Consider the following 135735-nt stretch of genomic DNA (forward strand, 5'->3'; position numbering starts at 1 on the left):
AGGACTACTCTGAGTCATACACTATGCTATCTGCCGACAATGTGAAGCTGAATAAGACCCAATCACTGACATAAAAGCTCAAAGCCCAGGGGGAGACACAGGCCAGGAAACATAAAATTTCAATACAATATGATGATTTGCATTCACAGATACAGTGGGGAAGTCTCCCTTCTCTGGGAGGGAGACCAAAAAGGGAAAGCTTAAAAGGACCACACAAAGGAGCTACTGTGGTATTCTCCATTTTTCTTCTCTGTTAGAAACAATCTAAAGGTGGGCGCCTGGGTGGCTCAGTTGGTTAAGCGACTGCCTTCGGCTCAGGTCATGATCCTGGAGTCCCGGGATCGAGTCCCGCATCGGGCTCCCTGCTCGGCAGGGAGTCTGCTTCTCCCTCTCCCACTCCCCCCTCTTGTGCTCTCTCTCTCTCTCTCACTCTCTCTCTCAAATAAAAAAAAAAAAAAAAAAAAAGAAACAATCTAAAGGAAAACTGTATTTCTGGTCCAAACTTGGAGATCAATGCAACTACTGGACACTGTTGATTATGTTGATTAGACATCCCACAAGTCCTCCCGTTTATAAAACTGAACTTCTCATATTTACTTTCTTTTTATTCTTTAGATTGCTCCTACTTCACCTTTCTCATTTATGCCATCGCAGTACTTTCCTAACTGACTTCTGTGTCTCCAGTCTATCCTCTATTGCTGATGTCTTACGCATTAAAATCAAAATCTATTTCTGAAACACAAAGCTGAACACATCCCTTCCTCATATAAAACCTTCCGATAAGCTCTCATTGTTTACATGAAGAATGAAGAATCCTGCAATGTCTCTGTGCCAAAAGCATGCCAGACACACCTACTCTGTGGTCAATACATATTTGTTGCATAAATCAATACTCCCCCCCCATCTGAGAATTGTCTCATGTGCTAAATAGAGTAACGGCCTCCAAAGATGTCCATGTCCTGATTCCCAGAACCTGTGAATAGGTCATTGGATGACAAGGGAGAATCAAGACTGCAGATTGAATTAAGGTAGCTAGTGAGTGACCTTAAAATAGGGTCGGTTACCCTGGATCATCTGGGTGGGCCCACTGGGTCCTCATAAGTGAAAGAGAAAAGCAAGAGAGTCAGTGTGAGAGTGATGCAGCCTGAGAAACACTACTGGCCACTGCTGCTTTGAAGATGGAGAGAAGCCAGGAAACGTGGGCTGCGGACACTGGAAAAGAGAAGGAAACGCAGCCCCGCCAGCATCTTGATTTTAGCCCTGTGGGGCTATTTTGGACTTCTAACCTGTAAGATACTAAATTTGTGTTGTTTTAAGCTACTAAATGTGTGGCAATCTGTTACAGCTGCAATAGAAAACTATACACCCTGTTATAGAGCGTGAAACATACCGTCCTCAAGTGTTAGGCGTGTGCCTCTCATCTCGGACACGGAGGCAGACTCGTTCATTGTTGTACACTCAAAACCGAGCCAGCAATATAGAGTAGAACCTTAATAAAAGCTTATTGGATTACATGAATTTGTTCAGGAGGTTTTTTTCTTCCCCCCTAATATTTTCAGGATTTCTTAAGGGTTTGATGATGTCAACTAAACGTCCACAAATACTGAATATCAATTTCTTACAAACGTTCAAGTGGTCATTGTTCTCAACTCAGTTGATCATCGTATATTCTGTGTATCTTTTTTGAGCTGTGTGTTTTATTTTTCTTTATACATTTGCAAACTTTCATGTTTCCCTTCTTCCAGAAAGTTGTAATTCCCACGATGGGAATTACATTCTCATTGTCTTATTCTAAGGGCCATAAGGCTCTTCACTTAACTCTACCTGTTCTGTCTTTGTCCTACATAATCCTACTCAACTAATTCCTGTATTGTTTTGAATAATTCAGAGAGTCTCTGTTGTTGACTTTCCTCCCACCAGGGGCCTTCTCTTGCGAAAGACTGTCTCTCTCTCTCCTGCTCTAGATTTTGATCTTGACCTTGATTAAGAGCATGTAGGTAAGACCCAGTGTACGGCATACTCATTTCATCCTGGATCAGTTGCCTATAGCCCTTAATATTCCCATTGTCCACATCCTCTCTTTCCCTTGTGAATACCCCTCTATTTTTCCTATTATCGGCCCTCGGCCTAACCCCTCTACTCTGCCGTCTTCTCTGCATCCTCTTGTAAGTTTTCCTTTCTGGCTTTCAAAAATCTCTCCTCCTCTTTCCCAGAGTATTTCAATTGGAGCTGTCAGAATTTAAAGTTTACCCCCTGCCTGGTTTTTGTTTGGTTTTTATCTGCTGAATGTGTTAAAGGTTCAACACAAAGAACAGCTAAACAGAGAAGTAAACTCAGCTCCCTTCTTGGGACTGAAATGTGAGCTTCCTCCACATTTTCTCTGTTTTCCTATAGTGCCTTGAAAAGGGCCACCACCAATGAAATGGTGTATCTCTTGGTGGGAGCCATGTATCACTGTTATGCAGGTAAATTGACAAAAGAATCTGATTGATAAGCCTGTCTATTTGCCTATGATACATATACTCCTACACATACCCTCTTAATCTTGTCCCCCATTTCTCAATTGCTTTGCACCTTTTGAAATAAACACCAGTCACTCTTTCTGGATCATTCTCTACTTTTTATCTATAGTACCATTCATTTTTCCTTCTGTGTCTACTTTATATGACTTTGTACTTTGTTTCATTGTTTCCTGTTCCAAGAATAATTTTCATAAATTTCAAATGTTGGCACTTCTTTTGTTATTGCCAGAATGACATCATCTGGAAGTTATAACAGGACTCAGACTATCAACATTCATTTTGATCTTTATTCGTTGCATCTCTTCAGTTTAAAATTAATTTTTGTTTGAGAAAGAGATTCTCCAAGACCACACATTCATTGACTGACTGACTAATATTTTCTTACTCCCATTGTCTTATTTCTTTCTCTCAGTTCCACATAAAAATGTAATTTACCTTGGTTTATATGTCTTAACATACATTGGTGGGTTTTTTAGTACATACTAAATTTGCCTATTTGGCAGTATGATTTGATGAGATACCAATTTGGTTTCTGTTTTCACTATTGCAGCGCAAATTCTTTCCCCAATTAAAGATTGTAGCCAAGCTTTATGATGCGGAGTGTGAACGGCTTGCATCTTTTAGGAATGGTTGCAGAGACAGGTGAGGTAAGAGGATTGTAAATTTTATACTACAGAGTATGGTGGTTCAGATCCTCCAGAATGCAGACACCAGGATGGATTTACAAGTCCAAGTTGATCTTGTAAAGGGTAAAGGAGAGAGAGCTTAGAGGTAAATTGGAGAGCTTCAGAATGTGATGCAAGTTTGACATACATGAGGGGGAAAAAGGGATGATGGAGGATTGGATAAGAAGAGCCTCAGACTGGGGCTCCTAGGTGGCTCAGTCGTTAACACGTCTGCCTTCGGCTCAGGTCATGATCCCAGGGTCCTGGGATCGAGCCCCGCATTGGGCTCTCTGCTCAGCAGGAAGCCTGCTTCTTCCTCTCCCACTCCTCCTGCTTGTGTTCCCTCTCTCACTGTCTCTGTCTGTCAAATAAATAAATAAAATCTTTAAAAAAGAAGAAGAAGAAGAAGAAGAAGAGCCTCGGACCACACAGCAGCTCATAGAAAGTCCTGCCTAGGCCAGTGGGGCATCTCAGAACAAATACTGCCCTGTGGAGAAGTCCAGCCCAGGGCAGGAAGGGCCCAGCTCTAGTACCCCTGCCATGCTCAGTCATTGGCTAGGAGCAACCTGAGGAGCGTGGGGCCCTGGTGTGAACACGGGACTGGCTGAGTTCTGATGGCAGCTGAAGGCTATCCTCTAAGTTTGCATCACGTTCGTTCTGGAAGGGAGATCTGATGGCATACTCCCATGGCTGACCACAGAGTCCAAAGCAGAAGCTACTGACCATGGAATGGTTTGAAGGTGGAAAGAAGTCTAAGTTGAAATATGAGTTAACCTGAGAAGGTGCATGAAATTTACTGGGGTCTCTTCTCTTACTACCAGATTCCAGTAAATGGTGACACATAGAACCCAACTCGCACTTAGCGCCTACATCCTGAGTGAGGGGCAACTCTAAGACAGTGCGGAGGCTGGATCCCACGCCGACAGATGAGCACCAAGGGCACATAACCTAGAGGGGAGTCTGCAGCCATTTTCCTCAGACCAGGATAGCTGAGTATTCCCAGGGCAGGACCTTCCACCAGAGCTTAAGAACCAGGATCTGAGAGCAACATCAGGGAGCAGAAGGAGAAACCCAAAGATAGTTGACCTCAATGGACAGACACATTTTTGTGATGCAAGAGAAGCCTGAGTTTATTCTAAGACCTTGCAGAAAGAAACACCACGGAGGTCACTGGAATTGAATTTGCTGCCGCCCAGTATGAGCGGAGGGCTCAGAGCAGGTGAGACGGGACGCCCGGGAGGCAGCCGGCTGTGGGGCGAAGCGGCAGGTGTGGTGCGTGCGCGGCCCCGCGTGATGTGCGCCGGGAGTGCGGCTCCCAGCAGGCGGGAGCTGCTGCAGCTCGGCTGTGCCGCCGTCTCCCCGCCCCGGGCTGCCGCCTTCCGCTCCGCTGACGACGTCGTGCGGCCCCGCGGTGACCGTCCTCAAGCACGCACGGCCTCTGCCAGGCCGCTCCTTCTCCGCGCCACCGGGCCGTGCGCAGGGCCGCCCACCTCCTGCCACCGCTCCTGCCCATCATCTTCGGCAGGACGCGCTTTACTGTGCCACGTGACCACCTGTTCCAGATCTGCGTATTTCGGGAGAACCTTCAGATCTCTTGGGACCTCACTGTCCTTTTGTTTTCTTACGTAATAGCCTTCTCCTTTCCAGACTGCACAAACAGTCCAGGATGAGAGGCTGCAGAACAGAGTAGGTGGCTAGTCGGGCGCAGCTTCAAACTGCGTGGGAGCCTGTCGGGTACTAAGTTACTGCCTCTCAGCTCTAAAACGCACCCTTTCCTGTGATTCTGGAGCCCCGCCGGCCGGTTACATTTCCGCTGCCGGCCGGTCGATGCGGGGCTCTGCCACGAGGGGCCGCTAGAGAGGCCCGCGCAGGCGGAAGGGCTTTCCCTCCCGTTCTGTGCGCGCGCGTGCGCGGGGTCCTCGCGAGCTGGTTCCGGGAGCGGTCAAGAAAGCAGGGCGACTTTCACTCCTCCGCCCCGAAAGGGCCCCGGCAAGCTTCTCGTCCCTGCACTGGCAGCCAGGCCCTCTGCGGAGACGTCCCAGCCTCGCAGGGTCCTCCTCTCTCTGAGCCCGGACTTCATCCGCTCTTCTCGGTCCGAGGAGCAGCGGCTGCCCTCTGCACGTGCCGCCTTTATCATACCTGACAGTCCTTTTCCACCTTTTGAAGTTAACCTCGTTGGCAGAGTTAACAGTTCTGGATGGTAAGCTTTCCCCGTTCAAGTCACTGGCATAGTTTCCGAGAGCCGGCCGAACTGCTGTCCATCCCACTCTGAGCTCAGCCGCCTACCCAAACTCCGATGTCTGTCCTCTTCACTCCGTGGCCTCTTTCTCTCTCTCTTCAGTCCAGCTGCCTTTTAAGACCCACAAGTTAGCATGTCTCTGAATTCTAACTTTGGACAGAGTTCAGTTGCTTTGCACCAAGGCAGTAGGAATCATGCAAATTAGTACTTCTGTGCAAAATTTTATGTGTCATTAAACGATCTTTTTTTCTTTTAGATTATTTATTCTAGAGCGAGAGCTTGCACGAGTGGGAGGAGGGGCAGAAGGAGAGGGAGAGGGAGAATCCTCAAGCCGACTCCCCACTGAGCCCAGAGGCGGGGCTGGATCCCAGACCCTGAGAGCATGACCTCAGCCGAAATCAAGAGTAAGACACTTAACTGACTGAGCCACCCAGGCACCCCTAAACAATCTTTTATAGGTAAGTAACCTCCTAAATAAATCATATAAAAATAACCAGCTCGACCCCATGCAAAGGAGAACATTACATTAAGTTCTACAAACATTGAAAAGATAGAGGATATTACTGACAAATTTATACCAATAAATTTGAAAAGTTAGGTTAATAAACAAATTATCAGAAAAAATATATAACTCATGAAAACCAACTCAAGAAACAAAAGCACTTAAATTGTCTTCTAACTCTTAAGGAAATTGAGTCAGTAGAAGAATATCTTTGTATAAGAAAATTTCAAATTCAAGTGGCTTCACACTGAATACTTACACACACTCAAGAAGCAAATATTGTAATCTTACCAAAATAATTCCAGAGAACAGAAAAGCAGGATCTCTTCCAATTCATTTTTGAGGTCAGCATTTTGAGGCCAGTGGTTTGAGAAGATACCTGTGGGGCAATCAATAGAGAAGAATGATGGTACACATAATAGAGAGACTGAAGAATAGGAGTGTCATGTATGCACTTTGCAGAATCTGAGCTCCAGTATCTCAGGAGCAAAGAAGAGTGGGTTTCTAAAAGACAGAAATCTGACAAGGACAGTATATAGGCTTATACCACCTAAGACCAATGTTGCAAAAACCCTAAACGAAGTGTTAAATCAAAACCAATAATGTGTAAAATAGATAATACTTTATGATCACATAAGAATTATCCTAGAAATGCATGATTGTGATTTAATATAAAAAATAAATTGTTGAAATTCTTCATGTTAACAGATTAAAGAAAAAAAAGTATCATTTCAATAGATGCCCAAAAAGCATTTGATAAAAACCAAAATTAATAAATATATTTTTAAAAACTCTTAGCAAATGAAAAATGGAAGGAACTACCTTTAACTGATTAAGGGTATCTATCAAAATACCTGTAGGAAAACATAATTCACGGTGAAATATTGAGAATTTTCCCTTTTAGAACAGAAACAAGTCAAGAGGGCTTATCACTGCCTCTCCTAGTCAACACTGTGCTGGAGTGCCTGGCCCAGGAGTGCACCAGGGGTTGTTTTTCAAATTGTGTATAATTCTGTGCTGCAAGTGGCATGACCCACTTCCTACCATGGATACTCTCAATGCCATGCTGCCTCTAGAACCCAAAACATCCACCAGGCATTGTGCTTCCTGGAACCTGACTGAGATGGAGCATCTGACTATGGAAAACCAAGGGACCCCGTAGCTGGAATGGGCTATCATGAACTGGACCCCCATCAGACCAACAAGGTCAAAGAGTGGAGCAGACCCACCAAAAATCCATCGTACTTTGGAAGGGGTCTATCTCAGATCAAGCAGGAACAGCACCACTAGTCCACACCTCAGTGGCACCCATCTGTTTCTCCAGCTTATTCCTATGGCTATATGGGGCACCCCACACAAGTGGGTGAAGGAGGAATAAAAAAAATCTGAGATCAGTTTACAAGTGTGTAGGCTTGATAGGCAGATTCAGGAGTGGATTTGAAAGACAATGTTGAGAGAAAAAAAAACCCTCCTGCTGTGTAGAGCTTTCAGTGGTATAGCTAGTCATGGACTTTACGTAGAGAGAGAAAGGGCCCCGGGTTGGAGTACACTAACTCAGGGGCGGTGGCAAATAGCCTGGCCAGCTGGTCAGGGACCCGAAAGGAAAGAGACAAGACGAGGAGGGACAAGGAGGTCTGGGGGGTAGACGTGTGTGGATGGACAGAGAGGATTGAGCAGAAAGTGTGAAGGTTTCAGTATGACGTATGATGGCTGCCAGAGAGCGATGACCACGGAAAAGGCGCTAAACCACCAAGTCGACCGATGTTTCCGCCCGTTGATGTCATCAGCTTCTTTCATTGGCTACCCCAGCGACGGCACAGTGGGCCAGGAATGGTCACCACGGCAGCAGAGACGGACGTGGCGCGTGGACTCCTGCTTTGGCAGTCGTACTCTCCTGCTGCCTAAGTCCAGCCCGCGGACCACACTTACTAACCGGCTCCTCGGTGTGCCACCGTTCCTCACGGGGAACAATGAGCCCGCTTGTGGCCACCCCGTGGCCCGTTCCATGCTTGCAAAAGCCAGCACTGTGTTTCCAAAAGAGAAAACTGCATTTTCTTTCAGTTATAGGTTGGCCTTTCTCTGCCCTATGGGCCTCAGCCAGTACCACGGTCCTCAGGCTTCTGGACTGTTTACCCACTGACGCGGCACCCCAAATAACATCACGTCAGACCAGGACCCACTTCACGGCAACAGGAGGTGCGAGAGTGAGCCCATGACCCTAGGACCCCCTGCTTGGTCTGTAGGCGGTGCGACCCAGAGACTGTCAGCCGCCGTAGGACTGACATGGGCCACTTCGGGGCAGTACTCTGCGAGAATGAGAACCATCTCCACATGCACTCTAGGCATTGACTCACAGAGCTTTCTCTCACAGAAAGGATGCACGCGCTCCGGGATGAGGGGCTAGGAGAACAGCTGCCCCACATCTCATTGCTTCCATTAGCTCACTGGAGAATTTAAGTTTTTAGGACTGGCTATGTCTTAAAAAATAAATAAATAAAAGTCCAATTACAGTGGCAAAATTAAATTAGAATAACAAAAAGAGCCAAGAATTCATCTAATTTAATTTAATTTAAAATTACAAAGAAAATAACATTTTTGCCATTTTTTGCTGACTGTTGGGCCTCTCTGTTACACTCTATTAGGTAAACTTCCTTCAATACCAAGACAGAGCCAGCTAATTTATATTTGTCAGAGTCACTGGTGATTTTCCAAAGATAAAGACAGATAAATAAATTATTCCTCAGCTAAGGTTTTCTGAGACTCCCATTCGCAAGGAAGCACCCTATGAGGCCAATCCAACATACTGAGTTCATTCATCTTGGAGCCATGTTTATGAGTCGATGACATTTATTCTGGTCTTTCTCACATTTGTTCAAGAGTTGATAGGGACAATACCATGTTTTAGCTAGCCGAGGCTAAATTATAGAAACAGGAAGCTGATGATGCATGTTAAGTATACATACACGTGTATATGTTTAGGAGACGTATGCACATACACGTCTGTATTCCTAGCCCTCGTCCTCTGTCCAATCACCCCTCCAGCGACGCTCGCTGGCTCTCTCACTCGCAGCCTGTTACCTCTCTTGTGCAGCTAGATTCGTCTTTTCAGTTCCCTATCTTAACACACGCATTGAAATATCCTTATTCACTTACCATATTTTGGGGTAACCACTATTTCTTTTCTGATGGTTGAATGTGAAGCTATATAACAGAGAGGTAAACTTGGGTTCTCTGCCAATTCGCCTAGCCTAGATTGGATTTTGCTCCCCCCTAAATGGAGCTGATACCCCTTTCCTTTGGAGTTAGTAGGGGTTTGGGGTGATATATGTAAGGTCCTTGTGGAGATTAAATGAGATAGCTGTAGAAGACTCAGCACAGGATCAGTGGGATCTCCTATTAGAAAGCCAGAATTTCCAGAAACTTTATAATACTCAGTTCCAAGAAAATCATGTGCAATGTCCCACAACTTCTCTTACTTCAGTTAAATAGTTTTTAAAAGTCTTCAATGTAGTAATATTTTCAAATTTGAAAGACTACTACAATAAATGTACACATATCCTCTGCCTATATTTAAGAATTATCATTTGCCACATTCATGTAATCTTTTTAGCTCCTGCTATGTATTTTCCTTGTTGAAACATCTGAAAATCACTTGCGGACAGCATGACACCTCATGAATACTTCAGCCTGGACTTCCTCAGGACATCTTCATATATAACTACGATAACATCGCCACACGGAGGAAAATTAACCAAGGTTCCATACGATCTTTCTAATATCCATTCTGCCTTCAAAATAAACACACCTTTTTTAATAACATCAAAAAAAAAGGTCCAATTACAGTGGTAAAATTAAATTTGAGTAATAAAAATGGCCAAAAAATTAAGTTGGATTAAAATAATTTAAGTTAAAATGACACAGAAAAGAACAGTTTGGCATTTTTGCTATGGAGACTCTCCATTACACTGGATTAGGTAAACCGAGGAACATTTATTTTCTTCAGTACCCAAACAGATCTATGTAAGGTGCATAAAGTTCACTCATCCTGAAAAAACAAGTAAGAATAACCGACTTCATTGTGTGACTATAAATTATAAATGCTCCTTAAATTCTAGGCAACAACCCACATCAGGGCACAAAACCCAACACTCACAGCTTGCTTTATGCCAAAATTAAGCATTCTGCCTTCATAATAATAAACAACATTGTGACAAATCTCTCCGAGTGAAGATTGGAATGTAAGTCAAGTCGGCAGTGTGGGACAACACGGGGTCTTTCTTCCTGCGTCTCAGAAGCACGTTGTCTTCCTGGATCCCACGCACGCTGGGGTCGGCCTGGTAGGCTCAGAGCGAGCCAGGTCAAGTGTACCGGCTTTACCCTAAATCCTGCATTCACGCTCACCTCCGGATCAGTGTAATTGTGAAACGGGGTACGGCAGCAGATGCCTGTTGCGATCATCTTGTACAAACCCACAGGACAAAAACGATGGGCTGCTCATCAGAGTGGTTTGGGTTTTTTCCCTCAACCAAGCACTTTATTGATTTCATGCACTGAGCAGGATTCCGTGTCTGCGATTCCCAAGCAGCATTAAGACTTCTCTCCCTCCAGAACGCACCACCGCCCGAGGCCCCTCGACTTCCTTTTGCTAACTAGCCAGAGCACAGCACACATTTCCCCACTTCTCCCGAGCTATAAGTGAGCTAAAAACAGTGCTGCTCATAAAGCACTGAGTTTTGCCTCTGGTAGAGTAGATGGAAGTTTCTGTGGGATTTGTTTTTTGTCACACATGGAACATGAATAAATCTCAGGCCACAAACTCAGGTACAAGAAGTCTTCAGTTTTCCCATATAACCCAAGTTCAAGTCTGCCTTGACAGCCCATTCTCCGGAAATGGCAGAGATATCATCTTGGGCGGCTTGAAGGGTTTCTCGTATTTCCATCCTCTCCCTATCCTGCGGAAAGAGTTTTCCTGTCCGGGAGCCTGAAGGAGGAGAGAAACTCAACTCTCATTCTTGTGATATCTCTCAAATATTTTGTCTGCTGGAGCTTTGTTGTTGCCCTCCCCAAAGTCACCAGCCTTTGGAGGCCAGAAATTGTCATTTTTTCCCCCTGTGATTCAAGCCTATCAAACCCCTGCCCAGAAAAGTTAAGCGTACAATGACATGCATGCTTGGAAAGGGACACAGCAAATGAGGAAAAATGGTTAACATTTCCAAAATATGACACCACCACTCATCCACATCCTCCTGTCATCACTGTGTCCCTCGGGGTTTTAGATACAAGAACTCTGGCTAATTTAAACATAAAGGAACTGTGTCACAGGATATGAGAAGCTCACAGGATCTCCAGGAGGCTGGGAGAACCAGACCTGGAATGGGCAGATGTTAGGAACGGCATCCAAAACTCACAGTAAAATTGGTCTATCCCATGAAGATACCGCCCCCCCCCCCCCCGGGGCACAGGTGTCTCTGCTGTTGAACACCTGTCATCGGGGCTCCTGAAAGTTGACGTGGCATCTCAGGCTCCCTCTCCACACCAGAACGGCTCTGAGAAGCCCCTGACTCTTCAAACCATAGCCCCCGAGTCAGAATCCCGGGGGGGGGGGGCCTCTCCCAAGCATAGCCCAGAGTCCAGCCTGCCTGCACCCTGACAACAGGAACGGCCGGGAAGGATGCTGCTCTCCACCATGACCCCAAAGATAGCCAGTCCCCAGAACAGGGTCTCTGACCCAGCTTACACCACCCTGACGGGCTCCGCACCGCCTGTCCCCTGGATCCTGGTCCTGGGCCTCACTTCTGTGACAGAGCAGGGGGATAAGGGCTCACATTTGTCCTGCAAACACAAAGCCAACAGTGACACTGACCTCCGGCCACCATTGTCTCTGCACATCCCCCCTTCCGGGGTGGGAGTGGGGCTTTGGCATCGTCTCAAAAGGAGACCCCGCAGCTCTGATCCCCCGGATTCCATCCTGGCTTCTCCAGGGGCTGCCCAGAGGGACCTCATCACACAAACCAGGGGCACAGTTAGTGTCTCAGCGGCAGACTTGGATGGATAAGCAATAGGAGGTGGCAAGAATCCAGCTGGTAAACTGCTCGCTGTTCTCTTCCTGGAGAAATTGCTCTGAGGGTCAGTAACTCCGGAAGGTCTCTCTGGAAACGTCCTGCGGGGCTGAGCGCCGAGCAGCGTGCTTTTGAGAGGCTCTGGCCCCCTTGTACCACGTCCCCCGGCTGGCTGTCCCTCCTTCCCGCCGCACGTGCCGGTCACTGCCGCTCGGGAAAGTGCCAGCTGGGAAGCTGGGTCTCCGAGTCCGCTTTCTGCAGAATGGGCTAAGACGCATGGCGTGGGGTGGCAGGGGTCAAAATGTCCCATGGACCGTGTGCACCATAACTCTGAAAGCAGGGCGCATTTTCCAGATGACAGAACTGAGGCCCAGACGGGTTGAATCACCTCCCGAAGCCGACGCTGCCCATCAGTGATGAAGTCAAGGTTTGAAATCGAGTCAGAACGAGCGTGGCTCACGTTCTTGTCACGGCACAGCGTTCCCTGCCCGTGCTCAGCGCCGCACAGCCCTGTGCAGGAGGCGGGAAACACAGGAAGGAAGGTCTCTGACCCCGAGGTGGTCACTAGGGCCTCGGAGGAGTCTATGTGCTTCTCTGACCCACCGTCCCAAACCTCTTTGGCAGGGGGGGCAGGCTGCTGGTGGGCTTAGCTTGGAACGAATAGCACTAGTGGAGAGTTAATAGGACGGGACGCTTAGCAGCTCCTAGGGCAGGACTGAAGGAAAGGAAACAGGATTTCAGAACACAGAAGCACCTTCAGAGAGACAGCATCATATAGGGATCCCCATTCGGAGCTGGGAGTCGGACAGAGGTCCGGGTCCTGGCTCTGCCGCTAACCAACCAAGGGCAAACGAAGCTCTTCGTACCTCCATTTGCTCATCTGCAAAGTGGGGCTGTTTGTAGTCTCATTCGGCCCCTTGCTAAGTGCTCAGTAGATGCAGACAAAAGAAAAGAAGGTAATGCTGTTATTGGAGCTGAGCGCAGTAAGAAGGAATCCAGCTTCTTCTGACGACCCTTACCCTCTCTGAGAGCCCTATACCCCATTCTGCCCATAAGGTGGCATCCAGAATACCTTGCTCCTCGGCCCCCTTGCAGGATGAAGGCATGACACCTAGCTTTCACCTGTCATAAACGCCTATCCCCGACTGCAAGCTGTAAGCGAGTAGCCTAAAGATACGAGGCTTGGAGGGGGCATCATCTGTCTGACACCAGTGACAGGGAACAGTGAAGGTGATGTCCTCGTCTATGTCCCATTTGCGGAGTCAGGGCCCCGGCCCCCAGGGCACGGGGAGGAGCAGGATGGCAGGCCAGTTTGTTATCATGCCGGTTCTGCAGTGTGGTTCTGAGGCTTGATTTCCAAAGCTCAGCTTAGCTTCCAGCCTGTTTCTCTGACCCTTCAACATATTCCGTGACTGCCTAATATCTTTTTTAAAAATTTGCTTCTTCCTTCCTGAAAGAGCCAGAGTGTACCGTTTGTCTGCAACAAACAATCCTTGTGGAGACAGAGGACCTAACATCTATCACACCATTTTCAAGAGATTCTGACATCATTAGCATTTTAATTTTACAGATGAAGAAACCGGGGCTTGATAAGGTTAAGTGACAGGAGATTTAGCAAACCACCATTCATTCGGCATAATGAAATACGGTTATGTCACCGTAAAATGCCAAATGTCACACTTAACAATTTCACAGAGAAACCACCATTGCTGTGTGGACTCTTTATGAGCATCATTTATTAGCAAAGAATTGAGAAGAAGGAGGGGAAAATCTTGCAGCAGGTCTGAAGCCTATAGAAAATAGCCAAGTAAACTTTTCAAAGAAAATTCATGTCTTTATGAATTTGCCTCTAGGTGGTAAATGCACAAATCAACAGGCAGAACACATTGCCTCTCGCTGGAAAAACACTGAAATTCTAGTAATAAACAGCCTAGCTGCTCTGTTGTCTCTCCCTTCATTGTCCTTCACGTGCTATCGCAATGATCTGCATGCATGCATGCCCATCTTACTACATTTTGAGATCCTTCAGGGCAAGATGGGGGTTTTACGCATTTTCTAACTTTCTTTTAAGGTATTTGTTATGGGAACTTTCAAACATCTGCAAACAAGTAGAGAGAAGAATATTATGAACCCCTGCTCACCCATCACCCTCCTCAGACCATTATCAACTCAAGGCCAATTTTGCTTCGTCCATTTTCCCACATACTTTCCCCTCCTCCGGATTATTTTGAAACCATTCCTGGACATCAGTATCATTTCCATCCACAAATATGTCAACACATATCTTTAAAAGTTGGTTATCTTTGTAAAATATAATCACAATTCCATTATCCCTGCTAGTAATTAGGTAATTCATTAATTTCATGAAATGTCCGGTTGGTACTCACATTTCTCTGTTTCAGAAACATTTTGTACCGTGTGCTCATTAATGGGGATTGTCACAAAGCCCATAAACTGCAGTCAGTAGATATGTCTCTTTTTTAAACCATAGAGTTTCTTTTCCCTCCTATTCTTTTTTCTTCCCTGTAATTTATGTGTTGAAGAAACTGGCTTATCTGTCTTGAAGAGTTTCCCACAGCCAGGCTTCTGCTAACTCTATCACCATGTTGTCACATAAAACATTCCCTGACTCCTTGTATTTGCTATAAATTAGGTCTAGAAGCTTAACAGAAACAGGCTAGAATTTCTGGCAATATGACTTCAACATCTACCTCTATTATGAGACATTTATTTTCTGGTCCTCTTTCTGTGCTGTTAGTAGTCACGGATGATCACTGCTTAGAATCATTACCTCGCTAGGCAATTAGGTTTTTCTGCTAGGCCTGCCATCGCAAAATACCACAGACCCGCTGGCTTCACCCACAGAAATGTCTCTTCTCACAGTTCTGGAGGATAACCAGATATAGTCACACTAGGGGGTGGGGCTTCAACATAAGAATTTGGAGGAGACACAACTGAGTTCATAACAGCATTGTAAAATGTGACCTTCTGACCCAATTATCACTTATTCTGCATTTATTAGCCTAAATACCCCTGTAAAGAGAAACCCCTTCTCATCAACTATTTGGATACCCTGAGGAATACTTTAAAATAGGAAAGATGAGGATTCTTTCCTTCTCTTGCTGGTTTTCGAAAATGTGTTTGTATATTATCCATCTTTGTTTTCCAGTGCTTTTAGGATGTTTGACAGACAGCAGGGGCTCGGCAAATGCTGAGTTGAGTTGAGTTGCTTTCATATTGCCTTAATGGACAATACTAAACTCGTTTAAATCCCAATTTCCTTGAGAACATTTTCTGTCTAAAAATAAGATATGATTATGCTTACTCTCTGGATAAGATCTACTTTTATCCCCTTTAGAGCAAAGACGTCACTACATGAGGATACAAGATGAGGCACTCTGAGGTCTCAATCAGAATGTGGACAATAGATTTCAAGAAATCCCTCCAAAACACAGTCCTGTAACCCATCCACAGAAGTCGATCAGCACTTTGTCTGGTTTAGGATACAACCCAGCATTCAGATTTTCTTCTAGCGTGTAACATTCGCCAGCTGCACACCGCAGAGCCTGGAGCCAGCCCGTCTGTGTGTCACACTGGGACTAGGCAGAAAGGAGCCAGGGAGAACAAAAACAAAGCAAGGACCATGTTTACAAAGCCTCTAGTTTCAATTACAGAAAATTAACTCAGTCAAGAGGCTGTCATCAGTGAAGACAACCAGGAGGCTGGGAGTGATCCCACCGGATCTTAGCTCTGGGAGTCCCAGTCTTCCTTCTCTACTTTCAGCCTTTAAACCCAACCACAGACACACACACACACACACACACACACGTTCAAGCATATAAATCTTCCATGCGTAGTTTCACTGAGGCTGCAAAGAGATTTCCTAACTTTGTCAGAATCCGCGCAGCCAGAAATCAAAGGCGAGCTAACTCCAGAGACTGCTACATTGTATCAGTAATTCCACTCCTACCCAGGATGGCAAAACCCTTCACTTGTCCATCTCAGCTTCTGCAAGCTACCTCAAATCCCTCCTCCAAGTGGGTAGGACAATTGAAGTTAATATATATACATATAAAATTTACTTATTTACTTGCTTATTCAATCTATATTATGGATATATACTTGAATGTGTGTATGTGTGTTCCTACGTGTCTATATGTACATCTATGTATAATTTTCTATTCTTTGCCACTGGAGCCCATGATTACTGCATTGTAGGTATACATAAACATGTATTAAATTAATGAATCAGCTTTCTACAAACAGACCTGAATGAATGCAAGAGCAAATAAGTGTGGAGATAGAAGAAGAAAACCGTGTTAGTCAATCTGCTTTCAGAATTACTCACCTGAGGTCTATTTGTTTCAGCAATTCTATTTCTGCAATGAATATTTTGAACAATATGTGGTGAATGAGTGATTGCATCATATGGCTAAAATGACTCACTGTAGCTAATATATCCCCTGGATATAAAATTATGCAAATGACTTCTATAAAGCAAACAGAAGTAGGAACATACAAGCAGAGCATGCACTGCAGAAAGCAGGACATCCCACTGAAGAATAGTACCGAACAGTCCCAACACCTGATCAAATTACTGGTCCTTACTGCTTTTTTTTTTTTCCCTATTATGAAAGGAAATGCAACCTTGGTTTAAAATTTTTTCCTAAAAATCATAGAGAGGTGAATAGCAAGATCTGATTATCTATATGGGGTCATTTGGTTTGTTTAGTTTGGTTTCATTTTATTTTGTTTGAGGAATATGTGTTTGGGAGGGGGTTATTTTCCATTCAAAAGAAAGGAGAAGGGAATTTAGATACTATGCATCTGCCATGACTCAAACACAATACCAGCTGGTTCCTTCCAAAACAACTCTTTTGATATATATTATGATAATTATTTCTAAAATAAGGAAATAGAAACTCAGAGGTTTTCTCAAGGTCGAAAAGCAATGTAAGTGGAAAAGCCAACGTCTGAATCCAGGTCTGTGGGCTTCAGAGCCCGCGGTCTTTCTAGACATGGCTTGGTACCTCCTCTCAGGCACAACCAGACTTTACTTGCCACTGAGGGAGCACATCTATGTGCTCAGTGTTAGCAGTTAGTATCCCCTAAGTGCCCTCATAGAGTTCAGATGGTTTGCAGAGGCTGAATAAAATAGGTATGCAGCCTTGCTCTTCTTATGAGTGTCCCTTCTGATAACACATAGGGGAGAATATGAAAATAGGAACAGAAATAATATCATACAATGCAAAACTTAGAGATGAGAAAATACAGTAGAATGATAGGAGTTAAGAAGGAAAACATATGCGTTCAAACATCACTGTCTGTCCTTTAAAGGGCCACAGACTCATGGACACGTAGTCAGGGTTTTTCTGGTCACCTCACATAGGTAAGTGTCGTAGTTCTAAGCCAATCAACATGGGAACAGTAATGCGTTAGCAAAAATCCCCTCGCCCACCGGCGACTGACAGAGCAAACTGTTTCACTACCAATGAAATTCCTATAGAAAGAAAGTCATTTTAACTGGATGAGTTTTCTACCATTTCTCTTTCCAAAAATATCTCACCATCACGCAATTATCCTCAGAATTCTTCCCCAGTGATGGCACTGTTTAATCATAGGGCACCGCTACTCAAGCTGAAGTGGGCTTTGTTGGTGTTCACACAGCATTTGGCTAATAGTCAGGCTTTCCCCTACATTAACTTTCTGTCACTGAATATGGAAATGTAGGTGTCTCTATTTGCAAAACACTCAGCTCTACGAAGTCAAAGGAAATTTTTATCTTTCTTTTACCTCTAGAGAACCGAGAGAGTGTTCACTCATTCATGCAACAAATTGTCTTCAGGGGGTTTATTGATGTCATTTCTGGCCCTCACCGCAACCTGCCAAAGTAAGTAGGGCAAATTCCATTTGCCAAAGTCACCCAGGCATCACGTGGCAGGGTCGAGACTCCACTTACATCTGTCTGAATACCCAACTATCACACCACGTACCCTGCTCTACAACAAGCTACCTGTTATCCAAAGATTGTGTATGAAATTTTTTTCAACTAAAAACAAGAAACTGGGGCTCCTGGGTGGCTCAGTCGGTTAAGCGTCTGCCTTCTGCTCGGGTCATGATCTCAGGGTCTTGGGATCGAGCCCCGCATCGGGCTCCTTGCTTAGCAGGGAGTCTACTTCTCCCTCTACTTCTGCTGCCACTTCCCCTGCTTGTGCTCTCTCTCTGTGTCAAATAAATAAATAAATTCTCAAAAAAATAAAATAAAAATAAAAAACTAAAATCAATGCCATGTAAGTGAAAACACTAAAAAAGAAAAGATTATGGAAATGAGGACCCAAAATAAATTGTAAAAAATAACATTTTACACTTATGATCTCTGTTTTCTAGCAGCTACTGTTCTGTTTTTATGGAAATATCCGGATTATAAGTAGAGTGACTAGAGCCTTGGGCAGGTTTTGGGGTCCTTATAGGCTGATCACCTAGAGTATCAACATGGAATGCACTGGAGAAGACAGTATTATTCTTTCATCAAATTCAGGAAAGAAGCTTTCTAGCAACATGCAAAAAATATTTTTGTCCTCAGAGATGATTAAAATCTTCACATCATTTTTATCGCCTGCCAATATCCAAGAGAAACGAAGCACTTCGACCCCTTCTAAGTACAATACTAAAAGCCTGGTGGTGCTGCCAGTTTGCATAGAGCACCAGAAAAGCAATTATAAGGGTCGAGAGGGGACATTACACATCATCTTATGAATAACATGCTGATTTTACCTCCAAAGCAAGTGCCAGCCCATTGACAGTAGCTCTCTGTCCTCGGGAGAGGTACCAGCTTTATTGCAATTCAGGAATCGATTAGCAATTTTGCAAACGAGTGACTGCTGTCTTGCCATGTCTAGTGGGTTGAAGGGTGTCCCCCTCAAAGATCTGTCCACATCCTACTCTGAAGCACCTGCAGGATATTACCTTGCTATATGGTAAAAGAATGAAATCACCTTATGTGGTAAAAGATGTGATTAAACTAAGGATTTCGAGGAGTGTTCTCTATCCTGGATTATCAGAGTGGGACACCTGTCCTTCAAAAAGTGAGGTAGAAGGAACTTTGACAGAAGAGAAAGACACGACGTAACCACGGAGGCAGAGATTGGAGTCACAGGTCAAGGAATGCTGACGGCCCCTGGAAGCTGGGAGACGCCAAGAATGGATTCGCCCCTGGAGCCCCTGGAGGAGCACAGCTCTACGGACACTTTGATTTCAGACTTCTGGCCTTCCTCAGTGGGAGAAAAAGCATTTCCGGTGTTTTCACCCATGCACTTTGTGTTACAGCAGCGACAGATAAGTAACAGACCGTGCATTTACCATCTCCGTAACTCAAGCTCTGTCATGTTAAAGTCAGCCGAAGAGCCGGGACTGGGCCAAACACGGCATGCACAAGTGTGCTGATAGAAAGGACAGAGGTTGCAAAGGGAGAAACGGCAGGCTGCAGGCAGCAACAAAAACTGGTAACTGGCTCACCCGTAAGCACAGAAACTGAGAAATTAATGATGCCAACCCAACAGCCTAGAGTCACGCAGGGAGAAAGCAGGGCAAAGCGATGAAGCGCATGGGCTCTAGATGCCCACGACTTATGTCCTACTCACACTTACTAGAAGCTTGACCTTGTATAAATTGCTCAAACTCTCTGCCTTCCAGTTTCCCCATCTCTAAAATAAGCGAAATGTCTATTTCATGGGGCTATTGTGAGGATTAACTGAGATAATTTACGGAAAGGAAAGGCATACCTCAGAGGTATTTTTGGCTCAGTTCAACACCACTGCAATAAACTGACTATCACAATAAAGCAAGTCCAACAACATTCTTGGCTTCCCAGTTCATATAAAAGTTATGTTTACACTATACTGTAGTCTATGAAGGGTATAATAGTCTATTAAGTGTACTAAAAACAACGTACATATACCGTAATATAAAAATACTTTATTGCTAAAAGCTGTTAAGCATCATCTGAGCTTTCAGTAAGTCATGATTTTTTTGCTGGTGGAGGGTCTTGCCTCAGTGCTGAGGGCTGCCGACTCCTCGGGGTGGTGGCCGCTGAAGGCTGGGCAGCCGCGGCAAGTTCTTAAGATAAGACAACAATGAAATGTGTCGCATTGATTGGCTTTCACCAATGATTCTTCTGTAGCATGCAATGCTGTTTGATAGCATTTCATCTACAGCCAAGCTTCTTTCCAAATTGGAGTCCATTCTCTCAAACCTGCCGTTGCTTTATCAACTCTAAGTTTGTCATATTCTGAGTCCTTTGCTGTCACTTCAACAATCTTCACAGCACCTTCGCCAGTAGATTCCATCCCAAGAAACCACTGTCTTTGCTCATCCACAAAAAGCAACTCCTCATCCGTTCAGGTTTGATCACGAGATTGCAGCAGATCAGCCCCATCTTCAGGCTCCACTTCTGATCCAGGTTCTCTTGCTGTTTCCACCCCGTCGGCAGCGACTTCCTCCACTAAAGTTCTGGACCTTGCAAAACTTTGTCAAAAACACAGCATCTGTGAAGCACGATAAAGGGAAGTCAACACAATGGGATATGTCTGTATTCAGAAGAATGTCTGGCTCTTGGTTTGTATTCCATCCATTTGGTATTTATCATCACTGGTATCAGTGTCATTGGTATTAGAATTAGTATCAGGCTGACAGAAGCCTGGGCCAGGAAACCAGACAAAAGATCAAATAATAAATACACAAACCATAGATATAAATCTGCTGTATGTGCCTCCAGAGCTTCTTTTATTCCGATTTATTTTATTTCTGCCTACCAGGGCGTTAAAGGGGACAAACAGCTTCTGACCACTTCGGCAAGCCTTTGGAAGAGGATCTCGTGTGGACATTTTAAGAAACACCTTTGTATGTCTTCTATCAACCTGGAGACTGGTTCTGCGCTCAGCCCTGCATGCAGACGCCCCCGTGTGGATTCCCTGCCTCGCGTTCCCAGACGGCCTCTTTGTTGCCACCTCCTTTTGGAGGTCAGTTTGTCTGCTGCTTTGAGATTACAAAATGTTAAAGCTAAAAACCCACCACTCCTGTTCACTTGAAGGCAGAGATGAACACACCCAGGCCCAAGCAAGTATCCACACCTAGTCATAGGTACAATCAGAGTCTCTAAGGATCACAAAATAACAAGAATTCTTTAGGAGGGCATGGGATAATATTCCTCTCTGTAGGAGTCTATTAAATTCCCTCCTCACTTTTTAGTAAGGAGAAATGATAGTGGCCTCCCCTTTATGCTCTGGTGTCCAATCACATCTCAGCAAATTGACACAATGAATCAACCTCAGTGAAAGTTGTTTCTATGATGAACGCTCCAGCAAATTATTTTAACTTCTATCCCTTGGTGTAATATGCACAAAATATTTTTATGTAGGTACTAATTATGCTGGTTCTGGTACATTTTAGAATCAATGGATAGCCAGTACCATTCTGTTTCAAATACTATATCATTGAAATATATTTTGAAATCAAGAAATATGATGCCTCCAGCTTTGTTCTTTTTCCTCAAGATTTCTTTGGCCATTCTGGATCTTTCATGCTTCCACATGAATTTTAGGGTTGTTTATTTCTATTTCTGTAAAAGCTGCCATTAGGGTTTTGATGGGCACAGCACTGAATCTATAGATCACTTTGGGTAGAAAGAAACTTTTAACAATATTAAGTCTTCCAGACCATGAACACGAATGTCTTTCCATTTGCTTTTGTTTTACGTAATTTCCGTCATCAATGTATTGGCATAAAGACAAACATATAGACCAATGGAACAGAATGAAAAGCCCAGAAATAAACCCACACATATACAGTCATCTGATCCTCAATGAGAGTGCCGAGAACACACAATGGGGAAAGGACAATGGGGATTCCTTGTCTTCAACAAATGGAGTTGGGAAAACTACATATCCAGGTACTAGAGATTGAAATTGGATCTTATCATACACCAGACACAACAATCAACTCTTAATGGATTAAAGATGTAAACATAAAACTGTAAATCTCTAAGAAGAAAGCACAGGAGAAGAAAAACACTGGTCTTGGCAATGATTTCACAAATACGACTCCAAAAGCACAGGCAACAAATGAAAATAGACAAATGAGACTACATCAAGCTAAAAAGCTTCTGCACAGCAAAGATAATAATCAACAGAGGGAAAAGACAACCCACAGGATGGGAGAAAATATTAGCAAACCATATTTCTGATAAGGGGTTAATTTCAAAAATATATAAGGAACTCATACAACTGAATAGCAAAAATAAAATAAAATAAAGATAACCCAATTAAGCCATCCAGATAGGAAAGGAAGAAGTAAAACTCATTATCTGTAGATAATCTAGTATTACATATAGAAAACTATAAAGACTCCACCAAAAAAACTGTTAGGACTACTAAATAAATTCAATAAAGTTGCAGCATACAAAACCAATATGCAAATATCTGTTGTATTTTTATACACTAACAATGAACTATTGAGAAGAGAAATTAAGAAAAACAATCCCATTTAAATTGCATCAAAAATGGGTGCCTGGTGGCTCAGTTGGTTAAGCGTCTGCCTTCAGCTCAGGTCATGATCCCGGGTCCTGGGATCGAGCTCCATGTTGGGCTCCCTGCTCAGTGGGGAGTCTGCTTCTCCCTCTGCCTCTGTCTATGGCTCTGCCTATTTGTGCTCTCTCTCTGTCAAATAAATAAATAAAATCTTAAAAAATATATTAAAAATAAATAAATTGCATCAAAAAGAATAAAATGCCTAGAAATAAATTTAACCAAGGACGTGACAAACCTGTACACTGAAAATTAGAAGACACTGATGAAAGAAATTGAAGATGACACAAATAAATGGAAAGATATTCTGTACTCATGAATTAGAAGAATACTGTTAAAATGTCCATATTACCCAAAGCAATCTATAGATTTCAATGCAATCTCTATCAAAATACCAAATAATATTTTCATAGAAATAGAACAAATGATCCTAAAATTTGTATGGAATCACCAAGGATCCCAAATCACCAAAGCAATCTTGAGAAAAAAAGACAAAGCTGGAGGCATCACACTTCCTGACTTCAAACTACATTACAAACCTGTAGTAATCCAAACAGACACATAGATGAATGGAACAATAGAGAGCCCAGAAATAAACCCAGGCATATGTGGTCATTTAATTTACGACAACAGAGGTAAGACTATATAGTGAGGAAAGGACAGTCTCTTCAATAACTAGTGTTCAGAAAACTGAACAGTCATATGTGAAAGAATAAAATAGGATCACTGTCTTACACCATATACAAAAATTAACTTAAAACGGATTAAAGACTTGAATGTAAGACCAGAAACCATAAAACTCCTAGAAAAAAAAAACACAGGGGGTAAGCTCCATGACATCACTCTTGGCCATATATATATATATATATATATATATTTGGATCTGACTCTAAGGGCAATGGCAAAAAAAGTAAAAAATAAACAAATGGGAATATATCAAACTAAGGAGCTTCTGCACAGTAGGGAAAAAAATCAACAAAATGAAAAGGCAACCTACTGAATAGAAGATATTTGCAAGCGATACATCTGATAAGGGGTTAATACACAAAATATATAAAGAGCTCACACGGGGGAACCTGGGTGGCTCGGTCAGTTAAGCGTCTGCCTTCGGCTCAGGTCATGATCCCAGGGTCCTGGGATCGAGTCCAGCATCAGGCTCCCTGCTCAGCGGGGAGCCTGCTTCTCTCTCTGCTTCTGCCTGCCACTCCCCCTGCTTGTGCTCTTCCTCTCTGTCAAATAAAGAAATAAAATCTTAAAAAAAAAAAAAAAAAAAGAAGCAAGAGACAAAGACCCTACCAGTTACTGATGCTGCGTCTCTCAAACAGCACAAGGAATGCACCTTCTGCTCTCCATTTCTTCTCTAGACTGGGGTGCCGGGCCAATGCCTTCCTGAAAACCAAACTGAGCCCCTCATTTCCTGTCTCCTGGACACACACACACAAATAAACAAATTCTGCCAGAGGCGCCCAAGTCTCTGGATTTATGTGCAATTGTGCACTTGAAATGAGTTGATTTCAGTTAAACAAAGGGGACAAGAAGGGGTTTTCTTATATTCCCTTCTTACTCTTCTCTCATTCTACTTCTATGAGAGCAATTTTGGAAGAGGGAGAGAAGCAGTATGACAGCCAGGGAGATAGCCAGTCAGATGACTTTCCAAAGAGCAAGCGGAAAGGAGCATGGTGCACTGGCTGCCCAGAGCCGCTCCCGGTGGTGATCGCTTGGGCCATGCATCTGCCAGGCTTCTTGCAGCCAGAGACGGGGCATTGCAGGGAAACCAGTTCCGTCCCTTTCCTGCTCAGTGTAAGATCCTCTCAACAGCAAATGTGACTGGGGGACTCCCTACTGGTCTGACCAAAACTTCCTCAGAACAGCACCACAAACAGAGACTTTTCCTACCCACTCTTTTCTTTTCTCTTTCCTTTCATGGGTTTTAGATCTGGGTCATGGCCCGAAGCCCCTCTCTGCTCATTTTTCCTCCTTTATCCTTCACAGAACTTCCTTCAGTAAATCTCCTGCACACCTTAATCCCCTCCAGCCACCTGCATCTCTGAAGGATGTGAATACGGGACTTTGCGAGCATCATGGCTTATCAGTCTTGTGTTCTAACAAGGGGTCAGAGCCAGCATGAGAAAGATGTGCTTGTCTGAAAGAAGGACAGAGGACCGGAGCTGCACACAGTGATCACGGATGTGACAGAGCCTCTTCAAGGAACAAGAAAGCTGAAAGGAATTAGAGGGAAGGAGAAAGGGGAGCAGGGGTCTCTGAAAGAGGAGAAAGGGGGACCCAGGAAAGGGCGGTCCATGGAAAGGAGATGAGACAGGAGTTCACAAAGCCATGTTACTGTAAAAAAGGCAGGTCCCAAGTGTAGGACATGTAAGTAGGAACACAGTCTTAGGAAACAAGAAACAATGTTTCCATTGACATAAACAGGAATCAGGCCCTTATGAAGTGATGCTTTCTACCATAACCTTGTTCTAAAAGGGGGGAAAAGAACCCAATAAAACCACAAAGGAGCAAAGATGGTTTCATTTTTAAAAGAGAAATAATGGGTAATTTCTCAGTGATTCTCAAAGTAAGCAGCATAATGTAAAGATTTTTTTAAAATATTTATTTATTTTAGAGAGAGAGAGAGCAAGTGGGGGAGGAGCAGAGGGAGAAAGAGAGAATCTCAAGCAGACTTCCTGCTGGGCGCAGAGCCCGATGTGGGACTCGATCCCATGACCCTGAGATCATGACCTGAGCTGAAATCAAGAATCGGACGCTTAACCAACTGAACCACCCAGGCGCCCCAAATGACATAAAGATTTTTTTAAAAGAGAGAGTAAGAGCAGAGGGTGGGGGCAAGCAGAGGGGGTAAAACAGCTGGGTTTGCCACTCAGCTTGGGTGAGTAATTTAACTTCTCTGCTCCTCAGTGTCCTGGTCTGGTGATAGGGTTAATAGCAGACTACTGTAAGTACTCAGTGGATGACAAGCATAAAGAACATAGCATAGAAAGCTAACATCTACTGAACACAAACTATTGGCCAGGGCTCATGTGAAAGGCTTTCTAGAGAATATTTAAATTGATCAAAAGTGATTATTACCCTAAGGTATACAAGGTGTCAGAAAGGAGTGACTAAGTTACTGAACTAAATCTAGAGAATTTTCAAAACTAGTGAAAAATCAATGCATGAGATAGACTATGTCACTGTTTAGAGAAATTTAGAGCTTATTATTCAAAATGCTACCCTGTTCAAGAACCTTTCTCAGATCGGATTCCTCCAGAACGCAAATAAATACCTTGTTACTTGTATTACAACAGCCAGCCTTATAGAAAAAACCTGACATGTGGAAGACATTCATAAACAATAAAATGACTACAAATTTGAAAACAGCACAGGCCGGGTGAGCGCGGAGTGCGGCCGGAGACCGGGGACACGGGAGTGACTGACTGCTTTTCTCTGGGGGCTCGCTGAGGAGCGGGACCCCGAGTTCTCGGCTCCGCCGGGGCGGAGACTGGGAGGCCGCCATTTTCACTCTCGGCCTCCAAAGCTGTACGGAAAGCTTGCAGGGAACAAAAGCTCCCGAGAGCAAACCCGAGCAGATGACTTAGCCCGGACCGGCAAGGGCGGAGCAATTCCGCCTCCGGCAAAGACACTTGGGAACCACGGCAACAGGCCCCTCCCCCAGAAGATCAGCGAGAACAGCCAGCCAAGACCAAGTTTACCGATCAGTGAGAACGGCAGAACTCCAGCGCTAGGGGAATACTGCACATAGAATTCATGGCTTTTTTACCATGATTCTTTAGTCTTTCAAAGTTAATTTTTTTTTTTAACTGTCTTTTTATTTTTTTTGAATTTTCCTTTTTCCCTTTTTCAACCAACATCTTACCAATCCCTTTTTTAAAAAACATTTTTATTTTTCATTTTTAGAGTCATATTCTATCCCTTCATAGTAGTTACCCGTATTTTTGGCATATATATATAAGTTGTTCTCTCTTTAAAATTTTGAGATAGTTTCTTCTAACAGATCAAAATATACCCTAAATCTCTAGTGTATGGTTTTTTCCTACTCCCCTGCCTGATCACATTCTCTCCCTTTTTTTTTTCTCTCTTTTTTTTAAATCCTCTTCTTTCTTTTTTCAAACAACTTCTTATCAATTCCTTTATAAAATTTTTTATAATTTCCATCTTTACAGTCATATTCCATCCCTTCATCATATCAACCCTTATTTTTGAACATATATAAGTTTTTCTTTTTTTTTTTTTTTTTTTTTTAAGATTTTATTTATTTATTTGACAGAAAGAGACACAGCGAGAGAGGGAACACAAGCAGGGGGAGGGGGAGAGGGAGAAGCAGGCTTCCCGCGGAGCAGGGAGCCCGATGCGGGGCTCGATCCCAGGACCCTGAGATCATGACCTGAGCCGAAGGCAGACGCTCAACGACTGAGCCACCCAGGCGCCCCTAAGTTTTTCTTTCTTTAAAATTTTGGGAGGCATGTTCCTCTAACAGACCAAAATACACCCAAAATCTAGTGTGTGGCACTGATCTATATACCAGCCTGATCATATTTGATCATATTCTGGTTTTCTTTTTGTTTTGTTCTGTTTTTGTTTGTTTTTATCTTTATCTTTTCTTTTTTTTCTTTTTTCTCTCTTTCCCTTTCTTTTCCCACTGCTTCAGGTCTTTTCTGATTTGTTTAGAGTATATTTTCTGGGGATATTGTTACCCTGCTAGCATTTTTTCTCTCATTAATCTATTCTCCTCTGCACAAAGTGACAAGACGGAAAAAATCACCTCAACAAAAAGAACAAGAGGTAGTACCGACTGCCAGGGACCTACTCAATATGGACATTAGTACAATGTCAGATCTAGAGTTCAGAATCATCACTTTAAAGATACTAGCTGGGCTTGAAAAAAGCATGGAAGTTATTAGAGAAACCCTTTCTGGAGAAGTAAAAGAACTAAAATCTAACCAAGTAGAAATCAAAAAGGCTATTAATGAGCTGCAATCAAATATGGGGGCGCTACTGCTAGGATAAATGAGGCAGAAGAAAGAATCAGTGAGATAGAAGACCAAATGATGGAAAATAAAGAAGCTGAGAAAAAGAGAGATAAACAACTACTGGATCATGAGGGCAGAATTCGAGAGATAAGCGATACCATGAGACGAAACAACATTAGAATAATTGGGATCCCAGAAGAAGAAGAAAGAGAGAGGGGCAGAAGGTATAATGGAGCAAATTATAGCAGAGAACTTCCCTAATTTGGGGAAGGAAACAGGCATCAAAATCCAGGAAGCACAGAGAACCCCTCTCAAAATCAATAAAAATAGGTCAACACCCCGACATCTAATAGTAAAACTTACGAGTCTCAGAGACAAAGAGAAAATCCTGAAAGCAGCTCGGGAGAAGAGATCTGTAAACTACAATGGTAGAAACATTAGATTGGCAACAGACCTATCCACAGAGACCTGGCAGGCCAGAAAGGACTGGCAGGATATATTCAGAGCACTAAACGAGAAAAATATGCAGCCAAGAATACGATATCCAGCTAGGCTGTCATTGAAAATTGAAGGAGAGATAAAAAGCTTCCAGGACAAACAAAAACTAAAGGAATTTGCAAACACAAAACCAGCCCTACAAGAAATATTGAAAGGGGTCCTCTAAGCAAAGAGAGAGCCTAAAAGCAACATAGACCAGAAAGGAACACAGACAATATACAGTAACAGTCACCTTGCAGGCAATACAATGGCACTAAATTCATATCTTTCAATAGTTACCCTGAATGTATATGGGCTAAATGCCCCAATCAAAAGACACAGGCTATCAGATTGGATTAAAAAACACGACCCATCAATATGCTGTCTGCAAGAGACTCATTTTAGACCCAAAGACACCCCCATATTGAAAGTAAGGGGGTGGAAAACCATGTATCATGCTAATGGACACCAAAAGAAAGCTGGGGTGGCAATCCTTATATCAGACAAATTAGATTTTAAACCAAAGACTATAATAAGAGATGAGGAAGGACACTATATCCTACTTAAAGGGTCTATCCAACAAGAAGATCTAACAATTGTAAATATCTATGCCCCTAACATGGGAGCAGCCAATTATATAAGGAAATTAATAATAAAAGCAAAGAAACACATCGACAACAATACAATAATAGTGGGGGACTTTAACACCCCCCTCACTGAAATGGACAGATTGTCTAAGCAAAAGATCAACAAGGAAATAAAGGCTTTAAATGACACACTGGACCAAATGGACTTCACAGACATATTCAGAACATTCCAGCCCAAAGCAACGGAATACACATTCTTCTCTAGTGCCCATGGAACATTCTCCAGAATAGATCACATCCTAGGTCACAAATCAGGTCTCAACCGGTACCAAAAGATTGGTATCATTCCCTGCATATTTTCAGACCACAATGCTTTGAAACTAGAACTCAATCACAAGAGGAAAGTTGGAAAGAACTCAAATACATGGAGGCTAAAGAGCATCCTACTAAAGAATGAATGGGTCAACCAGGAAATTAAAGAAGAATTAAAAAAATTCATGGAAACCAATGAAAATGAAAACACAACTATTCAAAATCTTTGGGATGTAGCAAAGGCAGTCCTAAGAGGAAAGCATATAGCAATACAAGCCTTTGTCAAGAAACAAGAAAGGTCTCAAGTACACAACCTAACCCTACACCTAAAGGAGCTGGAGAAAGAACAGCAAATAAAGCCTAAACCCAGCAGGAGAAGAGAAATCATAAAGATCAGAGCAGAAATCAATGAAATAGAAACTAAAAGAACAGTAGAACAGATCAACGAAACTAGGAGCTGGTTCCTTGAAAGAATTAACAAGATTGATAAACCCCTGGCCAGACTTATCAAAAAGAAAAGAGAAATGACCCAAATAAATAAAATCATGAATGAAAGAGGAGAGACCAGAAGCAACACCAAAGAAATACAAACAATTATAAGAACATATTATGAGCAACTCTATGCCAGCAAATTAGATAACCTGGAAGAAATGGATGCATTCCTAGAGATGTATCAACTACCAAAACTGAACCAGGAAGAAATAGAAAACCTGAACAGACCTATAACCATTAAGGAAATTGAAGCAGTCATCAAAAATCTCCCAAAAAACAAGAGCCCAGGGCCAGATGGCTTCCCAGGGGAAGTCTACCAAACATTTAAAGAAGAATTAATACCTATTCTTCTGAAACTGTCCCAAAAAATAGAAATGGAAGGAAAACTTCCAAACTCATTTTATGAGGCCACCATTACCTTGATCCCAAAACTAGACAAAGACCCCATCAAAAAGGAGAATTATAGACCAATATCGTTGATGAACATGGATGCAAAAATTCTCACCAAAATACTAGCCAATAGGATCCAAAAGTACATTAAAAGGATTATTCACCACGACCAAGTGGGATTTATCCCTGGGCTGCAAGGTTGGTTCAACAGCCACAAATCAATCAACATGATACAATACATTAACAAAAGAAAGAACAAGAATCATATGATCCTCTCAATAGATGCAGAAAAAGCATTTGACAAAGTACAGCATCCTTTCTTGATCAAAACTCTTCAGAGTATAGGCATAGAGGGTACATACCTCAATATCATAAAAGCCATCTATGAAAAACCCACAGCGAATATCATTCTCAATGGGGAAAAACTGAGAGCTTTCCCCCTAAGGTCAGGAACACGGCAGGGATGTCCACTATCACCACTGCTATTCAACATAGTATTAGAAGTCCTAGACACAGCAATCAGACAACAAAAAGAAATCAAAGGCATCCAAATCGGCAAAGAAGAAGTCAAACTCTCACTCTTTGCAGATGATATGATGCTTTATGTGGAAAACCCCAAAGACTCCACCCCAAAACTGCTAGAACTCATACAGGAACTCAGTCAAGTGGCAGGATATAAAATCAATGCACAGAAGTCAGTGGCATTCCTATACACCAACAACAAGACAGAAGAAAGAGAAATTAAGGAGTCGATCCCATTTATAATTGCACCCAAAACCTTAAGATACCTAGGAATAAATCTAACCAAAGAGGCAAAGGATCTGTACTCAGAAAACTATAAAAAACTCATGAAAGAAATTGAGGAAGACACAAAGAAATGGAAAAACGTTCCATGCTCATGGACTGGAAGAACAAATATTGTGAAGATGTCAATGCTACCTAGAGCAATCTACACATTCAATGCAATCCCCATCAAAATACCATCCCCTTTTTTCAAAGAAATGGAACAAATAATCCTAAAATTTGTATGGAACCAGAAAAGACCCCGAATAGCCAGAGGAATGTTGAAAAAGAAAAGCAAAGCTGGCGTCATCACAATTCTGGACTTCCAGCTCTATTACAAAGCTGTCATCATCAAGACAGTATGGTACCGGCACAAAAACAGACACATAGATCAATGGAACAGAATAGAGAGCCCAGAAATGGACCCCCAACTCTATGTTCAACTAATCTTTGACAAAGCAGGAAAGAATGTCCAATGGAAAAAAGACAGTCTCTTCAACAAATGGTGTTGGGAAAACTGGATAGTCACATGCAGAAGAATGAAACTGGACCCTTTCCTTACACCACACACAAAAATAGACTCAAAATGGTTGAAAGACCTCAATGTGAGACAGGAGTCCATCAAAATCCTAAAGGAGAACACAGGCAGCAACCTCTTCGACCTCAGCCGCAGCAACTTCTTCCTAGAAACATCGCCAAAGGCAAGGGAAGCAAGGGCAAAAATGAACTATTGGGACTTCATCAAGATAAAAAGCTTTTGCACAGCAAAAGAAACAGTCAACAAAACCAAAAGACAACCGACAGAATGGGAGAAGATATTTGCAAATGACATATCAGATAAAGGGCTAGTATCCAAAATCTATAAAGAACTTATCAAACTCAACACCCAAAGAACAAAGAATCCAATCAAGAAATGGGCAGAAGACATGAACAGACATTTTTCCAAAGAAGACATCCAAATGGCCAACAGACACATGAAAAAGTGCTCAACATCGCTTGGCATCCAGGAAATCCAAATCAAAACCTCAATGAGATTCTACCTCACACCAGTCAGAATGGCTAAAATTAACAAGTCAGGAAATGACAGATGTTGGCGGGGATGTGGAGAAAGGGGAACCCTCCTACACTTTTGGTGGGAATGCAAGCTGGTGCAGCCACTCTGGAAAACAGTGTGGAGGTTCCTCAAAAAGTTGAAAATAGAGCTACCATACGATCCAGCAATTGCACTACTGGGTATTTACCCCAAAGATACAGAAGTAGGGATCAGAAAGGGTACGTGCACCCCGATGTTTATAGCAGCAATGTCCACAATAGCCAAACTGTGGAAAGAGCCAAGATGTCCATCGACAGATGAATGGATAAAGAAGAAGTGGTATATATATAAAATGGAATATTATGCAGCCATCAAAAGGAATGAGATCTTGCCATTTGCAACAACGTGGATGGAACTGGAGCGTATTATGCTGAGTGAAATAAGTCAAACAGAGAAAGACATGTATCATATGACCCCACTGATATGAGGAATTCTTAATCTCAGGAAACAAACTGAAGGTGGCTGGAGTGGGGGGTGGGGTGGGAGGGATGGGGTGACTGGATGATAGACACTGGCGAGGGTATGTGCTCTGGTAAGTGCTGTGAATTGTGCAAGACTGTTGAATCTCAGATCTGTACCTATGAAACAATGCAATATATGTTAAGAAAAAAAAAAGAAGATAGCAGGAGGGGAAGAATGAAGGGGGGGAAATCGGAGGGGTAGACAAACCATGAGAGACGATGGACTCTGAAAAACAAACTGAGGGTTCTAGAGGGGAGGGGGGTGGGAGGATGGGTTAGCCTGGTGATGGGTATTAAAGAGGGCACGTTCTGCATGGAGCATTGGGTGTTATGCACAAACATTGAATCATGGAACACTACATCTAAAACTAATGATGTAATGTATGGGGATTAACATAACAATAAAAATTATAAATAAATAAATAAATAAATAATTGAAATGCTAAATATATATATATATATATATATATATATATATATATATGTCAACCAAGCAGGGCTTTATCCTTGGGATGCAAGGAATATGGAATTCATTCTATGTGATATGCCATTTTACAGAATGAAGGATGAAAATCACATGATCACCTCAATAGAGGCAGAAAAATCATTTGACAAAATTGAACGTTTCAAGATAAAAACTCTCAATAAACTGGGAATAAAAGGAAATTATATCAACATAAGGAAGTGCATATATGAAAGCCTACAGCAAACATCATACTCAATGGTAAAAAATGGAAAGCTTTTCCTCCTGGGTCAGGAACAAGACAAGGATATCCATCTCACCATTCCTATTCATCATTGTACTGGAAGTCCTAGCCACAGAAATTGGGCAATAAAAAGAAACACTGTTAGATCTAATAAGCAAATTCAGTAAAATTGCAGGATACAAATCTACATGAAAACAACCAGTTATGTTCAATGAACTACCCCCCCCAAAAAAGTAAGAAAAGCATAATTTGATGAAAAGTATAATTCATCAAAAGAACAAAATACTTAGAATAAACCTAACTAAAGAGGTAAAAGACTTGTACACTGAAAATTACAAAACACTGATGAATTAAAAATATAAATAAATGGAAAGATATCCAATGTTCATAGATTGGAAGACTTAATATTGTTAAAATGTTCATACTAACCAAAGACATCTAGATCCAGTGTATTACCTATTAAAGGTTCAATAACATTTTTCATCCTAAAATTCATATGGACCCACAAAGGACCTCAAATAGCCAAAACAATCTTGAGAAAGAAGAATAAAGCTGGCAATATCACATTTCCTGATTTCACAATATATTACAAAGCTACAGTACTTAAAACAATATGGTACTGTCATAAAGACATATACACCAACTGAACACACTAGAGAACCCAGAAACAAACCCATGCATATTTAGTCAACTGATCTTCAAACAAGGGTGCCAAGAATACACAATGAGGAAGGGGTAGTGTCTTCAACAAATGGTGTTGGGAAAACTGGATATGCAAGTGTGAAAAAGTGAAATTGGATCCTTATCTTACATCATTCACAAAATCAACTCAAAATTGATTAAAGACTTTGATTTAACACCTGAAACTGTAAAACTCCCAAAAGAAAACACAGGAGAAACATCTCATGACATTGGTCTTGACAACAGTTTCATGGATATAACACCAATAGCATAGACAATAAAAGAAAAACAAGTAGGATTACATCAAACTAAAAAGCTTCTGCACAGCAAAGGCAACAATCAAAGAAGGAAAAGGCAACCCATGAGTGGGAGAAAATATTTGCAAACTGTCTGATAAAGGGTTAATTTCTAAAATAGATAGGGAACTCCTACAACTCTACAGAAAAAAAAATCAAATAACCCAATTAAAATGGGCAAAGGAGTTTTAAATAGACCTTTCTTAAAGAAAGCCATACAGATGGTTTAGGATTAATCTTCTGCTATACCAACAATACATAAGATATAGGATAAGATGCCCAACATCACTGACCATCAAGGATATGCAAATCAAAACCAGAATTAGATATTACTTATAAATTTGTTAATAATTGGGGCTCCTGGGTGGCTCAGATGGTTAAGCATCTGCCTTCGGCTCAGGTCATGATCTCAGGGTCCTGGGATCGAGCCCCACGTGGGGTCCCTGCTTGGCAGGGAGCCTGCTTCTCCCTCTCCCTCTACTGTTCCCCCTGCTTGTGCTCTCTCGCTCTCTCTGTCAAATAAATAAATAAAATCTTTAAAAACAATTTGTTAATAGATTTCATGTTAAGTGTCCTTTCTGAAGTGAAATGAAATAATAAAATAAAATACAAGGTTCAAAAAAGATATCACTCAGTTTTTAACATTTTAGGTAGGATAATGGCATTGTGGTTATATTTCAAAAAAGCATCCGTATATTTGGAGATTGTCATGTGGATATTTGTAGGTTAAATGCTATGATGTATGGGGTTTGACCTGGAGGGGAGAGAAGTGGCCGGGGTAGAGAGGAGAGGAGATGATCCAAAACGGAACTGCTAACGCTGTGTGCAGGCTTATGTTCCATCCTCTCTACTTTATATATGTATATATAATATATAAAATAATATATATTATATAATATTTTACATACTATTCTATATTTTTATATTAATAATATATTTCACATATTTTATATTTTGTTATATAAACTAATATAAAATTACATATAAATAATATAAAACATATAAAATAATAATATACATAGAAATATATGTATGAAATTTCCATAATAAAAGTTTTTTCTAATGACTAGTATTCATCTCAAAAATTTGGACTTAGAACAACTAATCATTACACCCCTCCACCAAAAAAAAAAAAAAAACAAGGAGGGCTGGAATATTAAAGGTGAGAACAGGATTAGCAAAACTAAATGCTGGTTCTTTGAAAAGATGAATATAATAAGCCAAACATACCTATAGTAAGATTAAGCAAGAGAAAATGGGGAAGATGCAATTAAATCAAAGTTAATATTAAAAAGGGAAAATAAGAAGATACCAGTTATTTTAAAATGACAAAAAACTATTATAAACAGCTTACACTAATGAATTTGAAAACACAGATGAAATGGAAATAGTTCTAGAAATGTATAAAATATAAAAATTGGAAAAAAATATAAAAATTGGTGCAAGAAAGAGAATTTCAATAGAGCAGTCAAGTATTAAAGGAATTAAAATGGTAATCACAGACTGTTTCTCCCCTAAAACCCAGGCTATCTTGGCCTTACAGGAGAATTCTACCAAATTTTCAAGGAATAATTCTTCACTATTTTATATAAATTATTTTAGAAAAATGGAAAAAAGATGCCCAACTCTTTTTATGAGGTTACTGTAATCTTGATTCCAGTGTCAGAAAAGGAAACATCAGGGAAAGAACATTATAGGCCCATTCCATTTATACATGTAGTAGAAAAGATCCTTAAATAATATGTTACCTTGTACTATGTTCATTAATTAAATCTAAAAGTGCCTTCAAAAAAGTAATAATAGTAAGCTGCAGAGGGTTTATCCAAGGAATGTAAGAATGATTCACCTCAAAAATATTAGAGTAATTCCTCATGTCAATGAACTAAAGGAGAAAAATCATGATTATCTCAGCTGATGCTCAAAAAGATTTGATCAGATTTAACATGCGTTTAAAATCTTATTTTTAAGAAGACCATGCTATAATTAGAAGAAAATCCTCTTTTATAAGTAATGAATAATACTATTACAAAAGTTCATCTTCAGTGTTGGTTACTCCATCAGACACTATGTGATAGGCTTTATAAATCTTATTAAATCCTTACAGAAATACTATGAATACTAAGAAGTACATGTAGAGAGATTAATTTATTTCCCTAAGATCATAAAGCTAAAAGGTGGTAAAGGATAGACTCAGAACCAGGGCTGCCCAATGACAAAACCAAATGATGTTTCCAGACTCCACGCTGATTCTTGTACGAGAACCAAGCCAATTTTATTGTTTACCATAAAGACTTAAAGCTACCCTGTAATGAAGTTTTTTGTCCCAAGGAGAGGTCAGGGCTCACAATTATCTTCAATTGTTGTGTTTATATTTTGTCTTGGAAGAATTCCACACAGCCCCAAGATACAAATAAGCCTCATCCAAAAAATAATTTAAGAGACAACAGAGAGAACACTGAATCTGATCCAGGTGGGCCTGAGTGTAATAAAGCTGATCCAGATTCTGCAGATGGAAAGATCCACACATTTGCTTTGATCAAGAGCATGCTGACATATGGTACCCTGATTTCAGAAAGAGTGAGAGGAGGATGAACATACTGCTCATAAACAGCCATAAAAAAAATCACTGTAATTTACTGAAAAGCAACTGTACGTTGATCCCACTTAACAATTAAACCTCTGTCTAGTGCACAAGAGTAGGAGTTATGGTTTTCCTGACTGATGTTTAATGTGGGCAGACGGCAGCTAAGGTCAGAACTCCAGAAGAAAAGTCTACAGACGAGTGCCAGGAACTCTTGTTGTATATAATCTTCCCGGCTCTGCTTGCCCAAACTCACAGAGGTGGTCTAGGCAGTTAGAGAAAGGAAGAGCTGGGGATAGGTACGCCTGGAAACTTGGTCCTGGAAAACTGACCTTTGATAGCACTCTGAGTAAGCACTCTGAGAGTATGCTGAGGTTGCATCTTGCTGGCAAACAAGAAAGGAGCTGGAAATCTACAGAATAGTCAACAAATGGCATGACTCTACAAACAACCCAAAAGCTCAAAGGCAGAGGGCACTACTCAAGGAACCACACAGGATTCCTGTCCGGAATGATGGTATCATTGGCAACAATTCGGTGAGGACCTGCAGACCAGGGACTGTTGCTCCTCTGGTTCTAATTACTTCTGTCTCCCCTGCTCTAAGTAGCATCTGCACATTTAGTTATATTCTTTGCCTGCATTAAAGGAACTTGTTTTCCTTACCAATATGTATCAGTATCGTTCCGTTAATCATATCACAATGCCATTATGACAAGGTCATAGGAAGGGAAGGCTCAGAGATCTCAGTCACTCAATTCTATTAGGTTTTAACAAATAATACTCACTAATATTTAGTTCCTACTACTCCTGACTTATCTATAGTGCTACCTTATTAAAAATTAAATGTTTTATAATAAAAAATAGCTATGAAATAAAAGAAAGGATTTTGGACCATTTATTGACCATTATCTGTCTAGACAATATATAGTTATTCCTAACCCCTACAGCAAAGCATTCTATAGAGAACAAAACTTTTACCATGCACATAGTACAGATACATTTTTCAGTTTTTTCAGATACATTTTCTAGGGATGGCTATGACATATGTTTTAGCCAATGATATACACCAAAGTATTGTATAAAACTTCTGGGAAATCTCCTTAAAAGGGAGCGGTCATGCCATTCTTTTCTTCCTCCACTCTTTAATTCATGTGATGGCTGGAACTCCAGCAGCTATTTTGGATCATGAAGACAAGGAAGGATCACACCATAGAGTGGAGAATCACAGAACTGGTTCCTATTCACATCATGAGGACTCCTCTATTCCATACCCCTGATCTCCTATATGAGAAAGATTTTTTAAATATAATTTAGCCAGCAGTGATTTTGTGTTTTCATTATATACAGGTAAATCTGATCCTAACAGGTACAAGAATATAACTAACATTCCAAGTTCACATATCTAGTAAGTGATAAAGTCAGGATTAAAATGTGCTACAAACCCAGATATATATGATGCCGAAGTCTAAGAGCTCTAGAAAATAATCCAGTGAAGAAACATGTGTCTTAAATTTGGTTCTCCAGGAAACAGACTCTGAGTTGGAAATTGGAGATTTGCATAAAAGAAACTTATCGGTGAATTCTCTCTGGAACCACAGCCATAAGTACTGGACAGTGGGAGAAGTTGAACTATAATTCAGTTGCAAGAGATCTCAGTCAGTCCCATGGGGGTGCTTCAAAGCAGGGGTGGCCCTTCAGAGATGTCCCAAACTGAGGTGAGGGGGCATGGTCTTTGAACTTCAGCTCAGCCAATCATTCAATGCCAGTTGTCTCCAAGTAAGGTCCATTCTTTGGGTGAAATAGCTTCTGGGAAGGGGCTCAGCTATGAGCCAGCACTGTGAGCTAACACACCCAACTGCAGAAATCAATTCCTTGGTTCTACAAGGGTCTCTAGATGTCACTAGAACCTCCACTGTGATGTGTTTATTATTAAAGAGATATGAAAAGGACTTAAATCTGTTTCAGATATGATCTGAGAACATCTGTTCATAGTCATCCATTCATTTCAAAATGGCATATACTTCAGTACCTAATATGTACAAAGTGCCATGCTGAGTGCCTTAATAAATACAAAGATGATTTAGATATATGTCCTGTATCAAGAGGTCAATATGGAGATGATAATGACCGAACTATTAAGCAGGGTTGAGAATGTCATTTGTTTTTGTTTTTTTCTAAAGATTTTATTTATTTATGTATATATGCATGTATTTATTTATTTAGGGAGTGCAATGGTGGGAAGAGGCAGAGGGAGAGAGAGAGAGAATCTCAAGCAGACTCTGTACTGAGCATGGAGCCCAAAGTGGGGCTCGATTTCAAGACCCTGAGATCATGACCTGAGCTGAAATCAAGAGTCAGATGCTGAGCTACCCAGGTGCCCTGAGAATGTTATTTGTATTAAGAGAAATAAGCACATGTCCTGGGAATTCAGAAGTGGGAAAAGTTACTTCCATGTGGGGAATTAGGAACATTTTATGAAAATATGAGCTGGACTTTGGAAGTGAGTAAGATCTGGATATGTAAAAACAAGAGTGGGACTAAAAGAGGTATTTCAAGGTGAGGAAATAATGGGATCATAATGAGTAAGAAGAAACAAGTTTCATCTGATTGATGTACAAAAGCAATAAAAGGAGGTAGTAAAACTCCCATGACAAAGGAGTTTGAGGAATATTTTGCTGAGTTGCAAATGCCTGAAATTAATTCCATAAGCAACAGTGACCTATTGCAGTACTTTGGGCTAGAATGACACACCACAAGCTCCATTTCAGGAAGACCAAACTGGATTAGAGAAAGGGCTAGATCTCCAAAACCATTGTCATCTGTTTCAGTGAAGAAGAAACATTGAAACTGTCTTTGTCAGACAATTCCTTTATATGTTGTACCAAATAACTGATGCCATGCTTTTTTCATGAGATAATCCCTTTTCTTCCCACTGGGTCAATATTTCAGTCCTGGATTCTAATCTTCCTTCAAATAGACACTGTCTTTAATCAAACTGCTTCATTCAGCAATTAGTCTAACCATACACTGTAATCACTAGGAAGGGCCCACGGGTCTCATTCACTCACTCAGCTCAAGGTCTAATAGGGGTCAAGGACAAAATGGAGACCCAGTGGGGACAAAACTAACATCACAAGGGGGTCACAGAGGTGGAAAAGAAATGGACAAGTAAAACACAAACCATGGTACCCCCAAACTTCCTGGAGAAAAAAAATGTACTATTAGAGATATGCTAGAAAATCGATAAGTATGTTTATTGATAAGTAGGTCACCAATCTTTTATTTCTGTAGCAGGTAAAAATAAAAATAAACCTAACCAAAACAAAAAGAAGACACTCTAGTTCAGCGATGATGACACTTCAGTCTCTATGTGCAGTGGTTAGAAGTATAGGCTCTGGAGTCACATCCAAATTTACAATATTACATGTCCAAGTTGTCGGACAGCTCTGTGCCTTATTTTTCATTTGCAAAATGCAGCCACTAATTGTATCTGTCCTGAGGGTTTTGGAAAGATTAAATGAGTTAATGTATAATCTTACAAAAGTGTCTGACGCAGAGTAAGCACTCAATAAATGTTAATGATCATCACCAACATCACCACCATCATCATCACCACCATCATCACAACCATCATCACCACCATCATCATCATCACCATCACCATCATCACCATCATCATCACCACCATCATCATCATCACCATCATCATCACCATCATCATCACCATCATCATCATCACCATCATCACCATCATCATCATCATCATCACCATCATCATCACCACCATCATCACCACCACCATCATCATCACCATCATCATCACCATCATCATCATCACCATCATCATCACCACCAACATCACCGTCATCATCACCGTCATCATCATCACCATCATCATCACCACCATCATCACCACCATCATCATCACCACCAACATCACCATCATCATCACCGTCGTCATCACCATCGTCATCACCATCATCATCACCACCATCATCACCACCATCATCATCACCATCATCATCACCACCATCATCACCATCATCATCACCATCATCATCACCACCATCATCATCACCATCATCACCATCATCACCATCTTGCTAATGTAAGTCATCTACTCATGCAAATTTTTATGGAGACATATCTATATAGCTTTGCATCATGTGACATATGCATTTCTCACTAGCATTCAGTTATTCAATACCAAGGTCTTAGTCAACTATTTTTCTTTCTTGATAATTCAGATTTTGAAAAAATATACACATGAAAATACCTCTTTTTTAACCCTGAAAACCCCCCAGTAGTTGTATTTCTCCAGCAGCATCTTTCCATCTGCTGCTGCCTCTCTCCCCTTCCCACACTTTGTTTAGAATTAATGGAAGAGCTTAGGTGGGAGTCATCAAAATTCCTGGGTCCCGAAAGAGCTCTGTCCTAGTGCAAAACACACCGATAGCACTCAGGCCAGCACAGCCCTCCCCACCCCCCAAGGTGTGGCTCACTCCCTGAGGTCTGTGTCACCATAAAGGGGATGAGGTTGGGTAGAAGGAGGAAGGAAAGTTAGAATCATGTTTGTCTGTGTGGTCTTCTCTTTCTCATGCTCCCACCTACAGTGATGGCTGTGCAGAAAAGGCCAAGGAGGACCAGAGAGGCACCCACAGGAAAGACATGAACACTTGTGTGATGAAGAAGCAAGGCACGTGGATGATGCTCACAAGTTGTCCAGCTGTGTGCTTGCAGTCAGGAGAACCACTTGGTGGTTCCATCAGCAAGGCCAGAGCTCACACATCCCCTCTTCTAGGCCTCTTTCCAGGTACAGGGACCCCAAATTTCCTTCCCAAGTGGCCCCAAACTGCTTCTAGGTTCTGCTCAGTTCTTTTCACTTGGTCTGCTCAACTGTTCATGCAGCATGGACAGAGAGTGGATGTGTGGACCACAGTGCCTGCCCACGGGAATGCAAAGCCCCTTGTGGGGCAGACAGAACCAAGGGTGTGAGAAGAATGGAGTGTTCACAGGCCTTCACCAGGGGCCAGGGGCCAGGGGCTAGCTCCCCAGTGCTGCCACAGTCCAGCAAAGAACTCCGAGGAAGCCAAGAATTCTCAACTCAAACTTGGCCTTCCAGCCATTGTGAAGAGAGAAATAAGGTAGACGGATAGCACCGTTTTAAACATTTTTTCAGTTTGGTTAACGACTTTTTAAATATTGACCCATGCAGGTCCCCGTTTGGACTCATGCCACATCACACACACGATAGCATGAGCTCCCAAAGAACCAAGTAGTAGCCTAAAAAGGTCAATGGCCTAAAACGCGTTGGGTCGTAAACCATGAGAGATTCCTCCCAACAAACAGTACTAAGACCAGGAGGAACAGGCACTATAAAAAGCCCAGGTGGTTCACTCAAATATCTTTGTCGCCCAGCAACTATCACAGTGCCTGGCAAATATTTGTTGAACGAAAAATGAAGGAATGAGTGAACTCTAACTTTCTCGAAGTGTGATGTGACTTGAAGGCTCAGAAAACTTGAGAAACTAGAATATAACCTTCCTTTGGAAGCAGCATGACTGTTAATATGTACAGGTGCCTTGTGCATGAGGGGCAATGAAGCTGATAAACAATAGCAAAAGCTGTAACATTTGCATAAAATGCATAGAGAAAGAACCACTTTCTGCTTTTTAACAACACATTGAGGTACCCACATGTGTAAACCAGGGAAGTTACACTTGGAAATAAGTGCTACTTATGCTCAGCTCCTTGATTACACATTCAAATAAATGTACACAGCTTTATTTGAATGTGTAATCCTGTGTGAATGGGAACATTCAAACAAACTCATTTGGTCCATTTATTTAGATCTCTGATGGCTCATTCTGGTAAAATGATGCACTTTCCCCATTTTTCTTCCTACACTATTAACTGGAAGAAACAATTTAAAACATTTTGTTAAAGTAGCAATAAGAATGGTGGGTTATGTTTTCTTTCTTTGTGGTGCTGTTCCATTGAACTGTGATGCACAGAAATATATGTATGCATCTCCAACCACATGAATCCATACTATGTATGACCTCAATAACATTCTACTGAGTAAGAAGTCCTAATGTGTAGCCATGAATGTTTTTATGTGTAAAGGAAGAAAAAAAATGGATTCCGCTAGAAATAAAGGGAGAAGACATTCTTCCTTGCCTCCCCTGCTGCTTCTGCCATGGTGGGTTGCAGGATGGGGTCAGATGGGGGAGATGGAAAGTAGGCCTTTATCATCATATAAAAGTTGAGCAGGTCATGGAGGGGAAAACAGGAAATTAGAAAAATGCTCTTTTGTTGGCCGTATGGCTTTTCTAATACTGATCATTGTGCTCCAGAGCCACTCATGTGGGGAGTCTTATAAAGCTGAGTTTCCAGGTTAATTTGAGAGCAGTGGATAAACGAGAAGGAAAGGAGAGACAGGGAGGGAAGGCAGGTGTCCTGTGAGAGTCTCCATGAGAGTAATGCGGACGTGGAGTGGGCCCAGCAAAGGCAAAGGGAGCAGGGTGTGGTCGGCGGGACTGATCACGAGGAGGAGCAAGACAACAGCAATCTAATGGCTCTCACCGCCTCTGCCCTCCCCTGAACCACAGACCCTCCTGCCAGCATACTCGAGGACTGACACCCGGGCGCCATTCAGAAACTCAAAGCCCTCACGGTCCACCCGAACTCACCATCTTTTCTACTTGGTTCTTCCACACAGGTTAGGGCTCTGCGAAGACCTCCCCGCTCCTAAGAAACAATCCTTTAACACCGCTGCTCTGGGAAAACCGGGGTCTCATTCGTTATTTGGTCTTTCTGTGTTTTGTGAGAGACAAAATATGAAAATGAACGTTTGACGGGAGAGGTAAAGACTATGAACATCTCCCTGCCGCCCTTCTCTGTTTTCTCTCTGGCCCTTCTCAGATAGTAAGAGAAGACATAGGTCATTTATCCAGGAGGGACTTCTAACTCTGGGCTTTGAGAGGGGCCGGGGTGGGCCCAGGGGACCCATGGGGGCCAGTTCAAGCCCCACCCAGCCTCATTAGAGTGACAGAGAAAAAAGAAGAATTTGAGCCAGCTCTCCCCCAAAACAAAGCGTGCTGCCGCTGCAGCGGTGCTCTCGCCTCTGAGTAAGAGCAGTCTGGAAAGATGGGACCTTTATCAGCATCGGGCTCAGAGGGAAGGACAGAAGCCCACCAGCTGGAAAACCTCATCTACCCACGCCTCGACCCAGTGAAATCTAGCTTCCTTTCCCATTGCTTTGTTGGAACAGCTCCGGTTAATGGCCCTCATCTTCAATTCTTGTGGGCTTTCTCCCCCTCGTGCTGCGTGGCCCTCAGCTGTGGCTGCCAGTCACGCGGGCCTCTCTGCCCTCTGGGTGGTGCCTGGCTCACCTCCACTCTCTCTGGCTCCTCCTGAGCAGCCCACCCCTCAAGCTCCTCTGCATCAATCTTGCCTAATTGACCTGCCTTTGTCTCTCTTCTCTTGTGGGTATTTTCTCCATTGGAAATCTCCATTTATCATATGGCTCCAAAATTCACATCCCCCTTGAAGACTCTGAAGTCTCTGTCTCTAGTTCTGAAATCCACCTGATCTTCCATTCCCAGCTGTTTGGGGGTCTCCTGATATTGGCTATCTTCTCCAACGGAGTGCCCTGAAAATGAAACTCATCAGCCTCCCTCGCAAACTTGCTTTTTCTCCTGAATTTCCCTACAACACAATTCTCCCAGAGACCCCAGGTCTCATTGTTATTTATTCATTCACTGAAAAACGAAAACAAAAACCTGATTGAGCATCTGTTATGCACCAGGCACTGGGACTGGGCCAGCTGCTGGACATCCGTTCTTGTCACACTCACCTCCAATTCCTTTCTCCTTTACGGTACAACCCAGGGCTGAGTCCACCCACCCCATGATATCTTCCAAATCCACTTTGTCTTATGTGTTCCAGCTTCTGCTACTCAAACTCAGACCTTCATGACTTCTGTGATGGATTTTTGCTGTGGTTTCTCCATGAGCTGCTTTCTGTCCTCCTTTCTAACTCATTTTATAATCCTGCACCAGATTAATCTTCTCAAAGCATGTTTCTCACTGATCAGAAGCCAACACAGAGAGGTAGAAAGACAGCCCCACCTCAGCTAGCCGTGTGACTCTGGGCAAATCACTTACCTTTTCTAAGTCTGTTCATTCCTTTGAAAAATGATAACTTCTTCATTGGGGTGTTGTCAGGATTAAGGAAATGGTAACATTGCTCTAAGCACTTTATACATAGTATTTCACTAAATCCTTGCAACACCATGGAGTATAGGCCATTATTGTCTTCCTTTCATAAATAAGGAAATTGAGGCGCATAGAGAAAACGACTCACCCGAAGTCATATTGCTAGGAAGAAGCAAAGCCAGGATTGGGACTCAGACCATCTGATTCTAGAATACAGGCTTTTACCACACACATAGTAGGTACAGAACAAGTGTCAGCTCCCATCAACTTCCCAAATACATGAGCTCATTTTTTCCTGTGTTAATTAGATAGAGTTACGTTTCTGACACTTGCAAATGAAAGAATCTTGATTAATATGTCTGCCAAACTGGTGGAGATCATCTTTGGTGAATATTAGGGAGGCACAGGATAGTCTCTTCCCAACAACAAATCAAACTTTTTATGCAAAACACGTAACTTATTAATCATCTCTTTCAAATACATACAAAGCATTTTGTTTAATGGAACAAAGCATAGACAGCTTAACAAAAGCATAATTCTCAAGTTTATCTCTAAGCAAACACTTAGATGTTTACTCAAAAACATTTAATTTCTAATCCTCAGGTTTATAGTTTGTTGAGAGTGTGCAGGTTAGATTTTGAGCCTCTTCAACCGGCCCAAGGGTTGTTAACCACACACGTGGTGCCTTTGGATTCCCAAATAAATACTTCATTCACTAAGAGTTTTGTCTATTTCTCTTCTTACCACCCTAACACCAGACTGTACTTTTACTTCTCAAATCCTCCCTCCCCAACCGCAGAAGGGACCCAGGCCTCAGCCCGAGATGCTGAGGACTTAGTCTGGGAGCCAGCACTTAGACTTGGCTCAGGTTCATCTCCATCTTTACATTCTCAGGCTTTGCATTGCATACACAGAATTTCTTTTTGAGGCATACATTTTGTTAAGCAGTTTCAGCTATGCTTGGTGCTGTAAGTAGTGAATCCAGCAGAGGAGAAATGTCTTTTGAATGGTTTCTCATGGAGTTTCTGCATATAAAGCTGATAAATGCTGGGCTGGCTTTACAAAAATGTTGTACAAAAATAAGCCAACTAGATGAGTATAATACAAATCAGATAAAACAACAATACACGTGGTTATATCTAATTTTACAGGGTCCTTATAGTTCATATTGAGTTTTCAATATTAAGATAAAATCAATCAATCAATCAATTAGATAGATAAACAAACAGAAAAAGTCCTGAAGTTTGAGCACTAACGTGTAACCCATGTCTTTCTATAATCTTTGCAGCTACACAAAGTTGAGCTGGATGCTTTGTTTGGATTAGAGTTAATCTTTGGGCAGGGAGATGGCTTTTTATTTTCATACATTTTATTTGAACTTTTTTCATCTCTAAGTCAGCCTCATTAAGATTTATGAGCTCTGTAAATACTTCTAAAGATTTTTATTGAGCCACAGAAGTGCCCAAGGAACATTCAGTCCCAAGTTTGGGGAAAACAATAAACCGGTAACTCGGTCAGTTCCATGTAATTGGACAGTGAGAGAGTGGATCTGTCAATAAATAAGCTATCTCCTTTTTTAAGACATCCGTTATTTTTAAATTTACCTATTTGCCAATAACAAACAAGTACATTGGAAGGAGGAAGCACCTGATTGAACAGTTTCATTAAATCTCCCCTTTGGAGTCATAGGAGACAGAGGCAAAGCTTGAGGGGATCCTTTTAAGTAATAGTGCACTGTTTATTCACTATCAAAGTCATTTTATGCTTAAAATCCTTCCAATGGCTTCTAATAATCTATAGACTAAAATTAGAATCACTTACCCTAATAAACTGTTGATGACCACCACCCTACCCACCACTCACATCCCACTGTGGCCCTCCTTGCAGCCAAACTGTGAACCTTAGAAGCTACTATTCTACCTAATCCGCCTCCGTCCAACACAGGCAGCCAATACTCGAGCGGTTCATCTATCTCTGTACCTGTGCTGTTGCTTCGTACTGAGCTCTCCCTCCTATTAGCCTGACAACTAACGCTTTCTCATGAGTTGGGCCAGGGGCGCCTGGGTGGCTCAGTCAGTTAAGCATCTGCCTTCGGCTCAGGTCATGATCCCAGGGTCCTGCGATCCAGCCTGGTGTCAGGCTTCCTGCTCTCCCACTCCCCCTGCTTGTGTTCCCTCTCTTGATGTATCTCTCTCTCTGTCAAATAAATAAATAAAATCTTTTCCAAAAATTAAAAAAAAAAAAAGAATCGGGTCTATTGGATAACCTAGAGGAAATGGATAAACATACAATCTAGAAACATGCAACCTACCAATTGTGAAGAAATAGAAAATCTGAACAGACCAATAATGGCTAAGGAGATTAAATCACTAATCAAAAACCTCCTAACAAAGAAAAGCCCAGGCCAGATGGCTTCACTGGCAAATTCTACCAAACATTTAAAGAAGAATTAATATCAACCCTTTTCAACCTCTTCAAAAAAAAAAGAAAAAAAAATGAAAAGGAGAGGACACTCAGCGTTACCCTTACACTAACGCCAGACAAGGCCACTGCAAGAAAAGAAAATTACAGGCTAATACTCCTAATGAACATAGACGCAAAAATTCTAATTAAAATATGACCTGAATTCAATAATGCATCAAAAGGATCATATAACATGATCAAGTGGGGATTTATTCCAGGGATGCAAAGATGGTTCAACATACACAAATCAATAAATGTGATACACCATTGTAATAGAAAGATAAAAATCATATCATTACGGATGCAAAAGAATTTAAAATTCAAAACCCTCAATAATTTAGATATAAAAGTAATTTACTTCAACATAATAAAGGCCACATATGACAAGCCCACAGCTAATATCAAACTCAACAATAAAAGCTGAAAGGTTTTGCTGTAAGATCAGGAGCAACACAAGGGTGCCCACTCTCTCCACTTCTATTCAACATCATCCTGAAAGTCCTACCAGAGCACTCAGGCAAAAAAAGAAATAAAAGACATCCAAATCAGAAAGGAAGAAGTAAAATTGCCTGTTTGCAAATGACATGATCTGATATATAGAAAACCCAAAAGACTCTACCAAAAAACCCCACACAGGATGTGTTGTTACTGCATTAACCAAGTCACCGTGTTTCAAGGGCAAATCTTGGTGACATGCCATTCCATCCACTCCCAGGCTCTACGGTGGTTCCTCAAATGCACTTTATCTGCTTTATCTACTGAAGAGTCAGTTGCTCGGGCTCATGCCCAGGCTGGAGTCTCAGCCTCCTGATTGCCAGGGGCTGTCAGTGCTTTATGGCCTTGAGGAGAGGGAGACTAGTGGCTTTAGGGACTTATCCTGGTTGTGCATACCATACATGTTGGCTGGGGGAGGCAGCACGCTCAGGCATGAGGAGACGGACTGGGGGCAGAGTACACCGGACCAGGACCCCCATGTTCTCCCCTCTTTTGGCGGGATGTGCTCCATTCCTGGTAGAGTACATTTCGATAGGTCTGACTTGCAGCAGAACAACAGGATCCAGTAGATAGTGAGCAGTCCCCCCTCACCCAGGGGTGCAAAGTAACTCACCCATCCTGCGGGACATCCCATTGCAAATTTGAGTAGGTAACACCTTTCCCAGGTGTAATGGGACTGGGTGTTCTCAGCAGCATGGCATGTTGACCCACGGGGAAAGGTGGGCAATGGCTGTCTCCGTAGACTTCCATACCTTTACAGTATCGGGTGCCTCGGCAGGGGTCCCCAGTCTCACATATGGGACAATGGGCCCTACTGGTTGATCATTCAAATGCACCTGTGACAGCAGGTGAGTACACCTGGCCACGCTGGCTTTCCCTGTCAGTAATTTAATCTACTGCAGGTGAGCCTTCCCAAGCTCCCCAGACGTTTCCTGAAGTCTGACCACACCTCTCCTTTCCCCCTGGCTTATCCTCGGAGGCCCAGGGACTACTACTGGGGGCTGGAACTGTTTTCCCTCCTTCCTGACAGTTCTTAGAACTGGAGATTTTCTTCTCTGATGCAAACCTAAGGGCCCAATTATACATGACTTTCTGAACCCCAAATCTTATTATTGCAAAGCACATTCTTGCTTTGAAAATGACTTCAAAGTGACAGATAACCCAAACATTCATTGGCTTATCTGATTAAGACTCTAAGCCCTATTGATTACATCATATCTGTGCTCTGCTCTCTGCACTAGCAGAGCCCATTTGCTTCAGGGCACAGGTCTATGGGCTTGAATCTGATCAATCCCAACAGCAGAGTTTCAGGATATATACATAGATTTCCTTATGGGGTAATTAATATCAGTAAGTGAATCAATATAAGATTTTGTGGCAGTAAGTTCTACACAGTACCTATTGGACGTGTGTTGTAGAATTTTTCTTATCAATCAAAGTAATAGTATTATGGTATTTTCAGCAAATTTTTAACAATGTAGAGGGATTTAATGACCCTCATACATGTCAGTTTACTAAGATATTGCTTTATTCTCTTAGCAATGGAGAGCCCTTAAGCCCTCCAGATCAGACAATAGGTCATGTTACAATTTCATTGTTGGTCTGTACAAATTTTCCAACAATCTATGAGGTTTTCTGAAAGTGTTAGAATTAGATTCATTTGAACAACAGAAAGTATATGGGTTTCTATTTATATCTATCATAAGTCAAATGTTCAAACAATAGCTTTTTCTGAGATTAGTGCCACAAGGGCAAAATAACTCATCTCCGATGGAGCCTGACAGAAGTCCTTATACTTTTCTTGTCAGAGAAGTAGGCTATGCTTTGAGGGGGCTGGGTGTTTTTACTTGCCTTTTCACTAATTTTATTAGGAAACAGATGCATAGTTTATACATGGATATAAATTCATAAAACTCTAGAACATAAGAGCCAGAAGGGACTTTAAGAAGTCAACCTCCATGTTCAAGGTCAGCGGCAAAAATGAGACTATAACGGGGTCTGCTTTTTCTACTGTCTCATAAATTCGCTTCAATTGATTTAACGTATGGATATTAGATACCTACTTTGTATAAAGGAAACATCTTTTTAAACATAATGTTTCTAAAGAACAACTGTCCCAAAATATCTACTTCAAATCCCTTTTTGATATAACACCATTTTGTTAAAATGTATACCCAGTAGCAGTAACATAATCTGGAAAGAGAAATTATTCTTTGTTCATCCACGTACTCATTCATTCGTTCAATTATCAAGCATATATTAAGAGTCCTACTGATTCAGGCACAACTAAGTCTAAGGACAAGTAGACCAACAAGAGACAGTTCTACCCTTGAGGAATTCACTTGCCAGTGGGGACAGACAGAGGTATCAACTAATGAATAACAACATACAAATTATGATCAAGGCTGGGAAATGCTGAAACAGTGCTTTAACATTTACCCTGAAGGAAGTCAATAAGGGAACGTTTGTGATGGATTTTGAAGCATATCTGGTCAGCTCTCTTTAAGGCTTGAGTGCAATTAATGGGTCCCTACCTGTGCTGTGCTTGGAGTTACCAACCATCAGGTGTAACAGGAAGTTCACTCATTCTCCATCTCTCAAATCCTTTCCTCTTTCATATATCAAAGCAACAGTGGGTTTCAGTTTTGTCCTAACCCAGGTTGCCAACTAGTGCATGGCAACTGGATATTTAAAAACTGGCATTAGCAGGCTGTGTTGGAAGCATGGTACTTGGGGTTCAGTAGTTATTACAAGGAGTAAAGCAGCATCTTATCACAGCTGTAAAGAGGCTTTGAAGATGGAAGAACCCACTCCCCAGCATTATGCTCAGAGGAGGGGCCAGGACCCTGAGGATCAATGCTCTGTCATTCCCTCACCAATGCATATTCACAAGGCATAAGGCAGCCCCAGTGTGGGTCTGTCCAGTCAGGTTAGAAAGTGCCTGTCATCTCAGGGGTTAGTGACTATGGGGTTCCAGCTGTGAGGGGAAGCTTTTTAGGAATAATGGCAAGAACTGAAGAGAAGACTGTAGGGGGCCACATGTCTGCACAGGAACATTTCTCCAAAGAGACTTTATGAGGAAGTTTATACGGTTCAATTGAGATGCTATCTTGCCCTCATAGGCCCAGTTTTCCAGGCTTTCCTGAGCCAGTTTTTCAGTTCACCTGTCCAGTTGCTCATGGGAGAGCAATTTGGCTGGGTTAGGACCAGTTCCAGGGTTTGCTGCATCCTGGAAGCAGACCACTCTCTTCGCTCCCTGGCACAACTCAGCTATTTCTGGTCCAGGTTCTCACCACGACAGTAAGAGTCATCATCTTTCTCCAACACGACAGTGCACCAGAATGTGAAATCATAACGCAATTTTTTCTTCCTGGAATGTCCACATACTCCTTTATGAAAATTTATCCAATCCTTTTCACAAACACTGACTCCAATATGAAGAGGAGCTGGCTTCCATAAGTCAAATCAAAGTCTCTATTCACCTCTTCTGCAGACCTACTTAACACAACTTGTCGTTAAGCAGCATAGCACTATGGTTGAAAGCACAGCCTTTAGATCCATCTTCCTTGAGTTTAAAATATCCTGGCTCCACCACTTATTACCTGTGTAATTTTAAACCTCCTGTGTCAACTCCTCTGTAAAATAAACCTATAATATAGGTAAAGCATTTAGATCAGAGTAAGCACACTGTAACTGTTAGTGATTATTATCATTTTCATAAAAGCAACTGGAAGCTGTTTTCATAAGAGAGGAAAATCTCTCTGACTGAATGCTGTATTACAAAAAGATTTTAAAGAATTGCTAAACAAACAACATTCAAGACATCTCAGAGGAAAGAGTTAATATAAAAGTATGAAGGTATTCAATCTTTCAACAAATATTTATTGAGGCCCTGTTCGAAGCAACAGGGATAGGGCCATTCACAAAACATACCACAATCGCCACCCTCAGGGAGCTAATACTTAATGAAGGAATAGGGGACGAGATAATTTACCAAAAAACATAAGCAAAACAATATAATATATGAGCTCAAGATGAGTATGGGAAATAGAAGTTAGGAAAGAAGATGTAATTTTAAATAGGGTAGTCAGGGAAAGCTTTATTGACAAGATAGTATTTGCTCAAGGGCCAGAAGGAGGGAAGGAAGTAATTCATGTGTATAGCTGGGAAATGCTTGCCAAGTTCCTTGCAAAGTTTCTGAGATAAAAACTCCGTGGGTTTGAAGAACAGCAAAGAAGTAATAATACAGGTGGTGCAGAGTAAGGGAAGGAGAAACTGGTAGAAAATAAGATCAAAGAGGTACCAAGGGGCAGGCAGGCAATATAAGATCTCATAAGCCATGGTAACAACTTTAGGTTTTAGTCTGGGAGAGTTGGAAGACAATGCAGAGTCTTGAGTGGAAGAGTCACATAATCAGACTTCAGTTATTAAAGGATCATTTTGGCCTCTGTGTTAAAAAATAAAATAAAACTATAAGTTAAAGAGGGAAAAAGCAGAATACCAATGAGAAGGCTGCTGCAATGTTCTTGGTGAAGAATGTTGGTAGCTGGGACCAGGGTGGTAATTTTGGACAGGATGAAAAGTAGTCCGATTTAGATGTATTTTTAAGGTAAGGCCAATGGTACCTGCTGACAGACTGGATACGAGGGTAGGGTATAAAACAAAGTAGGGAGTCGAAAAAAATCCAAGAGTTTTAAACAAACAACTGGAAAAATAGAATTTATATTTACTATGGAGAGATGACTGACTGTGGAATGAGAAGGTTCTAAGAGGATGAAGGTTTTGGTTTCGAATATAATGTGTTTAAGATGATTGGTGATCGTACAAGCGAAGATGTCAAGTAGAGAAATAGGAGATGAGTTCAGGGGGAGGGCTGGGCTGCAGATGGAGATTTGGGGATCATCAGTGGAAAATGTACTTAAGAGAGTGATAACAGAGAAGAAGAGATGTGAGGACCTGAGAGCCTCCAACATTTAGGGTTTGGAGAGACAACAGGACCCAGCAAAGAGACTGAGAAAATACAGACGCCTGTAGAAGTGGAGATCTGACCGATGGGGAGTCCTGCAAGCCAAGAGAGGAAGCCACATCAACTGAGTCAGTTCCAGCTAATCTAACAGGATGCCATATGTCGTATGGGGGCTTATAAAAACACAAATTTATTTCTCATAGTTCTGGAGTCTGGAAGTCTGAGATCAGGGAGCAGCATGGTCAGGTTCTGGGAAGAGCTGTCTTCTGGGGTGCAGATTTCTCCTTGTATCCTCACATGGCAGAAGCAGAAAAAGGAGGCATGCTCTCTCATGACTCTTCTTACAAGGGCACTAATCCCATCCATAAAGACATCACCCTCAGAATCACATCTAATAATGTCCCACCTCCTGATACCATCATATTGGGGAGTAGAATTTTAACATATAAATTTAGGGAAGGACCCAAACAGTCAGTCCCCAACAGAGAGCATTTGCATTGAGCTAAATATGTTGACAGGTCAAATAAGACGAAGACTAAGAATTAAGAATGAAGGCTAGTACTGCCCCCCAAAAGATATAGCAATATGGAGGTCTTTGTTATCTTGGAAAAAAAGAAGCTTGATGTGAAGCTTCTAGAGGTCATGGATGAGAGAAACTGGAAATAATGAATGTGTCTCCAGTTTTGACAGAAAAGGGGAACGAAAACATTGGACAGTATCTAAGGGTGAGGGATGGGATCAAGAGGGGATTTTTTTTTCATATGGGAAGAGCAATAACATGTTTCTATGCTTTGGGGGATGATGTAGTCAAGAGGTGGAAATCAACATGCCAAGGAGGTGAGAAATGCCCAAGTAAGGGAGAAGGAATTGAATCTAATGACTCTAACTGAATCTAATGGAAGGCGGGAGGGGCTGGCCTCAGGCAGGAGCATGGAGAATTCCTCTCCAGCAGCAGGAGGGAAGGCAGAGTGGAGGGGAACAGGTGGAGCAGGACAAGTGGATGTGATGGAGGGAGCTTGGGGAAGTTGGGGAAGGTCTCCTCTGAAGGATTCTGTTTTTTCAGTGGAATAGGGAACAAAGGAATTAGCTGAGAGTAAGGATTGAGACTGATGCATTAGGGGCTGGAGGGGTGAAGGAAACACGTGGAACAGTCATCCGGGCGAGTGGACCCAAGAAATGCAGTATGACTGCAGAGCAACACCAGAGTCCATTCAATAGTAGTGGTTACAAATTTAAATGAGACCGAGAAGCTGGAAAAGGCAGGGACTGAAGAGGCAGAGAGTGAAGAGTTGGAGGGTGTGGTGAGCAGTGAGGAGCAGGTGTAGCTAAGGAGCAGTGGGGGGGTGGGGGGAAGACAGCAGAGGAAGGAAGACCCAGAGGGGTTGGGACTGGAGTGTTGTACACCCTATTAAGGATTTTATACTTGAACCTACAAGATAAAAGGGAGCTAATCCTGCTTTTCAAGCAGTGCAATGGCATTATTTAATCTGGTTTGCCAGAGAGAAAATTCTGGTAGGTATGAACATGATGGGCTAAAAGTTTTTATTGGGTACACAGACTTTGTGGTAGCTAAAACTCCTTCTTATAACCAGGAAATATAGTTCGCTCTATAAAACGAACCTGGTAAATAAAAGGTTTCCTAACAGAACGTTGTTGGAAAATCCGAACCCATCGTGAGTCCCCACTAAGCTTTTTATCTAAGTGGCTTTCTTAATTTCCTAGGTTCCTCATAAATATGGGCCATGTGCTCTGACACAAATCTGTCTTTGCCCTGCCTCAAGGTGAGCAGAAAGAAAATCTTCTATGATGCGGCTTGTTAAAAAGAAAAGGAAAGAGGAAAGCAAATTCATGTGAAATAAATCAACTATTTCTCATGATGGAAAATCTGCATGATTACTTTGGACATAATGTATTGCCTTTGTTTCTGGCTGACTTTTTCTAAATTAGTGAAGCTTTTAAATGACCAAATGCTGCACATTTCACACACACAAACACACACACACACATACACACACAGTATGAAATACAAGTGAGTAGAATATAACATAAATGCACTAAGGACCCAGGAGATTAACTTTCCTGTAAATTGTAAAATAACTGCTTTGGGAACACTTTCTATTTGATAACTTCACAAGCAAATTTATCTTGACATAATTTATCAACCATTTTTAGAAATACTGTTTTTAATGATCATTCTAAATACCAATGTGATTAAGTTTCAGAAGGAGGTAAACATGTTTTCTCTTCAGTAAATTAATCAGCCTAAAGCTGAAAGGATGTCAGTTTTGCAAAAGACAATTCCAACAGACAACTGTACTGATATCAGAACCATCATTTCTATGAAGGCAGATTCAGTGAGGCTCTACCCTTGACTCAAAATCACATGCCATTTTTGGGGGGAATCCCAGAAACTCTCCTCCACATGATGACTGTCATCCAGGAATTGTCCTTCTTTTTTATCGATGAAAAGGAATGTTCACACTACCTTTATCATGACTCTAGGATCTGGCTTTTCTAGTCTAGCTCAGTTCTAAAATGGTCTTAATTCATTTCCTTCAGGTTACTTACCTTAATCCTGAATACCCAAATAAAAGCAACCTCAAATTAATTCTTTGATCACTAAAGAAAATGGGTTTACAACAAAGATAGATACCAAACCTTACTAGCTAAGATAGCATGCTTATCTCTTCCAAGTTACTAAAAGATTAATGCTTTCATTCAGCTTAATGGTCAACTTAATATATGAGGGGTTCCTAGGGAAACAACAGTAATTTATGCTTGGAGATTCAGGCTATTTCTTTGTTTTAATTATCAGTCGTGGGTATGTTACTGTCTACAGGTTTATTCTAGACTGATTTTAAGTCTCTAAATCAATATCAGACCCCAAAAGTATTGATTTTTACCTAAGCCTTTAGCTCATTTGCAAGGTGCATTTGCTTTGAACACAATTTATTTGGATAAGAGGGTCTGGTCTTCTATTTTTAGGAGCTACGCAGACATAGAAGGAGAGAACCAACAGCTTCCTCATACACAACTTAAGAGCCATCCCTGCACCCCTGATATCAATTTAAAAGAACCATGACGCGGTCACTTGATCAACATCTGTAAGCTCAGAGCAGAGGTTTGGAGCCGCCCAAGGAAGCCTGGAGCTCAGCAGGCACGAGGGGCCACGGCGTGACCTGTCATGTTGCCATCGACAGATCAAGATGGAAAGTACTGACACCCACTTCCCTGTCGATTTAATGAATGCACAACTTGTATCCCATGGAGATAAATTTTTCAACCCAAATATAATATACTTTTCAAAGCAAAGCTCATTCTAAAATACAAAATCTATAGAGAAGAATTTTAATTTCTATTTTAATCAGCTGCACCCAAAAAGAGAATGATATTCTCCTAACTATAAATAACTGACTTTCAAAGCCTACGATGGTTTTTCATCATCAGAGCTCTGGCATGTTATCAAGAACACATGCTAAACCCTTATAACAAAAGCAATGACCTTCTCCTATTTTAGAATAAAATAACAGCTATTTCCTTGACATTATGAATTCATTGTATGATTCTGACCTCTTAAAAAGGAAACAAACTTTCTTAGTATTCTTAGTTGCTAAATCTTGCAAAGGGAAGAATAAATTTAGATAATCATTAAGGATAACAGAAATTGCAGCACTAAAAAAAAAAAAAAGACATGAGATTCAAATTCAACCTGTGGGTATAATTACTCAGATTCTAAATTTACTCTCATTTCCTGAAATGGGACACCAGCTTTAAAGGTACAACCACTTATAAGATATAAGGCAGAAGTGTGGTTTCTCCCCATTCATCTTGGTGACTGTGCGGTAGAAGAGAGAAAGTGGGCTTGTGAGCCCATGAGAAACCAAGTTAAAATCAGAATGACACCATTTACTAGTACAGTGACCTCAGAAACATGACTTAATCTCTTTTGAGCCTCAGGTTGTATATTCTCAAAATGAAGAGTCATCATACTTACCTTATGGGGAGGTCATGATGTTCAAGCTAAGAATGTAAGTCAAGTGTTAACAATGCCAGGATCTGAGAATCTAGAGGTAGAGGGAAGAGACGAGCAGTATACTACTAAACAGAGTTACAACTTGGGATAAGGGCAAGTGGGGATTAGCGCTGGGTGAGCCCGTAACGGGGGCAAGGGGAAACAGAAAAAAACGCATCCGAGAAGTGACTACGTAGGTAGGATAGACAGAAACCTGTTATGGAATGAATTTGCCCCCCCAAATTCACACATTGAAGCCCTAACTACCCATGTGACTGTGTTTGGACATTGGATCCTAAAAGGCAAGCGCAACGAAGGTTAAATGAGGCATTAGGGTGGTTCTAATCCAACATAACCGGCGTCCTTCTAAGAAGAGAGCAGGCGCCAACACACAGAGGAAGAGCGTGTGAAGACAGCGAGAGCAGGTGGCCCCGAGCCCCGGACAGCGGCCTCGGAAGAACCCCGCTCTGCCCACACCTCGATCTAAGCGGTGAGGAAATAAATTTGTCGCTTAAGCCACCCAGGCTTTGGTACTTTATGACGGCAGCCCTGCAAACGAGTACCAAATCCCAACAGTGCCTCCCTCAGCAAACGGCTTCTGGCCTTCGTCCGAGCCAGGCGCTTGCAGGACCGCAGGGCCGAGCGGTGAACAGAGGAGTGTGGTCCTTGCACGCCAGGGCGCTTACGGTCCGGCGGGGACCGCAGCAGGAGACGGACAGGAAGCAAGGGAGCAAGACAGGGGATGCTAGGTGCCAGGAAGAGAAAGAAATCTGAGTGTGCCGGGCGTGCTCACGGAACAGGGAGGAGGCAGAGGGCACGAGGGGAGGGTAAGAGGAGAGGAGGGCAGGGAGGTGACAGGCTCCGTCGGGGTCCAGAGGACGTGTGTCGTACCAGGCGGAGCTGTGAGTCTTGAGACGTTGAGCTGTGGGCAGTGGACGAAGACTTGGAGGCCCCAGCAGGCCCGGAGATGAGCAGCCGGACTGGCTGAGGTCTTACAGGAGGAAGTCCGGCTGGAGATCAGATGAGGCGCCAGGGCCAAGACCAGGCTGTTCTACCATTCAGGAAGATGTGGGGCAAGGAGGAAGCTACAGAGATGCTGGTAAGCAGTGGCCACGGGCGTGCGAGGAGGCAAGAGTAACCAGCCACGTCCTTCAAGCCACGTGGGGGGAAGTACTTCTTAAAGAAGGGAATAGGGGCGCCTGGGTGGCTCCTTCGGGTGTTTGCCTTCGGCTCAGGTCATGATCTCGGGGTCCTGGGATGGAGCCCCGCATCGGGCTCCCTGCTCAGCGGGGAGCCTGCTTCTCCCTCTGTCCCTCCTCCTGCTCGTGCTCTTTCTCTCCAATAGATAAATAAAATCTCTAAAAAGGAAAGGGAATAATTACTGTGTCTGTAAAATTGTGCCGAGTAGTTAACAAATTGGGGCTTGAGACTTCACCGTGAGCTTTATGATGTGAATGTCATTCATAAATGAGGTAAGAACCACCTTTCTATGGATAAGTGGGAGAGAAACCCTACACGGACTTGGATTTAAGAGAGAATGAGGAAAGGGTCTTTAGGCACCGGGTGCAAACAGTGCTACGGAGTAAAAAGAGTAAAAGGGTGGTGGCAGGTGGGAAATGACGGCTGCAGAGGACGGCCCCGGTCAGAAGAGAGGGGAGAGCGGCTGGAGCCACGCTTCTGATGCGGGAGAGAGGGCGGGGGGCTTACTGGTGTCCCGGTTGGAACGGGGCTCCACCGTAGGGACGGGACCCAGGCGAGAGCCGCGGGGACAGATGTAGGTGGGCGGGTGTGATGTGCTGAGAGTGTGACGGTCAAATACTACAGACACCTACGTACTCTCTGCCCACAAAACTCTGTCACCATCAGGATTCTGATAGTGATCCACTCAAGAAACAACATCGACGTCCCCACGGGGATCCCTCTGTCCTTTGACAACAGCCGCTCCCACCCCGTTCCCACCTGGCAATCACTGATCTGCTCTCCGTTTCTAGAATTTTGTCACCTCAAGAATGTTATATACATAGAATCATACAGTATGTGACCTTTCGGGATTTGCTTTTTCCCGTCAGCATCATTCTCTGGAGATTCACCCGGGTTGTAATGTGTATCAATAGTGTGTTCTTTTTTACTGCTCATTGGTTAGAATCCCATGGTATGGACCTACCACCATTTAACCATTTCCCTATTGGAGGACACGTTGTAGTAGGCTGGATAATGGCTACCAGAGAAATCTAGTCCTGATCCCTGGAATCTGAGTCCCATTGATGGGATTTACTTAAGAATCTTGAATCCTGGATTATCTGGGTGAGCCCTAAATGGAATCACAAGTATCCTTCTAAGACAGAGGCAAAGGGAGACTTGACAAAAGAGGAGGTCATGTGTCCATGGAGACAGACTGGAGTGATGTGGACACAAGCCAAGGGAAGATGGCGGCCACCTTACCGGCGGCAAGGAACAGACTCTCCCCTACAGCCTAGTCTCCAGGGGGAGTACAGCTCTGCTGACATCTTAATCTCAGCCCAGGGAAGCTAATTTTTGGATTTCTGGCCTCCAGAACGGTGAGAGAATAGGTTTTAGTCCTTGTAAGCCACCATGTTTGTGGTAAAGGAGCAGGTATGCACAGAACAGACCCACGTTCCCGTCTCCCTCGGAATTTGGAGCCTTCCTTTGACAGCACGCCAGGGAAATTCTGGCATTTCAACCTCGGCGACTGTAGGCAGTCACCAAGTCACTATGACCACCATCCCCAGGTTCTCACATTTCCTGTGTCAACGCCTGGTCCACCTTATGTCATCCTGTTTGGCTTAATAGTCTTAGAATCCACTCCCATACTTGTTCCCAGACTCCTACCAGCATGAAGTGATATCCTGCAACTCTTCTGCATAAGCACCTTCTCTTGGCCCCGATCCCGTACTTCCGTCTGGGAAGGAGAGAGGGCGGGGCATGCTATTATTTTCCAGGAAGATGGAAGACAGACCTAGATCCTGAGGATCAGTTATCCCTCAAGAGAGAATTGTCTTATAGGTGAAGTCATTGAAATCTTTTCTCCTGGGGGCCTGGGGGTGGGGTAAGACTATTTCCCTCCGACAGGAGGGGCTGCTTCTGTCGGCAACGAGACAAGATATCCCCCCAATGCTGCCTTAAGTTTTCTCCTGTTTCGCCCTTGCTTTCAATCTATGCTGTTTCCCGTGTGTGTACCCCAGATACCCAAAACTGGTCCCCCAACAGTCTCTGTAACCCCCGCCACAGCCCTCGATCCTCCCAAGCGTTATCCTTCATCAGTCCACACCAGCATTCGCGATAACATGAGCAAATGTGAAGTCACAGGTATCCATTTCCACCAACAAGGAAGCTACTCGTCTATATCCATCCAAGCAAGAGAAGGGCCATCCAATCCCAGAATCCCACTTGGAGGCTGTTTCCCGGTGCTACTCATGGTTTGAATTACTGTTTATTGGGATTTGCAATGGGAAACAGATGGGCACACCCAAAGGACGGCGTGGGGAGTGCAGGCAAGGATGAAAGACACCTGTGAGAGATGGAGAAGCAGCTGCGCTAAGCACAAGCGAGATGTTTCTACCAAGAAGAAAATGCAAGAAGTGGCTCCTGACCGCATGGGATCTACACCTGAAGACGAGGGTATGTTCGGAGACGCCCAGTGGACGCCTGAAACTGCAGGTTGTACAAATACGACAAATGCTGTTTGTTCCTACACGTGCATACCTATGCCGAAGTTTAATTTGAAAAGTAAACACAGAGATTAACAATAATAATCTCTAATAATAACAACCTACCAACAGTAACTAAGGAGCAAACAGAACAATTAAAACAACATACTGCAATACAAGTTACAGGAATGGGATCTCCCTCTCACCGCATCTTCTTGGGCTGCACTCACCCGTCTCGTGGTGGGAGGTGAGATGCCTGCGCGGGATGACGCGAATGAGCCACACGGGCGCTGTGACGTCGCTAAGGCTCCTGACCTCCGACCTCCGGATGATTCCTCCGGAGGTTCACCTGCTTCCCGTCCGGGCTGACGGCAGCGCTGAAACCACACAAGCCGACTGCCGAGGAGGGCTTACCGCCACCCCGAACCGCTCACACCCTGACCGTGTTCCCTTCCCGCCCGGTCTTCCCCTAATGGCCTCTCCCACTTGCAAAAGCCAACAAGGAAAGGGGACTCTGGTTAATACAGTGCGAATAATGAACCTCTGGCGTACTGAGCGGGGTGAAGGGTGGAGAGTGGATGGGGGGGGCTTCCTGCTCATCCAACACGGGCAGGAGCACAGGAAGGGCGAAGTAGCCACGGAAGAAAGTACTGTGCCGTCAGGATCACCACGTTCTTGCTGAAGGCCCAGGCCGTAGAGGGCCTTACCCCCGGCACTGGGCACTCTCCTGAAGGTGCATTACGCTCAGCATTAGGCTCTCTCTCCTTCTGCTTACATATTCCATAAATGCTATTTTCTTTTCTCATAATGTTGGTTCCTTTCCCTTTCCACGAAAAATGACCCTAAAAGAACAGTGACTGTATATTCCCAGGCAGGAAAATTCCTCTGAAGCCCTCCTTCGCCTCTTGCCTTAAAATGTGGGCAAGTTTGTTTGCTTCTCACAAATCTGTATTGCTTTTATTAAGAGTCTTTCCAAAACTTTAGATGGAAGGTGGGCAAGTGTAACTGCTAACACGCCATCGCCCACCCTGAGAATTTCGGGTTCGGTGAGCTCGTTATTCCACACGGTTGCCACTTTTCAGTAACACCCAGAGATCCCATCCTGGTGTTTCCATCCTAACAGGAAAACAGAGGATGTAAGTAGATGATGCACACTTCAGGAGTTAAGTGTATACAGTGACAAGTGGGAGAGGTTGTTCCTGGAGAGGGAAGGCCGAAGGGGTGACGAGGGTGGGTGCTCTTCAGCTGCGTGTGTTGGGGGGGGATAATTTGAAGAAAATACGCAAAGCAGTTAAACCTAGGGTTACACACAGGGCATTACTTCATGATAGCAGCACAAGCTACCAACGAAGGACCCCGGCGACATCATCCCTGCCCCAGGACGGCTTGTTGAAACATTCACCGGCTCCACTGGGTTTTGTAGAGTGGAGTTCAGACTCTGAATCTAGCCTATCTGGTTCAAATATCGAGTCCACTATTCCACGGATGCATGATTTTTAACAAGTTGCTTAACGTCACAGTACCTTTTACTCCATCTGTAAAATGGGGATGATACAACCTACTCTGTAAGGTTCTGAGGATTGCCTAGCTCGACACCTGGAAGCACTTCCCAGGGCAGTGAGCGGCTCTGTATGTGAATATCTTAAGAAGCCACTTTACGTTAACTGGACATATGTCCAAAGACCTTTGCTAACCTCAAACCCACAAACTCTATGACGACATATTAGGTCCCCCATAAAATGAAATTCTCTCTCTTTATCTCCCCTTTGAGTCCTAGCAGATGGAATTGTTTTCAGACATATTTTTGATCAAAGATGCATGTACCTACATACTTATGTATAAACCTATTTAAAGTTCAGATGGCAAATAGTTCAGCCAGTGAGGGGCTACCGAGTTACCTGACTCTAACTGGTTTCTGAGTTTAATACTGAGTAGTAAGGACAGTGATACATTTAACTGAAATTTTTATCCACATCTGTTTGATCCCCAAGTTTTAAATTGCAAGGGGTATGTGAATATGCGCAAATACCTACACAGATCCATTTTTCAAATCGATCCATCAGTTCCTATGCAGGAAACTATTAACAGAAACCAATGCACCTTGAGCAGCATGGCATAATGCAGATGATGATTCTGGACTCAGCAAAACACAGTTAAGAATCAACAGCACTGTGGTCCAGCCCAGCAGAGGATTGAACAGTTAGGAGGACCAAATACTGGGCTTCGGCGGCAAGAGGAATGAAGCATGTCAGCAGCAGCTAAATCTCTTACATCACTCAGGGCACTGCCTCTTCCTCGTATAAAGTCTGGGAAAATGTACGTCCCGTGTCCCCGCTGTCCTTAGGAAGCTACTTGAGGATTCGCTAAGACAGGAGACAGAGGAAACGGGAAACCAGGGAATCCGACAAAGAGGAAAGACAGGCAACCCCCAGGGACAGTGAGAGGCGATTTCAGGATGACGGCTCCAGCAGCCACAGAAGGGACCAACGCCAGGCTGGACAAAACACATTGCCCCCGAAACGTTTCTTCGAGAAAATAGATGAAACTGAGAGTGCTGACACGTCTGAACATCTGGGGAAGATATGCATACATCTAGCAGAGTCTGGGGTCGCATTAGTAGTAAGTACATAGAAAACTGTGCAAACAAAGTCAACTGTGAACTCACGGAACCAAAAATACCATACGGGGTGAAGTAACATCACATCAGCCCGCTGTGCACAGCGTTCCATAATCTTCCGCATCAGTCAATAATGAGAGCCCTGAATTACAACATAATTCTGCTGGGGGGAGAAGGGAGCAGGAAGGAAGCATCCAATGGGTTGAGAGCAGAGGAACAAGCTTGACACTGGGGATTAATGCCCATTCAAGTAGAAGCAACAGAAGCATGTTGTCGGAAGATACGGTAATGGTAAAACAAAGAGCCTGCTCTGGGGGTAGGAAATCGGGGAATGAGGTCAAGGGGGTGGTATTTTTTATTCAGAAAAACAAACCTATAGATCTATGTAACTCTGTAAACTACGTGTAACTTTAAGAAACAGAAAAACAAAACATGAAATCTAGCACAGTGCCTAGCTCATAAAAATTCACGAAAATTAACTGCTTTATTATCATGACAAGACAGATGACAGGTTTCCATTTCACCATCACATTCATGCTAGGGATAACAACATTTCCTATTTCGGATGCTACTTGATCTTTTAAAAACACATTATTTACTATGCTTGGGATATTTGGGCATGCTTAATAAAATAAAAAAATTACAAAACATTCCAATTTTTTTTTACTAAGCAAAGTATCTAATTTTATACAATTTACACACAATTTTTAATTTTAGTAACAAAAACAATGAAATTATTTCACTTCTTGATATTTAACAATAACAAGACTTTAACTCCCCAAGACATGCACTACAGCCATAGAAGAGATTCTGTCATCGATAGGATGGTCTTGGCATCTTATATAATATGTTCCCACTTTAAGTTAAGTCCTATTTGCTAAATTAAAACAGGCAAACACAATGAACAAGTGGTTCATAAGGAATAAAAACAGCCAAAAACAACACCGATGTATCAATCTCATTTGTAATTAAAGAGATACAAATTAAAAAAATAAGGCAAAGATTAAATTAAAAAAAGGGCTCATATGTACAGTTGAGCAGGGAGAACGCAGGTGGGGCGAAGGGCTGGTCACACCCAACACTAACTGGAAGCGTGAATTACGGGGCCTCTCGGGAGCCGCCTGGCAATACTCATCAAAGCCGTAAGAACGCCCAAGCCCTGTGAGCCGCTCATAGAATTTGTGGTAAGGACCTAAGCAGGCATGTACCTCACAACGTGGTTACGATGCATAAAAGCCACAGACAATCCCAAGCCCGGCCGGGTGGGCAGTCGAGCGCCACGGTGCACCTCGCTTGGGCCTCGGGCAGCGTGGTGGATGCCCCCCCGAGCCTGCGCCCCAACCGCGCCTCGGCCTGTCCTTACCCGGAGTCCACTTCCCGCAGACTCAGGGATCTGAGTCCACAGGAACTGAGGGGAAACGCGGGGATCTGGGCAGGTCCTCTTCACGGACAGAAATGAGATGTGAGAGGAGAAATGGCCTTTGCAGCCTGTTAGGTACAATTCTACGAACGTGAGCTGAAGTTACAAGAGCAGCTCGTACCAGGGAGAGAAGCTGAAGGCAAAACCAGTAAACTGAGGCTCAGGCAAACCAAGTGTCCTCAAGGGCCCCTGGGCGGTGTGTGTGAGGCCAGGCGACTGAGGTTCGTTACGGTCGGGCACCGTCTGGTCTAAAGCATCCCGGTTCTAAGCACACAGCAGAAGCCTGTCGGGCCACAAACGCACGATGGCGACCAGGAGATGTGCACTTAGGACAACAAAAACATTACACAACACTACGGTTCCATAAAAAAAAGGTGTACTAATATGGATTCATTTGCCTACAAGAAGGTCTAGAAAGATACTTCGGGTTTTAGGAATCATGATCGCTGAAAGATAAGAATTTAAATGTTTCCTCTTTGCATATCTGCATTTTCTACTCTTTTCTACAACAAGCACTTATCACTTTTAGGATCCTGCTACCTTTTCTACTCCTTGTGTCAATCCAGTGCAACTGGGGGAAAGAAGAGGGACACATATTCTAGTGAGCTATCCTCAACCGACAGCCTGCTGTTTCTAATAGGAAAAGTTGTTTGTTTTTGAAAACTGGTTTTTGAAATAAAATTTGATACTATCAGGCATTTATTTTGTGAATACAGAAGATTATAAACAGTTTTCATTTTCCTTTGTTACTCAGGGAATCCTATCATGACTTTGTACCATTTCGTATTGGAATTTCTTCTGTGAAGCAAAAACAGTCCCAAAATGAAGGATCTTCAGGGGTCATAGGAACAGCAGATGATATTAAATCATTAAAGGTGAGAATAGTAAACTGCCTCTGAGTTGGTTTAGAATCATCTTCAGATGGAACCTAAAAGGGGAAAAAATAGATTACCTCATTGTTTTACTGCATGTTCATCTTACAATCAATTTCATAATTAGGAAAAGGAGAAATCCAGCCAAGTTATTACAGGTCAGTAATATTAAGTTATAACAGAGCAGGATTTCTAGATAATTGTAATCACTCCTTGTGTTAAGTGTTGCCAACATAACAAGTTAAGAAAAGTTAACAAATAACCTGATCCTTGAACTTTTTTGGTACATAACCCATGGTATTTGTTTCAAACGTAGATTTCTGAGCCACACATCCAAAAATTCTGATGGATGAGTTAAAAGGATCCCCCAAATACGTCATTTTAATAAGCAGCTAGGTTTTTCTGATGAGGAGGGCCACAATGCAAACTTCTGAGAACTCTCTGGAAGGTAGATCTGATAAAGTCCCCGTCGCCGCACAAGACACGCAGCACCTCTACAGGAAACGATTCACTCAACCCTCAAGGTGAACACTGTCTCATGTTCTCAGACAGAGCCCCGGTCCACACCTGAACCCGGTGGAGACCTTCGGTACCGTCCCATCTCCGCTGGGAGGGCAGGAGGTGGATTTCATACGGTGCTGTAACAAGGCCCAGTACGATTTTACCAGATTCACGTCTCACAACTATGCTGATGGCGTGGTTATCTCAATTTTATAGATGGGGAAACTGAGGCTCAGGAGGATCCAGCACTCCGTGCCAGCTCACACCCAGGTTACCATGGCAGCCTTGGGCCTGGGAGCCAGGTCTTCCGGACAGCACGCTCGTCCTCGAGGGACAGAGAGCACACAGCGCTCTGCAGCGTGAAGCTGAGACTTACCCACGAGGACAGGCAACCTGGGCCAGAGCAGCTTCAGCTAACACCCCCTTGTAACTAAGCCATGAAGACATTAAATGCGCGGCTGCTGGATCAAGAGCAGGGTCGGCGTACGGAGCTATTGTTCGAGGTAATGACGCACGTACACCGGTCATGCTACGGCGCCTCACACGGGCTCCCGAACAGAGGGACCTGCGCACAGCTCCGACTCGTCTACCACTACCGGGGACTCCTTAAAACATCATTTCCGCAGAATCACAACTATGTAGAGGGAGGCTGAGCGTCCTTGACCGGGAGGGTGTTTTTGTTTCATTTCCTCACGTAACAATTAAGAGCAGAAGCAAGCAGACGCAGCCTGTGACGGGGAGGACGGAGACCAGTGCTCTGCCCCACAGCCCCCGGCGTGTGAGCCTCTAACTATGGGCATAATCCGGGAGATGGCTACACAAGGGGGAGGGGCTCCGACCTGCCAGGTGCTGCCATTGCTCAGACCCACCAGCTGGGACCTTCCACACAGCCCCAGTTCACCGGGAGATAAACCACTGTTAAGGGGACTAAGACTGGTTATCTTGAGCTTCTACTGAAACGTAAGTACCAGGACAGCACTATCAAAATGTCTTCTTTGTAATATTCTTGAGCATGAAGAAACAGGTAACACGCTTTTAAAAAATTTCTGTGAAATCCCAGATGATCTTAAGGATTTGATAATGAAAAACACTTCTAAATCTATCATCTTAAACACCTCTAACCTGATAGAAACCAGATGACTGTTTCCATCAATAAAGAACAAACTCCACATTGATTCATGCTTTTTAGAAAAAAGTAAGAGAAATCTTACAACCTGATGTCTAGATCCATCTGGTTTCCTAAGAGCCACTGCAACAAAATGGTGCTCGTCTATTTTGCTTTCCTGAAAAATAAAAGGTAGTTAATGACATCACTAAATGTGCAAACTCAGGTGTACTTCTGTATTTTTCAATCTCCTTTCCCTCTCTCTCTGTACTCCAGGCGCACACATACACCCCCCACCTCCCCTCACCTGGACACTCTCTCACGTACCCACACGAGTTAACAGCTTCAGTAAATTACACTGAAAGAAGAGTTGTGTCTACGACCTGTACTGCAGTGTTTGTGACTGAATCCAGTGAAGTCCCTTTACAGCCTTTCCCCACCAGAGCCCACCGAGGGTCAAAGCCTTTCCCCACCAGAGCCCACCGAGGGTCAAAGCCTTTCCCCACCAGAGCCCACCGAGGGTCAAAGCCTTTCCCCACCAGAGCCCACCGAGGGTCAAAGCCTTTCCCCACCAGAGCCCACCGAGGGTCAAAGCCTTTCCCCACCAGAGCCCACCGAGGGTCAAAGCCTTTCCCCACCAGAGCCCACCGAGGGTCAAAGCCTTTCCCCACCAGAGCCCACCGAGGGTCAAAGCCTTTCCCCACCAGAGCCCACCGAGGGTCAAAGCCTTTCCGCACCAGAGCCCACCGAGGGTCAAAGCCTTTCCGCACCAGAGCCCACCGAGGGTCAAAGCCTTTCCGCACCAGAGCCCACCGAGGGTCAAAGCCTTTCCGCACCAGAGCCCACCGAGGGTCAAAGCCTTTCCGCACCAGAGCCCACCGAGGGTCAAAGCCTTTCCGCACCAGAGCCCACCGAGGGTCAAAGCCTTTCCCCACCAGAGCCCACCGAGGGTCAAAGCCTTTCCCCACCAGAGCCCACCGAGGGTCAAAGCCTGCTTTCAGTTGTCCTGTCTTGCAGCCTTTGTGTCTTTTATGACAGTATTTTAAAAACATACGATCCACTACTGTCCCTCCTTTTTGTAACAGAACATTGCACATTTCTGGTTGGTCTGATTATGCATTTTCGGCCAGAAAACGACCTAGATGGAGAGTCCTATCTGGCCGCACATCGAGATAGTCCTTGGCCATCACTGGTGTTTATTTTGGATGTACTTCAGGTGCACATGTAAAAACCTCAGACTGCAACCCTGGTGTGTACGCATTTCATGAACTACAGCCCATGGGAACTCCGTAGAAACTCACAGGTAAGCCTGAAAGAACACGCAGTTTTCTGTCTTCCGCTAGGTCTGAAACAACAGGGATGGGGCCTAGAATAGGATATTGAGGCAGTTACCTCAATATCTTTACAAACTATTAAAAACTATTAAAACCACCCAAACTATTAAAGTTTCCAATGAAAAGCCACCTTACTAAGGCATTCCTTCGTAAGATACCAGTTTGAAACAGGAAACTACAATCAGAAATAGGATACTCGTAACTTCACACCTTAAAGTACCCAAATTAGCAAAAAAATAAATGAGATTCACTAAGGACAGGTATATTTAAAAGAAAAAAAAAAGTAGCTAAGTGTCAGAAGACTTAACAGGTCAAACGTGTTTTCCCTTTCACTAAAAGCAAGCTCACAATATTTGTTATTATAGACAAAACTGCCCTTTTTGATACATGGTCTTCCATTTTTCACACTGAATATACTGATCACGTGCACATCATAGTGCAGACACGTTTCGGCTGCAACCACTTCTACAAAACCACTCAGGTGGTGAGTTCTGTGGTGTCTGCATCTGAGCGGAAGGTCAGGAGGCGTGGGGACCTGCCAGTGTGCACTCCGCCCGTCCGCTGAAACACCAGGACGCCCTGCTCCACCGACCCACACCCCTGCCCTGCCAGAAGCCACAACTCAGTACACTGGGTACACAATAAAGCTCCCCCATCTACTCTGACCTCATCGGCACCACGTAAATAGGAAATATGACAGCAAATATGAAGAAACCACTTCACAATGAATGACTCAGTCACAGCACATCCACACTCAACGGATCACTGTGAGGGGAGGGACTCTGCCGTTAAGTCCTTTCTGTCAAGGACAACGCATATAATAAATGTCAGTTGAAACAAAAAAAATGAAACCAGCAACTTAGCTACTTAAACGACGTGCGTTCAGTGCTACTGAATTTAAGATTTAACTTCTAAGACTTCCTAAATTTTCAAGACTTTCCTAAGCTTAGAACTTTTATCCATAACATTTTTGTGAATACCAGAACTTCCCTATAATCTCCAACAAGCCAAAGGGAGCACGAACATTTTGTCTTTTTAGGATAGTTTAGCATTAGATTACGAAGATTAATCTGCTTCAGTGAGAGCACATGTTATTTTCTTAGTTACATAACCCATCTTATAAACAAAGTTTAAGCTATAACTTAAAATTTTCAAATTTTACAATTTTTTTTTCAACGGCAAAACTGAAAATATATCTGTCCTAAATATTAACATTTCTACTTCTTTAAGCACTTTCCTTTCAATGCAAAGAATTTCTATTTCCTCTAACCTCATCATTGGAACTTTTTGGTGGTGACCTTTCTAAGAGCAACTGATTATGGAAACTGAGAGCCTATAAAAAAGGATATCCCTCTCGACCTAACATTTCATTTTTCTAAAGCATTATTTTTCCAGGTGTGAGATACGGTATTCAGGTAAGTAGAAAGTCCTCTGTATTTGTTACAATAAATAACGGATTCTTGATTATGTCCAAGCTAGCATTTTCAGTCTATAATAAACTGAGCCGGGTCATATAGTAAGGAAAAAGTAAAAGATAAAAAATTTCTGAGTTTTCTAGCCTCGAATTCTAGCTATTTCTGAGGCCCGGTGACATGAATCACTCTAATAGCCTATAATACTGTATTTTTGGCTTAAACGAGTTTGTGTTGGGTTTCTCTCTCTAGCGACCACGAATTGCTAGTGACAGAGACCAAAGACAGAGAGAGACCAAATCTTTAACCTGGCCAATTATGGCCACATGATCGTGGTCGTCTAACCTGGACTCCGTCGAACCCCTCATCAGGAGACACAGTGGCCGCCTCTGGCTGTTCAACAAGAACAGGGCCGCCTTCCCTTCCCATTTTACTGAACTCACTGTGACTTAGCTTTCAGGCGTCAGCCTAAATGCCATATGCCCTCAGTATCCCTGACCCCCTCAGAGCACCAACAGCGGGCTCCAGCTGCGTCTTGTCTCAGCGACCAGACCCCAAACCCATCTCACAGACACGCACACAACACGGGGATTCTTATAGTTAGAGCAAGTGTGGTAAATTTCTTACTTCAAATGCCCATTCTTTTTCTTCTTCCCCATCCAGGAACAAACGTGTTTCCTTATAAACTTGGCCAATGTCCAGATTTAATGGGGATATATCGAATTCAAGCCGTTGCAATTCAAAGCCTAGCCCAACACCAATGGCTTTTATGAAGCTTTCTTTCAGTGCCTAAAATACAGAGATATTTTCTATTAGAGCATTCAGCAGGCAAAACTCTTCATAAACTCTACAGGCCCAGTGCAACTGGAGTTTTAACTCTGCTACATTAGGGCTATAAATTCTTACTATTCTGGGGGGCACCTGGGTGGCTCAGTTGGTGAACATCTGCCTCTGGCTCAGGTCATGATCCTGGAGTCCCGGGCTCAGTGGGGAGTTTGCTGCTACCCCCCCCCCCCCGCCCCTGGGCTCATGCTCTCTCTCTCTCGCACTCTCTCAAATAAATAAAATCTTAAAAAAACAAAAAGCCAAAAAAAATTATTACTGTTTTTATACCTGCTGCAGGACAGAGACAAACCAGATGTGTGATCTCAGGATTAGTCACCCAATCCCCCGGTGCCTCCACTCCGTCAGGAGTAACATGAGATACCCACAGGACCTTCCTCACAGCACTGTCAGGATAATTACATGAACTACCCTACGGAGAGCACGCGTCTCCTGGCACGTAGTGAATATTACACTAGTGTTTGTTAAGTAAGGCCTCATGAGTATGAGTACCTTTGAAAACAGAAACACTAAATATTATTTATAAATAATGATAAATAAGAGGTTTTGTTTTAGCCTTAGAGCAACCTGCTAACTGAGCACTGAATATACACTCAATCTTCCTACATGTGAGCATGATATAACAATGATACACAAAAATCATGAAGTTCCCAAGTAATCACCCAACTACTTCAAACACTCTAAGACCTACTGAGCAACCAAAGGACTTTTGCTCCCATTTTTAGTGAAGCTAATGGATTATCCTAGACTTTTTACTCTCAAAATTAGAAAGAAATTATACCCAATTCCTGTAAAACATGTCCAGTTGAGTCCATTCATCCTTAAAGCTTCTGATTGTTTCCCATTCTTTGTTGGTGAACTTTCTTTTCATAATATGAAAGAATTCTGGAATTGAACCACGACCTGCCAAATGAGGAAACACAGAATTAAAAATAGCTGTTCTATTACCAAAACAGTTAAAAACCACAGACAAAAAGCTACAGGCCACCTTATTTTTTAATATAATCACAATAATCCTAAACAAAATGTCAGCAAATCAAAGCTGGGAATTAAAATAACACTCAGTGACCAGCAGGGGTTAGCCCAGAAACAGAAGCATAGTTTAAAAGAAATCGTGAAATTCTGTGGATTATTAAATAATTAAGGGAAAAAACCACATATGGTTATATCAATAGATGCCTTCTGAAAATCTGATACCATTTAGCAGCCAAAAGTGGTATAAATTCTAAGTAACTAGGAGGAAATTTCCTATATGTGGCAGAGTATCAGAAATCCACAACACTCTTAAGACAGATACTCCCTGGGATTTACATTTTTACTTTGCTACAGAACAGAAAAAAAAAAAAAAGGCAATTTCTTTACTATAAGTTTTTGAGAACCGGTAGAAAGTTGAGGATCAAAGTTGAGGATCGTTTTTTTGTTTTTATTCTAAGTTACCACTTTGCAAAATTAACATATGCTTATTTCCTTTAAAATGATGATCTCTCGACATGTTTCCTAATTTGACATCTCCAAATAAAAACAGATTTTAATTTGTCTTTTCAGGGATGTTCCTGTGAAATAAGCTCATTTTAAAAAAACTGAGACCCAGCCCTAGCACCTCTGTTCCACAAAGTATTACAGAGCATTCTAAACAGATACAATAAATAAAGTAACTCAATCCAACTTTCAGAATCAAGAGCTAAGATGCAAATTAAAAATACAAGATAGGCCTTTCATATTCTATTTTTCCAAAATCTAACTATGCTGTTTATCTTTACCACTGAGCAGGTTGTTTCTATCATCATTCATTTATTTACTGTACAAATATACAAATATTTATTATAAACACTACACAAACACGTACCTAGAACTAATGGTTACAAATGTCAGTCCCGGTTCGTGGCCTCACACAGACCCGGACAGCCTAGCTGGGCCACCAGAGAGCCTGGCCCAAGGGAGATGAACCACAAACACTTACTACAGGAATAAATGAACTTAACCACTATCTGGTTACTTCCCAATGCCCTACTGTCCTATGTCCTTCATTCATGACTGCATTATTTTGCAGAAATACTGCCTCCTCTTTAAGGCAGTCCCTCTGAAGATCGTGTTAACATATCGTTATCTACTCTAACTCCAATTCCCATTTCCAAAATACCCAACTCTAAAATCTGACGTGCCCAACTGGCTGACTACCACTCCTGAAGCAACAGACCCCACCACCACCATACTCTCTATGGGCATCAGAACCTTGTCTGGGGAAAAAAGATGTCAAATCCCTCTACTGAACATTTTACTGGCATTTTATCGCTATCTCACCCTGCGAGGATGCAACGGTTAGGGCTCCTATGAGGATCACTCACTCTGAACACACCCAAGTGCTGGATGCCAGGGACAGACGATGAGCAGAACAGACCTGTCCTCACAGGGGCTTACAGTCCCCCTACAGGAACCAACCACCACTCCCATAGTTCTGTCACGGGTAGAACATATTAAAGCCAGTTCTTCCACACGACTGTTTGATTCCCCTACCACTTCCACTTCAACAGAGTCAAGAGTCTCTTCTTGTTTAGCCAGGAAGTATTTCTGATGACCCTACAATGAGTGAAAGGTGATCCTTTACAGATCAAGACAAACATTCTCATTTATTTTCAAGTTCATCAGACTCATTTAATTCATCTGTCTACCCCCTGGCACTGTATTCTTCTCAAGAGAGAAGAATACATCTCAACACATTTTATGAACCCAACTAGTACTTACTGTTTCTATCTATTCATACTGTTAAAAGACTATTACTTCCTAAAAGTAGCCCAGCAAAGCTACGAAGTCATTCCATGCAAAGCACTGAAATAGTAAACTGATCTGGGAGTCCTGGGGTAGGGGATTCTTCTTCAGGCCATGGACCCCTTACTCTCCGACACCTTCCTTAAGCCCCTGAATAAAAACGGTCTTGTCAAAAAGCAAGCAGAACTAGTACATACTGGCTTGAGAAATAACACTGAAGACGGCAGGCTTGCAAAAGTGACATGAGTAAACCTGGAGATTTTAAATCCTGGGAGCACTGCTATCTGCATAAATCATCACCTGTTTCCTCTTCAACAGGTCCTGGCACAGAACAGTAATAATGGGGAGAAAAGCTACCTTGGATTTGGAAGACAGCTCTGCACATTTTGAGCAGAACTGCAGTTTTAATGGAACCCGACCCAAAAAGTCGTATTTAAAAATACATGCCTCTTCTCATCTATTGTGTCATTTTGTTTGTTGGTTTCTTCATAACCTTCAAAAAGTCTTCTGATTTTTTAACTAAATAAGATGGGGCAATCAAGGAAAAAAAATCTAAATATGCATGCTAATAAAAAACGAACTGATTAACATAAAAAGCAATCTAGCACAATCACTGAAAGCAATCACAAACTGATTATGTACAGCTAAAAAAGTATCTAATATGAGTGTTTTCATATACTTTTGAGAGCATTTTATCCATTCCACAAAATAAGAGATTTGACAGCAACAGGAAAAGAGGATTTTGTAAATATTCAGCCAAAGCACAACAGCGCCACGGTGTGGTACCATGGTGGAAATACACAGAGGGGAATAGTCTGTGAGGTAGTCTGTCTAGGAAACTGGAATTTAAAGAAAAAAAAATACCAGTAGGAAATACCAGAACAACAGATCTGTCCCTCAAACTATCTGAAGGCAGCACAATTATCAGCCATATAATCTGGCAAATCCTCCTAATACAGTCTTTGATTTAATCATCCTACTAGATGTTTAAGAGCTTATATATATAGAAAAATTACTCAAAAACTTACATTGTTCTAGACTAACCAAGTTCACAGAAACCAGATCCCCCCTATTGTAGCTTAATCTTTGGGAAAAGCAGTATTAGATATTAACTAAGTGTTCCACAATGATCAACTACTCAAGACCCCAGAGCAACCGGGAAGTTCACTAAACATACAGTCACAACCAACAACGAAATAATTTAAAGTAAGTGCTCTGACTGCTGTTGAAAGCCTATGAAAAAAATCCTACTGGCGCCCCAACCTCAAAGCCCACCGACATCAACCTGTCCCCCAAACAAGGTCACCAGTGTGCATCTACACCAGCATCTCAGGTAAAGTTCACCTTTCTGCCTTAAAGAAAAGGGATCCGTTATTTTAGGGGGAAGCAGTGTCCAAATGTGTGCCTCAGAATAACAACATTTAGCTTTTGACCGTAAGTCACGTTAAAAATTCTAGTAGTGTCATTTTCTAAATACTGGATTACATATATTCTTGCTTCCACGGGAGGGGACAGATTTCTCAAATTTGCATTAGTAGGTACACAATAATGTATGATTTACCAGCTCACCTGTTTGGGAATTCATCCAGGTATAAACCCAGAATAAAGAAAAACTGTGCGAGCGACTCCTACTGGGTTTCACAAGCTGGTGCGCAAAGCATCTCGCAGCCTGCGGACCACAGACGTGCTGGGGAGCAGAAGCCCTGGTCCGAAAGGCAGCCACCTGGGCTGCAAGCCCCCTGCGCCGGCAGCCCTGAACCCTAGCTGCTGTTTCTGTAAGTGCTCATTTGTCAACACCCACGTGCCAACACACGGGCAGGAGAGAGGCCTACAGAGCAAGCACAGGATTCCACGGCTGTAAACGTGCTACCCTTCAAGACGAGGGAAGGATCCTGAAGGCATGGTCGAGGGGCAGGATGGGGCCGCCCCAGGGACCAGGACACAGAGCGTGGAGACACTGAGGACTATTCCCAGACCTTGAAACCTTAGGTCATCTGCCCGGCTGGGCTGCACACTTGCCTGGGACCCATGCCTCCCTTTTATCTTCCAACTTCTCCCTTTTGAAATGGGCATGTCTATCCTATGCCTGTTCCACCAGTGAGTCACAGGAGGAGATGGTTTGTTTTCTAGTTTAACAAGTTCACTGAAGAAAGAGGAATTCTGCCCCACCGGGGAGCATACCCAGTGTCACCTCTACCTGAGTTAGATCACTCAAATGATGAGATCTGGAACTCTGAGTTGACGATGTTCAGAAGAGATTTTGGAGTCAGATGGAATATGCTAAGACTTGGAGAGGCTGGGCAGGGATGACTTTATTTTGTATGTGGGAAGGACACAGAAACTGGGGAAGGCAGGAGGCAGAAGATGGACTGTACTGGGTTGAACAGTGTCCCCCAAAATTCATGCTCACCCAGAACCTAGGAAATGTAACCTTATGTGTACAGTCTGCAAACGTAATCAAGTCAAGATGAGGTCGCACTGGATCGGAGCAAGCCCCGTATCCAATGACTGGTGTCTTTGTGAGGGGAGACACGACGAAGACACACGCGGGGAGAGAGAGAATGTAGGAGAGAAGCCTCGTGAAGGCGAAGGTAAAACCAAAGTGAAGTAGCTCCAAGCCAAGGGACGGCGAGGACTGCCAGGGCACCAGGAAGAGGCAACGAGGGATTCTTCCCGGAACAAGAGGGGGGGCGCAGCCCTGTCAGCAGGCTGACTGACTTGTGGCCTTCAGAACGTGATCAGCTCCTGTCGCTGCTGCAAGACAGGAGTCTGCAGCCTCGGCGCCACGCCCGGAGCCAAGCGTCCACATCCGGCCTCCATCACCTCTTTACTGGCATTTACGTAGCATCTCGGTGGGGCTTCTAAAGCTTCAGAAGGGGACAGAGAGTCGGGGAGACTAGGGAGTGCGCACGGGCCGGGCCTGCAACTCCTCAGGCCGCGGCGGACCGAAGCTCCGACCCCGCCGTGCGCGCCGTGCTGACCGTGGGTCCTCGGGCCTGAGCTCGTCCCTTCACCGCGTGAGTCCGGACGGCTTTGCCCATCGGTACCTCCAAGCGTTTTACGTATTAACAGTGTTAACCTCTGTCCACCAAGTTTGCCACAGATACATCCCCATATTTGTGAGAGAGAAGACTGAACATGAAATCAGTCACATGTGCTGACCTCGCGCTTCCTCCCAACCTCGTGAGCTTAACAGGGACCCTTCCTGCAGACGTCCGACGAAGCAGACCCCTCCCCTGCGCACTAGAACTGTTAGGAACCTCGCTCTAATTTTGCCGTACAGCGTAAGACAGGATCCAGCGGCTTTCTCGTGACTTCCATCGTTAAAAAAGTGAATGTGTTACCGTCTTTCTCTTTGCTGGCTCTGTAAATTACCCCAATACAGCATTTCCCAAACATTAATACGTCTGCCACTCACCCGAGAAACTGCTGAAATACAGAATCCTGGCTGTACTCTCAGAAACTCTGTTCCAGTAGGTCTAGGGTGGTTTCAAGGAGTCTGCGTTTTTAAGAAGCATCTGGCTGGTTGTAGTATCCTGACCCGTTTTAGAACCACCATTCTACACATATAACAGCAGCAACTACCACAACCACCTTAGAGCGAACATTTATTAGGTACTTAATTCCGGGCACTTTCCAGGTTTATGCCTTCATCTACCCAGCACTGGTGGTGGTAGAACTGTTTAGCCATTAGGATGTAAAACATAATACAAACATAAATTCTAGAGGAATGAAAGATTTAAATGTAAAAATAAAATTGCAATTTTAGAACAAAATCTAATAGACTCTACTCTATGGGTAGAGTAAATCTTTTATCAATTTAATTATTTTTTCCAAACAAGACAGAATTCAGAATTTATCAAGGAAAAGATAGATGTATTTAATTAAAAAATAAAATTCATATGGCCAAAAATATAACTAAATTTAAAATATAAGTATATAATAGAATGGGAAAAATTCAACAAATTCGGTCAAAAAACTGTTAATATCCATAACATATAAAGATCTTTTATACAAGGATTAGAAAGTACAGATATGTAGTTTATACAAAAAACAAATTCAAATAGTCAATAGGCTATTACTCTCGTGATTAATGTACCATTTAATAAATGATCTTTATCCACTGAACTACTTTATGTAAATACTGGGCTCATCAAAAAAAAAGGAATCTTGCCATTTGCAACGACGTGGATGCAACTAGAGAGTATTATGCTAAGCGAAATAAGTCAAATCACAGAAAGACAATTATCTTATGATCTCACTGATATGAGGAATTTGAGAACAAGGCAAGGATCATAGGGGAAGGGAGGGAAAAATGAAACAAGATGAAACCAGAGAGGGAGACAAACCATAAGAGACTCAATCTCAGGAAACAAACTGAGGGTTGCTGGAGTAGAGGAGGGTGGGAGAGACAGGGTGGCTGGGTGATGGGCGCTGGGGAGGGTATGTGCTATGGTGAGTGCTGTGAATTGTGTAAGACTGATGAATCACAGATCTGTACCCCTGAAACAAATAATACATTATATGTTAATTAAAAAAAAAAATACTGGGCTCTAACTCTTAACCCTCTTAGCTGTCTATTCTTCTGCTGACACCATGCTTTTGTTTACAACGCCTAACATAGTTGCAAAGAATGGTAAAGCCAGGCCCTCTCACTGTATTTTTCATACTCTTAAGATATCAGTTGCTCCATAAAAACGTTAAATTCATTTAACCCAGTTCCATAGAATTTTTCATATATTTTTGTACTTGCAAATCCTTAAACAGCTATCAGTAAAATCTAGTACTGAGAGGCAGGGGCTAAATACGTGGGCTTTGTGTCATGGGTACAAATCCATGATCATCTACTTTTGAGCTGTCATCTTGGGCCAGTGTCTTATTCTAATCTCTCTCTTTTTTTTAAGACGAGATTATTTGAGAGAGAGAAAGAGAGAGAGGGCATGAGCACACACACAAAAAGGAGGGGAAGAAGAGAGAGGGAGAGAGAATCTCAAGCAGACTCCAAGTCGAGTGCAGAGCCAGACGTGGGGCTGGACCTCACGACCCTGAGATCATGACCTGAGCCAAAACCAAGAGTCAGATACTCAACCAACTGAGCCAGCGAGACGCCCCTGTCTTACTCTGTTCTATAAAATAAAGAGTACTTACATCCTGGGCTGAAGCAGATGAAGGTAACGCACATGAGGCTCTAACACAGTGCTACGAAGAGGAGATGCTCAGTAAACGCTGGTTCTCCACGCGTACCCCACTCCAATCCTCTGTGCAGTGAAGACCCGCCCCGCACCCAGGCAGGGGGTAAACCCCCTGCCGGCAAAGACCGGCTTTCCAGGGAGGAGTTCAGAGCACAGAAGGAAGAGTGACTTATTTAAGCTACTTGCAGGCTCTAGGTCTCCAAGCTTAAAAAAGAAAAATGCTTTAAGCACATCCTGCAGCACGCAGGTCCAGCCAACAGAGACCAGGGTACACGGGGAGAACAGTGGAACAGACTGTCCGGGCAACGAGGGTGAAAGCCGAACCCGAGAAAAGGGGAGGCGAAGGAGAGAAGCAGCGGGGAGATACATGGATGGTGAGGAGGAAATCTCAAAGGAAGAACTATTTGTAATCGTAACTCACTGATGAGAACGGTTTATATTCCAACTAGAATCTCAGATGAAAAACATTTTCGGGAGCCTAGGTGGCTCAGTCGGTTAAGCGTCTGCCTTCGGCTCAGGTCATGATCCCAGGGTCCTGGGATCGAGCCCCGCATCGGGCTCCCTGCTCTGCGAGGAGCCTGCTTCTCCCTCTCCCTCTGCTGCTCTGCCTATTTGTGTTCTCTCTCTATCTCTCTGTCAAATAAATAAATAAAATCTTTAAAAAAAAAAAAAAAAAGAAAAACATTTTCCATTGTGGCTGTTACTCATTTTTTCATTTTTCAACAAACATTTTCAGTAAAACCCAGAACTCCGATCATCTGTACATGCAATAAATATTTAGGGAGCACCTGCTCTATGCTCCTCTCTCTGCTAAGTACCAGATCTGCGGCGGCAAAGACAAACAAGCATGGTCCTGACCTTCCCTCGTGTGGGAGAACAGACGATAATCCAGTAACGAAGTTAGTCACAAACGAGAAGGCCCGCGAAGGGTCAGAAAGTCTTCTCTCAGGAGCTACTGGCCACTTCTCATCCTCCAGGTCTCAGCTACTCAAGAAAAGGGGGCGGGGGGAGAAGAACAGGCAGAAGGAAGGACTCTGAACAGGAAAATGTTTGCTACACTCGAGGTAATAAAAGATGAGTGTGGACAGAAGACAGTGAGCAAAGAGAGCAACCAGAAATGTGAAAAGAGAGGTAAGTGAGTTCAAGACAATAGGGTCATGTTAAGGGGATTGGATTTTATTAAGAACCGACCCAAGAGTTTTGAGAAAACTGCTGTTTTTTTTTTAGATTTTACTTATTTATTTGAGAGAGAGAGCGTGCACAAGCAGGGGGAGGGGCAGAGATAGAGGGAGCAGACCCCCCACTGAGCAGGGAGCCCGATGCGGGGCTCGATCCCAGGACCCTGGGACCATGACCCGAGCCGAAGGCAGATGCCCAACCGACTGAGCCACCCAGGCGCCCCTGCTGTAGGTATTTTCATAGACCACTGTCCTCTGTACAGAGAAATGTACTGCCTGGGTGGGGACAAAAGTGAAAAGGGGGAACTAATTATAATAACGCAGGGAACAGTGTGATGGAAGGAGACAGGGAGACTCTACCACCTTCCCAGCTTATAAGACCACCTCCCATTTTGTACTTAATTCACGGAGCAGCTGTTCTAGAAAGCAGGTCTTTGTCAGTCATTTCAAAGCTGTTAAACTGGTATCAAATCTCAAACTATCGAGTTATTCTGTCCTGCCAATTAATATCCAGCCACATTTATAATAAAAATGGAAATCTGAAAATGTAAAATCATGGGAAAAATTTATTTTGGTCTTTTCCCAAATTTAAATCATAATTTTTACACTATATCTATCTGATTTGCCTTATTTTATAAATATGAGAAATTAATTCATAAAACTATCTTTTCTTTTATACTTATAACTATAAAAGTCTTTAACGCTGGATAAAAATTAGAAAATGAAGGAAAAGCCAATTTCCCAATGGGGGTAGCAAACTATAATGATGCCCTACAAAAGCACTTCCCCCAGGGGTTGGAGAGGTACTGCGCTGGCACCTTCCTTACACCAGGGTCCCCAATATCTTCTAACCCCCCCTTCTCCGGACACTCATTTATTGAGCACCAACCAGGCATGAGTTACTTTGGTGTAAAGCTCTTTTCTCCATCAGGCAGAGAATCAAGTGGTAGGTGTAGCAATCTGCCCAACTGTGGGCATCTGGCTGGAAGAGACCCGGAGCCCCCAGACCCAACAGCTGTCCCCACTGCCCTGCCACGGCAGCCCTGGGGAAGCTGGGAGAGCGAGGGCAACCATCTGCACCCACCAGAAGGAAAGACTCCGCAAGTCCCTATGTGACGCTCGCGTGGACACGAGGGGAATGAACGACAGAAGGAGAACCGAGCCTTTCAAGGCACCCGCCATCCCCAAAGGCCGACTCCATCTTGAGGGCAGACAATCCAGTAATGGTGTCCGACACAGGCATAAAGCTGCACCCTCCATCACTCGGCAACTTGCCCCAGTTACTTGGACAAGCCGAGCAATCAGAGGAATCTTCAGCAAAGTAAAACAGTGTCTCCTCCGCCCCCCCCCGAGTGATGAAACTGTGTGCACTCATACTTCAGAAATGAGTGACAAAATCATGATACTAGTGACAAGTGGAAAAGATCTCTTCCCCGTGTGAGATGTTACCGACCGCTCTTTGGCAATGACGCAAAGAATAGTAGAAGGCCTGGACACTGAGACCAGCCAAATAAGGTCAGACAAAAAAAGTGGGGGGGGGGGGGCTCTAATAAACTATAATTAACAGGACACTGAGTTTTCGATTTTTGCTCAATTATCTTACCAACGATTAAAAGTTTCAATTAGTAATTACTTGTTTATCCAGTACTGACCATAAGCCAACATGGTCCATGAAGCCAACTGGTAATAAAATCTGTCTCACAGGCCTAATTTCAAGGCAGGTATCAACCTGACGAGTCAGCCATCACTGTGTAATTGTGCTGACTGCCCTGGAAGGACCAGTGGCCTCTCAGGTAATTTCTGATTTTTGGAATAAGGACAAAAGAAAGCTATGAAAGCATATAGGCTCATTCCCATGCTCACCTTTTCTGAAAAAGCTTTTTTTTTTTTTTTTAAGATTTTATCTATTTATTTGAGAGAGAAAAAATGAGCAGGCGGAGAGACAGAGGGAGAAGCAGGCTCCCCGCCGAGCAGGGCTCAATCCCAGGACCCCAGGATCATGACCCGAGCCGAAGGCAGACAGATGCTTAACTGACTGAGCCACCCACGCGCCCCTAGAATAAGCTATGATCCTGATGAAAACCAGATCCTCTCGAAGAGAAAAACACATGTGCATATTCACATGAAATGTAGTAAACAATATTAGGGGGTTAAAAAAGTGCCTTGATGCTTACCCAGGGATTTTTGGGTCAAGAGTCCCCATTATTACTAGGAGAGCTTCCCGAGGAAAGTTAAGAACAGGGCTCTAATGGAGAGGTTTATGAGCAGGTCAGAAAAAAAAGGGAATGGTGGGAAAATGCGAGTAAATGCACTGACAGCAACAGTGAGAGAGGAGATTCACAGCCATACTCTGAAGCCTCACGGCAGCAGCACAGGGCACAGCTTCATTCATCTGACAAAATATCTAGTGGACGCTGGTGTCACTAAACTAGGGGGCTAAGACATGGGATAGCTACCAAGCTCGGAAGGATCTCACAGCTCCTGCTCTCGTGTGGCTTATAAGGACCACGGGAAAGACAATCAGGTACCCCGGTAAGTCATTAGGGGCTGAGATAGGTTACTGGAATGAAGGAAACTTATTTTATGAGAGCCTGTAACTAAAGAACCTAGCTATGACAGAGGGATCACGAAGCCTTCCCTGAAGTACATCGTCATCTCTGCAGAAATAGGGGTGGGGGTGAAGTTAACACAAATCTTCCAGACTAAGGGCAACAGAAGGTTCTGTGGTGGAGCCAGTGGGGAGATTCGCAAGTCACACTCTGAAATTAGGAAGCTGCTGGTTCTCTTCTTAGCCCGCTCCTTACCTCCTGGTAAGAATACTAGCTCATTCATCAAGGGGCGGCTGGAACAATTAAAGTGGACAATTTACTTACAGTACTTGGCAAAACGCGCTGACACAGAGTAAGTGCTCACTAAATGTGAGCGATGACGAAAATTATAGAGTAGTGAAGAGAACCTGTGCTCTAGTAAAACTGCCTGGGTACACTCAACCCCACAATCAATGTAAACAGTTCCTACAGCCACCAATTATGAATTTCTAAAGCAAAATACAAGCAACTTAAATATTTTACTAACTGCCTGCTCTTCATTTTCACTAATGTAAATGCGCTGCAAAGAGCTGTATTTAGATATAGCACAAATACATGTTATCTATCTACCTAAGGACTATGATATACTTCACCATTGAGGTTTTTTTTAAGTAAAACAACAACTTCCTGATGAATTTCAGAAAATACTCGAGTGAAACAAAGTTCTTACAGTATAATTACTATGTTTTCTGAACAGAGCACTCTTCAAAATGGACTGTTGAGTTCAGTTCTGTCTAATGTTATTTAAATAAAAGACAAACAGCTATATAAAAATTGTTCTTTACAAAATTTAACAATCTTGGAAAACAGTTTCAAATTTAGTCTTATGTAACAAGCTGAGGTATAATCCAAAATGAAAACCTTCATATTTTCCCTTTGCCTCTAGGCAAAGCATTACATGCATCCCCAGTAACGGAGAATCTTTCCTTTACACAGAAGTCTACTGATGTCCAAGGAAGAAGGGAAACACACCCTGTTCAGATACGAGCTCTCTCAGATACACCACCGTTGAGTACTGAGTACATTTTTCATAAGCTTAAGTATCTAAAATACATCTCCTGGCCTGAGATTTCTGAACAGATAAGAACTGAGAAAACAAGACACGTGCAACAAATGCAACATTACCTGGAAAACTAGTCTTCATTACGTCAATTCCCACCTGCAGCTCCGGTTCAGCAGCGAGCACGGCATAGTCCCCTTGATGAGAGACGTTAAAGTTGAAATTGGGGTAGGGGTTCAAGGAGTCTTTTGCAAGAACTGGTTTTCCCTTTGCAGTTCTTTGCAAACGAATATTATTCCAAGGGATATTCAATTTCTCTGCAACTAATTTCCTTATCATCAGACGACCAGCCTGTTAAGTAAAACATGTGGTGTGTATTAATGTCTACTAAACATTCAGATACCCTGCCTGTAACATACACAGTCTATTTCTGTGGTTTCTAGAATAAATTCATTTTTAAGTGTTTAAAAGTATGTAAGTACTAAACCCACTGTACTAAGATTTAAGCAATGCTTAAGAAGGTAGAAGAAAAAGTTAAAGTCCCTCTTTATCAATTCCCTCCCCTCAACCAATGTTAACAATTCTGCATCCTTCTGATCTTCTAAGTATCTAAATATCTTTTCATTTAGTTATGCTTTTTTTTTTAATGTAGGCATATTTGGGATCCTACTACATGGAGCACCGCACCATGCCTAGGCTTTATAGCCTGCAAGTGCTGGGGATTATTTCATGTCTGCACGCGTACACGAGTCCGGTCGGTCCCCTTCTGACTGTAGCATAGCATTCCACACCCAGGTACCCCCCCGACGGACTAGTCCCCTCCCACCGCACTTCCAGGCGGGCTCTAGGTTAGCCACTATAAACTTCCCCGGGAGCAGCCCTGGTGTACCTACATCTCTGCGCGTCCGTCCAGGTATCTCTAGACCCCATAGACCCATCACTCAGCTTCAGTAATGCGCAATGCATGACTCGTTTCACATCTACTCCTTCCACTGTCCCACTCCCATTAATTATTAAGAAACAAATCACTAAAATCATGCAAAAATACCCAAGGGTATGAAATGACAAAGTCTGTAATATTTTATAAAACCTCTTTCCAGGATTTCCCCTTCCATCCTAACACCGACTTTACAATCTGCATTACTCTGAACTACACAATTTCCTACGAACTATAAAACAAAGCTGGAAACAAATGCGCCGCCGTGCCCCGCACACCCGTGCACCTCAGCCGGCAGGCTGTCCCGAGGGGCCCGCCCGAGAGCGGCGTCTGCAGGGACGGCACCCGCCGCGGCGCCAACTCCGCGACGCTGCTTGCCCTTTGTTGCTCGCAGACGCGCCGGCTGCAATCACGCCCCCGCTTCAAACAGCGCTCCCCGAGCCTCGCGCTCGCGCCGCCGGCCTGCGCGTCCCCCCGCCGGGGCCGCTCCTCCCGCGCAGGCTCCTCCCGCGACCCCGGGCCCCGCCGCCGTGTGCGGAGGCCGCGCACCTGCAGGGCGCCTGCGGACGGGCCGCGGGGCCGCGCGCCGGGGGAGCGCGACCTGGGGGCCCCGCGGAGGGGCCGCCGCCGCCGCCGCCGGCCCGCCCCACACACAAAGGCGCCGGCTCTCCGCACCCCGGGCCTGCTAGTACCATGGCGGCCTTGGCGTCCCGGGCGAAGACGAACTGGCCAATGCGCTCCTTCTCCTCGGGCTGGATCGACCGCACCGCCAGCAGCCACTCGGCGCGGCTCGGCAGCCAGGTGCCGCACGAGAAGGCCCAGCGCACGCCCTCCATGGCCGGCACGACGCGGGACCGCCGGGCGGGCGACAGCACGCACGACACAGCAGCTCGCCGCCACCGGGCTCGGAGGGCGCGGACGCGGCGTGGCCCCGCCCCCTTCTTCCCGGCGTCGGGGCGGAGGGGGCGGAGCGGACGGCGGCGCGCACGACGCCCCGCCCACCGGGGCGCTCGCTTCCCGGGCCCGGCCGCCGTCTCTGGGAGAGATCGGCTAGGGGCGGAGACGGAGGCCCGCCTCTGCGCTCCGCGCTCTGCGACAGCTCGTGACGTCACGCGGGGCGGGGCCTCGGGGGCAGGGGGAGGGACCAAGGCCGAGAGCCCCCTAGTTACGCCAGTCACGCTCGGAGAAGCGCTAACGGGACAGCGGTCCAGGCCAATCGCAGTCGGGCCTGCGGAGCAGCGAGACCAGGGTGGAGACTTCGGAGACTGCAGTTGCAGGTGGGTGAGCTCTGGGGTCTGAGGGAGGAGTGGGATGGCAGCGCCTGGTGCTGGGGGGCCCGCGGAGGAGGGGGCCCCCGGGGCTTCGGCCGCCGCTCGATCGTCCGTGTGCGGGGGCGGGGAGGGCTGTCGGCGGCGGGGAGCTCGGCGCTCGGGGCCCCCGAGCTGTGCCCCGCGGCGGCCCCGACCTGCCCTCCGCGCCGGCCCCGGGACCCCTCGCTGCGGCCGTGCGGCGGCCCGGGACGCGGCGGAGCGCGCTTAGCTCAGCAGCCTTCCCCGGGGGCTCGGTGCCTTTGCGCGGTTGTTTTCCCAGGCCTGACCGAGGGCCGTCTGGATGCCGCGGGGGGACTCTGGGGGACCCCGGGGCCCTGGGGGACTCTTCTGGGGAAGCCCGCGTGACCAGAGCCCCTGCGGGTACTGGCCTCTGCAGAGCCATGGCGGCGCCCAGCTTTGCGGGAGAGGAAATGCCACCCGCTGGGGTCAGCTGGCCCCTCGGTCCTCCGGCTGCCGGGGCACGCGGCCGAGGGCCCGCAGGAGGAAGCACACAGCGCCCTGAGGGGTGTTTGCAGCCCTTAACATGGCTTCTGGTCTGTTTTCATCTGTGCTTGTTTCCGTTAACTTCCTCGTATCATGAGCCCCCTCCAGCCCTTTGCAGTAGGTGGGATTTTGAACACACAACACACACGTAACACAAATCAGTGTCTGGATAGATCAACGGGTAATACTTACCAAACGCCTGCGTCAGGGGCCCTGTGTGAGATCTGCTTGCCGCCTGCAGGGAGCTTACACTCTGGCAGGGCCGAGACAGCGTGCGCCACAAGCCCGCAGCAGGTGGAAATGGGAAGGTACGTGAAGTGGAAGGATCCGCTAACACTCGCATCGCCGGTGATCCCAGCTCCGTTCTCCACTGCTAACTTTATGTGTCTCAGCATCGTATGAGAACTTCGCCGTTCTTGTCTTTTTGAACTGATTTTCCTAATTTCACTCTATTTTCTGTTTCCAAAACACTTCCAGGTACATTGTCACATGTTCTGTGCAGTAGTAATGATTGTTACTGATGGAGAATCCGAGATAAGAGAGGAATCTGTGGAATTACTGCAACACAGGGTTGGGCGTAGTTCATTCTTGTACATTGAAGTAAGCTCTGTGTGTTCTGTGTGGAGCCTCGTAGGCAGACGGTGTGGCCATTCATACTTGTTCCCTCCGCCTAGAATATTCTCTCCTCCAGTCATCACATTTCTTGTTCCTCTGTGTCATTCAGGTCTCGGCTCAAATGTCATACCTAAGAGAATGTCTCTGTACAAGAAGGCTAAAAAAGCTCCCTCTCCCCACTCCCTTCCATCCCTGGTACTAGTGGGCATTCTTTTTAGGTTTGTTTAATGGAATCCCCTTCCTTGTCTACTTTGTAAATTCTTACTTGTCCTTTAAGGCTTAGGGCAAACCTGACCTTTTCTTAAGGACAACCCCAGAGTATGTTTTTTAATATTCTCTATTTAATTCATTTGGCAACTATTCTTATACTGCCTTATGACATCTATTATCCCGAATTATTTGTATGTGTGTTACCTTGCAAATTAGAATGTAAACTGCTTGAGAGGGAATTTAATGCATACCTTACCTTTTACAAAGAGTATACAAATGTTTTGATGAACTTTTACAATAGATTTTACTCCTTTTATAAGCTAACATTGGTATTTATATTCTGTCCACCTTTACTTCCCTCAGTTTTTTTCCTTAAGGAAATATAGTGTGCCTAACTATATTCAGTAAGCCCAAACATTTTATTATGATATTTTTTATTGCATTGGTCAGGGGAAAAAGAGGACTGAAGTGTTAGACGTTCAGCAAGCTTGTGAGTGATAGTCATCTTGCCAGCTCCTGATCTATCGCTTCTTAGTGATTTCTGAGAAATCTGTGTTCTTTTTCCAGTTCCACCACCAGCTATCTGTGTGACTTTGGGTAAATCACATAACCTCTCCCAGGTTTCAATTTCAGTGGAAAAGCATCAGATGAAATCCTCTAAGTTTTATTGATTTGTGGGGCGGGGGGGAAGGAAGAGATAATGTTCATTAACCTTTTTTGGGGTCATAACTTAAACTTTATTCCATTGCAAAGCTTAACTTTTCAAGACTTTAATAAATATTTCTTTAATTCTACCAGTTACCCAAGAAAGAAACCTTTTTACCTCTTGTCCCTCAATTTGTATGTCCTATTCTCCATTCTATTGGTTCTGCTCCTAAACTAGAGCTAAAATCCATCTATATTTCTCTATTTCCATTGTTAACACTCTGGTCTAAACCACGATCATGTCTCACCTGCAAGGATGATTCATTTTCTAGCCTGCAGGAGAAAGGGGAACATTGTTTTCCTGAGTCCTCCCTGCCATAAGCACTCTTGGAGCAGCCTGTCTTCAGAGCTAGGTCTCCAAGTCCGTGCCCTTAATCCCTGCACTATATGGGCTCCTGAGGAGACTGGGTAGGAGAGGCCAGCAAGATAGGAATCCTGAAGAGTGTGGTGCCAAAGAAACTAGAGATGCGCGTTTCAAGAAGGGGGGACTAGTTAGCAACACGAGTACTCCTGAGAAGTTAACTAGAATGTGGAGAGAGAAGTTAGCATTTGACAGCCAGACGAGAGCACAGCGTGGTGACACTGACTCAGCAGCTTGCAGGGTCGTAGGGTCAGAAAGGACTGGACGGTAGTGTGCTCGGATGGCGACTGGACGGAAAGCTACTGCAGACTTCCTGGGTCGGGGAGTGGAAAAGGGGCTGGTCACTAGAGGCTAATGAAAGTTCAAAGGACAGATTTTTGTTTGATGTCTAAAGGTGGGAGATACTAAAATGTGTCCGCTGATGGAATCTGTCCAGTGGAGTGGGAGAATGTGTTGGTGCAGGAGAGGGGGTAGTTGTGTGGGTGGGTGGGTGCTCGCGTGTGCGCACAGCACTCTAGAGTGTACTCCAGAGTGGAGGACCCCGTCTCCATTGTTTGTGGCTGTATGCCCAGTATCTAGAATAGTGCTGCTTGCCAAAGTAATAGCTACTCTGTAAAGTTTCTCATATTTATTGAATAAATGAATAACTTGGACTCTATTTCTCTTACCTCTTTTTAATTAATTCTTCACACATCAGCCAGGAGGATATTTAAAAAAAATAAATCAGATCGTGTCACTGCCCAGTGCAGTCCTCTGTGGTTCCAACTGCACTTAGAATGGAATTCCAGCTCCTCGTGGCCTGTCGGGTCCCGCAAGAGGTGGCACCCGCCTCTGGACCCCTACCTCCCCCACTTCTTCTCTCATCAACTGAATTCCAGTGATGCTGGCCTTCTTTCACGTCCTCAAAACGAAGAACTCCTTCCCACTTTGGGGCTTTCTACATGGTTTCTCCCCCCAACTTCTTACCTTGTCATCATTCAGGTGTCCACTTAAATGACACCTGCTCAGAAAGACGCTCCTTGATAGTGTAGTGAATGAGAGCAAAAGCTCGGGAGCCACACCATCCTGGTCCAGGTCCCTGCTTACCTGCCATATAACCTTGAGCAGATTGTGTAACGTCTCAAAGCCCCCGTTCCCTTCCTATGAAGTGCGGACAGTAGCAGTGTCTTTTTTATACACTTCTTTTGAAGATTCAGGAGTATACGAAGCCCACAGTACAGAGTAAGCCCTATGCAAGTGTTACCACTGTTACTCCGTGAAGTTGAGTATCCCCCATTGTTCATTTCTACTCCCTTTCCCAGCTGTTTCTTCACAGTATTTATAACAATGTCTAATTTGTCAGTCTTCCTCACTAGATAGGAACCACCAGGAAAGCAAGGATCATGTCTGCCTCTTTCCTCCACGCTTCCCTAACTCCATACCTGGCATACAGTTTGCAGTCTGTGACAAATATTAATTAGAACAGGCCAGAAGTCATGCTCTAATTTGAAATTCCAGTGACCAAACTCAGATCACTGGAAAGCCTGATGGAATCAAAGCCCAGACAGTCATGGCACAGCCTTGGTTGAATATTCCACTCCTGTCAAGTGGCACATGCGTTTTCTATCATTACTTTGTATCAATCTTGTCTGACTTGATTGTTGAACTTTTATTGATTCAATTATTTAAATCAGATTTTAATGGAAGACATTAAAAGGAAGAACAAGACAATAGTTTTAAAAATTGATTCAACATTTTGAGCACAAAGGAGTTTTGCTGAAGCTGAGATGCAGTCTTATAAAATACACCACTGTTTTGTGTGCTTCGAAGAAATAAAACAATGCCATTTTTAACTACGACACAACTCCTTATCGCTTGGTATTTTTCATACTTAAGGAAAGCCCTTTTAAAAATTTTGTATATCACCCCTGTACACACATAAAAAGAAAAACATAAGCAAAATTAGCTGAGATGCTCTTAAAACTTTTTCACGTTCAGAGTCCAATGCTTTGAATTCACTGTCAACTCAGAATCTCGATGTCCGTGTTTTTCCACGTAGTATCATTCTCTGTTATCAAGAGCATTAGTGATGCTTCATTTCTTAAATGAGTATCCATTATTATCTCCAGGGCTATCTTTTAAGATACGGATACTCATTCTTCACGTTTTGATACGCAGTGTGATGCGTGTAGGGACAATATGTCATGTCGCTACCTGGCCAAAAGCAATTACGAGATACCTGTCAATTTCAGATACGTTTAGTGTGAAAAAATGTGTCTTAAAATTAATGAAATATTATACTGAATTTGCATAATATTTGAAGAAAAAAATTGCTTTACAGATCTTTTACCAAGATTTAAGAATTGTTTTAACAATTAATAACGTTACTAAGTACATGTTATTACTGAGTTTAACCATTAATATTGACATACCACCTGACAATATTAATTTAGTATTTATGACGTAATTTAAGCATCACAACACTATGGTGTATTGGTGTGTCCACTTTGCACACAAGGAAGCTAAAGCCTCACAGAGCCTCCATAGGGGTCACAGTATAGTGATAGGTCATTTAGGACCCTATTCCTTCAGCTCCAAATCCTGAGTTCTTTGTTATTTGCAAAATACACTACTACTACAAGTACAGATTTACTCCAACCAAATTTAAGAAATGAAGATTTCAGCTTCTTGAATTTTTCATTCTGCATAGAATATACAGAATGAAATACATGGCAGGCTTTATCTTTTAACAGCTTCATAAAAGTGAATACCTATATATGACTCTAATATATTTGAGAATACTTATTTGGGGATACTTAAACATTTCTTTTTTTTTTAAAGATTTTACTTTTTTATTTGAAAGAGCGAGAGAGAGAGAGAGAGCGAGTGCACACAAAGCCAGGGAAGAGGGAGAGGGAGAAGCAGGCTCCCTGCTGAGTGGGGCGCCCGACTCCGGGCTCAATCCCAGGACCCAGGGATCATGACCTGAACTGAAGGCAGATGCTCAACCAACTGAGCAACCCAGGTGGTCCGACACTTAAAAATTTCTAGAAAAGTTTGCTTTTTGTTACTATTTCTAGAAATAAGAATTACTTTATACCTCCATCATTGGGTTCAATGAACAGTGAGCCTCAAAAGTGACTTAATCCAACACAAGATCCAAATTCAATACATATTTTTAATGATAATAAAGTTAATTAAAACGTGTTTGTGGTTGAAGTTTCTTAAATTTATTTCCTCAAGACTTATGTCACTATGCAGAAATACAGTTTTTATCCTTTTGAAAGTCTCAGGTTTGAGTACCTTTTAGCTTTTTTGTTTTACATTCAACTTCTTTTTTTAAAAACTGAGGAACAGGGCACCTGGATGGCTCAGTTGGTTGAGCATCGGACTTGATTTTGGCTCAGGTCGTGATCTCGGCTCAGGTTGTGATCTCTGGGTCATGGGGTTGGGCTCCACACTGGGTGTGGAGTCTGCTTGGAGTGGCTGCCCTCCCACTTGTGCTCTCTCTCTCTCTCTCCTAAATAAATAAATAAATAAATAAATAAATAAATAAATAAATAAATCTTAAAAAAAAAAAAAAAAAACAACTGAGGAACTACTTACACTAGAAAAGAAAACGTTTCCTTTGCATTTTTTAAGTGTTTTGAACAAGAACAAAACTGGGATATCAAAACAGTTTGTAAATTGAATTTATATTTCATGGTCTTTAATTTTTATTTTGAAATAATCACATATACACAGGAAGTTACAAAAATAGTATAAAGTGGTCCCACGTGCCCTTCACCCAAGGCTACATCTTACATAATTATTGCCCAAAATCAAAATCAGGAACTTGGCATTGGTGCACTGTGTGGGGACAGTCCTATGTCATTTTATCACATGTATAGATCCCTGTAACTAATCAAGTCACAATTTATTACAGATCACTGCAAAAGTCTCCCTTATGCATTCCCGCCCCTCTACCTCCCACCACATTCCTCAGTCCCTAGAAACCACTAATCTGTGTCCATCTCTATCATGTTGTCATTTCAAGAATGTTCTAGAAGTGGAAACATACAGTATGTGGCCTTTTGAGATTGCCTTTTTTCACTATCCTAATGCTCTTGAAATTCATCTAAGTTGTGATGTACATCAGTGGTTTGTTCCGTTTTAATGGTGAGTAGTATTCCGTGGTATGGAGGGACGACAGTTTGTATACTCACTCATCCATATACTGAGCAACATTTTGGATGTTTACAGTTTTTGAGCACACAACTGTAGGTGCTATGGAAAACCATATACAGATTTGTATTTCTCTAGGATAAATGTGCTCACATCAGTGATTATTGGCTAATATAATTGGTGTTTAGTCCCATTTTAATTGAGATATGATTGACATATAACATGTTAATTTTAGGTGTACAACATAATGATTTGATATTTGTAAATATTATGGAATGAATACCACAATAAGTTTAGTTAACATCCATCACCTCGCAGAATTTTTTCTTCTGCTGATAGCTTTTAAGATTTACTCTCGGCAACGTCCAAATATAGAAGGCCGCATTGTTACCTGCAGTCATCATGCTGTACATTACATCTCCAGAACTTATTTCTCTTAGAACTGGAAATGTGTACATTTTCATCTCCTTCACTCAGTTCCCCCATCCCCCAGCCCCTCTGGCAAACAACGTGTTCTCTGTTTCCATGGGATTTTTTTTTTCTTCAAGATTCCACATATAAGTGACATTCTACTGTATTTGTCTTTATTATTTCATTTAGCATAATGCCCTCAAGGTCCACCTGTGCTGTTGCAAATGGCAGGATTCCTTTTTTATGGCTAATGCTCCGTGTGTGTGTGTGTGTGTGTGTGTGTGTGTGTGTATTTCACATTTTCTTTATCCATTTATCAATCTACAGACACTTAAGTCGTTTCCTTATCTTGGCTATCGTGAATATGCTGCTGTGAATATGGCAGATAGATACCTCTTCAGGATAAGTGATTGTTTCCTTTTAATTCATACCTAGAAGTTGAATTGGTAAGATCATATTGTAGTTTCATTTTAAAATTTTTAGGAACCTCCATATTATTTTCTGTATTGGTTGCACCAGTTTTCATTCACACCAAAAGTATACAAGGTTCCCTTTTCTTCACATCCCCCAACAGCACTTGCTGTCTCATCTTTTTGACAAAAACCATACTGACAAGTGTGAGTTTGTATCTCGGGGTTTTGATTAGCCTTTTCCTGATGATTAGTGGCACTGAGCACCACTTCATGTACCTGTTAGGCATTTGAATAGCTTTGGGGAAATGTCTGTTCATGTCCATTGCCCATTCTTAATTGGATTATTTGGAGGTTTTTTTGCTATTGAGTTCTAGAAGTTCCTTATATATTTTGGATATTAACACCTTATCAGATGTGCAGGTTGAGAATATTTTCTCCCAGTCTGTAGGCTGCTCTTCCATTTGGTTGATCACTTATTCTACAGTGCAGAAGTTTGTCATTGATGTAGTCCCACTTGTTTATTTTTTGTTTTGTTGCTTTTGCCTTATGTGTCATATCCAAAAAAAAAACAAAAGAAAATCATTGCTATTACCAGTGTCAAGGAGCTTATTCCCTACTTTTCTTCCAGGAGTTTTATGGTTCCTGGTCTCACATTTAAGTCTTTAACTGACTTAATTGTTGTGAGTGGTGTGAGAGATGGGTCTAGTTCCATTCTTTTGCATGTGAATATCTTCTTTTCCCAACACCGTTTATTGAAAAAACTATCTTTTCACCATTGAGTATTCATGGCCTGCTTGTCAAATAAGAGTTGACCATTTATGTGTGAATTTACTTCTAGGCTCTCAGTTCTTTTCCATTAGTCAATGTGCTTGTTTTTATGCCAGTGCCATTCTGTTTTGATTACTATAGCTTTGTAATATAATTTAAAATCAGGAAGTGTGGGGGCGCCTGGCTGGCTCAGTCAAACACCTGCCTTCAGCTCAGGTCATGATCCTGGAGTCCTGGGATCGGGCCCCACATCAGGCTCCCTGCTCAGCGGGGAGTCTGCTTCTCCCTCTCCCCCTCCCCTCCCCCCTCCACTGCCTGCTTGTGCTCTCTCGTGCGTGCTGTCTCAAATAAGTAAATAAAATCTTTTATAAAAAATCAGGAAGTGTGATGTATCTAGTTTTGCTGTTCTTTCTCAGGATTACTTTGGCTATTGGAGGATTACTTTGGCTGTGTAGATGGTTCTATATGAATTTTAAGATTATTTTTTCTATTTTTATGAAAAATACCTTAGGTATCTTGATAGCAATTGCATTCAATTCACAGAGGGGTTTAGGTAATATGGACATTTTAATAATACTAATTCTTCCAATCCATGAACACGGTATATTTCCATTTATTCATGTCTTCTCCAATTTCTTTCATCAATGTTTTATAGTTTTCAGTTTATAAGTCTTTGACCTACTTGGTTAAATTTATTCCGAAGTATGTTATTATTTTTGATGCTATTGTAAATGAGATTGTTTTCTTTATTTTAAATTTTAATTTGTTAGTATATAGAAATACTACTGATTTTTGTATGTTGATTTTGTATCCTACAGCTTTACTGAATTCATTTATTAGTTGTTACTTTTTTTTTTTCCTTTGGTGCAGTCTTTAGGATTTTCTGTATATAAAACATTATCTGCAAACAAAGACAATTTTACTTTTTTCCTTTCCAGTTCTGATTCCATTTATTTGTTTTTCTTGCCTCATTGCTCTGGCTAGAACTTCCAGTACTATGTTGAATAGTGGTGAGAGTGGACAACCTTCTCTTGGTCCTGATATTAGAGGAAAACCTTTCAACCTTTCACCATTGAGTTTGATGTTAGTTGTGGGTTTGTCATATATGGCCTTTTATTATTTGAGAATTCTATGCCCACTTTCCTTCTATGCCCAGTTATTTGAGAATTTTTATAATGAGTGGATGTTGGATTTTTAAAATGTTTTTTTCTCCATCTGTTGGGATGATCATATGATTTTTATCTTTTTATTAATATGGTAAATTACATTTATTGATTTGCATGTTCACTCACCCTTGCCTCCTAGGGATGAATCCTAATTGATCATGGTGTATTATCCTTTTAACCTGCTGTTGGATTCAGTTTGCTAGAATTTTGTTGAGACTTTTTGCATCTATAATCATCAGGGATATTGGCTTGTAGGTTTTTTGTTTTGTTTTGTCTTGTTTTTGTAGTGGCCTTATCTGAATTTGATATCATGGTAATGCTGGCTCAGTTGGTTAAGTGTCTGCCTTCAGCTCAGGTCATAATCCCAGGGCCCTGGGATCCAGCCCCACACTGGACTCCCTGCTCAGGGGGAGTCTGCTTCTTGCTCTGCCCCTCCCCTGGCTCCATGCTCCCTTTCCCTCTCTTCTCGCTCTTTCTCTCTCAAATAAATATATAAAATATTAAAAAAAAATTTTTTTCATATATTTGCAAATTTTCCCATTATTGATTTCTGCTTTCATATGATTGTTGCTGGAAAATATAGTTGGTGTGATTTCAGTCTTCTTCTGCTTGCTACGACTTGTATCGTGGCCTCACATTTGCTCTGTCCTACAAAATGTTCTGTGTCTGTATATGCCATGTAGGTCCTTTTGGTTTATAATGTTGTTCAAATCCACTGTTTCCTTACTGATTCTCTGATCCCATTGTTGAGTGGGATATTAAAGTCTCCAGTTATTATTTTATTGCTGTTTATTTCTGTCACTTCTGTTAGTATTTGCTTTCTATATTTAGGTGCTCTGATATTGGGTGCATAAACATTTTACAATTATATAATCTTAATGGGCTGACTCCATTATCATTATATAAGGACTTTCTTTATCTCTTTTGACTATTTTTAAAGTCTCTTTTATCTGATATAAGTATAGCATCTCTGCTTTCTTTTGGTTACCATTTGCATGAAATATTTTTTCCCATTCCTTCACTCTCAGTGTACATATGTTTTTAAAGCTACAGGGAGTCTCTTGTAGGCAGCATATCATTGGATCTTGTATTTTTATCTATTCAGCCATCCTATGTCTTTTGATTGGAGAATTTAATCCACTTATGTTTAAATTATTAATAGGGAAAGACTTACTATTGCCATTTTGTTAACTGTGTTCTGACTGTTTAGTAGATACTTTCTTGCTTCTTTGAGGTTTGATGACTTTTTGTAGCAATATTTTATCATTCTTTTATCATAATCTTTTTTTTTTACATTTTTATTTATTTATTTGACAGAGAGAGACACAGCGAGAGAGGGAACACAAGCAGGGGGAGTGGGAGAGGGAGAAGCAGGCTTCCTGCAGAGCAGGGAGCCCGATGTGGGGCTCAATCCCAGGACGCTGGGATCATGACCTGAGCTGAAGGCAGACGCTTAACGACTGAGCCACCCAGGCGCCCCTTATCATAAACTTTTATGTGACTACTACAGGGTTTTCCTTTTTGGCTACCATGATGTTAACATAAAATATATTTATAACATTCTATTTTAAATTGATAACTTAATTTTACTAATATATAAACTTTAAATTTTTACTTCTCCCCTCACTCACAGTTTAGGTTATTAATGTTTCAGTTTATATATATATATATAAACCATATATATATATAGTGTTTTAAAGATTTTATTTTTAAGTAATCTCTGCACCCAATGTGGGGCTCAAACTCACAACCCTGAGGTCAAGAGTCACATACTCCATTGACTGAGCCAGACAGGCACCCCTCATTTTACATATATTTTGCATTATGTATCCAAAAACAAATTATTATAGTTATGGTTATTTTTAATGTTTATTTTTTAACTTTTAAACTAGAGTTGTAAATGAATTACATATTTGAGAATATGATTACAATATTAGAGAATCTGATTTTGACTGTATATTTACCATTATCAGTTAGTTCTGCAAACATTCATAATTTTATGATGTTAATTACCATATTTTATTTCTCCTTGAAAAACTACCTTTAGTATTGCTTGTAAGGCAGATGTAATGGTGATGAACTCCCTTAGCTTTTATTTGTTTGAGAAAGTCTTTACCTCTCATTCATTTCTGAAAGACTACTTCACCAGCTATACTATTCTTAGTTGACAGTTTTTGTTTCTCTTTCAGTACTTTGAATATATCACCTCATTCTCTCCTGATTGAAAAGTTGCTACTGAGAAATCTGTCCATAGTCTTATGGGAGGGGAGGCGGTCCCTTGTATGTGATGTGTCACTCTTTTGCTGCTTTCAAAATTCTTTGTCTTTGACTTTTGACAATTATAGTGTCTCTATGTAGCCCTTTTTGGATTCAACCTATTTGGGGTCTTTTGGGTGTCATTACTCTGATATCCATTTCCCTCCTCATGTTTGGGAGGTTTTCAGCCATTATTGTTTTTAAATACCTTCTGGCTCTTTTTCCCCACTCTTTTCTCCTTCTGGGATTCTTACAATGCACATATTGTTCTTTAGATGGTGTCTATGAGTCCCATATGCTTTCTTTACTCTTTTTAATTCTTTCTTTTTGCTCTTCTGACTGGATAATTTCACATGCCCTATTTTATAGTTCACTGATTCTTCTGCTTGATGGAGTCTGCTGTTGAAGTTCTCAGTTGAATTCTTCAAGTCAGTCCTGGATTCTTCAACTATAGGATTACTTTTTTGTTTTGTTTTGTTTCTATTTCTTGTTGAACTTCTCATTTTGTTCATGCATTTTTTCCTGATTTTGTTTAGTTATTTGTGTTTTCTTGTAGTTCACTGAACTTTTTAAGAGGAATAATCTGAATTATTTGCAGACAGTTCATAGATCTCCCATTTCTTTAGGGTCAGTTATTGGAGCTTTAGTATTCTCCTATGATGATGTCATTGTTTACCTGATTCTTTACAATCCTTGATTCTTTGTGTTGGTATCTGCACGTTTGAGTAAGCAGTTTCCTTTTCCACACTTTATTGGTTCTCTTCTCCAGAAATGGTCTTTCACCAGTAAATTCACTTCTTGGTTCTGGACAGGTCAGCAGGCAGCATCTTTGGTCAGGTGGGGCTTGCTCTCAGGGTCTCTACTTGGGCAAGGCTGCTGCCTGAGCTCTGAGGTCAGGCTGGGTGCCTCCGGCTGAGAACAGTTGGTTCCTGCCCACGTGAAGCTATGGGATGGGCTCTGTGGCTGCACGAATTCTCTGGTTAAACTTCCTACTCAGGCAGGACTGGGTGCTATACTCAACAGCTAGGCAGGGCTACGAATCTGCTTTCTTTCCTGACTGGAATTGTAAAACTGGCTCCATGGCACTTTAGCTTGATGGTTGGGGACCTGAATCCAGCAGAGCTGCCCACCAAACTCCTTGTTCAGACAGTACCACCAGCTCTGCTCTGCAGATGGAAAGAGGTGCTGGCTTGGCTCTCTACTCAGGTGCTGTTGTAAGCTTCGCTGTAGGTTGGGCTACACAGCTTCCCAGGTGTTCTGGTTAGGTTTGCTCGTTGGGCAGGGCTGGAGGCTATATTCAGTGCCAAGCAGGGCTTCAGATTTGCTTCCCTGCCTGGGCAAGGGCTGTGTAACAGCCTCCACAGCCAGTTAGACTTAGTAGTCAGGGACATGAATCAGGTAAAACACACTGAGCTCCCTGGCCAGATGGGGTCACCAGCTGGGTCTGCAGATGGGCAGAGACCCTGGTTAGGTGCTCCTCTCAAGTTCTGCTAAGTTGCTCAGATTCCTGGATGCTCTGGTCAGGTTTCCTGGTGGGGGGGGGCAGGGGGCTGCACTCAGCAGTAAGCAGGGCTATGAATTAGCTTTCTTGCCAGGCAGGGTGGCAAAAACAGGCTCTAAGGCCAGCAGTGCTCATTGTTTGGGGTCTTGAAAAAGGCAGAACTTCACACTGAGTTCCCTGGCCAGATGGAGTCACCATGTCGTGGTTAGCTTTTTAAGAGGCTTCCAAATAATTTATATTAGCAAGATGTGAATGATACAGCATCTCTCTGGCCTCTCAATCATTTGATGTTATCAGTATCTTTTTATTAGTCATTCTAATGGATAGGTAGTTCTATTTTATTGTGGTCTTAATTTTGTATGTCCATGACTAATGATATTGAACATACTGACTGCTTACTTCCTGTGTTCATTTCTGTATTTTCTTTGGTGAAATATTTCTTCCTGTCTTTTGCCCATTTTTTAATTGAATTGTTTTTTTTACTGATGGATTTTGAGAATTTTTTATATATTATAGATATTAATCTTTTATCAGATTTCATTTGCAAACATTTTCTCCCAGGCTATAAATTGTCTTTTTTTCCTCTTAACAGGGTCTTTCACAGAGGACACGTTTTCAATTTTGATAACATTCAATTAGCATTTTTCCTCTGATTTATGGCTTGTGCTTTTAATATCATAGATCTAAGAACTAAGATCTAAGAACTTCCAGTGCTATGATGAATAGCAATAGTAAAAGTGGACATATTTGCCATTTTCATCATCTTAGAGGAAAAGCATTCAGTCTCCTGCCATTTAGTATAACGTTAGCTGTAGATTTTTTAATAGATGTTCTTTATCAAGTTGAGGAAGTTGTTCTCTGTTCTTTGTTTGCGGAGAGGTTTTCTCATGAATAAATGTGGGATTTTTCAGTGGTTTTGCTGTGTCAATTGATATGATTATGTGATTTTTTTTTTTTTTTTCAGTTTTCTTCAGCAGTGGATTACATTGATTGATATTTGAATATTGAACCATCTTTACATCCCGGGTTAAACCTACTTGGACTTGTGCATAATTATCTGCTTAATTATTTTTGCTAATTTTTAAAAAATTTTATCTATATTTGTGAGGGATTTTGATCTGTAGTTTTGTTTTTTTCTTTGTTTTTGTATTGTCTTTGTCTGGGGCACCACAGTAGTACTGACTTCATAAAATTACTTGGGAAGTGTTCCCTCCTCTTCTGTATTCTGCAGAAAATTATATAGATTATTAACTTTTTTTTAAACTTTAGGTAAGTTTAATTTTCTTAATAGTTACAGGGCTGTTCAAATTTTATATTTCATCTTGAGTGAGTTGTGGTAATGTGTGGGTTCTTTGGGGAATTAGTCTATTTCCTACGCCCTATTAAATTGTTACATATAGAGTTGTTCATAATATTCCTTTCCTTATCCTTCTGATTATCATCAAGGTCTGTAGTGATTCCCCTATTTTATTCCTGATATTAGTAATGTATGTCTTCTTTCCTTTATTCTTTGTCAGTCTTGCTAAGGTTTGTCTATTTTATGGAACTTTTCAAAGAATAAGCTCTTTCATTGATTTTTCTCTGCAGTTTTCTTTTTGTAGTTTCTTGGGATTGAAGCAAAAATTACAACAATGCCTAATGTATATCTCAGTGTATGTAAGGAATTATTCAAAACAATTATATAATAAGGATATGAGGGAGTATAAAGGGAAGTAAAAGAGTGTAAAGTTTATACACCTTACTCATGCTGGTAAAATGTTTACACAAGTATTGTCATAATATATATTATGTACACATATAAATGTAATACCTAGAACAACTACTAAAAAGTTCATACAAAGTGGTACACTCATAGTCACTATAGCCAAATCAAAATGGAATTCTGGAAAGGGTTCAAGTAACTCATAGGAAGGCAGAAAGAAGAAAAATTAATTAATTAATTAAAAACAGAAATCACAGAAAACAAACAACCAAAAAGCAGACCTAAGTATTAATGTATCAATAATTGTACTAAATATAAATGGTCTATATATATATATATATATATATATATATATATATATACTAACTAAAAGACAGAGATTAGCAGAATAGTTTTTTTTTTAAAAATGATCCAACTTCATATACTTTCTATAAGTCATTCACTTCAAATAGAATGATATAAGTAGGCTGAAAGTCAAGGATGAAAATATACTATTCAAGCATTAATTAAAAGTAAACAGGTGTGGTTATATCAATACTAGACAAAGTGGATGTCAGCAAGGAAAATTATGCGGGACAGAGAGGAATATTACATGTTAATCCACCAAGAAGTCATAGCAAACCTAATTGTCTTAAGTACCAAACAACAGAGCTGCAAAATATGTGAAGCAAAAACTGACAGAACTGATAAGAAAAACAGGCAAATGTACTGTTACAGCTGGATACTTTACTACTTCCCTGTCTTAAATTAATAGAACAAGAAGATAGTAAGAAATGACACAGAACTCAACACTGTCAATCAACAGAATCGAATCACATTTATAGAAAACTCCACCTAACAGGGCGCCTGGGTGGCTCAGTCGTTAAGCGTCTGCCTTCGGCTCAGGTCATGATCCCAGGGTCCTGGGATCGAGTCCCACATCGGGCTCCCTGCTCGGCAGGAAGCCTGCTTCTCCCTCCCCCACTCCCCCTGCTTGTGTTCCCTCTCTCGCTGTGTCTCTCTCTGTCAAATAAATAAATAAAATCTTTAAAAAAAAAAAAAAAGAAAGAAAACTCCACCTAACAAAAGAACACACGTTATTTTCAAGTGCCATGGAACATAAACCAAGAGTAACCATATCCTGATGCACAAAACAAACCTCAAATGACTTAAAAGAATTGAAATCACACAGACTTTGTTATTGGTCACTGAAGCATCTCTGTGAAGTCTGCTTTAAAATTCTTGGTAGATAATTCTGACATCTGTGTCATCTCTGTTGGTGTCTTTTGATTGTCTTTTCAACTTGATATATACTTGGTTTGGGATATATTGGATATTATGTTATAAGATTCTAGATAATATTTAAATCTTGTGTTTTAGTCTTTTGACACTGCTCTGTCGGGTTAAGGTCACCACCTCATTACTGCTAGGTTGGGATGGAAGTCCGGATTTTCCACCTCATCTCTGTGGACACCTGGGAAAGGAGGGCTGCCGGACAGAGTTGGGAGTTCAGTTTCCCCTCTCTGCATCCTCTGATACCACTGTGGCTGGGAGAGGGAGGGGCACATCATTACTGCTCTCCACGAGGTCTCCACTGACATCATGTGGAGTGGCCTTCAGGCTTTTTATATCATGTTACAACTATAAAAGTTAAGAGTCTCTCACCATTTATTTGACTATCAATGTTTACCTGTTAACAGAAATGGAAGTTTTACCATATGGTATTGTTCTATGATTTATTGGTTTAAGGCCCAGAAAGATTTGCTTTGTGACATAGACATAGATGCCACATTTGGACTGTTAAAATCATTTCTCAGAATCTGCCTCCCCTGTGCCACTTTCTCCTCAGTCTGTTAACGTGCTCAGGTTTCTCCCATCTCAAACAAAAGAAAACAAACTTCCTAGAATTCACCTACTCCTCAAGTCCCTACCTCACTGAACTTCTTTAAAAAATAATTTATCCAAATTGTGTCCATTATTTCCTCTTTAAGCTACTGTAATGTGGCCTCTCTTCACCCCACCCCCAAATCATCAGTGATGTCTTCTCAGTCCTTACCTTATCCGAGATTTCCTCAGCTTTGGATGATATGTAACTACTTCCTATGTGAAATTCTCTTCCTTTGCTTTCCACCGCCTCTCCTACTTTTCCTCCATTTCTGTCCCTGTTCCTTGTGAGTTCTTCCTTAGCTATAGAACTTTGTCACCTGTGTCTTCCACAAATTGTACTTTCCGCTATATTTTCAGCTCATCTAGACCATCACCTGGTAGGTAGCTGGTCATAAACAAATTATTCTTCAACTAAGTGGTCTATCCCTTAAGGTTAGTTATCCTCAGTGTTCCATTCTTGGCCCTCTTCTTTACTAATTTTATTTATTTTCCTTGATTGATTTTTATCCATTTCAGTGGCTTTAGTTATCTTGTGAATTGAGTTCCCCTTCATAAACCTTCCAGCACCCTTTCTCGTTGATAGCACTTAACTTTATCATGATTAAATAAAGTCTACATATACAAAAGTACTCAAACCAAGTTAAGAAAATAGAAAATTTCAGCTTCTCTGCTTGGCCATTCTATATGGAGTAAACATGACAGGCTTGAACTTATAACAGCTTCATCAAAATGAATACCTATGCATAATGCAAATATATAAATTTGATACTTGAAAGTTTCTACTAAGTGGTTTTACTTACATTATTTGTCACAGAAATAAAAAATACTGTATACATATATCATTGGGTTCACTTGTGACCTGTGAACTGTGAGCGTCAATAATTGATTTAATCCAAGAAATTACATATTAAAAAGTATGCAAACCATTGTTGCCTTAATTAAACATTGTACAGGAGGTCTTAGCTACTTCTGTAGTAAAAGAAAAAATAATATCTGTAAAAAATAGGAGAGAAAACAAGCCCCATTTGTTACAAATGATGTCATTTTTATGCAGAAAACACTGAAGAATCAACCGCTAAATACTTAGATTAAGAAATGTGCTTGAGTTACTGGGATTAAAATTCATGTGCATTAATTAAAATAATCCTATTTGTTGTAAGACACATTTCAGTGGCTTAACAACAACAATTTATTTCTTATCCAAAAAAGAACCCAAAATACAAAAACAAGTGTTTGCATCTTTTTAAATTTACCTTACTCATGCCAGTGAACCTTAGATAGTAAGCTCCATGAGAATAAGAGCCACATCTTAGTCATTTACTGCTGATATTCCTAGTAGAATGATCTTTCTAAAATGTACATCCATGGTGTAATGCCTCCCCAACTTAAAGTCCTTCTAAATATTCCTCATTACCTCTGGAATGAAAGCCAAGCCCCCTCGCATGGTATGCAACTTTGCATGAACCAGCCCCCCTTTACCACTTCAGCCTTTATCTGCCCGATCTCTGCTCCTCAACATGTGTTTCTCCCAAGGGACTGTGATAACTCTTTCATCCATGCCTCTGCACTTAACAGTTTTTCTCTCTTGGAAATGTTTTTCTCACCTTCTTTGGTAATCATCTTTTAATTTTTCTTTAACAGCTCAAGTACCATCAGAATGTCTTCCTCCATCCTCTCCCCTCTCTGCTCTCTCTGCTCTGTCCTCCTCACCCCTGAGAACAAGTCTGAGCTTTGTCCTTCCACCTGCCTCCATAACATTCTTCATATCTCTACTAAGACGCTCATTTGTTTCTTCTTTCTCTCCACACCAGCCTGTGAGCCGGCAAGAGCGGGGACCCTGTGACTCCTTTATCTTTAGATGCCCAATGCCTGAGCAGGTTTGAAGCCCAGGAGATATTCAATAAAAGTTTACAGAAGAGGGAAGATCGGAGAGGAGGCAATTCAAGTGAGAACAATGAGACATTTACCTCAAAGAGTGGCAGTAGGGGTGAAGAAAAGGTAGTGGTTTTAAAATAGATATGGCTGGTGAAGGAAGACTTCCAAGTGTCTGGCTTGGGGAATATAGCGGCCATTCATCTCAATGGGAGATCCAAAAAGAATAGAGTTATGGTGGGGGGATCAGAATGATAATACTTAAACTTTGTAGTCCATTGGTAATTATGACCACATTAAAGAATTGAAAAACAGAGATATTTTTAATGCCCAATAAAAAATATATTTTAAAATTAAAATTAAATTGTATGTATAGACACACACACATACATAATCATATACAGAACGAAGTGTTGTGAAACCAGTATTCAACATCTAGCCACGTTCTCTCCTCTCTCTCCCTGACTAAATGGCTTGGAGGCCAAGGTAGTGATTCTGCTTTATGTTGTCCTATGGGGATCACAGAGCCTTGTCAGCACCAATAATCCTAAACTTTGAGAGAACTTTTAAAAACCAAGAAGAGTCTACGATTGTAGGAGATAAATGTATCTTTCCAGCTACAGTATCTAACTTCCTCTATCAGAGGGATTTAATACATATCAAAATGGATGAGGATTTAGAGCAGTTCCAAAGGGTATGTAGGCTGTGTGGCCTGAGTCTCCCCACCAATTCTGTGGTTCTCTGAGGCAGCTGTGGAGAGACCCTACGTTGCTGTTACAGATTATGGACACTCCAGCCCATCAGTAGACTTGAAAAACAGACCAGGAGATATACCCTGGTCTCATTGTGTGCTTGAGAAGATGCTGTGATCCTTTGCACAGCATTAAGTCATGTCTGTCTGTCTAGCATAGATCATGCTGGTTATCTGCTCTGTGTACCATTTTGTGTATTGTACATATTCCCTGGCCTTTCCCCTTATATGTTCCTTTCCAGCATTATGGAGTCAGTAAGAGAGGCTGGCTCAAGTCTCAACCAGTGTGTCTTTCTCTCACCTGATCCTGGCGCTCCAGATAAACTACATTACAGGGATAGCTCTTGTGTTCAACTGTTCTCTTATGCCTTAGGAATTATTAGAGACTGCTTCTCCTGTTCTTCCCCCCACCACCTTATTATGCATATAAACCTCTTGATCAGTGGCAATTAAGGGATTTCCTTGGCTTTTATGTTAAATTTTTAGTAGAAAATAAATACTAAATTTCACTTACTTAGCATATACTAAATGCTAAAGTATGTATTATTTTTACCCTTCTCAACAACACAACTGTGGACAGGTACAGTTTATCCCTATTTTATAGAAGAAAAAAATGAGAATCAAAGACTAGAAGCTCCTTGCCTCAACTATATCCCCAGTAAAGTGCTGGAGCAGTGCTGGAGCCCATCTGTCTGATTCTGAAGCCCTGCTCATCCTACTACCTCACATTACATCGTTCCCCTGGGAAGATGGATGATTTATAGTTACTAGAAAAGGAGGAAAAAACATCCATAATTTTAAAATCAGAGTTTTACAAGTGACTTAAGAGGCATGCCTTGTGAGGTGAGGAATGATTCTTGGGATGGTAGCTGTATATAATTATCTGTGTACCCCACTCTAACTTGGGGTTATATATTCTTTTCCGCCTTAGGTCACATATTAACAACATTCTTAAGTAAAGATTTGGAATGTTGTGATGATTAATTTATTATATCAACTTAACTGGGCCACAGGGCTCCCAGACATTCGGTCAAATGTTATTCTGGGTGTTTCTATGAGGGTGTTTCTGGATGAGATTAACACTTGGATAGACAGACTGACTAAGCAGGTTTTCCTCCCTAATGAAGGTGGGCCTCGCCCAATCAGTTGAAGACCTGGATAGGACAAAACTGCTGAGTAAGAGAAAACTTACCTGAGTGCCGCATTGAGACAGTCATTTCCTGCCTTTGGACTCAAACTGAAAAATCAGCTGTTCCCAGGTTTCCAGGCTGCCAGCTTTCAGACTTGAACTTATACCCTTTGCTGTCCTGGGTCTCCAGCTTGCCAACCACAGATCTTGGGACCTCCATAATTTTGTGAACCAAGTCCTTATTTTTTATAGACACCCTATAAAACTACATGTACCAGTGTGTGTGTGTGTGTGTGTGTGTGTGTGTGTGTGTACACAAAACCAGTAGACTTGTAGCCTATTGGTTCATTGGTTCTGTTTCTCTAGAGAACTCTGACTGCTGCAACTGTTTTCTGCCTTCCTTTTCTTCGGAACTGCCCCCAAGCCTCTCATTATCTCTCTCCCTTCATGACGCCCACTCTCATTATGTCTCCCTCCTTACAGCTGCTTTAGAATGCTGTTCACAGAATCACTGCAGGGAGTTTATTTTTCCAGGAACACTGCCAGTCACATCCTATTACCCTCCCCCGATTGTGCACGCTCTCTCTCTCCCTCCCATGCATGTGTGCACACACTGCCCTTCACGCAGTACATCAGCCACCCAGTGGAACTTCCTGTGATGATGAAAATACTACAGATTTCTGCTGTGCAATGTAATAGCCACTGGCCGTATGTGATAGTGCAGTTCTCCAGAGAAACAGAACCAACTAGAGAGATGGACGGACAGGCAGATTGAAAATAGGAAGCTGGCTTCTGTGATCATGGAGCCTGAGAAACCCTGAGATCTGCAGCCGACATGCTGCCAGGAGAGCCAGCAAGAGAGCCAGCGGGACAGTGACAGCCCTGAGTCTCAGTACAAAGGCCAGAGAAGCCTGACGTCACAACTCCAAGACAGTCCAACAGACGGAAAGAATACTTTCTTACTTGGCCTTGTGTTCCATTCCGGCTTTCAAAGGACTAGATGAGTCCCATTCACATGACGGAGGGCACTCTGCTTTACTGAGTCTACCACTTCAAATGTTAATCTCATCCACAGACACCCTCACAGACACTCCCAGAAATAATGCTTAGCCACATATCTGGGCACTCCATGGCCCAGTCATGTTGACACATAAAAGTAATCATCACACTACATATGGCTACTGGTTACTTAAAATATGATTGTTAGAGCAACCAAAGAACTAAATTTTTTATTTAATTTAATCAGATAATTTAAATTTAAATAGTGATGCATGGCTCATGATTACTGTATTGGACAACATAGCAGTAGATGGTCTCAGTCCTAGACTAGAGCTTTAATTGATGCTCTAGGACCATTCAGACTACTTCTCCATGTATAGCTTCCACCTGGGCTTGAAACACTCCCTCTGGGAGAACCAAGCCACCATGTAAGAAGTCCAACTACCCTGAGACTGCCATGCTGTGAGGAAGTGTAAGCCAGCCACATGGAGAAAGTGAATTGAGAGAGACACACACAAAGACAGACAGAGGCCCATCTGTTCTAGCCATCCCAGTTGAAGCATCAGAAATGTGAAAAAAGGAACCATACTGGACCTGGAGCCCAGTCAGGCCTTCAGATGACTTCAGCCAGAACTGCCATCTGACTCTAAGTATCTGAAAGCCCCAAGCAAGAAGCTACAGCTCAACCCAGGGAACTACGAGAGATAATAAATTGTTGTCATAGGCTACTAAGTTTTCTGGTGAATTGCAAAGCAATAGATGACCAGAATAAAAACATACTAAGAGAACCAAGGTTCCCTATTTCTCTGGTTCCCCTGTTTCCCAATCTTCTTTTCCTTTCTGTTTCCCACTTCCTTGCTTTTTGGTGGGGTAAAGTTGTATGCATAGAACTGAATTTGGGAAAGTCACAATGATCTGGCCTTTAACTATACTTAAAAGGCCTTTTTAAGTAAAGTTATACTATTTTCTGTCCTGCTTTCAAATAGGCCAACTTGGCTTAAAAGAGAGAGAGAGAGAAAGGACTCAAATAAACAAAATCACAAATGAGAGGGGAGAAATAACAACCAACACCACAGAAAAACCATCACAAGAGAATTTTAATGATAAACTATGCCAACAAACTGTACAACCTGGAAGAAATGGATAAATTCCTAGAAACATGTAAATTACCAAAACTGAAACAGGAAGAAATAGGAAACTTGAACAGACCAAAGCAAAGAAATTGAGTCAGTAATCAAAAAACTCCCAACAAACAAAAGTCTAGGACCAGATGGCTTCACAGAGGAATTCTACCAAACATTTAAAGAAGAGTTAATGCCTGTCTTATCAAACTATTCCAAAAAATAGAAAAGAAAGGAAAACTTCCAAATTCATTCTATGAGGCCAGCATTACCCTCATACCAAAACAGGATAAAGAGTCCACTAAAAAAGAGAACTTCAGGTCAATATCCCTGATGAAATAGATGCAAAAATCTCGATAAAATACTACCAGCCAAATTTAACAATACATTAGAAAAATCATTCACCATGATCAAGAGGGATTTATTCCTGAGTTGCCAGGAAGGATGGTTCAATATTCTCAAATCAATCAACGTGATACATCACATCAATAAGAGAAAAGATAAGAACCATATGATCATCTCAATAGATGCAGAAAAAAAGCATTTGACAAAGTTCAACATCCAGTCATGATAAAAACCCTCAACAAAATAGGTTTCGAGGGACCATACCTCCATATAATAAAGGCTGTATATGAAAAATCCACAGCTAATATCATCCTAAATGGGGAAAAATGGAGAACTTTCTCTCTAAGGTCAGGAACAAAACAAGGAGGTCCAGTCTTACCACTTTGATTCAACATAGCACTGGAAGTCTTAGCCACAGCAATCAGACAAGAAAAAGAAATAAAAGGCATCCAAATAGGCCAACTTGGACCAATGCTTGCCTTTCTTTCCTTACTAAAGGCCATAACTAGTTAATACAGTCTAACACTCTGGTCCTTTTCAGTCATTTATCTCTGAAAAGTTGAGCCCCAGAAGGCATATATTTTAACATCTTCTTTGCTGCTAGAAGAAAATGGATGGGAGGGGACAGGGATGTGTTGGGTATACAGCCATGTGGTAACTACTGGGTAAATAATACCTCTTACACATAAGAAGACTAGTCATGTAGTGAGAGCCTATGTGAGCTGCACATACAACTTAAAAATTGGGCTATTTGACACAATTATATAGCCTTGAACTTTATCCTTCTATTTGATAATACTTTTTATTCCAGGAATCTCAATATTAATAAAAATTCCAAAGAAATTTATTATTAAATGTCATGAAAACAAATGTTTAGAACAAGGTTTACTATGTTATAGTTGTTCTCAGTGTAAATGACACTAAACAGACTTTGGATCTGAAATATCATCAGGACTCACCACAGCAGTGATTTTTCTTTTCCATTCCAGTTCTAAGAACAAAGGAAATTGGCTATGGATAATTCATATCATTGCAATCAACGAAACTCATGTAACGGACTTCCATCTGAGAAGAAAAACAACTTCCTTATATCCGAAGATCATGGACAGAAAATCTTAAGTGTACTGCAGAATTTTAGAGAACAAAATGTCTTTTATGATTTCCAAATAATCATGAAAGATGAAATAATCCCATGTCATCGCTGTGTCTTAGCAGCGTGCAGTGACTTTTTCAGGTACTTCACTTGTCTGTCTGTGCCTCAGATTCTGTGTTGTTATGTTTCATAACTACTGAATTTCTCCCCTACAGGAGCATGCAACAGTAATTTTTAATTCTTAAAATAAAAACTATTTAGAACCTAGATTAACTAGTGATTTTTGAATATGAAGATTTATGACTACCTTTTTTAATGGTTCAGGTCCTCCCAGGTCAGCATTTCCTAAAGTTATATGGAACATTGGTCCCTTGAAATGTTCTGGGGGAAAAAAAATTTTTTTTCGATCTAGAGTCAGTTTTGTTTGGGAGAGTTCTTGCACTGCACTGTTTAGGGAAAAAAAGGAGAGGACAAATGGATTAAAAAATGGAAATATAGTTCAAAAGAAAGGAAAACTGAGTTCAGTCATGTATCTGTGGGTTATACAAGGGAGAGGGACTCACACAGAGGATTTCAAGATTTCTCCTCTCTTTGACAAAGATATTCCTCTAGGGGAAAGGTACCTCCAGAAGCATTTGTGGAGAACACCCAACTTGTTCTGATTCTAGGCAACCTTCTGAATATAACTTGGTTCCCCTTGTAGGTCATCCTACAGGGAATGCCCTAGTCATAACACTGTTAGAAGCCCCTGTGGCAACAGTGGGTTTCTGATTCTGCAAGGGTAAGTGTCAGACGTATGACCTTAGGACTGCGGTAACTGCATCAAGGTCATACCATCCTGTGAGGCCTCTTGGTCAGACACACAAACCTCTCTTGGTGACATCCTGGTCTTCAGCCCTCCCAGTCACACTGCAATAAATTTAATCCTAATTGCTGTATTTGCATTATGTTCAGTTTTAGAAACAATTTTTATTTTAAATAAGGATGACTTAAATCTCTAGTAATTAAAATTTATAAAAACAGAGTAAGATTTAAGATATAAATACACTAGATGCAAGTTAGCTTATACTGATTTTAATCCTTAATTAAACTCCTATTTTGCCACCAGCATCTGATTAGACCTCACCCCTGTTGCTCTGGAGTGAATCCGCAGAAGTGTATTGATATTCACTACTTGCTAAACTCCCGTTCCTGGGGGGTTTCCTGCTTGCGTGGGGAGCAGTGGCTCAGTGCCGTGTCCCACCCCACCAGGGACGTGGAAGATACACCTTCGCCCTACCCAGACACTAGTTCTTTCTCTGTTCTTGTCATGTCTTCTCTCAGGTAACCTAAGCTATTCTTCGAACTCCACTGGGGCCCCCACTGTCCCTGTGCTCTGCCACTCTATGGTTCCACCAGTTTCTTCCCAGCTCTGTTCTACTCCAGCTTTTCTTCCTAGTAGCTCCATTCTGCTCCCCCACCCTCTGTCACCTCTTCCTGACAGGAAGCTGGATGCTGTAACGGTTAAGTACCTGGCCTCTGAATACACAGGCCCTAAATCTAAATCCTGGTTCTGCCACTTAATCAGACGTGACTTGAAGCAAGTGACTTAATTTCTTCAGGCCTCAGGTTCCTTATTTGTAAAAATTAAGACAATAAATGAGAACCTAACTTACAGAGTCATTATGAGGGTTAAATGAAGTAATGTATATGTACTGATTAGTACTGTGTCCGCTACATTCAACTAACACTAGATGCTATGATTACTGTTATTTCCAAACCTAGCAAAAAATGGACATAATCTGGTGCAAACACACAGGTTGATTTCCCAATCATGTTAACAAAATAAGAAGTTCATGTAGGGGCGCCTGGGTGGCTCAGTTGGTTAAGCGACTGCCTTCGGCTCAGGTCATGATCCTGGAGTCCCGGGATCGAGTCCCACATCGAGTCCCACATCGGGCTCCCTGCTCAGCGGGGAGTCTGCTTCTCCCTCTGACCCTCCCTCCTCTCATGTGCTTGCTCTCTCTCATTCTCTCTCTCTCAAATAAATAAATAAATAAATAAAATCTTTAAAAAAAAAAAAGAAGTTCATGTAAGCATTTGGATTGGCAGTCCTCTACTCTTCATGTAGAAGTTATTTATTAATTAAATGTATCTGCACATAATTTCTGTCCACAATATTTTGTTCAGCCTACTCCTAACTTTTATGGACCTGCTTTAAATTTTTTAAAAATCCTGTTAAAAAAACAGAACAATAAATATGTTTTTAAAATTTTTTCCCTGCTTTGAAGTAACACAAATGGCAGTCTTATAATGACCTAGATCCTTTATTATATATAGTATTTTACTAAAGGAATACACAGTTCATATAAAAATATGTACAAATAAAGACTGAAATTCTGTAATTTACACTCTTAGGTGATGAGGCCATCAATTCATAGTATTTGTGTTATCAAAGTCACTGGAATACTGGCAGGAAAAATATAAAATAGCAGGAAAGTGTACAGTGCATGAGAAGTGCACTTTATAATGATTTTGGAAAATGAAAGTTATAAAATGAGATGTAAAATGGAGAGAAGATTGAAGAGGAATCACACATTTTGTACAACCACTTTATGATAATATGGTAAATTTGAGATGGATGTTAACTGGATACTTTAAAGATGAACAGGATGAAGTATAGAAATATGATCCTACTTGTGTCTTCTCAAAGAAAATGTGGAAGCTGGTGATAAATTAAAAATATATAGGATCTGTCAGAAAACATTTTCTTAAAATAATGATAGTAGCTAATACTTTGCATTGATTAACTCATTTATGCCTCTGAAAACTCAGTGAAATAGATACTACAAGTATCCCCATTTTCAGATGAAGAATTTGAAACACAATGAAGTCCCCCCCAAGGTCACACAGCTAATAAGTGACAATGGCCAGATACCCACCCAGGCAGCCAGATTCTAGAGGTCAGGCTGTTAATATTACCCTAAACTGATGATCCATGTCTTCATAATCCAATATAATTATCATCAGAGTTTCATATTGCTAGGTTAACATTATTTAAATACCCTACATGATGTAGAACATGTATGTCATCTGTGTAACTGTATTCATTTGTGGATTAAGAAGAACCCAGTAGCCTAGTGGGAAGGCGCTTTGTCATCCTTCCTTGTCCTGAGGGGTGTTCCGGATTTGGAGGGCCCCTTGTACTTCTCAGTGGGATACTAGTGCTTCCTGAATAGCTTTGGTTACCCTCTAGAGCAGACCTGAGGAACTAAACTGGTTCCCCCCAGAGCACTTGAGTAGCTCGGGGCACTGCTCACAAAGGTATCCTGGACGATTCTGGTACAGGCGCAAACCAGTATTAAGCCAGAACCCAAACCAGTCACTCCAGTCCTGCCGAAGGTGCAACCACTGGTGGTCCTTAGTTCTTTCTTGAAGCTCTTTCTCTTTCAGCTCAGCCTCCACTCGCTGGACCACTGACAACCGCCATAGCAAGTCTGTGTAAAAATGAATCATTCTGGATGTGAAGTCAACAGAAGGATGGGTGCCAAGATTGGTCTACCAAAACCAATAGTAAAATAAGTCTTAGTCTCCTGCCCAAACATTTGCAAATAATTTATATTTTCACTTAAATTGAGCCCCAAAAGTTCCCACTTCCTTAGACTCTAGCCCCTCGGCCAGGTGGTGATGAATTACAGCTCAGAAGAACTCAGGCTGCTCTAACTCAAATCTAGGGACCACCTCCATCTCTCAGTGGCTGTTTCTTCGAAAACTTACTTTTAGCCTTTTGGGTTGGCGTTTAGCTCCATGAAATCACATTCCCCTTTATTCCTAAAGTGCTGCATGAAATATGTCTCTTTCAATGTGTATTTAATATATCTCGTTTGGTGGATTTCCCACACAGACAGACTCCTTAGAGACATCTGATACCTCACAGCATTCCACCTTCCACATGTTTCACAGCTGCCAAACTGAAAATTACCGTGCAAGATACTTTTACATCCTAAACCCAGAAGCATTATATATTTTAAGTACTTCTAGTTATCACCTGCAGAGTTGATACTAATTAACTCATAAAAAAAGGAAATTCAGCCATTAGAGAGATTTTACCCTAATTTTATGAATGATATTTAAAAGCATGAAATTAGTTTACAAAATGTGAATCTTCTTACAGCCTTCCTTGGATGAGGTGCGGTAGCTCAGCTGTAGTCTGTGTATTTTGCAGTATGGGAGTTATGTGGCAAATATGTCTTAAAGATAAACAATGCAGTACACAACTATTCTAGATATTAAAACAACTGATTAAGATGCTTTTAAAATGTTTCATAAATACAGACTTGACATGTGTGAAATATATTTTAAATCAAGCTAAGGGTCAAGGAAGCGTCTAGAAGGTAACGTTGAAAACTAGCAGGGAATGACCTCTTCCCACTCGTTCTTCTGTGTTCTTTACTGTTGCAGGGCTATGTTTGAAGTGAACATGAGAGAGAGAGACGGTGGGAGCGTCACCATCACTAATCTGTCCTCCAAAGCCGTGAAGGCGTTCCTTGACTACGCCTATACCGGGAAAACACAGATAACAGATGATAATGTGGAAATGTTCTTCCAGTTGTCCTCATTTCTTCAAGTCTCCTTCCTAGCCAAAGCTTGCAGTGACTTTTTAATAAAAAGTATTAACCTTGTCAACTGTCTGCAGTTACTGTCTCTGTCAGACAGCTACGGCTCTCCCCGCTTGTTCAGTCACGCACTGTACTTTGTACAGAACCACTTCTCCTTGCTATTTAAGTCCAGTGATTTCTTAGAGATGAATTTTGGAGTCCTGCAAAAATGTCTGGAGTCAGATGAGTTAAATGTCCCCGAAGAAGAAACTGTCCTGAAAGTTGTCCTTAGTTGGACCAAACATAACTTAGAATCGAGGCAAAAGCATCTGCCTTATTTGATTAAAAAAGTACGATTACATCAGTTATCTGAGGAGACCCTTCAAGACTGTCTGCTCAACGAAGAGTGTTTACTCAAAAGCACAAACTGCTTTGACATGGTCACGGATGCCGTTAAGTGTGTGCAAGGTTCTGGTGGACTCTTCCCTGATGCTCGGCCATCTACCACTGAAAAATACATATTTGTTCACAAAACTGAGGAAAATGGAGGCGACCAATATACATTTTGCTATAATATCAGTAGTGACTCATGGAAAGTGCTGCCACAGTCACATCTGATCGATTTGCCAGGGTCTAGTCTGTCTAGTTACGGAGAGAAAATATTCCTGACAGGAGGCTGCAAAGGGCCATGCTGCAGAACCGTCCGGCTTCATATCGCGGAGTCCTATCACGATGCGACCGATCAGACCTGGTGCTACTGTCCGGTGAAAAACGATTTCTTCCTAGTATCAACTATGAAGACACCAAGAACCATGCACACATCAGTTTTGGCTCTCAATAGATTATTTGTCATTGGTGGGAAGACCAGAGGGTCTCAGGACATTAAAAGTCTCTTAGCTGTTGAGTCTTACAACCCTCTTTCCAAAGAATGGCTATCTGTTAGCCCATTACCCCGGGGCATATACTATCCCGAAGCGAGCGCATGCCAGAATGTCATCTATGTTCTTGGATCAGAGGTAGAGATTACAGATGCCTTTAACCCATCACTCGACTGCTTCTTTAAATACAACGTGACCACTGACCAGTGGTCGGAACTGGTAGCAGAGTTCGGGCAGTTTTTTCATGCAACCCTGATTAAAGCTGTCCCGGTCAACTGCACACTGTATATATGTGACCTTTCCACCTACAAGGTGTATAGTTTTTGTCCAGATACTTGCGTCTGGAAGGGGGAAGGCTCTTTTGAATGTGCAGGCTTTAACGCAGGTGCAGTTGGGATCGAAGATAAAATCTATATCTTAGGTGGTGATTACGCACCAGATGAAATCACAGATGAAGTGCAGGTCTACCACAGCAGTAGATCTGAATGGGAAGAAGTCTCACCGATGCCAAGAGCCTTAACTGAATTTTACTGCCAGGTGATTCAGTTCAATAAATACAGAGACCCGTGGTTTTCTAATCATTTCTGAAAGGAGTACAGTCTAAAATGATTCCGGTTCTAGAAACCTACTGTAAATCTGTTAACCTGTAGTTGGTACCAAGGTCTTTACCTCTTAGCAAAGTAAAATGTACCATCTGTTAGAGAATTACTATGAATGTACAGCATGTAGAACTTAGCAGTTGCCAGAAACTTTAAATACAAAGTACATTTACCAGACATTATATTGAATATAATTTAATCGTGGAGAATCCAGAATACTTAGTATCCTCATATGTAAGTAAAACTCATAGGCATCGATGTCTTGATTTTTAGAGTACTTTATCCATGAAAGACCAGTAAGAACACATCGGTGTTCACAGATTTGTACTATCTAGACGGGAAAAATCTCTTTAGGTAGTGGAAATGGATTATTTGCACACTATGTTAGGTGAAGTGAAAATTAAATTACAAAGAGGTAAGAAGCCTGCCCCGTTACTACAGGAGTAAGAGGGGCTGAATTCCTATCCTTTCCAATCATGGCTTAGCTTCTTTTAAGCCCTTCCTTTTTTTCCCACCATTTGTTGTTTTTTTTGTTTTGTTTTGTTTTTCGTCGGGTACACTTTTCTAAAATGCAGTGTATTTCCCCCTGGGCTTCTAAGCTGTACACTAAACATGGCTTGACTTTTTTTTTATGATTCAACTCTTCATTAAGAGCATAATGTTCCATGATATAATGCCATAATGCCAATGGCAATTACTGAAATGCTTTTAAAATTGCTGATTCTATTAGTTCTCAGTGTTAGTTGTTTTCAATTTCTAGCAATATCATTATCTTTCTTATTTTGTGGCTCAGGCTCAGTAAATTAACATTCTTCATTTAATTATTAGTTCTAAGTTACACTCAATCTGAGTCTATCTTAACACGTAACCCATTGAGTGAAGTTCCTGGATTCTGATATGGTAGTCCTCAAATACTTTTTCTGTATCCTTGCCAGTTTCCAGGATTACTGAGGATGTAGGAAATCTGACCTCTAGATAAGTGTATTCTTATGTTGCATTTCTTAAATTTTTAAATGTCCAAATTTGAGTTTGGACAAATTAATTAATTAAGAAATTTCAACATTTAAATCAGTACCATATCAGTTTTCTTTGATGATATATACCAACTCTAAAGCACCGTGTTGGTTTACTACTTACATAAGTTATTCATAGTGAATTGTTTTCTAAATTCTTTTAAAAATGACTAGGTTTTTGGTATTGATCTTATTTACAACCTGATGTATCTGTTTAGATGCTTAGTCATCTTTAACCCAAACAAAGAAAGAGTATCAGTCAGTCATCCTTGTTCTCAGGTAGGATGATTCTGTGTTGCAAGAGAGTATGTTTCTTCCGTAAGTTTAAAAGATATAGCCGTATTAGGCTGTAAAAGTGGAAATATACCTAAATAAAGGTCCATTTATTATACCATATAAGTTTATGCAATCGTAAGCTTCAAATATATTTTTTTCAAAATAGAACAGGACATTAGACTACATGATCATGCAATTCCCAAATCGGACTGTCCCTAATCAGATGACAGTTGCATAAAAAGTATTCTGTAGAATTGTTGGCCTTCCTTCCTAAGTTGGCTCTGCCCTTTCCTGTGTGTGTGTGTGTGTGTGTGTGTGTGTGTGCAAGAAAAAAAATTCAGTGAAGGCTTTTGTGTGCATATTTGTGGCTTTGGAAACAAATTATTTAAGAAAGACCATAACACAGTGGGTGACCTATCTGTGGATTTACTGAACAGTTAATTTAAACATATATAAATAATTAAAGTATGTTTAAAATAAATATTGTTTTAATTACTGACTCTAGGAATTGTTAATCTCTTACAGAAAGAAACTAAGGTGAAAGAGAATCCCTTCCTGATCTTGTTTCATTATTAGATTATCTTGACGTCTGCCCATCTTCTTATTGGCCGTTGATTCCTGGTAATGTTTCTAGAAACAAGGCCTAGGTCACTCCCTCTGCATATGATCTCATACACCTTCTAACACACAAGGCTTGCTGCGTTTCTTCTACAGTTGCTGCAGTTTACTTGTTAATCATTTTTTTCTCACTGCCATCCCTTTCCATCTGCAACGGAGTGCTCTGTGTCGCCTACAACGGCAAGGAAAGTACTCTGTCCGGTCGTCACCCCTAAGTTCTTCCTTTGTTTACTGTTCTTTGTCCTTGCCACCTTGTCCTTGCAGTCTGTCCTGGGCTTGGCTCCAGTAATAACGCATCTTGTTCTCTCTAATTTTGCATCTTCTTATAAAGGTGTCACATTTACATTATCTGTCTGCCGTATTGACAAAGGGTTGTCTGTGTTCCACATCCTTGGGGAACCCAGCCACATGCACGCGTGGTCAGTGACTGAACTGGTTGTATCTTTCTCATCCTGCCCATCGATCCCTGGCTTCACTGTCCGAGAACCATGCCTGGCATTCTGGCCTCACCCTCCGTTCTGGATCTCTGACAGGCAAGTCTCTGATCTCTCAAGCTTATTCTCAGAACCCCCGGAAAGAGCTGTATCCCTGTCTGTAAAGTTAGGTCAGAGGAAATAACACATCCCTTTATCTATGGCCTCTTCCCTGAGTCTTTTTTTTTTTTCCTCTGAAGTCTGCTTTCCTTTCATGATCCTCCTTCAGCCAACGTTGCATTGTGAGACAAAATCATTGTGCTCATTACCCAGATTGCTTTCATTCTTGTGGAAAAATTCTGTTAAACATTCCTAAATCCTTTATCATTTGGATTATGCACGTAAAAAAAAATTCTAATATTGTAACACCTTCTAAAATTGAAAGCTATATGGCATTATTATATATAAAGATGATTAAATTCAACATTTATATGAGATCAATTCAAAGTTAATGGACACTCCTGGAGTGACCTACAAACTTGATTTAAAATGTGGAGCACCCTTTTGTTCATCTATTGGTTGTCAGACTGAGCAGTATGAAGAATATTAGCATAATCGAAATTCACTACCTCCCCAGAACACTCAACTCCAGCTCTGGATGGGAAAGGAGTCTTTATCACAGCAGTATTCAATCATGCTACCCTGGAAAGCGAGAGTGTGATTTGAGAGTGACCACATCCCTCAACACGATTCCATTTTTCCCACATATCAAGAGCAACTGGATTTGTGCACAGTGTACGTAGCTCAAGGGGCACCGTTTAGAAAATCAGACTCAAGTAGAGAGAAACGTGTATTGACATTCTGAGATAGGGAAGCAGTAAATACAGTGTTGATGATTAGGTATATTGTGGACCAGGTAGTGTTACTTTCAGGTCCTCCTTCTCAGTTTAATTGGATCCCGTGTTTGGAAGGTCTTTTATATTGAGAATTGAAAATGTAAGCTCAAAAATGTCTTCCGGTGGGCCGCCCCGGAGGGCAACCTAAAAAGAAAGGCTGGAATGTATAGGGAAGCCAATTTCCATTCAATGTAAGAAATCACTTGACTCCACTTTGCAAAGCCATATTCAGAATAAGACGAGTCTTCAGACATGCCCTGTGGCAGTTGGTTGGCCCAATAAGTTCCTACACAGCAGTAGACAACCAAAGATTTCTACACGCTCTTTACCCATTTCCATCTCACTAGTTTTCTGACATACGGCTGATGACTTCCTCCTCCGATGTATTTAGCGTTTTAGGTTCTAAGGAACTTGATTTCAGTGGCTCTGCATGCTCAAGGTTTCAACAGACCTACACCCGTTCAAGAGCAGTCTTACTGAAGAGAATTTGTTCTTCTTCTTCTTCTTTTTTTTAAATCACTCAGGAAAAATCTGTAAATGGTGCTGACATTTCTAGTGCACTGCTAATAGGGAGTTTCCCCCCCTCTACTGTAGGTGCACATTCTTTCACAGAGAATAGAAACTGAAAGACCAGCACCTAAAATTTTCTCCTGAATTAGTTCCTATTTTGCTGCAAATGTTGCTGTCTAGTTAAATGTAGGGATTCTAGTTAAAGATTATATGATTTAAAAGAACATATCTTAAAAACCTTGATGTGTTTATAAATCAATTCTGTTTGATGGCACGATGATGCTTAATCAAATTTAATACCTAGTTAGGGAATATAATCACAGGATGATACTATTACACACTTACCAAAAGATAACTCTTCTAAATCCTAGATTCCTATTCAAACTTGAAAATAGCCTTAGAATCTAACACAGCTTCTGACGTGCTAGAGAGAAACCCCTCTAAATGCCAAAACACCCTGACAGCTGATTCACCCTGACAGATGATTTTTTTTTCAACTTCTAATTCAGTTCTTTCAGGAAGAGAGCTCGATGCCTTCATTTTTGAAAAGTTCCACTACTGCTCACACTGAAAGCTTCGCGGCCTCCCAGCATAACCTCCCGCCCCTGGTCCTAGGGAGCTGTGCCCACCAGTATTTGAAACAGTAGCATGTCTCCCCTCTAAAAGCGAGGCATCATTTTCCTTCTTGTTGAAATGCTTAGCACTTTAAAACCTGCCACAACAGCTGGGGTTACATGTCTGTCCTTGTACAGGTGCCTCAGAAAATCCATCCTAATTCTCTCGCCTTTTTGGTGGGTTGAGCAATGCCGAGCATTGCAGAAGCTCTCAATAATTCAGGCATTTTAGTCCCTGAACCAGCTCTCTAGTTCTTATAAATCCATTCTGAGCTAGATAGAGCCTTGCTGGGTTCTCCTTTTAACCACCCGCCCCACCACCACCACCATCATCAACATAACTACAAACACCAATTTTCTGGGAGAGGAATTCTAAAGCCAAATTTTAATAAGTCTTTCAATCATTTGTCATTAGATCGGGTTTCAGACTCTTAAAAGCACTTCTGATAAAGACCTTAAAAAGTATACAAAAAAACAGAAACCAAAGCAGTCACATCCTTGGTGGTTAATGGGAGGACGATTAGCTTACTAATCCATAAAGACTAGCTTTAAGGTAATAACGATCTAAGTGTGGAGCTTCACCTATGCCGTTAGTCTGATTGGATGCAGCAGGCTGTTTCCATGAAACGATGCCATTGTTAAATAATGCTATGAGCCAGGTAGCTTTATTCATCCCATCAACTTTCACAACATCCCCTACCATAGCTATCTAACTGGCTCACCAAATTATGCTTTTGGTTCCAAGGGTAACGAGGTTGCTGGGATAATTCAGAGTACAGTTCCCTGAGTATCACATTATGGTGTAAATATTTCTTTACATGTCTGTCTTCCTCATTTAATTGGAAGCTCTTAGGAATAGGGACACTATATTCATCATGTCTGGACCTAGCAATTAGCACAGTGCTTTCATATAATAAGACATCCAGTAAACTGATATTCTGTTGAGCCAATATGTGAAACAAAATAGATTTGTTACAATTATATTGTTACGGAATAGGTCCATTATAACTACATCTTGCAACTTATTTTCATGTATAAAGGAAATGGTTTGATCTACTTTAGGATTTTACATCTTAGAATGCTATCACATTGTATTTTAGTTATTTATGAATGTATGTGTTCTTTTTGTAATATTTGAGATCTTTCTCATGTTTAAAGTCTGAGAAAGTTGGGATAGGTAATTTACACAACTGCAGCTTTTGTTAGTATATGGAAAAGTTAATAACAAAGCCTTTGTTGACCACGAGATTGCATTACACAGTGCACTGCCCGCCTCGGGAGAACGTGTACGATTGCATAATGTATGTATAGTTCTTGAAAGTAAAATTATAGATTCAAAGTCATTTATCCACCTGATTTTTTTAGTGCTTAGGGACTATTTGTTGTCAGTGAATTTTAATTATAATATCTAATTCTGTGTTTCCTTTCAAAGACGATCATATATAAGACAATGACTGCAAATTCCCTTCGCAGGCGTGCAACCCACTTTCGTCCCCCATTAAAGCCTAGCAGTCTCAGCGACACTTTCCGCACTCGGGGAGCTAGAGCTCCAAGCCACCGGGCATTGCATACACAAATAATTTTCTTCATTTCCCTATTAGTGGAATGTGGGCTTTTGCCATATGCTTTGAGAAATAAAATCAGCATTTTTGCAGGTCCATGTGAACCATATTAACATGTAGTGAAACATTTCAATTCTGTAAAATAATAATTTATTAAAATGTATCTCAGAAAAACACATTCTGTGTGTATTTATTGTTATTGGAGATAAAAGCGGTAGACACAGGTGGGTGCTGAGGTTCTCATTTTCTTGCCACCTCCCTCCCCCAGATGCCCTGAGTGCTCTGATGAGTCTCAGGATTCCAGAGTGTGGTGGAGGAAGTTTGGGGGGAGGGCCCGAAGGGGCCTCTGTAGCTTGAGAACGGATCCTGCACGCACTTCAAGGCAGACACCCCCGTCTGAGAGAACACAACACCCCTTAGACTTCAGAGGAGTCACAGGTGTGTGAGAGATCCCCCGGGCCCTAAGGGAGCTCAGAAAGAGCAGACCAAAGGTCCGTGAGCCACACGACAGCCGCAGAAGCAAGCTGGATATGCAGGGCCACGCACCTGGCCACCCCTGCCCCCCTGGACACGAGGCACACATGCCCCTGCCAGCTTCTGGGCAACAAGCCTCCCCCCTGAGCTCACAAGCCCAGATGCCTGGGGGAAGCTAGTAACGGGGTCTGAAGCGTGAGAGACTGCGTGGTACCATGGAAAGACTGTTCACGTGTTTATACTGCACAGATCTCTCAATTCCACTTCCTGTCATTTTTCCTCTTTCTGCACAGGCCCATTTTCCTTCATGTCTCTGGCTTTCCTGTGTGGTGAGCTGTGGTTTACTAAGGACCTTGAACTTGGCTCCCAGGTCCCTCTCTGGACTACTGTCCGGGTGGAAACAGAGTTCCTCCTCAGAAATCCAACCCTTGAAAAACCAAGTCCGTCCCTATCCCACAGGACTGCGTAAGGCCAGCTGCCTTCTCCAAATTTCCAAGGCTCTCTGGCACTCCCTTGTGAACCACTGGTCCAGACCTACCGCTCCAGACATTCTCTTCTTGCCTCCAATTCCCCATCTGCCTTCGTCTTCTTTGCCCTCAAACCTGGATTCCTTTCCTTCTCTTTAATCCCCTACACAGAAGACTTTCCAAAACTTACTAGAAACGTAAAGGTAGGAGAGCCTGGGTGTCTCAGTTGGTTAAGCGTCTGACTCCTGGTCTCGGCTCAGGTCACGATCTTGGGGTCATGAGATCAAGCCCCACGTCAGGCTCTGTGCTCAGCGTGGAGTCTGCTGAAGATTCTCTCTCTTCCTCTCCCTCTGCCCCTCCACTACTCTGCCCCCTGCTTGCTTGCTCTCTTTCTCACAAAAAAAAAAAAAAAAGAAAGAAAGAAAGAAAGAAAGAAAAAGGAAAAAGGAAAGAAGAAACAAAGTATCACTAGGGAATTAGCTTGCTACCAGGTATCAGGTTTGCTGCCCCCAAATAGGAGGTCTCCTCTCTTGGTCAACGTTTTAATACTCAAAGGGCCCCCAGGGAAGCTTTGTTCTTAGGTCATGAAACAGAATGATTAACAATCTCAGTCTGATGTACTGCCATTTGAAGTTCTTTCCCCAAATTCTATTTCTATCTGAATTTGCTCTCCCCGCTCCCCCCATAGGAAAAATAAAAGAGAAAAGCCCCTCAGTGACAAAATGTAATCTCCATATTTACAGGAAATAAACTGCAAAGAACATTTAAACTAGCAGTTCCTCCCCTTTCCAATCACGAGGAGTTACTAACTACTCTGCTATAGGCTCTCACGCATTCACAACGTGAAGTGTGCACTATGTTCTAGCAAAAACTACTTGTAGCAGCTTAGCCAATGTACAGATTTTAACTGACCTATATGTATATTTTACAGAAAAAATAATAATCCTAAAAAGTAATACTACTTTCACTATGACTATAGAGTCAAAATAATGTTTATAAAGTGCTCCGAAGTTTTTGAAACTACGAAATACTGGATTTTTAGGCAATGTGGCACTAAACCAATCTACTTAATGAGCCTTAATTAATTAAAAACTGCAGGCTGTATTTTTAAATACTTGTATAAAACCATGTTTCCAGGATAAAATCTGTTTGCACTTACTAAATTTTGCAATCTTAAAGACTTCCACAAAGCTTGATGAAACTAGACCCAAGATAGCAAACTTAATAATATTCATGAAAAAACTTAAGAAATCTGTGGAACCTATCTTAAAATAGAATTTAGGCATTAATATTAAACAGATCATCCTAGTATTTATAGTGTTAGATTCCACTGCACTGCACCTGATAAATATTTTTGCATTTCCTCCAAGTTCAAGGCTTGTGTAGCGTGATTCTGCTCTAGTGTTAATTAGTGAATCTTCCATGGGAAGTTAATTACCCTTCCCTCACCCTGACCAAAATGTATGCTGTAAAATGAGCTAAATTTTTTAATCAAGAAAAGGCTATCCCTGTGGGCTTTTCAGATTTAAAAATCCAATTAGCCTTAATGTTTCCTTTTAGAGATTAACCACCGTTTTATGTTATGAAACATTAATTGGAATTCAAACTATTTATAGATCTTTTTTAAACAACCTTTAAACAAATCAGTAAATTTTTTGTTTCTTTTACAAATAGTATTCACCTTGTATCTATTCCTAATGGGAATAAAATGTTACCATAGTATTCTTCCATCTAAATACAGTTCACGTTCCTCTTACAATCACAAACTAATATATACTCTTGTTTCTAGGAATTTTTACAAAGAAAATTATCAACAGTTCAAAGCATCTAAATTTCTTCTGTGGATAAGTGACATAGTGAAGCTCTAACCAGTAATTTTAGTAATGGGATATCTACCAGGAACATCCAGTGTCCGCAGTGTTCCTCAAAGTTGCTTCAAAAAACCAATCATCTCGGGTGCCAGTTAAAGATCCATTGGTTATTTTGATTTAGTAAGCTCTAGGTTCGGGTCCTGGGAACTCACATTTTCAATAAGCGCTGCAAGTACTTCTTATCAGTAAGCAAGTCGGGAAACGTACGGTGGTGGAAGGGGAGAGGCCAGCTCGAGGCTTTACCACCAGCAGTGCTTTGAAAGCAGCTGGACGAAGTCACTTCAACGTTCTGTGCCCCAGCGTCTTCGTCAGTAACACTGGGGTAGTGGTTGTACCTCCCGCAAAATGTTGTTGTGAGAATTAAACAAAACAATGTGTGTGACGTGCTCGACACGGCGCTTGCTGATGGGAAATGCTCAATAAACATCCGTGTCTCCTGCCACTCTTTTCTCTTGCTTCATTTCAGCAGGACCAACCTCCCCTAACCCTTCACCATGCTACCAGTCTTAAATCCTACAATTAGAGATATAATTTTAAATCTTAAGATGTACCACTTCTACCTCGGCAGAGGGGAAAGGATGGGACAAAGCAGAACACTGCTAATGCACAGTGTAGCTTGGACTTGGCCCTAAATATCTCTTCCTAGGTTCAACCACGAGCTTCTCATTTAGTAATCTAGTCCTTCAACAGCCACTTCTTGTCCTGCCGCCGTGTGTCATCACCGTACTAGGCGTGGAGAAATAATAGCAAGAAAATCAGATGTGTTCCCTGTTCTCCTTGAACTTCCTGAGTATCCTCCTGCTTCTGCCCGTTTTTCCAGATTGGGTTTTTAGCCCCATTTTTGTCTTTCTCCTCTTCTCCCTTCTTTCCCCTCGCCTTGACTTACACATCTGCCCCGTGCAGATGAGAATTCCCTTTCGCTCCCTGACCCACAGCTCTCGAGTGCAAGCTCAGCTCCTGTGGCTGGTGCCAGACAGAGTGGAGCCCACTCCCCCGCACATGCATGAGCAGGGTCAGACAAGCCGATCCCAGGACCCTAGCACAGCCCTAAAATGGGTGAGGCTCTTAGCAGTCTACAAGGAATCTCAGATCTATTGAATAGTTTATTTGCACAAAATGCAATGCAGAAAAATGTGTAAATCTTTGGATGAACAAAATTCAAAATCTTCTCAATAATGTCCTACTGTGGGATATGTATCCATCCCTATATAATGTGTCACACACTATGCAGAGTACAACTTTGGTATTTTTTCACCTGGCCAATTGAGAGAGGGTACCATTTCTCATCTGTTCCCCAAGATGTTTCTCATCTGTTCCCCAAGTACATCCTCACCAAAACAGCACAGACTTAAGAAAGGGTGTAGAGGTCAGCTGATGGACTTTTGGAAAGGCAGCATGAGGATGGTGAGGAGGGAAAAATTCCACTCAGGTATAATGATCCCTTTCATTAATAATTCACGGGCCCGCCTTGATCCTGCAGATGTAATTAATGCAGCATCGGGGCAGTAAACAACAGTAGAGGTAAGGAGTATCAATTCCACGTGACCAGGGACACCAGGGGAACCTATAGGATGCGGAGTCAGCAGCTCAACGGCAAGGGGGGTGGGAGGTAGAAACCGGTGCTTCTCAGAGCAGTCAGGAGGCCAGCAGCTGTAACCGATCCTTGCTCAGTCCCGCTCTCCCGCCACCCCCTCTGGCCCTCAGTGGGCTACACTGAAAACCAAGGCCAGGAGTTATGACAGTCTGTCTTTGAGGGAAAACGAAACAGAACAGAACAGGAGGGTGTCCTGTGGGGAGTAGGAGGGAGCAGGACTCACAGGTTCTGCTGAGTCCAAAGAAGAGCCCCTCAAATGCAGCGGCAGGACCCAGACGTCCTTGTTCTGCCTTGTTCCTCCACGGGACCACAGGGATTTTTCTGAGCAGCGGTGCACCTGAAGACCCTAGTCCTTACTAAGTGAGAATGGTTTCTCCTTGCCCATTCTACCTCAAGCACCTTAATTTCTTCCACTGGGACCTAGTGCAGTCAACACTTCGGGGTAGTAACAGTTACAATCACTTGAATGGAAAGGCACGTGGCAGGCCCTCACTGGATGGCAGGCCCTTCTCGACACCATGTCTCCACCAGTCACCTACTGGCCACCTCCATGGCCCCGTGACAAGCTACCTCAAATTTAATGGCTGAAGACCACCTTCTTGCTCATGCTGCTGCAGGTCAGGGAGCTGGGCAAGGGTTAGCAGGGACGGCTTGTCTCTGCTCCACACGCTGGTGGCTGGCGGGGCTCAGCCAGGGCTGGGGGCCTCCCCCATCTGGCGCCACGGGGCTGGCCGTCAGTGGGACACCTCCATTCCCCTTCGTGTGGCCTCTGCGTCCACGTGGTCTGTTTCCGCCGGGACAGCGCTGTCCACTGCAGGAAGTGCTAGCCACATGTGGCTATTTACATCGAAAACAATACGGATCAAAACTGTTAAAAGAGATTCTGTTTCTCAGTTACAGTCCCACGACAAGCACTCAGGAGTCACGCGTGGCTGCCGCTCCGGCCGGCGTGGGGCTGTGTCTGGGGCCTCTCCCCCAGCAGGTCGGCCCGGCCTCCTCCCCAGGGGCTGACTCCCCTCTGACACACAGCAGAGCGTCGGGGTCCCAGACACCACTTGTGCATTCTACTGGTCAGAGCCCTTCACGAAACAACAGGTGCAAGGGGCGGAAAATCGACTCTAAAGCAAACAGCAAAGACATCCTGGAGAGGCCACAGAAGCAGAGAGGGGGATTTATCAGATGCCATTTTTAATAATCAACCACCACATCTAACTCCATTAGGAAGTAAGTCCTCACACATCTGAATGTGGCCCCTTCCAGCCTCGCCTCTCCTCTCCTCACCTGCTGCCCTGCATCTGGGTCGCTCTCTGTGCTTGGCAGCCACGTTCCCTCCAGATCGGCCTCGGCACCCTCTTTCCCTCACGACTGCGAGGTACAATTACATTGTGAAGTGAAGATTGCTTATATTCCACTCTCAGACTTTAGGATGTCTCCCATGCTCACACGCTGCAATCCTTTGTCCCTCTCTTGTCACACTTGGCAAAATCAAAAGTGAGCACAAGTGGTCTGATGAAAACAGCTATAAATTCCCACCACCAACCACATGTACCACCTCCCAGCATCTTTATCTCTTTATCCACCAGGGCTACGTTCCTGGACCCCCAGGGGAGGCCGGAAACCAAAGATAGTACCAACCTAGTATACTGTGTTTTCCCCTATATATACACAACTATGATAAAGCTTAACTTATAAACTAGGCACAAAAAAAGATTAACAAGAATAATTATAAAATAGAAGAACTATAACAATATACTGTAATGAAAGTTATGGGAATATGGTGTGTCTCTCTCGCTCTCTCTCTCACAATATCTCATCATCCTGGACTCACCGTTCTTCCCGTGATCATGGGAGATGATAAAATGCCTACGTGGTGAGATGATAAAATGCCTACGTGGTGATGCACTGAGGTGGCGTCAGGCTATTCCGGGACTGTCTGCTGACAGTTCGTCAGGAGGAGGGTCATCTGCTTCCGGGCCGCGGCGACCACAGCAACTACGGAAAGCGAACCACAGAGAAGGGGGCTGCTGTAGATGCGGTGCTCTTATGGGATTACACCCCCTCTCGCCTCAGCAATCCTTCCTCCTTCCATCTCCCCAGCTCCATGGATCATTCCTACCAGCACACTCACATGCGGACACCATATGCCTTCCAGCAACTGCCCCATTTCTCTGCATGCATCCATTTCTCATCTTTCTTCTCGCAGGTTTTTGCCAATGACTTCACCAAACTGCTTCTGTCAAGAGCACCAGTGGCCTCCGGATACTTCCCTTACCTGACCTATCAGCAGCTTTTTACTTTCCTTGTGGGGCTTCCAGAACCTCACCCTCTTCTGGCTTTCCTTCGGCCTCGCTCCAGCTCAGTCTGCTATGCTTGCTCCCTCCCATCTCTCTGATCTTCTGAAGGGAGAGTACCCCACGGACCAGCTCTTGAAACTTACCTGCTCCCTCCACACGAACTCCCTGGGTGATCTCAACCAATGTCAATACCATCCATTTGCTGATGGCTTCCAAATGTATAGTTCTAATTCACACCTCTTCTGCAGTTCCTACATCAAAACTCCTGCATATTTTCTCCTGTCTGATGTCTAACAGATGTCAAAAAACTTAAGGTTTCCAATGCTCAACTCCTCCTACACTTTCTTACAACCCAGACACTGTCCTTCCATTTCCTCGGGCCAAAGGTTTTGTAGACATCTTCAATTTTCCTGCTCACACCTTATGTCCCATCCATCAGGAATTCCTGTAAGCTCTCCCTTCAGAAAATAACCAGAATCACCACATCCTCTGCCTCCACCTGGGCCACTGTCATCTCTTATGTGGATTATTCTAGCAGCCTCCTGACTAGTCTCTCTGCTTCCACTCAGAGCCCTGCAGTCCGTTCTCAATGCAGCAGAATGGTCCTATCGAGATCTCTGTGGATCAGACCATTTCACTCTTCTGCCCAAAACCTTCCAACGGCTCCAAGTTTCTCTAAGGAAACCAAAGCCCGTGCAGCGGACCCACGCCTCCTACCTCTCTGACCTCCTCTCCTACTACATTCTCCCTCCACTCACTCAGATCTGCTCCTCCTCAGGGCTTCTATGATGGCGGTTTCCTTTGCTGGAAGGGTCTTCCCCCAGCTCCCCCCTCCCCCTTCACAGCTCAGTGCTAATGTCACCTTCTGAATGACGCGTACCTTACCCGAGCACGCTAAACCTGCAACCATCCCCTTCCCCAGAGCCTCCAACCCCGACACTCTGCTCTTCCTTTATCCCATGGCACTGCTCATCTTCTAATACATTATATATGTATATTATATATAATAATATATATTATATACAGCGTATTATACACTGTATAATTATATTTTATGTCTTCTTCTGCTTAAGTCACATTAAGGCAGGATCTTATCTCAAGATCTTATCTCAAGTACCTACTACCGAGTACATGATAGGTGCCTAATAAATATTGGTCAAGGGGCACCTGGCTGGCTCAGTCAGTAGAGCATGTGACTCTTGATCTCAGGGTCGTGAGTTCAAGCCCCAGATTGGGTGTAGAGCTTACTTAAAAAAAAACAAAAAACAAAACTGTGGAATAACGAAATGAGGTATTTGAACCTCGCATATTTTTTCTGTACCAATACCAGAACGAATGCCAAAACAAATTTAAATACATTATAGAGCAGTTGGATAATCAATAGTAACTACTCTGGGTGGTGAAATCATGAATGAAGTTAAATCATATCTTTTCTACGACCAGTTCCAGGTCAAATTGTCAGGACACGTTAATTACCCTTTTCCCCCCGCTAGCCTTCCCTCTTTATTTTTCTGACCTATGTCCCACATCTAAAGAAATCTGCTCCACAGGGGCCTGATAATGCATCAGTCCATAATGGGTTAAAGTAGGCACTTCATCAGGAAAATGCCTATAACAAAAATTTTATTTCCAAAAGTCATATTTTTTTAAACAGGTGTTTGTCTTATACTTTTAGTTGTCCTGTATTTGTGACTATTTGAGAGGTTTAAATACCAGTTTTGCAAGGTGAAATTATCTTTATTTGAACAAGTCATTCTTCCTCCATCCTTAATTCCCATCACTAGGAATCTGGTATATGGAGCGAGACTCTGTCACAAAGTTATTTAGCATCTTACTGACTCTGTTTCTATCTCTGGAAAATGGGAATAATAGTTATGTCCTCACCATAGGGTCGCTGTGAGAATTCAGTGTGTTAACATATGCAGAATCCTAACAGTAATGCCAGGTCCCTAACAGTACCGTGGAAGGGTTAACTTTTATTGTTGAAACTCTAATTTTGAAATTTATTTTTTTTAAGTTTTATCTACTTATTTGAAGGAGAAAGAGAGGGCATGGGAGGGGCAGAAGGACAGGGAGAGCGAGAATCCCAAGCAGACTCTTCGCTGAATGCATAGCCTGACGCGGGGCTCCATCTCACGACCCCCGAGATCACAACCTGAGCTGAAAAATCAAGAGTTGGACACTTAACCGACCGAGTCACTCAGGCGCCCCCATTTTTGAAATTTAAGTTGTATATTTATTTTCAAATATAATTCTATGGCTTTTAAACTTAGGGTGCAGATTTAAAGATAAGAAGAAGAGTATGAAATAAGACAATTTTTAAATAGTTGCTTTGCTCAATGATCCAATAAATTATATACTTAATATTAAATAAATCAATATATTTGTATTATACTTAATGTTTATTTCATTCTAAACTTTCTGAGGGCAAGAAGTGCTCTAATTAAAATTAACAGTGGTTCCAAAGTACCAAATAGAGCACGGTCCATCTTGTGGATGTTCAGTAAACATTTAGTGATAACATTTCAGCAGCTCAAAAAGGGTATTTAGTGTTTTGTTCTGGTATCTTGTGGCAAAGTGAACTGCATTCTTGACCATCATGTCTCTCAGCAATAGAGACTATATATACAAATGGCATTTGCAAGGGAAAATCTATTTAAAGCCAAGGATTCATTTAGCCTTTCCTCTGAACATTTTATCCCTTGACTAAATGCATTCATCAAAAACAGCATAGATTTTTCGCTCTGCTACTTCATAGCTTAATGGATTTTTGTTTGATTACTGTATTGATTTAATTTTTTAAAGATGCAAATATACATGGCCTACTTGCTGAAATGTTTTTCTTAAAGGGAATAAAATTCAGGGCACTGTTTTCTTTCTTCCCCTTTCTGTCCTCATTCCTTTTTAACCACATTAGAAAGACAAAGAGCCATCTTATAGCTAGGCTGGGTCCCCAGGGCCATGTGCTACTCTCAAGGCAAGTCTGGCCCCAGATGTGCCCGGGGACTCGACACAGGAGGGGACTTCACAGTCACAGCCTCGCAGGTGCTGAGAGGAAGTCATCTACAAGCAATCTGGAATCTTCACATGCGGGGTCCCTAGGCTTGGGAGAGAGGTTGTGCCCACCGGGAAGTCCATCACAAGGAAGGGCGGGTCAGGGGGAGTCCTGTTCATGCACAGCTACACAGTGTGGGGCCGTCAAGTAAGAGACACAAGAATCAGGGGTCTGCAGGAAGCGAGGCGTGTGCTTGCTGGGTGGGGGCGGGGCGGGGGCAACGGCTGCCCTTGACCGACTGTGCGCAGGTCCCGGGTGGACAGGTGCAGGATTCAAGTTTCCATCAGCCAAGCCCAAGGGAAGCTTATCTGGAAGAAGGGACCCTAAGAAGAGGGACAGTGCAGGTTGCCCTTTGCAGGAGCCTCTGGTGAAGAACGGCGGGCCTCTGACCCCTCAGCAGCGGTAACAAGCAGTGCGAGTGAGACTGACAACAGCAGGGGCGCCTGGGGGGCTCAGTCGGTGAGCGGCTGCCTCCGGCTCAGGTCAAGATCCCAGGGTCCCGGGATCGAGCCCCGCGTCGGGCTCCCTGCTCGGCGGGGCGCCTGCTTCCTTCCCCTCCCCCGCTCATGCTCACTCTCAAATAGATAAATAAAATCTGAAAAGAAGAAAAAGAACAAAGGCCTGGCAACAAGGATGCGGTCAGGGACGGCGGCGGGGGCATGGCCAGCCCAGCTTCGGAGACAGACCTCCGGGCCGGGACACACGCAGCGCACGGGAGCCTGGCGGCCACGCGGGCGGGAGGAGGTGCGCGGGCGGCCCGGGTGCTGCTCGCCCTGCCCGGAGACGCGCCGCCGGGAGCAGATGAGCCCAGGACGGAAGCCGCGCTGTCCGCTTGGAAGCACAGCCCCTCGGGAAAGCTTGACCGCCCGGTGATGGAACTGCCTGGAGCGCTCGACGCCGGGAACCCGCGCTTGGAAGCAGCAGTTTGGGAACTTCATTTGGTCCATGTTTTCTATCTCATTAGTGGGACAAATTTAGCCGCGGTTCAACATGATGAGGTTATCATCCGTGAGGATTATTATGGCAAAGTGAGCCTTCCCTCACTACGTGCAATGCCTGAAAGCTTGAGAATGACTGCGCTACGTTACTGATCAGCTCTGCAGATCGAGTCTCCCAGCTGCCCGTAAATTAGAAATGTGCTTATCTCTACAGAGATAAAAACAAACAGCCAAGTTTCCTGCTTTTTTTATTTCTCCTTTGCTTTTCTATTATTTAGAGAAGCACAATTGATTTTTATTTCCTCTTTCAAATTACCTTCGTCAAGAAACAATGAGCCATAGGATCCCTTTAGGGTTTTTGGTTTGTTCACATGATTGGAAAATCATTTTGCTGATTTAAAAAAAGGGGATGCTTTCCCATCACATGGGGCTGAAATATAAAATATATTTGGAAGGGAAAATGCTCATCGTTGCTTAAAAGATTGTTTCTAAGATAACATAATAGGGTAATTTCTGTATTTCATAAAGACTATCCCAGCTAAGTGGACAGCGGGCAGAAGGCCGCAGGAGGAGCGGCGGACGGAGGTCCAAGGCCTGGCTTCCCGTTGAGAGGCGCGCGTGGAGGTGATGGACTCGCACGGCCGGCATCCAGGCGGCTCTTCGGGGAGCAGTGACGGCGCGCGCCCGGGGCCCCTCCCGTTGTCCCTGGCGGAGCGCGCCCTCGTCGAGGACCAGCGTCGGCGCCGGCGGGGCTGAGAGCAGCTTCCCGCGCGCGGAGGGCCCCGAGGGCACGAGGCCCGGCTGCGTTCCCGAGGCTGTGCACACGCACCCCACGTGCAGCGGGCGGCCGCCCCCAGCGCCTCCGAATTCCAGCGGGGCCGGCTCCGCGGCTGATCCCGGACGCGCCCGCCGGGCAGTGCGAGGGCGCCACCGGGCATCTGGGTCCCCCCGCCGCGCGAGGGCGGCTCAGACCTGCCGGCGGGCTTCCGTGGGCCGCGGGGTCTGCGTGCGGGTCCCCCCAGCGCCCGGCTTCGCCCGCAGCGGGCGGCGTCGGGGGGCGCGCTCCGGGCAGCCGGGGCTCGCGGGGGCGCACAGGAGGCTGCCCAGCCAGGCCCGGCCCGGTCTGAAGCTGGCGGGGCGCACTTTCCGCTGCTGGTCTCGTTGTCCTGGCTGGGTTTTGGTGGGTTTGTCGAGGTACGAGGCACGGACCCCTCCTCTTAACGGGCTGTGGCAAGGTCACACGGGACGCTTCTAGGGGCAGGAGGTGCTGCCGCGGCGTCTCTGGGAAATCTCACTTTCTACCGCCTCAGATCCCTTTTAATCTGTAAGCGCAGATGTCTCCACAAGACCAAACTGCTCCTCAGGAACGGTAACAAAAAAGAATCGGTAAACGCATGATTTCAAACTTGCACATAAATGTCTATATTATATCCATCTGGTTAAATATCCCGTATTTATGGAGAGTATCTGGTCCTGCTTTTTCCAACCCAGCTGACTTAACTATGCTCAGGAAATTGGCCCACACCCACTTCTAACAGAGGTTCTGTTATAAATCCTTGTGTCGCTGCAATCCTGGCCCCATTCACCTAATCGGGCTCCGCTTTACTCCCCCCCCCACCACCCCGGTGACACCCCTCCTCCCGTCCCTGAGCCTGTTTTTCTTGTTGGGCAGACTCTACTGTCCTGTCTACTCTTCTCACCAACTCTCAGTGCTTGTCCAAGATACCCTAACCCACCTTCCTGCCAGAGACAGGACCCCATTCATTCACTAGAAGGTAGAGCAGCCTAAAACCACGTGACCCCCTCACCACGTCCCCCTTCTCCGCTAAGCAAACAATACAAATGGACAAAAATCCTCACAAGTATAAAATCCCAGCTAAAAGTTCTCAGCAGGAGTAAAGAACTTAGCTGGGTAAGAAAACAAAATGAAGTCCCCTTGTAAAGACTTAGAAGCTGTATGAGATGCTGGTACGGCAAAGAACAAAAGGCAGGATGCGGGGTAGAGGAGCTTGAGGAAGAGAGTCACAGGATGGGATGAGGATGGTGAAGCACTGAACAGGATGGACCGGGACACGGGGATCATTTGGGGGACCACGCCTCTCTACAGGCAAAAGATGCCGAGAACCAGAACACAGGAGATGGAATGGGACAGTTTTGAGAAAACACTGAAGAACAAAAACCAGAAAAACTGACTAGATGTGGGGAAATACAACCAGCCACGTCAGAATGTTCAACAGGGCCTGTCTTGCATTAGTGGTAAGACTCCCTGTGCAGTCCTTTATGCGGAAGCAAACGACCTCAGGTGACCTTGCTTCCCTGCAAAAGTGATGCCTCGTGCTTTGGAAAAGTGCCTTGAAATAACAGTGATTACTTTAGTCAGTGATGCTGCAAAAACCATTTTGTCCTCTGCATAAAACAAAAATCATGTTCGGCTTTCTTTATGGCATAATTTAAAACACCGTCCAAAGTCCACACGCATGAATGGCAACAGAGGTAAGCAAGCAGCCAACCTGGAGAGAGCTGGTCACTCTGCTTCTTAATAACCGTCCTCCAGAGTGTGTGGCTGTCACTTTGGCAACAGACTACAAAGCGATCGTGAGGTTCCCGCGTTTGTGTGTAATTCCTTCTTTTCATTACTCTCCCAGTGCCGAGGTTGTGTCTTTTGGCTTTTTGTTGTTGCTTTGTGTTCTAAGAGACCTTATCCTACTTCTGTTCATTTTTATTTGACGTTACTGTTTACAGGGGGAAAAAGGAAATAGTAAATAATTGCGTGTTAAATGACAAAAAAAGCGTTAAACGTGAAAAGTGGATAAAAATGTTTTCATTTAAAGATCTTTGTACTGTGACCCAGCGGCCGCTCGGACCCAGGGTAAGCTACGGAAACTTTAGAAACATCTTCCACACGGAGCAGCAGCAAGCGCCACAGGGACAGACAGCCACTTATAGGGGGTGTGAAGCTGCCAGGAACCTGGCTGAGTAAATCCTGAAGAAGTTCGAAGCAAATTTAGGACTTCTACATTTCTAAGTCAGTGATACAGGTCAGGGGGTGGGAACTCCATGAGAGCGGGATTTTCATGTGTTTTGCTCACATGGTCCATCCCCAGTAAATTTTTGTGGAATAAATGTGGCAATCAAAAGAGAAAAACAGCAGATGGTTTATGGTGCTCCTGGGGAGACCTCGTTTCATATCTAGAATACTGCATGTCACAATCTGAAAGAGAACATGGGGGTATCCCAGAGGACCGAGGCATGAAGACGCTTGAAATCCTGTGATGAAAATTAACTAAAGGAAATTGGGAAGACAGGAAATTCTTCATGATGCTGGGGAGACAGGATTCAAACATTCAAGGGTTTGATCTCCACCTCCCGCAGGGATCTTCCACTCCTGGGATTCAGCGGCTCCCACGTTAACATTTGGAACATCAGATATCAGTTTTCTACAGAATTTTTCAAAAAGATAACATCACAACCACGTTATTTTTACCTGGTGGGGTAACTCTGATGCCTAGATTAGATGGCAAAACTCGTTACTTGTGTGAGCTATGATAATACGTGCTCTTTATCTTCCAGAAACACATTTTGAAACATGTAGAGATGAATGCAAAAAGTTCACTCTAAGGTGTTGCAAGAAAAAGAACCAATGTACAATGACCTATGTCATGAATGGGGTCATCTCTCAGGAACCAAACTTGGAAATTCTTTCACTTGCCTTCAACGCTCTCCAGAGCTCCTCATCTTCTGCACACAATGGACACGCCCTCTCCAATTCATTATACGAAACTTGCAGGAAGAATGACTGTGAGCCATTTCTCAAACGTTGGTCTCTTTACTGTTTGTCTTAGAAG

General features: G+C 42.7%; 2 protein-coding genes and 2 long non-coding RNA genes across 8 annotated transcripts in view; 2 read left to right on the forward strand and 2 right to left on the reverse strand.

Annotated features, from left to right (window-relative positions):
- Window positions 1-4496: 4496 nt before the first annotated feature.
- LOC144379478 (uncharacterized) lies at window positions 4497-25832 on the forward strand. Of its 2 annotated transcripts, XR_013442639.1 has the most exons (4): window positions 4497-5387; window positions 5683-5884; window positions 20801-21004; window positions 24560-25832. It is a non-coding gene; the product is annotated as an uncharacterized LOC144379478 (long non-coding RNA). The 2 variants fall into 2 exon arrangements; XR_013442638.1 differs by lacking the exon at window positions 24560-25832 and having other exon boundaries at window positions 20801-21713.
- A 37485-nt stretch (window positions 25833-63317) lies between these two features.
- Window positions 63318-84950, reverse strand: LOC118529147 (L-aminoadipate-semialdehyde dehydrogenase-phosphopantetheinyl transferase). Its single transcript, XM_078059067.1, has 6 exons — window positions 84693-84950; window positions 83189-83414; window positions 71121-71242; window positions 70124-70285; window positions 66860-66928; window positions 63318-65200 (listed from the first exon to the last, which is right to left on the reverse strand). Exons 1-6 carry the CDS (start codon window positions 84834-84836, stop codon window positions 65036-65038), a joined length of 888 nt encoding a protein of 295 aa, XP_077915193.1. The 5' UTR covers window positions 84837-84950; the 3' UTR covers window positions 63318-65035.
- Window positions 84951-85149: 199 nt separating this feature from the next.
- KBTBD3 (kelch repeat and BTB domain containing 3) lies at window positions 85150-121373 on the forward strand. 4 transcript variants are annotated; one of them, XM_036103764.2, is made up of 3 exons: window positions 85154-85277; window positions 109138-109382; window positions 113682-121373. In XM_036103764.2, the coding sequence occupies exons 2-3, from the start codon at window positions 109162-109164 to the stop codon at window positions 115282-115284; spliced, it is 1824 nt and encodes a 607-aa protein (XP_035959657.2). In that variant the 5' UTR covers window positions 85154-85277; window positions 109138-109161; the 3' UTR covers window positions 115285-121373. The 4 variants fall into 4 exon arrangements, with proteins under 4 accessions (XP_077915191.1, XP_035959657.2, XP_035959655.2 ...); XM_036103762.2 differs by lacking the exon at window positions 85154-85277 and adding an exon at window positions 85525-86122; XM_036103767.2 differs by lacking the exon at window positions 85154-85277 and adding an exon at window positions 103730-103876.
- Window positions 121374-132823: 11450 nt separating this feature from the next.
- LOC118543048 (uncharacterized) overlaps window positions 132824-135735 on the reverse strand; it is a 12813-nt gene continuing 9901 nt past the window's right edge. Inside the window, exon 4 of the long non-coding RNA XR_004920892.2 lies at window positions 132824-133243. This is a non-coding gene — a long non-coding RNA (uncharacterized LOC118543048). The remainder of the gene's footprint in view (window positions 133244-135735) is intronic.

The sequence above is a fragment of the Halichoerus grypus genome, chromosome 11 (genome assembly GCF_964656455.1).
Source record: "Halichoerus grypus chromosome 11, mHalGry1.hap1.1, whole genome shotgun sequence".
In the NCBI taxonomy this organism is placed as follows: Eukaryota; Metazoa; Chordata; class Mammalia; order Carnivora; family Phocidae; genus Halichoerus; species Halichoerus grypus.

What these genes read in the sequence shown, in the direction of transcription:
- LOC118529147 (XM_078059067.1), bottom strand. Translation starts at nt 84,836, where the DNA reads ATGGAGGGCGTGCGCTGGGCCTTCTCGTGCGGCACCTGGCTGCCGAGC. An exon ending in AAAAAGAATGGGCATTTGAA is followed by an intron (nt 66,929 to 70,123) that starts GTAAGAAATTTA and finishes TTTATTTTTCAG; the next exon opens with GAAAGCAAAATAGACGAGCA. An exon ending in CAGATGGATCTAGACATCAG is followed by an intron (nt 65,201 to 66,859) that starts GTTGTAAGATTT and finishes TTCCCCTTTTAG; the next exon opens with GTTCCATCTGAAGATGATTC.
- KBTBD3 (XM_036103764.2), top strand. Translation starts at nt 109,162, where the DNA reads ATGGATAATTCATATCATTGCAATCAACGAAACTCATGTAACGGACTT. An exon ending in GCGTGCAGTGACTTTTTCAG is followed by an intron (nt 109,383 to 113,681) that starts GTACTTCACTTG and finishes TTACTGTTGCAG; the next exon opens with GGCTATGTTTGAAGTGAACA.